The sequence below is a fragment of the Nyctereutes procyonoides genome, unplaced genomic scaffold (assembly GCF_905146905.1).
Source record: "Nyctereutes procyonoides isolate TBG_1078 unplaced genomic scaffold, NYPRO_anot_genome, whole genome shotgun sequence".
NCBI lineage: Eukaryota > Metazoa > Chordata > Mammalia > Carnivora > Canidae > Nyctereutes > Nyctereutes procyonoides.
Window position 1 is genome coordinate 19,362,634 of NW_026575020.1, and position 144,179 is coordinate 19,506,812.

The 144,179-nt window shown below is 45.8% G+C and overlaps 1 protein-coding gene and 2 pseudogenes across 5 annotated transcripts; 1 reads left to right on the forward strand and 2 right to left on the reverse strand.

Annotated features, from left to right (window-relative positions):
* Positions 1-497: 497 nt before the first annotated feature.
* On the forward strand, positions 498-24,745 carry LOC129514877 (uncharacterized; annotated as a pseudogene).
* A 3,985-nt stretch (positions 24,746-28,730) lies between these two features.
* LOC129515580 (prefoldin subunit 1-like) lies at positions 28,731-29,153 on the reverse strand (annotated as a pseudogene).
* A 3,661-nt stretch (positions 29,154-32,814) lies between these two features.
* On the reverse strand, positions 32,815-88,541 carry HNF1B (HNF1 homeobox B). 5 transcript variants are annotated; one of them, XM_055326678.1, is made up of 9 exons: positions 87,412-88,541; positions 82,693-82,892; positions 77,773-77,959; positions 75,626-75,861; positions 56,125-56,285; positions 49,345-49,477; positions 45,308-45,502; positions 42,242-42,360; positions 32,815-33,748 (listed from the first exon to the last, which is right to left on the reverse strand). In XM_055326678.1, exons 1-9 carry the CDS (start codon positions 87,753-87,755, stop codon positions 33,728-33,730), a joined length of 1,596 nt encoding a protein of 531 aa, XP_055182653.1. In that variant the 5' UTR covers positions 87,756-88,541; the 3' UTR covers positions 32,815-33,727. The 5 variants fall into 5 exon arrangements, with proteins under 5 accessions (XP_055182653.1, XP_055182645.1, XP_055182635.1 ...); XM_055326670.1 differs by having other exon boundaries at positions 49,345-49,480; XM_055326660.1 differs by having other exon boundaries at positions 77,773-78,037.
* Between the last annotated feature and the right edge of the window lie 55,638 nt (positions 88,542-144,179).

Below are 144,179 nucleotides of genomic sequence, written 5' to 3' on the forward strand. Positions count from 1 at the left end.
GAGACATAGGCAGAGGGAGACATAGGCTCCCCGCCAGAGAACTCAATCCCAGGACTCCGAGACCATACCCTGAACCAAAAGCCAATGCTCAACCACTGAGCCACTCATGCGTTCCTGTTGGAAGAGTTTTTGATAGCAATTTTTAAAACTCCCTGTTATGTACAAGGACAAATTCTGTTTCTAATTGTTAAAATAATAATTGGTGAAGATTTCAATCCCAGGAGACCTAAAAATCAAAGAAATAAAACAATAAAGAAATAGAGTCACTTTTGTTCTCCCAGAGAGTAAATTTAAATAGAAATTAATGTTTATTATGGCAGTTATAAAGTCTTAATGTGACTGGTGCATAGACATGCTCCAAAACGCTTTTTTTTCCTATTATGTAGAAATAAGTATAAGACCGTTGAAAAGAACTGTCCTGGGGAGAGAGGACCCCAAGGGCTGAGGAGCCAACCGCACCTCCAAGTGGTTTGAACTTTGAGCTTCTTATAGTCCTGATGAACAATTTCACTTTCCTCAGGTTTATGACACTTGGAACTTCAACAGTTGGAGGTTTATGCACTTTGGGACTAGTCAACACTGTGCAGAGTTCAAAGTACTAAGAGACATGAGATCAAAATGGCTTCCAGAAAAAAGACAGAGACAAGCAAATTAAAGCATAATTTAGAGGAATTGTTGGATAGACTAATGTAGCAATTACAGGATTTGAAGGAACACGTAGAGGACCTTGATACAGATGAAGAAACCAAAACGAAAGCTCAGGAGCAACTAAGTGAATTTAATGATTTGCTGAAGAAAATCCTGCCTGGAAATGACTTTGGTAGATGAGTTAGGTTGAATGCAACTGGATATCCAGGCAACTATCAGCCAGGTCTTTCAAACCCCGGAGGTCATCAGATGCTTTGCAAGGAAACAACCAGGTCAGCTTCAGATAAGTTTAGCAGAGATGGACAGAGATCTCACAGTGGGAAACCTGGAAAGGCCTCTACATTCAATAGAAAAGGGAGATGCTAACAGTTCTCAGGACACTTGGAGAGAAGCTGGCTGCAGATGAGGAGGGCTTCTTGTCAGCAAATGCAGGTGCTCTACTCAGCCAGTTTGAGAAAGTCTCTACAGACCCTGGCTCTGGAAACAAGATTCTTGTATTGGTAAGCTCTGAGGCTGAAAAAAAAGTGACATGGTGTGGAAACTTGGCATGTGGAGCATATTCTTCCTGCAAATGGCCATTTGTCTCCTAGAGATTTTTGAATCATTGCAAAGAAATCAAGAAATTCTTGAAATGCATCGATAACCTAAGAAAATGTGAGAGCAAAATATACTTGTGGTTTCTGGTTATACCCTTCATCATTATGCTTTGTGTAGGGCTACCTGCTTGAGTGATCCTAGATTGTTGGGATGAGGGATACATTTGGACTTTATTTGTTATGTTTTGTGTGTTTCAGAGAAAACAGAAGGAGCACAATTTCTCCACCTATTTTTATTAAGCCTCCATGTTTTTTGTTTTTTGTTTTAAGCCTCCTTGTTTTTAAGGGCTGACAGTAAATGAAAAGATGTAAACTAAAACATAATAAATTAAATTTAAAAATAAAGGACCTGGGATCCCTGGGTGGCGCAGCGGTTTGGCACCTGCCTTTGGCCCAGGGTGCAATCCTGGAGACCCCGGATCGAATCCCACGTCGGGCTCCCGGTGCATGGATCCTGCTTCTCCCTCTGCCTGTGTCTCTGCCTCTCTGTGTGTGTGTGTGTGTGTGACTATCATAAATAAAATAATAATAATAATAATAATAATAATAATAATAATAATAATAAAGGACCTGTCCTGGTAATGAGATGATAATACTACTTCTGTGATTATTTGCCAGGTACTATTCTTCTTTTTTAAAAATATTTTTTTAAAGTAATCTTCTCACCCAAAGTGGGGTTTTGAACTCACAACCCCGAGATCAAGAGTCACATACTTTACCAACTAAGCCAGCCAGGCACCCCTGCAAGTTTCTATTCTAAATATTGTTCATATATATATATATATATATATATATATATATATATATATTAGAGATTTTTATTTATTCATGAAAGACACAGAGAGAGAGAGAGAGAGAGAGGCAGAGACATAGGCAGAGGGAGAAGCAGGCTCCATGCAGGGAGCCTGATGCGGGACTCGATTCCGAGTCTCCAGGATCAGCCCTGAGCCAAAGGCAGTGCTAAACCGCTGGGCCACCCTGGCTGCCCTTGTTCATATATTAATCCATTTAATCTCACTGCAACACTGAGTACTAAACACTATTTGACTCAGTTTACAATTGAGAAAACTAAGGTTCTCAAATTTTCTTGATTAACTGTGGTCTTAGAGTCTCAATAATTTTTTCATGGTAACTCACACCAAAAGAAATACCTAATAAATCCATTCATTAGGTTGGTAAATCCAACTATCTTTTTGGTGTGTGTGTGTGTGTGTGTGTGTGTTTTAGAGAGAGAGCACGCATGCATGTGAGTAGGGAGAGGGGCAGAGGGCGAGAGAGAATCTTAAGAGGTTCCACACTTGGCATGGAGACTCAGTCTCAGGACCCTGAGATCATGACCTGAGCCAAAATCAAGAGTTGGATACTCAGCCAACTGAGCCACCCAGGTGCCCTGCCCTGTTATATCCAAATAACATATATTTATGATTTCACAATTTAGTAGCCATTAAAATTACAAAGAACTAATAGTATTCTTACTTCATTTTTAGTCAACTTACTTGCTAATGGTTTATGTGATCTTGTTGGGTGCTGCACAACTTCAGAGCTTCGATTAAACACTGACACACTCATTTATGCTCCACACTGATATTCATGCAGTACTTGCTTTTCATCAGAGCAACCACAGAAAACCCAGCTTTGCAAAGATATGACATCCTCAAAACTATGATCTACCTCATACTGGAAGTCACATAATTTCTTTTTTTTTCTTAAAGATTTTATTTTATTTTTAAGATTTTATTTTATTTTATTTTAAGCCCCAACATGGGGCTTCAACTTACAACCCTGAGATCAACGGATGCATGTTCTACTGACTGAGCCAGCTGGGGGCTACTTTTTTTTTTTTTTAAAGAAGTTCACATAATTTCTTTTTTTTTTTTTTGAAAAAAGATTATTTATTTTAGAGAGAATGAGTGGGTGGGGGCAGGGTGGTGCAGAGGAAGAGGGATAGAGAGTATTAAGCAGACTCCGAGCTGAGCGTGGAGTCTGACATGGGGCTCAATCTCACAACCAATGGATCATGACCTGAGCTGAAACCAAGAATTGGACATCCAATCAAGTGTGCCACCCAAGTGCCCCAGAAGTTCACATAATTTCTAACAAATGTTGAGTATCACTGTATTGCCCTTAAAATTTTTAAATATTCTACATCTCTAATAAAGGCCATGTGTGAAAAACCCACAGTAAATATCACACTCAATGGGGAAAAACCGAGACCTTTCCCTCTAAGATCAGGAACCAGACAAGGATGTCCACTCTCACCACTATTCAACAGTGTACTAGAAGTCCTACTCACAGCAGTCATGTAATAAATATAAATAAAAGGCATTGATACTGGTAAGAAAGAAGTAAAATTTTCATTATTTATAGATGACATGATACTATTCATAGAAAACCTGAAAGACTCCACCAAAAAGATACCAGAACTAATAAATGAATTCAGTAAAGTCACAGAATATAAAGTAAATGTATAGAAATCTGTTGCATTACTATAGACTAATAATGAAGCAGCAGAAAGAGAAATTAAGAAAACAATCCTATTTACATTTGCACCCAGAATAACAAGATACCTAGGAATAAACTTAACCAAAAGGTAAAAGACTTACACTCTGAAAACTATAAAACATTGGTGAAAAAAACTGGAGATGACACAGAGAAATGGAAAGATATTCTTTGCTCACTGGATGAGCTCATTGGATTGGATTGGAAGAATAAATATTGTTCAAATGTCTATACTACCCAAAGCAATCTATTGATTTAATGTAATCCCTATCAAAATACTAACAGAATTCTTCACAGAACTAGAACAAACAATCCTAAAATTTGTATGGAACCACAAAAGACCGTAAATAAGCCAAAGCAATTTTGAAAAAGCAAAGCTGGAGGTATTACAATTCCAGATCATATTGCAATTACGAAATGTCCAATTCAAATCATATTACAAAGCTGTAGTAATCGGGGGCAGCCCGGGTGGGACTCGATCCCGGGTCTCCAGGATCACACCCCAGGCTGCAGGCGGTGCCAAACCGCTGCACCACCGGGGCAGCCCTCTTTTAAGAAAATTTATTATTGAAAATTTGAATATTCTAAACCAGTATACAAGGGGCTTGTTTGTTTTACAAAAAAAATATTATTTGAGACTCCCTAGTGCATTTTTTTAAGGGAGGGAGAGGAAGAAGGGCAGAGAGGGAGGGAGAGAGAATCTTAAGCCAACAAGTGGCTTGATCTCAAGACCCTGAGATCATGACCTGAGCCAAAACAAAGACTCCGACACTTAACCGACTGAGCCACCCAGGAATCCTGAGATTCCCTGATGCATGTAAAGTATGATGTGGTTCCCTAAAGTTAATACTATTCCTAACTTTTGTGAACGCATTATGATAGAAAATACCTTTTTTACATCTCATTTTGCATTTTGTCTTTAGGAAGATAGGAAGCAAAACATTCGTCTTCTGTGTACAAAGGGAAAATGAGGCACAGAGTGAAGTGAGTTGAGCATCACATAGTAAGAAATTAGAAGGCATCATCTAATCACCTGGGTTATAAAAAATCATGCAAGGGACGCCTGTGTGGCTCAGGGGTTGAGCGTCTGCCTTTGGCTCGGGTTGTGATCCCGGGGTCCTGGGATCATGTCCCTTGTCTTATGTCTCTGCTTCTCTTTGCTTATGTCTCTGCTTCTCCCTGTGTGTCTCTCATGAATAAATAAATAAAATCTTTTTAAAAATCATGTAAAAACATCATACGTGGCATGTTAGGTTCTAACCATGATAGTTCTTTTCACAATAAGGCAATGATATACAACAATCAATAAAATTAAAAACGTCCATTTTCCCAATGATTTTGTATTAAACTTAATGTATATGGTTTTTGCTCAAGAATTTAGCTCTTGATTCTACTGACTGTGCTGACATAGTCAAAATAATGCCAGAATATGGTATCCCATGAGTGATGTGACTGACATAATCTTAATGACAGCCGGAGGAGATGCTCACTGCTAGTTTACTCCTATGGCCCTGATAAAGGATTCACTTTGATTAGTGTGATGTCAGTATGTATCAATAGCATGAAGAACCGGGCAGCCCCGGTGGCCCAGCGGTTTAGTACCACCTTCAGTCCGGGGTGTGATCCTGGAGACCAGGGATGGAGTCCCATATCGGGCTCCCTGCATGGAGCCTGCTTCTACCTCTGCCTGTCTCTCTCTCTCTCTCTGTCATGAATAAATAAATAAAATCTTTAAAAAAATAATAGCATGAAGAACCAAGAAAGTTTCACTTCACTTTGCCATCATCATTTTGATGGCAGATTGACCCAACAAACCTGGGGTTCCCAGAGCATTGAGTAGAACAACTCTGAAGCATCTTTGTAAAGTTGTTCTGCAGTCCAGACGGAAATCTTCCTTGGGGCCTCTGTTGTTTGAATTATGGGAAAATTACAGAGCATTGCCTTCCATAGCCAGTTAGCTGTATGTTGCCCTTTTCTTTTCACTGTTCAGGCTGAATACCTGAGATTCTTTAAGATAGAAATGAAGGCATTTCCCTGGGTCCTTGGGAAAAGCAGGGAAATCTAAGATAATCCCGATGGAGAAGTTATCTTTTATAGATTCAAATGCTAGGTCTATTGTTGTTTAGGTGTCCTGAACAATTGTCTTCAGGACTGTGAGCCAGAGTTCCCTATCCAAATTTTCATTTAAATGTCATGATGAATTGGTTGCAAAAAGAGGATGGGGAGGAATGTGAAAGAGTTTGTATAACAAAGAACCATAAATCATCTCTGGTGCAGTGGGCCCCCTACCATTCAGCCTGTGGGCTTCTTGTCAGAGGAGCCGCAGGGAGAAAGAGGAGAGGGTTAGGGTCTTTCAGCTGCAGGGCTGCAGCATCCCCCAAACCAGGAAAGCCACTTACCCCTGCCCAAATCCTTCTTGAGGTTATTCATTTATTCATTTAGGAACTGAATGACAGGAACAGGGAAATCTCTATCGAGTGAGTGTGGACTATAGTGCAAAGCAGCATGCTAGATGCTACTGGGATGGGAGGTGGAAGGAAGGGGAGAAGGAAGACAGTGATGAATAAACTACGGTCGGTCCCTGCCATAGTATTTATTAGACGTGTTTATGGCAAGGACTCTATCCACCCCATCAGCATAAACATCGGTACATAATTAGGGTGTGCCTTGCATCGTGAAACAGGTGGATTTTTTTAAAGATTTTATTTGTTTTTTCATGAGAGACAGAGAGAGAGAGAGAGAGAGATGCAGAGACACAGGCAGAGGGAGAAGCAGGCTCCACGCAGGGAGCCTGATGTGGGACTTAATCCCGAGTCTCCAGGATCACGCCCCGGGCTGAAGGTGGCATTAAATTGCTAGGCCACTGGGGCTGCCCAACAGGTGGATTTCTGAGCCTTACTGGCATTAAAGTGAATTTCCATCCAGCAATTCTCCTCTATGTTCTCCATAAAGCTGTACATGTTGCTCTTGGTTGGAATTAGTTTCCTCCTTCCTTACATTCCTGTTGTCCTCTCTTTGTGTACATACCATATCTTCGTCATCAGGCCTTTTTGAGACAACCATCCTAGAGCAGAAAGTAGAAAGAGCCTGGGCCTGGAGCCAAACAGGCCCAAAATAGAATCCCAGCTTGGCTACTCATTAGCCATGTGCAGTCTGGATTAGTTTCTCAATCTCTCTAAGCCTCAATTTCTTCCTCTGTAAAATGGGAATAAAAATAGTTCCTATGTTTAGATCTTTGTGACGAAATGAGATGCGGTATGTCAGTATTTTAAAAAGTGCCTAGAAAATAGTAAGAAGCATTCAGCAGTCATTAGTCATTACCATTAGGTGCTTACTATTACTATTAGGTCATTATTATTTGGTGAGGAAACCAAAGCTCATAAAGCTTAAATAACTTAGGTATGTTACAACTGGGAGGAAGTATGGCACTGTATTTAAGGACTCTGGGGTCACATTCCTTTCCTGCCATTTACGATTTATACAACCTTGAACAAAAAATTTTCATTTCTCTTAGGCTTCATTTCTTTCTTCTTCTTTGTACAATGAAGATAGTGGCTTATAACACCTGCCTCACTGCTTATATTAATGAGGATTGAAGGAGATGATAGATGTCAAGTGATTGGCATACAAGGTGCACTCAGAAAATTGGAAGCCACTATTTTTACCAAAAGTCACTCAGTAGATAAATGGCAGGACCTGGATTTAAATGCAATGGGTCTGACTCCCCAAAACTTAGCCTTTTGTAATAAAGTCACTACCAGCTCCTTTGCTCTCTGAGCTAGAATTCTAAAAAATTAGCAGATGCAACTAACATTTAGAAGACTTTTCTCAAGTGCAATAAAATTCATTCATTTTCCTCTTTTGATGACTGCTTTACCTTGTTTTACAAATAGGTATTCACACAACCATAATCTTGAACTAGCCTTTCCATTTCTCTCTCTCTCTCTGTTTAAAGATTATTTATTTATTTATTCATGAGACACACAGAGAGAAAGACAGGCAAAGACATAGGTAGAGGGAGAAGCAGGCTCCATGCAGGGAGCCTGATGTGGGACTCGATCCCGGGTCTCCAGGATCACGCCCTTGGTTGAAAGCGGCACTAAATTGCTGAGCCACCCGGGCTGCTCGCTCTCTCTCTCTCTCTCTCTCTCTCTCTCAATATTTTTATTTTATTTATTCATGAGAGACACGGGGAGTAAGAGTCAGAGACATAGACAGAGGGAGAAGCAGGCTCCTTGCAGGGAGCCCGATGTGGGACTCGATCCGAGAACCTGAGATCACGTCCTGAGCTGAAGGCAGATGCTCAATCACTGAGCCACCCAGGCATCCCTAGCCTTTTCTCTCTTAATTAACTATATATATGTATGCGTGTGTGTGTGTGTGTGTGTGTGTGTATACACACACACACACACAGAAATTATATACATATAAATATATAGTTTCCCTCCCAACATCACAGAGGAATAGCCAACATCTCAAAGAAATGTACTGCTGACTTCCCAACACAGAAATCTTCAAAACACTTGCCTTTTAAAGAAATCATCATCCCAGGGAAAGCATTACAGGGACTCTCTTGCAGTAAGGAATAGGATTAAAACTCGAGTTTGTGGAATGAAATCCAAGTGAAAAGGAAAAGCAAGAGCTTGCCTTCTTCCTCCCAGCAAGCTCTGCCTTGGAATACTGCCCCTCTCCACTCCCAGGAGGGGCGAGAGCCCAGCCTAGGGTCAAGGAGTGGTGACCAGGTTAGCAACAAGGGCAACAGAGGGAGGAGACAAAAGAACAGCAAGTGGAAGCGGCTGGCTGAATGCCTGAGCATGTTTCTTTGCTGAAAGAGAATGGCTCAACACTAGCTCAAACTGAGAGAGAGGAGGGTGGAGGGGAAGAGGACAGCTAATGGATGGGGTGGCCCAGCAGGGGTCAGAGGTCATGAGGGCAGTCAGTGAACTAATTGGCCACTCTGTGTGCATATTCACTTTCTGCTTCTAGCCTTACAGCTGGGCCTTGAGAGAAAGCCCTGGGGTTGACGCTGGCTTTATTTTTGCTCAAAGATTTGAAGCCACCCGGGGAAAAGCAACTGAAACAGAAAAGTGAGACCAGGACTCTATTTTCTTCAGGATCAGTTGACTAGTAATAGCCTTCTGCAAAGGAAAATGCTAGATTTCACTTCATTTGATCACTCCTTCATTCATTCATGTATCCCTCTCCATATGTTAACTAGATACCCTAGGACACATTTCTTTTTTTTTTAATAAATTAATTTTTATTGGTGTTCAGTTTACCAACATACAGAATAACACCCAGTGCTCATCCCGTCAAGTGTCCCCCTCAGTGCCCGTCACCCATTCACCCCCACCCCCCGCCCTCCTCCCCCTCCACCACCCCTAGTTCATTTCCCAGAGTTAGGAGTCTTTATGTTCTGTCTCCCTTTCTGATATTTCCCACACATTTCTTCTCCCTTCCCTTATATTCCCCTTCACTATTATTCATATTCCCCAAATGAATGAGAACATACACTGTTTGTCCTTCTCCGATTGACTTACTTCACTCAGCATAATACCCTCCAGTTCCATCCACGTCAAAGCAAATGGTGGGTATTTGTCGTTTCTAATGGCTGAGTAATATTCCATTGTATACATAAACCACATCTTCTTTATCCATTCATCTTTCGATGGACACCGAGGCTCCTTCCACAGTTTGGCTATTGTGGATATGGCTGCTAGAAACATCGGGGTGCAGGTGTCCCGGCGTTTCATTGCATCTGAATCTTTGGGGTAAATCCCTAACAGTGCAATTGCTGGGTCATAGGGCAGGTCTATTTTTAACTCTTTGAGGAACCTCCACACAGTTTTCCAGAGTGGCTGCACCAGTTCACATTCCCACCAACAGTACAAGAAGGTTCCCTTTTCTCCGCATCCTCTCCAACATTTGTTGTTTCCTGCCTTGTTAATTTTCCCCATTCTCACTGGTGTGAGGTGGTATCTCATTGTCGTTTTGATTTGTATTTCCCTGATGGCAAGTGATGCAGAGCATTTTCTCATGTGCATGTTGGCCATGTGTATGTCTTCCTCTGTGAGATTTCTCTTCATGTCTTTTGCCCATTTCATGATTGGATTGTTTGTTTCTTTGGTGTTGAGTTTAATAAGTTCTTTATAGATTTTGGAAACTAGCCCTTTATCTGATATGTTATTTGCAAATATCTTCTCCCATTCTGTAGGTTGTCTTTGAGTTTTGTTTACTGTATCCTTTGCTGTGCAAAAGCTTCTTATCTTGATGAAGTCCCAATAGTTCATTTTTGCTTTTGTTTCTTTTGCTTTCGTGGATGTATCTTGCAAGAAGTTACTGTGGCCAAGTTCAAAAAGGGTGTTGCCTGAGTTCTCCTCTGGGATTTTGATGGAATCTTGTCTCACATTTAGATCTTTCATCTATTTTGAGTTTATCTTTGTGTATGGTGCAAGAGAGTGGTCTAGTTTCATTCTTCTGCATGTGGATGTCCAATTTTCCCAGCACCATTTATTGAAGAGACTGTCTTTCTTCCAGTGGATAGTCTTTCCTCCTTTATCGAATATTAGTTGACCATAAAGTTCAGGGTCCACTTCTGGGTTCTCTATTCTGTTCCATTGATCTATGTGTCTGTTTTTGTGCCAGTACCACACTGTCTTGATGACCACAGCTTTGTAGTACAACCTGAAATCTGGCATTGTGATGCCCCCAGATATGGTTTTCTTTTTTAGAATTCCCCTGGCTATTCGGGGTCTTTTCTGATTCCACACAAATCTTAAAATAATTTGTTCTAAGTCTCTGAAGAAAGTCGATGGTATTTTGATAGGGATTGCATTAAACGTGTAAATTGCCCTGGGTAACATTGACATTTTCACAATATTAATTCTGCCAATCCATGAGCATGGAATATTTTTCCATCTCTTTGTGACTAGGACACATTTCAGATGAGAAAGGATTATAGACACCTATAGCTTAGAACACAGATTATCAGAGGGAGGCCCAGGCTTTAGGCATCATCTGATACAGCTCTCTTGCTTTACACTTAAGGAAATGGGGAGAGCAGTTTGCTCAAACTCAGAGAGGTAGCAGAAGGAGGAGCAGAGCCCCAGCCTTCTCACTCTGTTCAACGATTTTTCTATTACACTCTTCTCAGAAACACATTAATTTTGAAAACTTGTACAGACTGGTATGGCTAATAGCTCAGCCTCTGGCCAGACAGCCTGGGCTGGAATGCTGGCAACCAGCTCTGGAGCTTTAAGATAGTTACCTCACCTTTCAAAGCGTCAATCTGCTCATCTGTAGAAAAATAGGGTTGTTATGTGAATTAAATGAGGCAAATGCATGTAAAGTGAGCATGTAATGTTAACTATTACTTATCACTACTGCTATGACTTTGGAGCCTGGGATAGACTGGACTTGCAATGACAAGCATGTAGCACAATGCACACTAACCCTGTCTTCCCCTGTTGTCTCTGTGGGAAACCCATTTTGTCCCATGTGAAAATCCTCATTTCCCCTCCATTAAGAGACCTCAAGAGGATCAGAGGGAAAATGGGGAGTCCTGTCTGAACTTTCTGCAGACAGAGCTGTCCCAATTTAAAACAAGCTGACTTGAAGTGAGTCAATACATGCGAAGGGCTGAGAACAGTGCCAGGCACATGGATAGCACTCACTTAAGTTTGCTAGTTGTTGTTACTAGCATTGTTACCTGGGAGGAGGGAGCTCTTTGTCATCCAAGAGGTTCAAGCCTAAGACTGGCTTTACTCTGGTCAGGAACATTGTCAGGAAGGGAAAAGAGGGTTGGCCAAGATGAGGTCTGAGCTTTGGGAGGGTTTTTTTTTTTTTTTTTTTGTAGCTTTTTTGCCTACCTCTTCCCAGAGTTCTGAAGCAGACCATCACTCTGGCATCATTACACAGTTACAGGTGGATTCTGGAACAGGTAAAAAGATGAAAATACAAAAGAGACATAGACCATCTATAAACATGGGCTCTCCAGCCCCACCTGGGACTTTACATTAGAGTCATAGAGTGGAGACCATGAGCTTCAACCCAAAATATAATTTTGAAGATCCCTTTTGTCACTTGTTTTTCCCATTTCATTCATTCATTCATTCATTCATTCATTCATCATTTGAGTATAATTTACAGATAATAAAATGACAGATCTTAAGTGGTTCAGTTCAGTGAGTTTTGATAATTACATACTCATATAACTTTCACCCAAAGCATAGAACAGTTCTATCTTCCTAGAAAGTTCCCTTTGTCCTTTCCGGTCTAACTCTTAATCCTTCTCTTCTCTCTAGGCATTTCTGACACCCTAGATTCGTTTTGCCTATTACTGGATTCCACACATTTTTTGTATCTGGCTCCTTTTTTTTTCATTCTTTTTTTAAAAGATTTTATTTATTTATTCATGAGAGACACAGAGACACACAGAGAGAGAGAGAGAGACAGAGGCAGAGACATAGGCAGAGGGAGAAGCAGGCTCCTTCTGGGGAGCCTGATGCGGGACTTAATCCCAGGACCCCCAGATCATGACCTGAGCTGAAGGCAGACACTCAACCACTGAGCCACCTAGGTGCCCCTCTGGCTCCTTTTCTTAAGCCTATTTTTGATATTCATTCACATTGTTCATGTATTAGTTGTTCATTCCTTTTTATTGAATAATACTCCATTATATGAGTATACCACAACTTATCTATTTTCCTGGGATGGACATTAATTTATTTCCAGTTTTTGGCTGCTATGATTATTCTTACATATTTTCCTGAGCCTCTTGCATTTATATTTTAATTATGAAATATATACAGAACAGTTCAGAGGATATTCTAGATACTCATGTTTACTGCTTGTATTTAATAAAAGTAAACATTTTGCTATATCAGTTCTTTTTTGAAGAAAGTTTATAGATTTAGTTGAAACTCCCTTTTGTATCCCTCCCCACTCCTATTGTCCTCTCATGCTTCAGCAGAGTCTACTTTTCTGAAGTTGGTTTGAACTTATTCTGTGGTTTTATGTATTTAAGAATATGTATGTATGGAGCAGCCCCCATGGCGCAGCGGTTTAGCGCTGCCTGCAGCCCGGGGTGTGATCCTGGAGACGTGGGATCAAGTCCCATGTTGGGGGGCCTGCTTCTCCCTCTGCCTCTTGTCTCTCTGTGTCTCTATGAATAAATAAATTTAAAAAAAAAGAATATGTATGGATGGATCTGTTTTCATCTAATATGGTGGACACTTGGTGGGCCTTTTCCATCCAGAAGGCCATGTCTCCTGGAACATTTTTCTTGGATTATTTATCTGAGAATTTCTTCTCTTCTGTTTTCTCTGCTCTCTCTGGAACTCCTGTAATTCAGATGTTGGATCTCCTCCATTGGTCTTACTTTATTTTTTCTCCTATTTTTCTCCTTCTTGTCTTTTATTCAAATTTCTGGGAATTTTCTCAACTTTTTTTTTCCAGTCTATTTATTAAGTTTTCCATTGATATTATCATATATATTTTAAATTTCTTTTTAAAATTTGAATTCCTTTTTTTATTCCTTGAATGTTCCTTTAAAAAATTTTAAAAATATATTTTATTTATTTATTTGACAGAGAGAGAGAGAGAGAGCTAGCATGAGCAGGGGGAGGGGCAGAGGGAGAGGAAGAAGCAGGCTCCCTGCTGAGCAGGGAGCCCTACTCCATGCTCCATCTGGGGACTCCAGGCTTGATCTGGAGGATCTCGGCTCCATCCCAGGACTACTAAATCATGACTTGCTGAAGGCAGCTGCTTAACCGACTGAGCCACCCAGGCACCCCCCCATTAGCTTTCTGAAGATTTCCATCCAATCTTGATTATTTTTCACTCCATCTTCATCTTCATTGCCTCAGGTATTTGGTAGACCAACTTCCCAGCTTTCTCCACTTATCTAGATTGAGATTCAGTTTTCTTCAGTTTTTCGAATCAGTTATCTCTCAATTATTTGCTTTCTAGCTTCCAAACTTTTATTGCCATAGTCTCCTCTCCCATTCTCTTTATCCTTGTGAGTTTACGCCTTTTATAAAAAGAATCTGCTGTTATCTTAATGAGGTTTTGGGGGAAAATGACAGTATGCTCAATCTGCCATCTTTACCTGGAAGTCACTCTTTTTTTTTTTAAGATTTTATTTATTTATTCATGAGAAACACACAGAGAGAGACAGAGACACAGGCAGAGGGAGAAGCAGGCTCCATGCAAGGAGCCCAATGTGGGACTTGATCCCGGGTCTCCAGGCTTCGCCCTAGGCTCAAGGCGGCACTAAACCGCTGAGCCACATGGGCTGCCCTGGAAGTCATTCTTATTGGGATTTTAAGTTGCATTTCTCAAAATACTGATGAGGTCAAGTACCTTTGCTTTTTGCAAGTACCTTTGTTTTTTTGTCCATTGTGTTTCCTTTTCTGTAACTTGCTTATTCAAATTCTTTGCATATTTTTCTCTTAGGTCCTTATTAAAAATTGTATATAATATATAGTATATAATTTATAAAAATTGTATGTATAATTAAAAAGTATATAAAAATTAATTTGTCAGACTTTCTTATATAATCTGGAAATTTACCCTTTGTTAGTAGCATTCATTGTAAGCATTTTCTCCCCCTTTGGAGATTGACTTTTCAATTTGTAATATTTTTTTCTATTTTAATATAATTAATATAGGGTGCCTGGGTGGCTCACTTGGTAAAGTGTCTGCCTTTGGTTCAGGCCATGATCTCAGGGCCCTGGGATCAAGCCCCAAGTCAGGCTCCCTGCTCAGTGGGGAATCTGTTTCTCTGTCTCCCTTTGCTTCTCCCCTCAGCTTGTACAGGCTCATGCTCTCTGTCTCTCTCTCTCAAATAAATAAATAAAAACTCTAAAAATATATGTATATTAATATATTAAGCACATTTAATATATTAAATCTCCATTTTAAAAAAATCTCCATTTTAACATAGTCAAATTTATTCTTTACAGTATTGTGCTGTAAAATTCTAAGAATTTAAAAATTTTGCTTTTTCACATCAAAGCCTTTAAGTTACTCTTTATACACAGTGTGAGATAGGAAGATAATTTTATTTTTATTTTTCCATATTGATAATCATTTTTTCTAGCACCATTTATTGATTGTACATCATTTTCCCAGTGATCTGTGATGCCATTGCTGTAATATATCAAACTCTTAAAAGCGTGGGTCTATTTCTGAGCTATTTCATTTCATTGGATTTAGTTTTTTCTCTATGTGTCAGGATCACACTATTTTAATTACAATAGCCTTATTAAAATTTTTCACTTGTGGTAAAGCAAATGTCTTCTTTTCCTTCTTCTTCAAAATTGTCTTTACTATTTTTGGCTCTTTTCTATCATATTTTACGATTAGCTTGGAATTTTCCTATATACAGATATGGCCAAGTTGAGATTTTTATTGGAACTATATTGAATTTTTGGAGTGATTTGGGATTTAAAAATAATATATTCCATCCATGAACATGGCCTATTTATTTAGATCTTCTGTCAATAAAGTTTATAGTTTCTCCACTTGAATCAACACTTATTTTATTAGATCGATTGCTAATACCTACATGCCTTTTAGTTTTTGTGGATATGGTGACAGAAACTCTTAAAGATTACACTTCCTACTTAGTTTTTGCAGGTATGTAAGAATGCTTTTGATTTTTTGATAAGCTGCATCTGAATTCAGCAACTTTGTACAATTCTTGTAATAGTTAAAATAATTGGTCTCTAAATTCTCTTGGATTCTCTACAAAGAGAATCACATTGTAAACAAATAGCAGTAATTTTATTTTTTCCTTTCCAATCATTGTACCTTTTATTTCTTTCCTTGCCTTTTGGCATTGCCTGGGATAGCCACTAAAATATGAGTGAAAGTGGTAAAAGTTGGTAACTGTTCGTTAAAGGAGCATGTCACCTTAACTATGATACATTACCAGAACTATTGGCTCTGGAGCTATGCTGTGCCTGATAGGTCTGTACCAGCAAAATGTATATGCCTTTGGTATTTGAGAATAGGCATTTTTATTCTCATTTAATAGATGAAGAAACGGAAACTCAAAAAGGTAAATAAGACCACATAGATAATAAGTGGAAGATTCAAACCAGAATCTTCTGATTCATAGTCGAAAGCTATTTCCATGATTCCAAACTTCCTCCTAGCTAGCTATCTGTGCTAACGTGTCACATTTCTCAGCTAACACATTGCATTTTAAAAGAAATAATTCAGAACAAACAATGGTTTTTGCCCAGCTAGGTGACTCTAATAGAGGGAGTGTTAGGCAGATATTGTTTTGCCTAAACAGAAGATTTGGCCCATTTATAATTTTTTAAAAATAAACTCAGACTTTCAGAGTTGAATGGTTTCTTTTCTTTTCCAACCTCCTATTTAATATAGTTATCCCTATCCTACATCTCTGAAAGATGATCCTCCAGCCTTTACCTACTGCTAGGGTGGATTCACTTCATTGACAAACAGTTGAATAATTCTCCTGTAGTCTATGATCTGCCCTGTGGTTCAGAGAGCAATGTGTTTTCTCATCTACATCACACCTCTTCAACTATTTGTTCTCCTTAGATCTTCCCTGTGAGACTACGCATCTCCCGGATGTTTGCTATTGTCTGAATGAGATAATTTCCAGATTTTTCATTCTTCTGATTATTCTCTTCTCAGTGGTTTCCAATTGGTCAATGTCCCTCTTGAAAAGTGATGCCAAGACTTTAAGGTGAGTCTGATTGCAAACAAGGGGGGCTCTTATGTCCCATGATCTGGACACAGTGACTTCTATTGATGCACTCTTGATTTTGTCTTCTCAGTACTATGGTACATTGCTGACTTAAGTTTAGGGTTAACTAAACCCGTATATTTTTCATTTGAACTACATCACTGAAAATCTGTTATTTGTTCAAAAGAGAAGAAAAAGCTCCCAAAGCAGGAATACAGGAAAAAATATATATACACATATAATTTATATTTTAATATAAATTTACATTTATATATAATATTAAATTTATATTACATAAATCCCATTAAATTTGGTCATTTGTATTCCTACTTCATAACCAGCCATCTATAAATGTGATAAAGCATGCCTTCTGTGTATTAGTGAGATCTGGACTTGGGAATGCAAGGAGAGGTTGTTCTGCATTGCCTAATAATTCAGGCTAGGAGCTATGGCTTATTTGGCTTTTCCCCCATTCTATCCCCTCTCCCCTTTCTTTTTTTTTTCCCCCTCTCCCCTTTCTGCAGCACTTCGGAGCTCTTTAGGTCAGGGTGAGGTCTGTGGGGAGGCAACTAGGACAGAAATCTACTCTGTTATAGGGACAAAAGGGGAAGTATCTGCAGCTTGGAGGCTGCCAACAGGTTCAGGAAACACCTGATTAGCCAGGGAGGGGCATTTGGGGCTGCTGTCCTGAGACAGGATAAAACTTAAATTTCAGAGCATTGAAATTTCTATAGAGTTTAAATTACTTACGTGAGGGAACCTAGGTGGTTCAGGTGGTTCAGTCAGCTAAGCATCTGCCTTTGGTTCAGGTCATGATTCCAGGGTCCTGGGATGGAGTCCTGCATCAGGCTCCCTGCTCAGTGGGAAGTCTGCTTCTCCCTCTTCCTCCTCCCTGCTTATGCTCTCTCTCACTCACTTTCTCTCTTACACACACACTCTCTCAAATAAATAAAAAAAAGAATCTTTAAGAAAAATAAATTTCTTACAGGAAACCAGAAATCTCATGATTTTTAAAACTTTCTTGAGAGATGATAGAAGAACCCCAGGAAGGGGGGATCCCTGGGTGGCGCAGCGGTTTGGCGCCTGCCTTTGGCCCAGGGCGCGATCCTGGAGACCCGGGATCGAATCCCACGTCAGGCTCCCGGTGCATGGAGCCTGCTTCTCCCTCTGCCTGTGTCTCTGCCTCTCTCTCTCTCTGTATGACTATCGTAAAAAAAAAAAAAAAAAAAAGAACCCCAGGAAGGGAAGGGACAGCAAGAGTCAGAGTTCTCTGCTCAGCTTTGTACCATCTGGTTTAGTGAGGTTATCATTCTTCTATCTGACTAACACAAATGAATTTCAGGGTATGCCTTTGAGATCAAAATCCTAGCTGCCTTGCTCCTGTCCTGCTGGCCAATCCATACTTACAAATCAATAAACCTTCCCCTACTCCTACACCAACACATGTTCCTCATTTCCACCAATTATTTGTAATTTTGCCTGGACAGTATTTACAAGAACAGTGTTGTGTGACTCCAGTGTTGACAATACAATAATAAAACTTGCAAGCAAGATATGGCACTTACGTTGTGCCACCCATTTACCAAGTACTTTGTATGCATTAACTCATTTTGTTTTGGAAATCATCCTTTGTGGTAGAGACTACTATTATCATTTCTTTACAGGGAAGGAAAGTGAGGCACAGAGATTAAGTGCATGCCTAAGTGGTGGCAACTGAAAGTGGTGTGTAGGATTGGACCATGGCAGCCCTGATGTGGTGTCTGGGCTCTAAATCACCATGGGTGCTGCATCTCTAAACTGTGAAGGAAGCTGCCATGGATACTTCACATGTTGGACCTGCAGCCCCAGACCTGGGTTCCTGCTGCAAAGCAGTTTTTCACCAAATAATTTCCTCTTGTTATAATCACCAGCAACATTCCTTTCTTGAATGTAGAATCTTCCAGGAGGCTTCAGATGAAGAAATGTAAGATCAGAGTGTTAAATAATGTCCTTGGGGTCATGCAGGGAATAAGTGACAGAATTAGGATGAGAACCCAGCTCTGGCTGACGTTAGGGTCCACACACCTTCCCCTACACTAGAGTGCATCTACTCTGGGGCCATCTCTTCAGAAAGAGCCTAGATGCTCTCACTATCCTCTTCTATGTGGGATGGCAAATGGGGAGGGGGGATTCTTCAGGAAAAAGTCATCATCATCATCATTATTACCAAAAAAATCTTGTTAAAGATGCTACTGTCTGGGATGCTACAATCTGGGAAGATTTTTCATGCCTTTTTGAGGATCCCTGAAAATATGAGTGTTTCATCATTGACCGGGCAGAAAAGTAAGTCGAAAGGTAGGTAAGGCCTTCAGTAAGTCCTAAGATAGGTTTCTCCATTCCTTGAACTGATTGGCTGGATTAATTTACTGCTTCTCATATACTATTCTCTGCTCTTACATTCAGATCAAGCATAAAAATTTGTTTTCAGAACGTGAGTTGTGAGCAGAGTTCTTAGAGAACCATATCCATATGCTGGTGTCTGGGATCACTGGGCTATGCCCACTCCTGTGCACACATGTGTGTATGGACACATATATACCTGGCACAGACAAGCACACGTGCTACACCACCATGTTCATGGTGAGCAGTTCCTGGAACCAAGGGTAGCCTTTGGGGAGCAGTGCATGGGCTTGTGGTCTCCACTCCCGGTACACTGATATGCCCAGTCACACCATCCTGTGGTGGGGTGGAGCCTGCCCTCTTTGAACTGAGTCCTGGCTGGGGCAGTCTTTCCAGAGGTGTATCCAGCAGCCTGGGGACACAGTTCCCATCGGGCCTTCTCAATGCATCCCCTGGTCTGGGACTGGCAGGGCAGGCTGGCAGGCATGCCCACTTCACAGCCACCTATGGGTAGTGTTCTGTGCTCTCAGCTGCCCCCCTTTTCTTAGGTCAAAAGGGAAAGCATTGTTGCTGCTCCGTGGCCAGGCAAACAAGCAGCTGGCTTTGAAGTCCCAGGGAATTTGCTCAGGCTGGAGTGGGGAGGGTGAAGGAGAGGCCCACAAGACTCCCCCAAGCTATGTTTGTGAACTCCACCCTCCCAGCTAGGTCTGATGCATTTGATGTCTTGGAGGAAGCGGGAGGAGAGAGGCATGCTCTGGGGGTCCTCAGAAGGATATTTTTACATCCTTTAAGTCCTCCTGGGTCCCACCTAGGAGCAGAATGCAGACTGGGGCCTGAGTCCAGAGGAGGCCTGCCATGGAAGGAAACACCTAGTCTTCTCCCTCCGAGGTGCCCTACTGGAGTGTGGTTCAGGGCAAATTGCAGAGGGTGCTGCTTCCCTTGGGTGATGTTTTTATTCAGGTGGCATCAGGTGAAAGTGGATGGCAGGGGAAGATGGAAGGGAGAAAGGCATCTAAAGGCAGCACTGGTGCCTTTAGCAGCCATGGGGCCAGCCATTCATCACAGAGTCTTCTCCCCTTCTCCCCTCTATCACCAAAGCAGCACAGGTGGGCAGTTTACCTTGTCCCCAGGGACAAGCTCTGCCTCAGGAGCTATAGGTATGACCAGAGACACTGGCCACCTGCTCCCGCCCCCAAGCATAACCAGTTCAATACCCCATACAATGTCAGCCATGAACAGCTTACCCCACCCCTCACCTCTCTCTTGGCTCCTGCTCTCTGTCCCTCCTGAACTCCTCTATCTGGCACAACCAGATGCACACACTTCTAGATTCCCCCCTCCCCATGCTGCCCTGACTTGTCCCCCGTCCCTACCTACCTCCCCCTGCCCTCCCTTCAATGTCATGATTGAGAAAGAGCTTCTTTGTGATAAGACCTGGAAATCTGGAGTTGTAAATCCTTCTAGGACGGCCGTCCTATCTCCATGCCATGCTTGTGGTGCCACAGAAAGGAGGCTCACCTGGTTGTGACCCATCCCCTTCCTTCCCGGAGTTCTCTGCTCCTCCTCTGCAAACACGGGACAATGGGCAAATGGGAGTGACCTGTCTTAACAGGTGTTAGCCCAGCCTTACTTTCCTACAGGGTGATGCGGAGGTCACCCTCCGGCCCACCCACTCTGGGCATTCCTGATTGTGGAAGGACCCCTTTGATGCCACCCTCCCTTTGGTTCCCCCATGATTTCAGCTGGGGGAGGCCAAGCCCCCACTTGTGGCTTAGCAGGGAAAGTCACCACATTAGCCTCTGGGTCTGCAGGCTAGAGAGCATGCAGCACTTGTACTGTCTGGGAGGGTGACTTTCCCTGCTAAGCCACAAGCCCCTTGAGGGAAGAGAGGGTTTCTTATTAGTCATTTAATCCCATGCCCAGCAGACTGCACAGAATACAACTCTTCGGTAAACAACTCCTCTTTGGTAAATTGCTGTCATAGTCATCACCAGAAATATTTACCGAGGCGTTTTATGTGCAAAGACCCAACTAAGCCGTAGGGGGCACGAAGATTAGTTAGACATCATTCCCAATTTCAGGGGCTTATGCTGGAGTCAGAGAGAACCAGAGGAGCTTCACTTGCCAGGCGGTCACAGGAGGGAGCTGGAGCTGGAGGCCCCAGGGAGTCTGCTTTGGCAACCAAATTTGACAGAGTAAACTTACAGCAGATAACCTCGGACCCAGATCCCGTTCACTGTGGATCTCTGCATATTCAGAGTAGAGCTGTTAACTCACTGGCTATCTCCCTGTCCCGCTTTTCCCTGTGTCACCTTTAAAAATGTGAATAAAACAGCACCTGGGTGGCTCAGTGGTTGAGCGTCTGCCTTGGGCTCAGGTTATGATCCCAGAGTCCTGGGATCGAGTCCTGCCTCGGGCTCTCTGCAGGAAGCCTACTTCTCCCTCTGCCTATGTCTCTGCCTATCTTTCTGTGTCTCTCATGAATAAATAAAATCTTTTTAAAGATGTGAATAGAAGTAAAAATGTTGTGTCTCTATTTGGAATGAATTTCTTAAGCCGTTAGCCTGGGAACAGAGGAAGTAAAACTTGCCTTGGCCTCATGGTGACTGGAGCTGCACTTGTCAGCCATGGCCTTGCTGTTTGGTTTGGGCGCCCAGGGGATCTGAGGCCAGAGCTGCCACCGCCCCCAGGGGGAAGGAAGGAGGAGGTGCAGGTGTCTGTCTGGAGTTCAGTTTTTAACCGAGTGGCTCATCTGTGCTGAGCGCTATACAGGCCACCAGAAAAACAGCAAATGATAATAGGAGTGTAACACCTCTTCTCAGACAGGGGATTTATGTCTCCAGGAACCTGGGAGAAGGACAGCAGGCTGATCTCTTGAATCCGACGGTCAGCCCAGATGATGTGAGAGGCCGTTGTTGTACCAGTGCCATTGTCTCATCAAGGGCACCTTCTCTGCATGGAGTGGGGGTCTGGCATCACGCACAGATGGTAAGAGTATTGTCACGGTGGTGTTTTCTGCACGGCTCTTTCAGGCCAGTGCCTCGGAAACTAAAGTATCATTAATGGCAGAGAAGAGTGAATTCGTGCTTCTCAAGGGGCCGGGGGTTTTAGGTCACTGCAAACAGGAGACTTCTTTGGGATACCTGGGTGGCTCAGCGGTTGGCATCTGCCTTTGGCTCAGGTTGTGATCCCAGGGTCCTGAGATCAAGTCCCACATCAGACTCCCCGCAGGGACCCTGCTTCTCCCTCTGGCTGTGTCTCTGCCTCTCTCTGTGTGTCTCTCATGAATAAATTAAAAAACAAAAACAAAACAGGAGATTTATTTGAAGCCTCATATTTTATCTTTTTAAAAAAGATTTTATTTATTTATTCATGAGAGACACACAGAGAGAGAGGCAGAGACATAGGCAGAGGGAGAAGCAGGCTCCACGCAGGGAGCCCGATGTGGGACTCGATCCCAGGACTCCAGGATCACGTCCTGGGCTGAAGGCAGGCACTAAACTGCTGAGCCACCCAGGGATCCCCCGCCTCATATTTTATCTTAAAAATATGTGCAAATTTTGCATCATGCTCATGCATTTGCTTTTATATAAAAATGCAGTTAACATGATTGTTTCTGTAGAAAACTGATGTTCCAGGAAGATGAGCTGTTATTCTTGTGGCCTTTTGGATCCCCTGGCTCACTGCCCTATGCCGCAGTTTAAGAAGCATGACTTTTAGAACATCAGATCCATACACTGGCACCAGAACCATCCTGAGGCAGGTCTCTAACATACTTTCATGGCCATGCCCTTGATACCTAAGTGCTCCTCTAAGTCTGTCCCTTACTGCCCTGGCCACACATTCCTCCAAGGTGACCCACAGGATCTTCCCTTCCCCTCTAGGCTTATCCTAGTTCCTCTAGCAGGGTTTGGAGGTCAGGTGGTCTGTAACATTCCCCAAATGTCTAGGGACAGTGGCTCTAACCCTTTTTTCAGTCTCCTTCACACAGAATGGGCAGGGCAGGCCAACAGAAGCACGAGATCCTGAGGGGCTTGAAGACAACTACTAAAGTGGATTCTTCAGGAACTAATCACCTAAAGGGGTAGGAGTTGTCCTTGTGGCTGCCCCAGTGGGCTTTACCACTGTACCCCACCTTTCTTTCCCTGACACAGCTGTTCCATCTGTACAAGGAAACTGGGAATCAGGATTGCTGCTTATCTGTTGAGGTAGAAGCTGGGTAATCCACTGTGGGTTTGTTATGGTTTCAGTATATCAATGGTTTTCAGATTTTATTTTGTTTATTTTTAAATATTTTATTTATTTATTCGTGAGAGACACAGAGAGAGAAAGGCAGAGACATAGGCAGAGGGAGAAGTAGGCTCCATGCAGGGAGACCAATGTGGGACTCGATCCCAGGACTCTAGGATCACAACCTGAACCAAAGGCAAACGCTTAACCCTGAGCCACTCAGGTGCCCCTGGTTTTCAGATTTTAGAAAATGCAACCCATTTATTTATTCATTCATGCATTCACACATGTGTTTACTCATTCATATGAGATGCTGAAACTAGAATGATGACCAAGAGGGACATGGCCTGGGCCCCTTTAGAACTTGCAAATGGAAAGCCCTTACGTGCCACCTTCTGTTCTCTTCCTCGGCGCTGCCTGCAGAGGTGACAGTCATCTGCTACTTGGCATCATGGCTGCCCTCAGGCCTCTGAAGAAGCCCAAGATTGTTAAAAAGAGGACCAAGAAGTTCATCTGGCACCAGTCAGACTGATAAGTTAAAAGTAAGCCCAACTGGTGGAAACCAGAGGCACTGACGGTAGGGTGCACAGAAGACTCAAGGGCCAGATCTTGATGCCCAGCAATGCTTTCAGAAGCGACAAGAAAACAAGGCACATGCTGCCCAGTGGCTTCTGAAGTTCCCAGTCCACAGTGTCAAAGAGCTTGAAGTGTTGCTGATGTACAACAAATCTTACTGTGCAGAGATTGCTTACAAAGTCTCCTCCAAGAACCGCAAGGCCACTGTGGAAAGAGCAGCCGAGCTGGCCGTCAGTCACCAATCCCAATGCCAGGCTGCACAGTGAAGAAAATGAAGAGACAGCTTATGTGCATGTCGTATTTGTGTTGATAAGACCATGAAACTACAAAAAAAGAACTTACCAATGGCAGACAGAATTAAACAAATATTCTCTAGGGAAGTAAAAGAAACTCAGGCAGAGCAGGCCCAGGGCCTTCTGCTGTCGGCTGCTCCTGCCCTGGAATGTTCTGTCCAGAAGTGTAAATACACAAATAACAGGATCTGTACTAAGTCAGAGGTAACGGTGGATTCACCTCACCATCTGCAACTTCTCATATGAAGGTAAAAAACATAAAACAAAATTCCTCTCCAAGTTCGCCCACTTGCCAAACTGCCCCAGGACGGTACACTAAACCCTAGGTGTGCGAACACGTTTGTGACAAAATTCAGAGTCTCACTGGATCCTCACTTTAGAGCTGTGAATCTAAGTGGCATGTTAAGTTCCCCATTTCACAGACAGAACCTGAGGCCTCAGAGAAGCGAAGCAGCCCCTTGAAGCTCACCTGGCTAGCACGAGACCGAGGAGACCGAGATGTGGCTACCAATGGGGCAGGAAGGAGTAGGGCCAAGGGTGTGACTCTTAATTTTAATGAGCAGTGCTGGGTTGGAGGCCTCCAGGACTTGCCAGACAGACCCCCATGGTTCTGGAGACACTGGCCACTGCCCCTTATCTTTCCTCCCCATGACATGTGTGGATCTGATGTCTCTAGTGCAGAACAGCTCTGGACTCCGAGACTCAGCTCCGAGCTGGTGGGACAATGGAAACATGGGCTTTGGAATGTGTCCAAACAACACATAGTTCCATCTCCTCCTCCCCCAAAGACTGACCAATGACCCCTACACCAGTGACTGGATTGATCCTGAGAAACCCAGAGTGACTTTGGCAACTGTCTGACAAAAGACTGTCACATTTTTCTACCCTTCACATTTGGGGTATCTTCATCTGAACCTGCACTGCCATTTATAGGGGAATTCAACCAAATTTGGGCTAAGTTTGTTTAGAGTCACCTTCCTATGACATTAAGGCCTCCAGGAGAGTCCCTGAAAAGTCTGTGAGGTCTGCTAATTCCATTGCGAGTGAGGAATGTGTTTATTCTTTCATGGGGCAAAGATCCCCCACTCAAAGTGACGCTGCCACATTGTGTAACCAGGAACATGGGCTGTTGCTGATGTAAACAAATGGCCATGGGCAGACCTGCCAAGAGCCTAGTCTCCTTTTCCCAGAGGTGTTTCTTATGAATGGTTGTGCCCAGTGAAGCAATTTCCTGCCTTGTAAACTTCTGCCCAGCAAACCACATCTCCTATCTATCGCTGCCTGGCTCTGGGTCATAAAGCAATTCCCCAGAGACAATTCTGAGCCCGATCAAGAGTCCTTGAGTAACAAGACAATTACCCTCCACCTGCAGACGTAATGACACTTTGCAAGCTAGTGGCTTTGCAGTTTCTGAACGTAAACATCACATGCCTTACCCCATGTCTTCCCTCCACTCATCTGAGATGTGGGGCCCACATACTTGATTCTCAGACTCTGGTCCACTCCTTGGAGGCACCAGCTGACTAGTGACCCATTACCTTGACCCGAGGACCCTGCAGCCTGGAGAACATATTTCACTGTGTCTGATCATGATTTATAGAAGCAGGGCAAGAGAAGTTCAGGCAGGGGTCCCCAGCATGCAGAACACAGAAGAAGGTTTGGGCTGAAACAACAATGGGAGCTCATTGATTTGTACATTCATTTGGCTTGTTGTGGTCCCTCGACGTGGAAAGTCTTCCCCACTCCCCCTCTGCCTGGTGAACTGTCACTCATTCTTTATGACGTAGTTCAAGTGTCTTTCAAAGAACCTTCTTTGATTTCTATCTAAACAGAATTGCTTCCATTGTCCTACCACTCTAACACCTACACACTGCATTGCAATCACCTGCTAATTTGTCTGTCTCCCCAGCCAAGCTGGGAACTCCCTCAGGGCATCTTGGAACCCCTAGTACCCACCACACTAAACCGGCTCAAAGTCAATGTGCAAAAGAGGTTTGTTGAATGAATGAGTGAATGAGAATCTATTACATGCCTCTCTACCATACTTAGATATTTTGCATAATGAAAACACAGAGAACACATTTAAGGGAATGAAGACTTGGGTTGGGCTGGTGAAGATAGGTATAGCCTAGGGGTTCTCTCTTTGAGAAGACTGCAATCTGGTCATCTTCCTGTGGATGATAGGAATATTTGCAGATGGGGTATAGAGATTGAGTCCATGGGTAGTTAGAAGTGATCTGTTGTTGGTTTTCCTTCTTGAGGCTAGCTCAGGAGGCAGAATGGGTTCCAAGCTGGTCTAATTAGCCCTAGAACTATACTAGCCATAAGACATTACCTAGGACCTCCACTTTTATCTATTTCTTCTCTTCATATCCCCATTTATAAAAGTAATAACAATGAGGGGGCACCTGGGTGGCTTAGTCGGTTGGGCATCTGACTTTTGGTTTCAGCTCAGGTCATGATCTCAGGGTCATGGGATTGAGCCCCGCATCAGGTTCCACATTCAGCAGGGAGTCTGCTGGAGATTCTCTCTTGCCTCTCCCTCTGCCCCTCCCCACCATGCATGTGCTCTCTCTTAAATAAATAAAATCTTAGAAAAAAATAGTAATAACGATGACTTGCTCCTTCCTTTGAAGTCTGAGGAGTTTGAGACAGTGGTGATGGTAGGTATTCAGTGGGTCATTTTCCAGACATTTGACTAGTAAACTCCATGACATACGTACACACACTCATTCATTCAAAAAATATTTACTGAGTACCTCATATATGCCAGGTACCAAATGATGGGGCCCAAATACTGAACAAAAACCAAGTCCCTGTTCTCCTAGAACAGGGGGAAGACAGTCAGTGACAGTGGAGTTGGGGCCCATCATGTTTTCTCAAGTGGTAGTCCCAGAAGGACTGGATGCCAATAATTAACAGTAATCGGGTCATAATATACCAGGCAAACGGCTTCATGTACCTTGCATCTTCTTTCATCATTATGACAACATTATTTTCAGATATAGAGACAGAGAGGCTAAGTAGACTTCCCAAGATCACACATCTAGTAAATGGCAAAGCCAGGATTTGAACTTAGATTTGTATTGCTCTCCAGCCTGAGCTCTTAACCACAACTTTATACAGTAGCAGCAAATATTTACTAGATGAACAAAGAAGTGGATGAATGGTTAACCCTAACTACAGTGGTAGCCTGTTGTTCTGCTTCCATAATACAAACGTGAGCAACACGTTTAAGTTTTTCATTTACTTATTAATTCAAACTTCTGCAAAGTATGGCTCCTATTGAAAGTAGATGTCCTAAAGATTAAGAAACTATCACCTTTCTCCTTACCATTCATGTTTCCTGGGCAAGGCAATCTGTTTTACAAATATAATGATTTTTTCCCTGCCAGTTTTGTCGATAAATAATTGGCATAAAAAAGTGTGTAAGTTTAAGGCATGCAGCATGTAATTTGATTTATATATATTGTGAAATAGTCATGAATTAAAAAAAATTTTTTTTTATTTGAGAGAGAGAGAGATAGATAGTAGGTGGGAGGGGCAGAGGGAGGGGAGAAGCAGAACCCCCGCTGACAGGGAGCCCAGTGTGGGGCTTGATCTCACAACCCTGAGATCATGACCTGAGCCAAAATTAAGAGTTGAACACCCAACAGAATGAGCCACCCAGGTGTCCCCAAAGTGGCCTTTTGAAATGGCTTTTCTCCCTATGCCTAGAAGACTATGTAGTACATAGTAAGTACTCAATAAACATGCTGTTGGCTGAATGATTGGATGTCATGGTATTGTCCCCCTCCCTCAGAGAGCTCCGACATCACATCAGGGCTACGCTAATAGCAGGATGATGGCATGAGCTCCTACCAAGTTGCTTCTTAAATTGCCACTTTAAAGAATATCTGACATAGAGTCCGTGCTCTAGCAACTCTGTTTTTCACTTTCTACAACATCAATTTCTATTTCCTACTTTGTTCAGGCCCCCAAACTTGCAACGCCTTTCTTTCTCACTCTCTGCATGAAAACCACTGGGAAATTAGGTGCCTCCAAATCCTCTCTCTTTAGAGGACACCCGCAATCAGACTGCCTCTCTTCACCTCCACCGCCGCCCATGGTCTCAGGCTGATGACAGCCACGTCTTCTGATGGTTTTCTGCTGTCACTCTTGGCTCCTCCCCACAACTCAGCTGCCAGAGGGACCCCCCCTGAAAACATAAGTTAGATCTTGTCCCTGCTCTGTACATAACTCTCTGCAGGCTCCCAGCTCCCTTGGAGTAAAAACCAGGTCCTCACAGCAGCTCAGCAGTCCCTTCAGATGGTGACAAGTCCCTTGGTCCTTCTGTCATTTTCCGTCTTGTCCCACAGCCTGCTCTCCTCCTGACCCACTGTTCTCCGTGTCTCTCAGCTCCAGCAACTCTAGCCTCCCTGTTGGATTTTTCATAGATAGTTTTGTCATCACACATACATTCACAGTTAGTGCTTGTCTCCCCTGTTTGTCTTTTTTTTTGGGGGGGGGGACACATGCCTTTTATTGGTCTAAGGAGCATAACTAGTTAATAGGCTTGGGCAGAGCTCCCCTATCTGTATGGCTCCCATCTCCTTCTCCTGGGAGTTTGTGACTCACCCCCAGGGGAGAAGAGTGTTCTGGACAGGGGTAGCAGACAGAGCCAGGATAAAAAATACAGAACTGGGGTCTGAAAGGGTATCATGGTGAAGTAGAAAACACAGCGTTATGAGATCATCCAAATAAAAAGTCCACCAGGGCAGAAGAGAAGTTTCTCCACATGGGCCCCCCACCTGCCCTTGCCAGGAATGGGAGGGGGCTGGAAGCTTCGGCTGGAGATTTCCTACTGTGCCCTTCGTGCCATCAGCATCTCCCGGATGTTGTCCTCAGCTTCCTTCACACTCCGCTCCAGGTAGGATTTTTTTCTCTTCTAGTTCTTTAATTTTTTCTTCTGCTATTTTCTGTTTCTCTAACAGTTGATTGTGAATTACCTCCTTGGACTGAAGAATAAACATTCTTCCTACACCTTCATACATGTTAGTCTCATCTACCAAAGTCATAATCTCTGTATCTGTAAGATGTGTGTGCTTTTTCGTTCTGTTTAGCTGTTCAATCTGTATGTCTGCAAGCTTCACCTTCTGGTTGAGTGTCAATAACTTTGGCTTGAAGTTCTGTGAAGGCCTTCAACTCCAGATCCTCGGGAGCTGCCATCTTGGTTCACTCGGTGCGCCTGCCTCTTTTTTTTTTTTTTTTTTAATTAATCTCTACACCCAAAGTGGGGCTCAAACTCACGATGCTGAGATCAAGTCACGTGCTCCACCAACTGAGCCAGCCAGATGCCCCAAGAAGGGGAAGAATTTTTATTTATTTGGTTCACTGATGTACCTTTAGCGTCTAGAGCAATGATGCCTGGCACATTACAGTTGTCAGTAAATATTTCTTGAATAAATAAATGCGAAGCATTATTTTGGACTAGATGGTGTTTCCAAAAGCAAAGGGGATACGCAGAAGTTCTTACAATCGCTCAAGAAATCAGGCACACTTTCCTTATATGGGGATTTTTTTGTGTGTGTCTTTATTTTTTTTTTTTTTTTTTTTTTTTTTTTTTTTTTTTTTAAATTTTTTTTATTTATTTATGATAGGCACACAGTAAGAGAGAGAGAGGCAGAGACACAGGCAAAGGGGAGAAGCAGGCTCCATGCACCGGGAGCCCGACGTGGGATTCGATCCCGGGTCTCCAGGATCACGCCCTGGGCCAAAGGCAGGCGCCAAACCGCTGCGCCACCCAGGGATCCCTTGTGTGTGTCTTTAAAAAAAAATTAGCCCTCTCTCTTTATCCCTTTCCTAATTGAGAATAATTTAATATGATTGGCTTATTAAGGTTGCCTGGACAATAGGACATAGAAAAGGAACCTGCCTTTTGGGAATGTAACAGTAGGTAAGAAAATTAAATATGTGGAGACTGCAAAGAAATATCATGTGTTTGTGTCGTGTGACCTGTTGGCATAAACATACATATGCGGACTGTGTGAAACCACTTTGATGATTCCTGCTTTTGATGTTACCCCCCACACACTTGTTTGCTTTGCTCTGCTCTCCCTCAGGACGTGTTTCCTCTCTATACATGCGCACTGCACTGTACATACATCCAGGAAAATATGGTCATTCAAGCGTGTGTGAAGTCCTGCATACCCCAAAGATTCATTTAAAAAGTAGGATCATGTTATAAATCTTGGCTGACAATCTAGTATTTGCCTAGCCAGGATGACCTCTGTACCAGAATAAGTGGGGGCAGAGAGAGGGAGGAAGAGAGGGAGGGGAGAGGAGGGGGAGGCAATGGGGAGGGGAGGGAGGGGTGGAGAGGGAGGGGTAGGCTTTATAGGCATTTGGGTTGAGCGGATTGCAGCTTCTCGTGAATATTCAGCCTGTTTGTCGCTATTGGGGTGTGTCTGAAGTATTAAAATATGGATATGTCATATGTCACTGCATTGGCAATCATAACCCGGTGCAGATTTTGATGGTGTTTGAATTAATTCCTAATTCAAAGGGGACACATCACTCCTGATTTTCCTTGGGAAGAAGTTTGCTCCTGCTTCCTCCAGATCCACCCCATTCCTTGCTCTGGGCACTCCTCCATGGCTCCCACCCGCCTGCAGGGGCACTTCCAGCTCTGGTCTGGGTCTCATGGCTCTCACACTTCCTGCAAGGTCACTGCATTTTACCTTCATCTTTCCCCTGGGAGACAAAGACTCACCTCAGCCAAGATTCTCACCTCTCCTCAGACCTCCCTCCCTAACTCATCCTTGGTGCCCTGCTGGATTTGTCATATATCATAGATATGAACACCAGTTTACCAGTAGTTTGGCCGTTTTCTTTACCAAGCATCATATTTGTGATGAGGTTATCCAGAAATCGCAACAAAGCCCAGACGACTGCGTGAGAAGTCACTGTGGGTTGATAGAATTCTCGCAATGCAGCAGGTTCACTTCTATTAATAGGTTCACACCTATTAAATCATTTACTCCTCAAACAACCTTATACAGCAGGTACTGTTATCATCACTCAATTTTAGGTAGGAGGACAATGAAGATGGGGTTAAGTGCTGGAGTTGGAGATTCTATTCAAGGTATTGTGGCTTCAAAAGGAATATCAAAGACTTGCCACCCAGCTGTGGGCCAAGAGCTCAGATTCCCTGGGTGTCTGCATTGTGTGCTTATCCGCTGGAATCTAGCAGCTAACACTCCAGTTATCTCTGCCTCTGCTGGGGAATCTTCCACCATGTGGCATGGAAAAGGTTAATAGGTTGTAAGGCAGGTCTTCGTGATTTCATTCCTTATCCATGGGTGTTAAAATGCAATCTGCTTCCCCAGAGCTTGCCCTGGAAAATGACAGCAGGTCATGGGAAAAACAGGTCCATCTGTGTGTTGTTAGTCTGGGCTCCAGGTGAAAAGAGAGACCCTGGAAATGTCAATCCATAGGGTTCTGGAGAAGAATGGGGGTTTTTAGATGCAAGTGAATCTGCAGAGTGGGTAATTCCAAATGACCCCTACATGGTGACCCCCTTCCCCTAGTAGAGCCAGTCTAGGACGTCCCTGCTTGATTCAGAGCAGAAGTGCTAACCTTGCCAGGGTTGTCTCCTAAGTGTCTTGGTTTATATAGGGTTTGGTTAGGAAAAGTCCCTGAAGACTTCCCCAACCCATCCATCCTTGGTCCCTTTAGCCTCCAGCTCTGCCTCTTGGATGAATAAGACCTTCTGGGTTCTCAGGGTTATTGCAACAATGCAAAACTAAAATCTATCAAAGGCAGATACTGGCTGGCCCAGCAACAGCATGAGTCCAGATAGAGGGTTCCAGTGAAAGCTAGGGCTTGAGGCCTATATTCCCTTCTCTTCCTAGAGCTCACAGAAATCAATCCAATAGGACATCTCAGCTAGAGACAGGGGAACTTGGCCTCTCCCGACATGGGGTGCTTGGTCTTGGCCTCCACTCCTCTCAACCCAATCATGAATTTTCTTTTGACCACTTCAGCTCCACTTACATTATCCAGGGGAGCCGGGAACCAAAGGAAGTCAGCATTTCCTATCTAGCCACCCCTGTCCTGGGCACATAGTAGAGTTAGTACTCCTTAAGTCTGCACAGCTCACTGTGAGGTGCATCTTCTACTACATTAGGATTTTGAAAAACCTGTTTCTTGGGGTTTGCTCAGCATAATTCCCTTGCTCACACCTTGCCTGGGAAATGCTCAGACTAGAAGCAAGAAACCACATGCTGCTGATAGGTCTATGCTGTTCAAGAGGAGACGGCAAAGCTGACAGGTACATCCTCCTTCCCAAAGTCCACACTGGCAAATCCCCTGCTGGTGGAGAGTCCAGGCCTTTGGCCTTTCACCTTTTGGACTCTTTGTGTTCATTAGCACCCTTGCTGAGGGGGAGACCCTGGCAGGAGGCAACACTCATAGGAGCCCATTCTCCTAGTGACTAACAGCTCTGTAGAAGGAAGGAAAGGTTGAGGTTAACACTTCAAATGAGGCCAATAAAGTTACACACCCACAGGGTTTCTATTTTTCCTGCTTTTTACCTATTACCAAGAGCTGGTTTTATTCCTCCATTTCTGTGAGTGATGGGGAAGACAAAGGTGTTGCCTCCTGCTCTGGTCAGAGCTCCTCGGAGGGCCTTGTGGAGTCTGGCTGGGGGAAGCAACTCTCCTTACCTTAGCAGTACAGCCGGCACCAAGACACTGAGACAGCCACGAGCCCAGTGGAAGAAATGGAAAAGTCCACGGGGAAACAGGGCCAGGGTTTCTTGGAGCAATCGTGGAAGAGGAAACATCAGAGACAGAAATAGGAGACTCTGGGCAGTGATAAAATAAACTGTTTTAATGGAGGGCGCTCTGAAAGGGTCCTCTTTCCTTGCGCTATCCAGCAGCCGGTTTTCCTGCCTTGCGGCTGAACCCCAGGCCCCCACCGGAAGCTAGGATATTGCTCTGGCCCTAGGTTCAGCCCCTCCTGGATCCAGAGGTGTGTCTGAACGACAGGAGATTGGAGCGAGCTGGCAGTCAGCCCCAGACCGTCCTGTGTGTGTCCAGGCCCAAGGGAAAGGGACAGGAGGCTTCACTTCCAACCCGGGATATTTCTCCATGGGGGAAAAAGGGTGAGGGGGGATAATCACTTTGAAAATCCAACTCTGGTCTTTACAAAGAGAACTAATAGACACTTTAGTGGTATATACAGGGTAGGGGGGAAGGGGAATGGAGGGGCAATTGCACTTAATTACATATGGTAGGTTATAGTTTACACCCATTGGAGAAATTTTACTTCTTCAAAAGAAATCTCACAATCAGCTGGGGGGGACGGGGGGAGGACAGGAGGCTGCTGATATTTACAGAATGTGTGGCTCAGTTCAATAGCATGTGTCCTCCTCATTTCAGTAACAGATTCAAGTTTTTCGCATCAGTTTGTTCGATGAAGGAGTACAGTGTAGACACGACAGCTTTCTCTCTTCCGCCTCCGTGGCTTCTTGTCTGCTACCCGGAGGCCGAGTGGCAGTACTTGACATCTCGGAGAGGTGTGGCGACAATACTGCATAGAAGGGAAGGGAAGCTGCCCTCTGGGCTGTTGCCTCCGAGCGCATTGTCCTTGTCTGAGGCGCCAGCGGGATGTCAGGTAGGCAGGGACCTCTCAGAGGTGCCTGTCAGGCCCCAGGGCTTTTCTGTGACAGCGGCCCGGAGGGTGACGGCGCGGAAAATGGGGTCCTTGTTGCCGTGCACAAAGTGAGCAGTGAGTGGGCATCACCAGGCTTGGAGGGGGCACTGTAGAGAGAGGAGAGAGAGCTCAGCTGTGTGCAGAGAGCAGGGATGATGCCACTCATTTGGCTTCTCTGGGGGAGCTGAGCCCCACTCGGCCAGCCAAGGGCCCGCCGGTGCCCCATGGTGGTCCTGAAGCGTGCTCCCCGTAGGAGAGCTCACGAGCCAGGTTTCCCGGCCACTTCAGAACACAGAGGTGAACTGCTGCGGACCTTGAAAGAGTCACAGCTCACTGAGCTTTATCCTCAAGTCAAGCTCCTCTTTCTGCGATCGTGGGGCTTACCGTGTGCTCCATGGGGTTGCAACTTGTAAGGGAGGGAGCTCTTGCCTCTCGTGGAAGTAAGCGTCCTTTTCTTAACACCTCTAAGGACAGGGGTCCCCCCGGGCCACCGATCCCCAGACTTTAATGGATCTATGGGTCCCCAACAGCCTGTGAAAAATGTGGATTCCGACCAAGTGGGCTTGAGGTGGGCCTTGGCACCTGTGTTTCTAATCAGCTCCCAGATTGTACCAGTGCTACTGAACTACCTGAGCAACAGGCTATGAAGCACCTGAGAAAATCATCGCTTGCTCACACAACATATTGGGGAAGAAGTGTGGGAAATTGCAAAATGCTTTCTATAGGCTTGCTCCAAGTAAGGCAAAAAATCTAGGCTGAAGGCCTCTGATGCCAGGCTTCTCCGGGGAGCTGGGGGTGGGGGTCAGGAGTCTCCAGGATGGATGGAGAAACCCTCCCAGAGGAGCCACACCCTCCATCCTGGGGCAGCCTCTCCTGCCAGAGCCCTGGGCTTCATTCATTTCAGCTGTCATGGAACATTATTCCTAGCCTTTTCCCTCCAGAGAGGCCCTTTCTGCTTTCCTAGCTTCTTCCTTCCCTTTCACCTGTTTTGGCATTTAAGGAGAAAGTTCTGCTTTTTGGCTTTAATGGCTCTCTCTCCGAAGACTCTTCCTTAAACACTCAGAAGCCCACATGCATGGTCATGTGTGTGGTGCGCGTGCGCACATTTGTACACACACGCCTATCATTACTACTAAAGGCCTATTATCCCATGCTTATCTCGTGAATCAGTGCTCCCACCCATAATCCTGTATGAGGTTGCCATCATGCCCATTTTACAGATTAGGAAGACAAGCTCAAAGAGAGTGAATTGTCCAAGGTTTGCAGAACTCAGACAGCATAGAGACAGATTCAAACTGGTTCTGGGTGCCCTCTGGCACGTGTTCTTTCTAACATGTTCTGAGGTTAACAGTCTTCCATTAGCTTTGTGTTCTTAGTCAAGGCACCCTCTCTGTGCCTCAGTGTTCTCACCCATAAAATGGAGGTTGTTGAGGGGTCAGGTGAGCTGACACACGAGAAGTCCTCAGAATTAGCACCGGGCTATACAGGGTCTGGTCTATGAACCCTCTTCAGAGCATGATTGAGCTGCACATTCATTAGAGGGGACAGGCTCTGACCCTTTGAAATTCTTGAGGCCCCGGTCAGGGTCCTCTGATACCCTTTGCCTCCTCTTCCTCCCACCACCCACCCCCACTTTTGAGTCTCTTGACTTCCCACTATCAGCCTTTTTCCAATTTTCAGATTTCAGGTGAGGAGAGAGAAATGGCTTGTGACCTTGCAGGTTTCAATAGAAGCGCAAACAAGAAGGGCAGATAAGGAGACGCCAGCGAGATTCTATGACCTGTCATTAGGGATGGGCTTCCCAGCTATCAAATGTTTGCTCACATAATAAAATGGTGGCAGAGCTCTAAATGTTGTCAAAGGAACTCGGAATTATTTGTCCCCTTCAGAGTCTAAACACAAACAGTTGATAAGGGTTGCGCTGTGGTCCCTCGGAACCAAGGCCCAGCATACCCAGCCCCACGGGAGTCCTGCCCACCTTCCCTCTGAAAGGGGTGGTAGTAAGGATGTTCTTGGTTCAAGAGGGCTTATTACATATGGTAAGGGCCAACATTCATGGAGGTCCTACAGTGTGCCAGCCACCATGCCAAGAAAGGGCTTTACACACATCCTTGTATTGGATTCGCACACCAACCCTTTGAAGCAGGTAATGATCATTCCTTTATTGAACACATTTTTGAATGCTTTCTATACGCTTAGCACTGTTTCAGGCACTGAAGTTGCAGCCATGACTAAGACCCTGTCCCTATCCTCACAGAGTTTTTGAATAGTATGTAAATGAATATATATGTGTGTATACACATGTGTGAGCATATATATGTATATATATGTACACGTGTCTATAAAATAAAATTTCAGATGGAGATGAATGCTCTGTAGAAAAATAAGCATGATAACAGGTTAGGCTGATTTGAAGGAAAAGGGAATGATTTACAGAGGGAAATCAGGAGGGACTTCCTTGAGGTGGTAACATTTGAGCTAGATGAGATGTGGGAGTAACCAGGCAAAGATATGCATTACGGGGTGTTCCTGGCTAAAAAAGACCACAAATGCAGTTCCACTGAAGCGGACTGGAAGAGGGAGAAGAGGAGGGAGGTGAGAAGCACAGGGTTGGCAGGAGGCTGATCACACTGGGCCTTGGAAGCCGCTGTTTTGGCTTTGTTGGAATCGTTAGCTACTGGAGAGTTTTGATGCAGGGTGTGTGTGTGATATTTTTGGTTTCCTCTTTTAAGAGATAATTCTGGCTACTGTGTAGCAAGCAGACCATAACCACCATCATGGGGCCGGAGTGAGAGTGAGAGTGGGAAGTTGTGACCACTGTAGGGAGTGAGGGAAGGGGCTAGACTGATGGGGTGGTGAAAAGTGCTCAGATATGGGATGCATTTTGCAGGATCCCTAGCGGAATTTATCCGCAGACTGGTTGTGGGGTGTGCAGAGAAGAATCAAGGAGACTCTAAGGTATCTCCTCTGAACAACTAGTATCATTTTTGGAAATAGAGAAGCAGTTTGAGCAGGGAGAAATAGGGGCAAAATGAAGAGTTCCTATTTTAGCGGAGCTTGTCGAATATATTAGGCATGTACACGTCCGTGCCAAAGATGCACTGGATTTGTGAATGGGCACTCAAGAGAGAGGTCTATACTGGAGACAGAACTACCGGATCAGGGCATCTGGGTGGCTCATTGGTTGACCATCTGCCTTTGGCTCAGGTCATGATCCTGGGGTCCTGGCATCGGACTCCCTGCAGGGAGGCTAGTTCTCCCTCTGCCTGTTTCTTTCATGAATAAATAAATAAAACTAAAAAAAAAAAAAAAAGAACTACTGGATCCAGCAGTATGTACACCTGATTCAAAGCCATGGGATTGGAGGAGATCACCCAGGAGTAAACACAACAGAGAATGAACTATAGGACCTTCCAATAACTAAATGTTGGGAAGACAAACTGCCAGCTATGGAAATGAGGAGTGCCACAGTGGGGAGAACCAGAAAAGGGTACTGCCCCCAAATCCAAGTGCAAAAAGGAGGGAATGATTAGCTATGTCAGGGGCAGAGATCGGAAAGTACCCACTGGGTTTGGCAACATAATGGTACTAGTGAGCAGGACAGGAGAGGTTTCAATGCCGTGTGAGGACAAATGCTCCTATCAGGAATAGCCTCAAGACAGAATTGGGGCTGGGGAAGTAGAGACATTACAGATAACTCAACGCTATTATTATTAAGATTAATATGGCTGGGGCAGCCCGGGTGGCTCAGTGGTTTAGTGCCACCTTTGGCCCAGGGCCTGGTCCTGGAGACCGGGGATCGAGTCCCACATCAGGCTCCCTGCATGGAGCCTGCTTCTCCCTCTGCCTGTGTCTCTGCCTCTCTCTTTCTCTCTGTGTCTCTCATGAATAAATAATTAAAATCTTAAAAGATTAATATGGCTCTATTAATTAAAAATAATGACGGGGTGCCTGGGTGGCTCAGTCGGTTAAGCATCCAACTCTTGATTTTGGCTCAGGTCATGATCTCAGGGTTGTGAGATCAAGCCCCATGTTGGGCTCTACACTGGGTGTGGATCCTGCTGAAGCTTCTCCCTCTCCCTCTCCCTCTACTCCTCCCTCATCTTTCTCTTCCTCTCAAATAAAATAATAAAGAAACACATAAATAAAGTGTAATGATTATCCTTCTAGTTTTACAGATGAGGGAACTGAGGCCTAGACAAATTGTAAGCAACTTGCCCAGAGTTTCACAGGAGAAAAGTCTGTGCTCCTAAACACAAGGAAGTTTTACTTCCTTTACTCCTTTCTACCTTCCACGTGTGACCACAGGGAAATAAATGCCCTTTCCCATTTATAATCTTCCTTCCTGAGCTTGAGACACACTCAGTTTCAGGGGAAGCCATGTTTGCCCCAGCTGCCATGTGGGGCTATGTGTTTCAAGCCAAGCACCAACCTGGGAACTCACAAGACTTACCGCATTTGTTCCTTTCAGTGACCTCCACAGAAGAGGAATCATTATTCTTGTATTACAAGTGAGGAACCTGAAGCTCAGAGAGGCTAGGACTTTCCCCTGAGGTCACACAGGAAAAAGTGGTAGAATAGTAGGCCTGGGTCTGCATAACTGCCCAGTTGGTGCTCTTATTAAACATCACACTGTCCTGCCTGACCAGCAGTGGAGAAGGCTGGAATAGGGGGAAGCTGCTGGGGATTTCTAAGAGGCTGTCTGCCTCCTTCTTGTCAGCACCCCTGATGAGTGACTGCTGGCTGGGGGGGAGCTTCTCCTGACCTCTCTCTAAACTAGGAAGTGGGTACAGAGGTTGTGGAAACAGGATTCGGCACGCAGCCTGCCCACACTTGCTCTAACCCATGTCAGTGCTTGCTGTGTTTTTTTTTTCCAGACTGGCGGGGCATTGTCTTATAGGAGCTCAGGCACAGACCCACTCAGATGGTAACTTGCCGGCACCCAAGGTTGAAGAGGAGGGGGAGGCAGCAGTTCTGGAAAGGACAGAGGCAGGAGCTGCAGGTGACAAAGTTCCAGCCTGAGGTTCCTGAAATGTGATCCACAAGGCCCTGGGTCATATGTCTGTCCTGACAATGGAAACACTGGGATCAGATACAAGTTCAAATCCTGGCTTTATTTAGCCTTATGCCTGCATAACCCTGGGTCATTTTTCTGAGTGCTGAAAAATGGATATTAGAAGGTGAGCATTGTTGACTGGATTTGGAGTGAGAACACTAAAGTCTGTAAGTCCAGCTCCAGATTTATCATCTGTGCAAATTTGGCCAGATGTCTCCCCACCTCTGAACCTCAGTGTTTTGCTCAGGAAGTTGGGCATAAAAAATATCTACCTTGCAGAATGGAGAATGGGTGGGAAGGGTAGCCAGGAAAGGTAAGAATGCCGAAGCACCTGGAGTGTTGCTTTGCAAATGGGAGGCACTCAAAAAATGCTAGTTCTGAATAATTCATTCATTCATTCATTCATTCATTCATATTTACTGAGTGTCTACTATAGCCCAGGCATTTGGCTAAGCACAGAGGTCTCTGGTGCTCTGAGAAGTCCCTGCACTATTTGCTTTTTTTCCTGGGAGTGGGTGAGAGCACATCTGTGAATCAGCATAAAAATAGGAAGCAGGCATCTGGAGCCTAGGCTGAAGAAGTGGGATGGATGTGTTTCAGAGATGGTTCTGATCTGGAGAAATTTTATTGATGGAATCCCCTCTGGCCCCATGTAGACCAAGCAAGGAGTTAAATTCTGAAGGAGTCAATAGAAGGTAACTCCTAAAGGATCACAGATGGAAAGGAGAAAGAGGGAGGGAGGGAGCACTTGACCATGTACCAGCCACTCTCTCAGGCACTGTTAACATCCTGTGAGGTGGGGGTTGGATTTTCCCCATGAGAGATGCAGAGTTGGTCTCACAGGGTGAATTAACTGCCCAAGGTCACATGAGGGTTTAGGGAAGGAACAGGGATTAATGCAAGGCCGCTGGCTTTTCCTAGCACTCTGTGATGCCTCTCAAGAAGCATCATCCAGGAGGATGTGTCCCTTGGCACGGAGCATCTGTGCACAGTCATGGCCCCATTTGCCGTGCACATTAGCATAGGAAAGATTCAGAGAAGCCTCGCCTTATGGTGTGTAACTGTTTAACCCAGCCGTTTAACCCAGCTGTTCCTCCAACACAGATGACCAAGGAATCCTCCTCTTCTCACACCATGTGCCCCTGGATTCCCAGCAAAAGTCTTGAAACTCCTTTTGGAAGATAATACTTTAAAACAAAGAGAAAGCAGACTTGCTACCAGGTCTCTTTCAGAACTCCTTTCTGACCCTTTGCCATAGGGACAGGGTTAGCACGAATTTCTTCACCTCAGTTCTTTGGGTTGGGAGGCAGTCGCTTAAATCTCACTTGACTTCATTCTGCTCTCCCATTCCTCTCCTCCTTCAGTTTGGAGGAAGAAAGTTTCCTGACTGGAACACTTCAGTAGGGCTGAATTTTATTCTTGTTCCTGAGCATTAGGACCACAAGAGTGGCAAATGTGGTGGGTATGTTAGAGATGGAGGGTGGAAGGTAAGTATTGTTTAAGTGGAAGGAGCCCAGGATTTAGAGCCAAAGCCCAGGATCTGAAGGTCCAGCTCTAGAACTGACCGCCTGTGAGATCTTAGGCAGGTCACTCTCCCTCTCTGAGCCTCAGTTTCTCCCTCTGTATGAAGGAAGTGGCAATAAAAAGAAAATGATTTAAACATAAAGTGCCCTGTGAATAGTTTTATCCTAAGTGTAATCACCCTTCTCTTCATCCCAGAAATGAGTCTACTGCTAGACTCCTGAACCGCCCAGGGACATAGGGACAACTTCATGGTGGTTCCGGAGGGCTGTTCATGAAGCTTCAAGGTCGGCTGGCCACTCTGTCCAGTGGAGGGGAGAAGCCATCTGGGGGCCAGGGCCGAGTCTCAGAGAGCATCTTGAAGTATTTCGATTAAGAAACCATTTCCTGAATTCAGAGGGCTTGTTTCAACAAGCAAGCATCAAAGTCAACTTGGGAAAGACAGGAATAATTAATCAGAGCCCTGTCTAGGGCTGACCAAGCGGCAGATGGATTGATAAACCTTTCAAAGGGGAAGGTATTCCCAAGCAGGGCTGCTGCGCCTGAATGCCCCCCTGACTGAGATTTGTGAGCATAGATAAATGTTTTCCCTGCTCACTACAAAGAGTGGGAAATCGCACAGGAGTCGAAGGGTAGAGTGATGGGGGGAGGTGTCCTTTCATCTTCCATTGGATGAGAGAAGAGTGGCAAAGCAGGTCCCACACACCTCTCCCTCTCCCCTCCACTCCAAAGCCCAGCTGCCCAGGCCGTGTGTGCGTGTGTGTGTGTGTGTGTGTGTGTGTGTGTGTTCATGAGTGCACATGCACAAACCCAAGACATGCCAGGCACTTAATCTGCAAGACCTCATCAAATCCTTAGAACAAGTAGATGTTATGACTGTCATTTTAAAAGTGAAGAAATGAGGGCTCAGAGAGATCAAGATCACCAAACAAGTGGCAAAACCAGGCACAGAACCCACCTGCTCTACAATGCTGAGAGACCAGGAGGAGATGTGGGCAAAGGGAAGAAGAGAGAACCTGAGCCCATGAAAGAACCTGCTAGGCAGCACGTGGTGGTGGAGAATGTATGGTTCACAGAACTCAGATGGAAAAAAGACCATTGACAAGACCAAATCCTGTGAGAGGCTCTGTTCAAGGTTGATATGAAGTTCAAGGTTGTCACCTACTTATCTAGTAATCAATATAGAGGCCACATGGTTCTCACACTGCGCAGACCCCAGCTCCTAAAAGGTCCCATTGTATTATTCTGGAATCGCCAGGCGTGTTCAGATGTCTCACCCTGTTTCCTAATTCATGGTGTCCCATGACAGTCCAGCTGTCCAAGCTGCAGGGACGAGCCTTGTCTTTGACTGTCTTTACTACTCCATCAGCTCTTCATGGAGGTGGGAACTAGCCATCCGCCGGAAGGGTGACTGAGCCTCTGGATTTCCCACTTTTAGTGCACCAGGAAGTCAATTCTAAATTTTTTTATAAAACACCAGGTCAACGCAGGCCCCTGGAAGGCCAGGCTGCCTACTGGGGAATTTCCATGGTTTGGTAGAATTGGGTCATTCTCTGGAACTTAGAGCATTCTGGGTCCAGCATGGGTCCTGGAGGGGGGAGCTGGCCTCAGGACCCTGACTCCCTACTCGCCCTTTCCACTGACTAACTTGTAGAAAGCCCTCAGAGATCCCTCTTGCAAAGCATGAAACCCTACAGAGGGTGTGGCTTTCCCAAGTCGCCCTTGGAAACATCTTTTCCATGGATCACTGATCAGTCCATGGGGGACGATTCAGTCTCAATACCTCAAGGCTCCGTGTAATCCAGTCTCCAGCGATTTATTAAGCTCTGGTTATTTAGTGGTCTTGTTGGGGGAAGTTGGGGTGAGCAGTAAGTCCCTTTAGCCGGTGGCCCACCGTCTTTGCCCTCTGACCCCGGGGATTCCTTTAGCAAGTAACGAGGCACCTGGGAAGGGCCAGGCTCCACACTCTCTCTGCACATCAATAGCCTCAGACATTGCCCCCTCCCCATCCCACTGGCATTACCTGTTTACTGGAAGACATGTTGGTAAGCGTACTGATGCTGCTGGTATCTGTGACCACCATCGCAGATGGAAACCGGGAGGTATGGGAATACTGGGGGGGTTCCTGCTTGTGTGTATACACTGGAGAGACAGAGTGAAGACAAAGACAAGGTGCAGATCACACAGGTGTATACACAGCTATAGACCCCCCCCATCCCACACCATAGCTCCTGTGTCCCCAGGCAGGTAAAAGGGGGTGTGGTGCTGGTGGTTTTGGAAGGCAGCAAGATGCGGTAAAAAGAATGGCCATGGGGGTCCCTGGGTGGCGCAGCGGTTTGGCGCCTGCCTTTGGCCCAGGGCGCGATCCTGGAGACCCGGGATCGAATCCCACGTCGGGCTCCCGGTGCATGGAGCCTGCTTCTCCCTCTGCCTGTGTCTCTGCCTCTCTCTCTCTGTGTGTGTGACTACCATAAATAAATAAAAAATTAAAAAAAAAAAAAAGAATGGCCATGTGTTTAAATCCTGGCTCCTCAATTAAGTTGCTTAACCTCAATTTCCTTATCTGTAAATCGGGAATTATACCTATTGTAGGATTAGAAAACATCATGTGTAAAGTACTTTGTACCAAATACATAAACAGCTTTGCACAGTGTCTTGTATATAGTAGTGGATGGGGATCCCTGGGTGGCGCAGCGGTTTAGCATCTGCCTTTGGCCCAGGGCGCGATCCTGGAGACCCAGGATCGAATCCCACGTCGGGCTCCCGGTGCATGGAGCCTGCTTCTCCCTCTGCCTGTGTCTCTGCCTCTCTCTCTCTCTCTCTGTGTGACTATCATAAATAAATAAAAATTAAAAAATATATAGTAGTGGATGGTGCTTCTGTTCTCCTGACTTTCAAGTCAATGTTAGACGCCTGGGCATCAACAAGTGGCCATTAGGCACAAGTGGTGCATTGGAGATTTTAAGTCAAAAAAAGTTCTAAGTATGGGATGCCTGGGTGGCTCAGCAGTTAAAACGTCTGCCTTCGGCCCAGGGCGTGATCCTGGACTCCCGGGATGGAGTCCCACATCGGGCTCCCGGCATGGAGGCTGCTTCTCCCTCGGCCTGTGTCTCTACCTCTCTCTCTCTGTGTCTCTCATGAATAAATAAATAAATAATTAAAGAAAAAAGTTCTAAGTAGCTAGTGAACATAAACGAGCTGGTCAGAGTAAGCTTATCATATCTGCCATGATTCAAGCACCAGGTCTTATGCAAGCAATTATAAATTAATCATTATAATTAGACACAGGTATAATTGAATAATTCTGGGTTGTTCCAGTTTGCACTAAAATGACATTATATGTCATTTTATGACATCACTAGGAAGGATGGTAGACAAACGGAGACTAGATTCAAATAAAACCTCCAGGAGCATGTGATCCATTTTTTAGTTTTTCCAGTATTCTTTACCAAGTCTAGAATCTTTGGACTCATGTGATTTATCCATTAGATTCATATAAATTCCAAGTCACAAGACCAACTAACAGAAGCATGTGGATGCTTGGCCCTGAGGGAGAGACCAGCCTCTTCTACCATAGCATCCTCTAGTAGGGAATGGGGTAAAGGTCATGCCCTGCTACCCTATCTTGTCCTTTCTGTGGAGGGAGGCTGGTTATTGCCTGGTCCTGGGGCCCTCAGCTGGGACCTCTCTCTGACAGTCTCACCTGGGCCTGGCCCCAAGGAATCCTGCCCAGGTGAGGGGGCAGGAACAAGTAGGGGCCCTGAGAGAAAGGAAAGTAGGTACACGTGGTCCCAGATGCTGCTACAGGTTATGGCAGATTTTTTCAGAAGCCACAAAATATGTGATTGGAATGCGAGATGGTGCTTAGAAACCAGCTCCTCAGGCCTGAGGCGGGGAGAGAGCCCTAAGGATAGAAGAAGGCTGAACTTGGCTGCTCTGCCTCAGACTCACAGCTCTAAGGCAGCCAGGGGAGAAACAAAAATCCTCTTCCCCATTCCTGCCTCGTCCTATTAAAAAGTCCCTTAATAAATCATCACTTGCATTTCTCTAACTCTTAGGTTTACCAAACACGGTTCATACCCATTCTTATTTCATCCCCATAATCACTCTATGTTACTTATTTCATCCCCATAATCACTCTATGTTACTTATTTCATCCCCATAATCACTCTATGTTATTTATTTCATCTCCATAATCACTCTACATTCCACTTTATGGATGAGGCAATTGAGTGACTAAGTAACTTTACCAATGGCTACACAGGTGGTAAGCTTCCGAGCCAGGATTTAAATCTAGGTGTGTCTGACTCCAAGATGATCGCTCTATTCCAGAGACTCCTTTGTGTTCCTGTGGGATTGTGCCTGCTGTGATTTATCCCCAGACTTGTAGGCCAGGGGCTGGATCCTGACCTGGGCTCAGGATGGAGGCTGGGGGTGGGTGGGAAACTGGTTGAAAGATAGGACTTGGGAGTAGTTGTAGAAATAGGATATGAGAACTAGCCTGGGGGCCAGGTGGGGTAGGGAGTGCAGAAGCACTAATATTCCTTATCCAAGATGGTGTGCACATGGTACTTTCCACCTATATCCATGGTTCTCGATTAGAGATATTTAGGGTATGTAAATTGGACAGCATGGGGAATCTAGAAGATTCTTCAATTCCAGGGAATGCAAATTGCATGCCTACTCTTATCATTTGGTAATGACTGCTTGGGATTTTAGATTGAAAAGGCCAAGTTAAGGCTTATGGGGAAAAGGCACTGTGGTTGACTGTTGAGCCCATCCATGGGTGCCAGAGTGGGATGGCATGTGTTCCACACATGCGCTACCTCTGCTATCTCCAACTCCCCTTTACACATAGGCCTCAACTGTCCTCTTTCAACCTCTCCCAGGAATGTTGGAGGTAGAGGGTAGGTCTAGGAAAGGCACAGACCACACAAAGTCATGTTGAGAAACTGTGTGGGTTGATAACAAAGTGATCAAATCAGTACACTTCTGAGCAAGTACAGATCCAGAGAGGGCAGGGGTGGGCTGCTTAGGGCACTTGGTGATGCCCACCCCCACTCTCCGCACCCCACACCCGCCTCCTTACTGTGGGAGTTCTGCAGTTGAGTCACGGCTGCCATGAAGGGCTGCTGGGTCATGTGGCTGCCGGGACTCTGCTGCATGAGGGGCTGCTGGTGAGGGCTGTGCAGCTGTTGGGAGAACTGGACAGGCTGAAGGGCTGCCAGGCTGCCGGCCACACTGTTGATGACGGGGACGCTCTGTGCTTGGGAGGTGTTGAGGCCTGTGGGAGCAAAAAGGAAAGATCAGAGGTGGCTTTGGGGATGGGGAAAAGTGAGAGGCCGGATATGGTCACTGACTGAGCCCTGCTGTGTGCCAGGCATGGCTGGGCCTTGCGTGAGAGACTGCATGGGAAATGATTTTATAGATCCATTCTACAGACAAAGAAGCGGAGGCTCGGAAAGATTGACTTGCTCATGTTCCACAGTGAGATGTGAATGGAAATGGGCTTACACAGATCTGAGTGGTTCCTCCCAAACTTGGCTCCCTTTAAGTGGCTAGGGCCCTGGGAAACCTGCCTCTAACTCATCCACTCCCTCCAGGCCTGACCGGCAGAGAGAGGCCTGCCTGGGTGCCCTAGGGGCAGTTAAAGGCAGCCCCTCTCAGGCACAGATTATTGCTCAGACCTGTCTGTCCAGCAGAGGGCAGCAGTGTTCAGGAACTCACATTGTCATTAAAAACCAAAACAAAACAAAAACAACAAACCCCAAACCACCTGCACAGTCTGAGGAGTATGAAGTCAGAAGCCCCTCATTTAGTAGACTTGTGCAAAGACCTTGGCAGAGGTCAGGTGCTCATTCTCTTGACTAGAGCACAGAGGGGGAAAAATACCGGACCTCAGCCAGTCTGTGGAGCAGACATGTCTTTTTCTGGCGGCACAGGTTTGTGGCATTCAAAGGTCCAGGTGCTGGGAGGAGGAAGATGTAAGTTGAAGGTTGGCAGTTGACAGCAACTCTTGGCATCTTTCTATTCTGGAGATGTGAGGCCTCTGTGGTACTGTTCTGTTTCTACATCCCAAGGCCTCTCTAGAACAGGGCCCGCATTGCAGAGACTAGGTCCCTGGTCCCCCAATCCCCCACTCCATGTGCTTCCTGGGCAGGAATCTGGGGGAGACAGCCAAACCAGGGTGGGAGTGGGGATGAGAGCATCAGGGGCAAGACACTCCAACCTTTTCCCCAGAGCTGCCAATGTTCTCTTGACCTTGCTTCTGTGAAATGGGGGGCAGGATGGAATGATGAAGAAAATCCAGAAAAAGGTCTCTTTCGGACAAGTGTGTGTGAGATACCTAGAGAGCCTTTCCTGAAATGGAGAAGGTTCCAGAAGTGGGTTTGAGGGATGTCCTCTAGAGATAGCACAAAGACCTCAGCCATTGCTTACTCAGGGCTGTAGCTGATACTGTTATCAGAAACCTCAAAGGTGAGACCCCTGAGCAGAAGTGAAAGGAGAATAAGCCCCCTCCTGGCTCTCTTGGTGGGGTGCTGGGGCCGGGTCCTCTGATCCCTCTCAGACCAGCACTATCTCCCATTCCCCAGGGGCTCAGGTCCCCAAGCTCGAGTCTCACCTGATACCCTAATATCCTGTTTCCCTCCCCTACCTTCTGCTGTGGTCTCAGTCTCCTTGAGAGGCCCCACGGACTTGCTGTTTCCCCAGGAGCCCACTACTGCTGCTCTTTTGGGAAATCTCTGCCCAGAAAAGCAAATTACCCTGTCAAGAGTGGATGACATTTGAGGGCACAGTTCTGAAACCTGCCTGTGCTGTAGAATCATCTGGGGGAACTCTTTAAGAAATATACATTCCTCCGCCTCACCCAAGACTTAATGAGTCAGAACCTTTGGAGGTGAGGCCCAGGAATCTTATTTTCAACACAGTCTATGATGCTGCCGTGCCTCAATTCCAGGATCGAGAGCCACTGATGTCATTCTAGCTCCCACGGAGTGTGACTCTTGGCCTTTTCACCTGTTTTCTGGGCACTAGGCACAGATTCCTGCCTGAGAAGCTTATTGTCCAGTCCAGTAGGTGAATAGAGAATGAGGAGGAGTCAGCAATGCCAAGGACTTTGTTATCATATTCTCTGTGGGCCTCCATGGGCCCGAGGCAGGACCCTCAGACTCAATGAGACAAGACTGGCCATAGAAGGATGCCTGCAAGCAATTCTTTAGCCTGCCACTCCATAGGGCAGGACCACATGTCTCAGCCAAGTTTTCTGATCCTCACCATTCTTCATGCTCCCCCCAACTCCAAGCACACGCACATGCACACACACACACACACACATGCATGCATGCATCACACACACACCTTTCCAAGGGCAATGGCCACTCTGGTGCTGCCCATTTGCAGTAGGAGATTAAGAATACAGCAAGAAGGTAGAGGAGTATGGGTTGGAAGAAATTATGAGGAACAACATTGAAAAATATGGAATAGCTCCTGGGAAAGCTATTTAGTTCAGCTAGTGCCTAAGAAAAAGATAAGGAGTATGTGTGTGTGTGTGTGTGTGTGTGTGTGTGTGTGTGTGTGTATAAGCTAAAGTTTGATGTGGGTAGAAAGAAGGTAAGTGGAATGGTTTGTGTATCTTTTTGGTTGTGGAAATAAAGAGGTGCCATATCTTACCCATGTGTCTTTTAACCAAATCTTCTAGAAGGCAAGCAAGCTGGTTTTACGTATCCTATCTCATTCTCAAACCCTGGTGTTAGTATGGTTACCATATTCCTGTGAAAAGGCAGTAAGTTTAAAATAGTTTTTTATTTTGTGAGTCCTCTAAAAGCTTCTCTATTCCCATATCTCTTTGAAAAAAAAAAAGGTGCAGAGTGCACCTACTTCTGAGCAATTGAGGATACAGTGAGAACCACACATGCTCAGTAAAGCTGCATGCCTCCAAGGGCCTAGCTCTGTTTTGCACTCCAAGAGCACATAAGCCATCCTCCTCAGAAGTGATCTGAGTTGCTACCTCAGCTAGAGCTGATTTAGGGAGAGAGAAAGAAATAGGAAAAGGCAGGAACAAAATAAAGAGAAGGTCAGTATACAGGCACTCGATACAGGGAGGCCCCAAGGACAAGAGGATGATATCAGATTGAAAGAAAGATGGCAACGTGCCACCCTCAGATCTCTCCTGAGACTTCTGGGGAATACTTCCCAGGGTCACGATGATGACTTGGCCTGAGCTGTCAAGATAAAGCCGAAAACATACTGAATACTCATGGACATTAGAATTCTGAGAGAGGCAGGGGCACCTGGGTGGCTGATTGTTGAGCATCTGCCTCCTTCCCCCTCTGCTTGTGTCTCAACCTTTCTTTCTGTGTCTCCCATGAATAAATAAATAAAATCTTAAAAAAAAAAAGAATTCTGAGAGAGGCACCCCCAGGCGCAGCCCCCTCCGCCTTCCTGTGCCCTGACCTGGCCCGTCTGTGAGAGCTACAGGCTTGCTGTGGAACGAGAGCCTCCTAGGGTTGGAAGGACCCGATCCATCCCTAGTCTTCAGGCGTGTTTCTCCTTAAAGACTGAGATGCTACAACAGTTTGCCTCGGAGTTCCCTCTCGCTGTACTGTCACCACTGACCAAAGAGGCATCCTGTGACCTCTTTAGAAGGAAGCCTATCATGGCTCCATCTCCAACCAACACAAAGAAACATCAGCACAACTTCCTAGAAAATCTATCACATCCTTAGAGGTAAAAATGAACACAAGACAAAGGTATAAGCTCTGATATTACACATACTCATGCTTTACATAGATTCATAAACATGTCTCTATGCCCTGTTATTTGATCACCTCAGCAACCCATTTTACAGATGAGGAAACTGAACCCCAGTAAGGTTAATGATTTGCCCCCAGGTGGGCCGTGACCAAGACTCAATGTGACTCCATCATTTTCTCTTTCTTTAGGCTGTGCAGTCGAAATATTGTTGAGAAGAGAGATAAGAAACAAAAACAAGTGAAATCAAGTCTACGAGTGGCAGGTGAGTTTGAAGGGGGTCTTCTATCAACCTTTTTAAAAATAAGGCTGGCTCCCTTCCCACACTTCCCCCCTCCCCGCCCCCCAGGTTTTCTGACCAACAATAGAGCTTACTTTGTGCAATGGCCATGACTCCAGACAGGGGGGTCATGATGAGGTTTTGAGATTGCTGGGGGTTATGATGGGACAGGCTGTGGATATTCGTCAAGGTGCTGACAGGTGGCAGACCACCTCCTGAGACAGAGATCTGCTGGAGAGAGAAAAACAAGTGGAACATGAGTGGACTCTGGACTGCAAAGAACAGCATTCAAAACGATGTGGCTCAGCAATTTCTTGGCACAGCTAATTCACCCAGCCACCCACTCATTGATTCATTAAACAATAATTCACTGAGGCTCAGGCACAGTTCTAGGCGCTGAAGACAGAGAAGTAAAATACACAATAATCCCTCCCCTTATGGTGCTTCCATTTATTGACTGTCTGAGTTATGTGCCTGCGCTTAGGACTTCTTGGGTTTCTGGGTATCATAGGACTGTCACTTGCTCAATTTGGAAGTATCCTCCATTCTGCTATATGCCTTCTGTATTATTGGTGCTCAAGACATGTGTTTGCTCAATCCAATCATGAAATGGGCAAAAGACATGAACAGAAATTTCACAGAGGAAGACATAGACATGGCCAACAACAAGAAAATGCTCCGCATCACTTGCCATCAGGGAAATACAAATCAAAACCATAATGAGATACCACCTCACACCAGTGAGAATGGGGAAAATTAACAAGGCGGGAAACCACAAATGTTGGAGAGGATGTGGAGAAGGGGGAACCCTCCTGCACTGTTGGTGGGAATGTGAACTGGTGCAGCCACTCTGGAAAACTGTGTGGAGGTTCCTCAAAGAGTTAAAAATAGACCTGCCCTATGACCCAGCAATTGCCCTGCTGGGGATTTACCCCAAAGATACAGATGCAGTGAAACGCCGGGACACCTGCACCCTGATGTTTATAGCAGCAATGTCCACAATAGCCAAACTGTGGAAGGAGCCTCGGTGTCCATCGAAACATGAATGGATAAAGAAGATGTGGTTTATGTATACAATGGAATATTACTCAGCCATTAGAAACGACAAATACCCACCATTTGCTTCGACGTGGATGGAACTGGAGGGTATTATGCTGAGTGAAGTGAGTCAATCGGAGAAGGACAAACATTATATGGTCTCATTCATTTGGGGAATATAAAAAGTAGTGAAAGGGAATAAAGAGGAAAGGAGAAAAAATAAGTGGGAAATATCAGAAAGGGAGACAGAACATAAAGACTCCTAACTCTGGGAAATGAACTAGGGGTGGTGGAAGGGGAGGTGGGCAGGGGGTGGGGGTGACTGAGTGACGGGCACTGAGGGGGACACTTGACCGGATGAGCACTGGGTGTTATTCTATATGTTAGCAAATTGAACACCAATAAAAAATAAATTTATATAAAAAAAAGGACATGTGTTTGCTAAAAATAATGCCTGAAGTCTGCCCTAGTGAGAGCAGATGAGGGACTAGGGCAGAAGCACAGGAAAGCTCTCTGACTACAGGCTCCATTAAGTACTTAGCCTCTCAGACATTACCTGACAAACCTCACTGTACTTCCGTGAGGCAGACACTTCATGGTAGATCTGCATCAGGTAGATATGGTATCAGGTAGATATATCACCATTTCACTGATAGAAAAACCAAGGCTCCGAGTAGATCCAGATATTGCCTAAGATCCAATAACTCAGCAAGTGGTATATCTGGTTTTCAAACTGAGGTCTGACTCTAGAAGTCAAGTTCTCGGCTTTTATAGAGGGCCTTTCCACACCCAGGCAATTATTACTGTGGGTTGGGGGAGATCAGCCATCACTGGGCTTCTCTGTCTTTTCCAAATCTCCACTAACCATTAAAAAACTTTTTTCTTTTTATCAAGGTGCTGATATTGTAAAGACAAAGCTACTAAAAATAAGCCCTGGGCTCCAGGTGCCCGCATTCTGTTGCACCATTATATTTTAATGACAGATTAGTAAGAGAAAGCTACAAATTTTAATGTGTTTACATCACACATAGCCACTTTGAATCCTTTTATTTTATTTAATTAATTAATTAACTTATTTATTTATTTATTTTTAAGATTTTATTTATTTATTCATGAAAGACACACAGAGAGAGAGAAGCAGAGACACAGGCAGAGGGAGAAGAAGGCTCCATGCAGGGAGCCTGATGTGGGACTTGATCCCGGGACTCCAGGATTATGCCCTGGGCCGAAGGCAGGCACCAAACTGCTGAGCCACCCAGGGATTCCCTGAATTCTTTTATTAGTGATCAAATCCTTTTATTTATTCCTAATAGTGTCTTTTCCTTTTTGATTTTCTCCATGGAGAAAAAAAGTGTATAATGTATATAATGGCATCACAAGCACACATACTGATAAGGTCTCTTCCTTGCTAGTACTAATATATGTACAGGTCTTACTGCATTGGTCAAACTTTCTAAATGGTATTAAACAATAACAGCTGTCATAGATGTGCTTACTTTGATTGTTGTTTTCAGAAATGCTTCCAAAGGTTCCCCATTAATTATAAGGAGCTATCAGTTTTACACACACACATATGCACACACACACACACACACACACTCTTTTGGTGACAAAGTAGTTTACTTACTATTATAGTTTAAAAATTATTTTTAAGAAAGGATGTCTCAGGGCACCTGGGTGGCTAAGTCAGTGGAGCATGTGACTCTTGATCTTGGGGTTGTGGGTTCGAACACCATGTTGGGTATAGAGATTACTCAAAAATATAATCTTAAAGAGAGAGACAGAGAGAAGGGAGAGGTGGGGAGGAAGGAAGAGAGATATCTCCTGTCGTTCTGAACTACTCCAGACATTCTTGATGGTATCAGGACCACTGGGAGGGACTTTAGGGTTAGGATACATACATTCATGTCTGAGTAGTCCATTTGCCCTCCTCCCAGAGCTTGTCAAATTAATAAGTCTCACACCAGCACCCAGGTAAGACACTATCTCCCACTCTGACCTTCTGGTCAACCCCACAGCTTCCAAGGTTAATTTGAAAAAGAAAGGAAGGAAAAAAAAACGAAACAGGTTTGTTTGTGTTTTTAAAATGGGTATCAGAAATCAGTTGGGGGATGTGTCACATGACCAAGAAGGAATTCTGACCACATCAAACAAGAGAGAACCAGCCTGTTTGCTAGACTTGTTTTTTAAAATGTCAGAGTCATTAAAAAAAAAAAAATTCAGTAACCTGCCTCCAGACTTCCCTTGGGTAATGTAGTCCTTTGGAGAAAGTCAATGAAGTGACGGTAATCTCTAACGTATCAATGTTTGATTTTAATGGTGAAAGAGAAACGCAGATGCCAATTATAAAAACAACTTCAATGTGCAATGGCATTAAAGTGCTTCTACTGATTGTCCTCGCTAGATAATGACCCAAGTAGGAAGGGCATTATCACCACTGCTCCTACATTACCAACTAAGAGACTGATCCTCCAAAGAGTTGAGAGACCAGCTCTATGTCAATTGACTAGTGAGTGAAGGAGCCAGAATTCAAACCAAGTTTTGCTGGAATTCAAACCTCTTCCACTTACCATTTTTGGATAACCTTGGTCAGGTTCCTTCCCACTCTAAAACACAACCAGTATTTTCTATTTGCCTCCAGGACTGAAGGAAGCCAGGGGCTGCCAAGGACACCAGTTGTGATTCTAACATGGTAATTTGCTGAGTTTGAATTACATGAATGCTGCCATTTGTGGTACTGTTGCCTATGCCCAGTGCTTTACTGCCTACAAGCTATGAGGTTGGTTTTATTATCCCTACATTGTGGACATGGAAACTGAAGTTGGGGGAAGTTAAGAAATGTGCTCAAGAAATAGTATTGGTGGGGCAGCCCGGGTGGCTCAGCGGTTAAGTGCTGCCTTCAGCCCAGGGCCTGATCCTGGAGACCCGGGATCAAGTCCCACGTCAGACTCACTGCGTGGAGCCTGCTTCTCCCTCTGCCTGTGTCTCTGCCTCTCTTTCTCTGTGCCTCTCATGAGTAAGTAAATAAAATCTTAAAAAAAAAAAAAGTAGTATTGGTGTTAAAAGCAGGCCATCTGCCTCCAAGGCCTGAGCTCTTCACTGTTAGGCCATACTGCTTTGAAACTGTGAAAGTATCCAGTATGTGCTTTTTAATATTTATTATTATTTTTTATCAAGTAAACTCTATGCCTAATGTGGGGCTTGAACTCACTACCCTGAGACCAAGAGCCATATGCTCTACCTACTGAGCCAGCCAGGCACCTTAGTCTGTGCTTTAAGATTGTATTTATTTACTTGAGAGTGAGAGAGACAGAGTGTGTGAGCAGGGGGGAGAAGCAGAAGGAGAGGGACAAGCAAACTCTATGCGCTGAGCACAGAGCCCGATGTGGGGCTCAATCCCACAACTCCAAGATTGTGACCTGAGCTGAAACCAAGAATCTGATGTTTAACCGACTGCGCCCCTCCAGGTGCCCCCTAGTACGTGCTTTAAAAAAAAACCGCAATGTTCAACACACACAAACTGCAACCCTAAATCTATCCAGCTTTTTGTCTATGCATTTGGGTATGGGAGAGGGAACAGACAGTGCAAAGGAAACTCAATGGATCAGCAATATTTCCAAAACTAATCCCTGGGAAGATTTTGAATTCACATCCTACAAAAGTCAATACACAAGAGACTGTTACTCCTTGCACTCCATAAGGCTTACTCAAAGAACAGCAGTGCTACAAGCCATCCTCACACCAACCCCATGATGCAGGCATTATTATTCCCCATTTTATAGATGAGGAAGCTGAAGTTAAGCCACATCCATCCTATCGCTGATAAACAGCAGAGCCCAAGACATGGACATACTGGTTCTCTTGCTTGCATTATTTTTAACCATATTTTGCTCTTGCCTTGGTGGACCACAATCTGTGATGGGCCTGTTATATATTAACAGAGAACATATTCTTGCATTGGGGCATCCAGTAACAGTGACATCACATATGAGCCAGGGTGTTGGAGCCTAGTAAAAAGCCAGTCCCTGCAAACAATCTCCCAGGTGTTTGCTAACGTTGAGGTGTGCTCTCTTGGTCAATCATCAATCCAATAATCTACTGCCCATTAGGGCACTGCTGAGCAGAACAGGAAGTGAAAAGCATGTCTGTGAGCTGCTTTTGGAGCAGCTCTGGCTTGGGGTGAGGCCACTCCCCTCTTAGGAGAAAGAGCAGCAGGATCCAAAAGGAAACCCGAAGGACCTTCCAGCAAGAGGAATGGAGACTTGGCAAGACTAAGTCAAGACCTCTTTCATAAGATTCCCCTCTTATGGGGATCCCCTTGGGCAATCCTAAGCCCTAACCTGTTGGGGTCTCAAAGTGACTCATGAAGATTTGCCTGTGCCTCTTTCAAGGTAGCCACACAGACTGTTCTTCATGAAGAAGAAGCATAGGGGATGACGGGAAGGGCAAGGAGACTACAACAGGCCTCCCCAGGAGCACCTTTTCGTTTGCACACACCCCTATGAAGGGGTAAGGGGGAGAGTAGTTCATTTGCACAGACTACTACCTGGGCTAGCGCTCCCCTTGGAAACTACACTTTGTTTTCCCTCCAGGGATATGGGAACTCAATCACCTGTGACTTACCATTCCTATGTTGCCTACACAGCACACACGTCAAGAGCTGAAATGGCATCTGCTCCCTGTTCCCTTTCCCCACCCCCACCCCCCACCCCCGCTCTGGCCCCCACCTGCCTCTGGGTCAGACAACTTGAGGGAATGTGTGCAGCTCCACCTTGAGTGTGAAAGCCAGGAACCTGCAGCTCCTCCCCCACTGAAACACAGAGCATGACCCAAAGAATAAAGTTTTCCATTTCCTGCCCTCCCTAGTGTCGTAATGCCTGTCTCTCTCACCCGCTGCGCTCCCCTGCACTTGTGTGCCTAGGGAATTAGAGCCTTGAATGTTCAAAGAGTCTATTCCTCATCGAGTGTGCTAAATTTACATCTGGGCGTAGGCTGTGGTGACCACAGAAAACTTCATTTAAAGAGAGTAACACTGACATTAACATAACACCACCACCGCTATCATTTCTTGAATATTTAACACCGTGCCAAGTTTTTCCCCTCATTAGCCCATTTGTTCCCCCAACAACTGTATTGTTACTACGCCCATTTTATAGTTGAGAAAGAGAGACCTAGAGTAGTTCCGTAACCTGCCCAAGGCTACACAGCTATTAAGTGCCTGAGCTAGGATTTGAACCCTGTTCACTGGCACTTCAAAGTCGGTGTTTCTTGCTCACCCTGCAAGCATTGCCCCACCCCACCTGCCATTCTGTGCTGTGCTCTTCACTGACTTGCCATTGGATGTCCAGTTCAAGAAGCCTCTCTCCACCTCCTGCCACCTCCTAAGTCCTGACTTGATTTCTCTCCTTGCTAGGACCAGGGGGTGGTAAAAAGAAAGAGGGGGCTTGTTTCAAAGTGAAGTGTTCTCTAAGGTGAAAAAACTGGCTTTGGAGGCCTTGGTGGTGGGGGTATGAATGAACATTTTATCAACACAAATGTCATTGGCACCCCCAAAACAAACAGTGTCCCACCCGGCTTGCTCCTTTATGAGGCATTCAATCAATAAAACGAGAGCAGAACTCTGTCAGATTTATTGGCTAGGTTCAAACTGAACACCTCTTCCACCCTCCAAAGGCTGGGTCACTGGTTCTACCTTTCCGTTCCAACTCTGGACAGCCCCCATCTTCCTCTATGGGGCTACAATGGCTCATTGTTTGAGGCAGGCCTTGTGAGAAGTTGTGTTTGTTTTGCCTCTTATCTTATCAGCTCCACAGCTACAATGGCCCAGGTGTACTCACCATTTTACCATCAGGTGAGAGGAGATTGTGGCCAGGGTCCAGACTGGCTGGGGAGACTTGCTGTAAAACAGACTGGCTGGTCACCATGGCGCTGTTGCCATGGTGGCTGATTGTTGAGGAGGAAGTGACCTCATTGCTTCCCTGCTGGCTGTAGCGCACTCCTGCAAAACAACCCAGACCCAACAGCAGACATGAGTGCTCACTCCCCTTGTTTGCGAGGGCGGATAATGAGAATACCAAGTTGCCTTCTTCCTCCCCTGTCTACCTACAAGAAACACTGGCCATCTTTCTCTAGGGTAAAGGTGGCCTGGCCTCCACTTTGATTCCAGAATGTAAGCTCCACGAGGGCAGGACGTTTTTATCTGTTTTGTTTTGTCTGTTACTAAAGCCCTAGTACCTTGGCACTTGGTTACTCCTCAAAATATATCTGTCAAGGGAAGGAAGGAGGGAGGGAGGGAGAGAAGGAAGGAAGGAAGGAAGGGAGGGAGGAAGGAGAACAAATGAAAGGATTCTGATTGTTGTTGCTTTAGCATGGTTCTTTCAGGTTTTAGGGGCTGAGATTGGCCCTCTCTTCCTGGCTAGAGTATTTCTTTTATTCTTTGAAATGCCTTCTAGAAATGTTTCCCTGGCATCTCTTGGCAATGTAGGGCTGCAAAGTGTGAGTGAGTAGACCCATTCTACAAAGACCCATATCTACCCTTGCCCAAGGTCCCCTGCAAGAGCGATAGCAAAAGGCATCAAGTCTCTGTGCACCATGGTTTTGGCTGAGCCTGAGAGGCCCTGAGGGGACAAGGGCAGAGCAGGACAGGGATGGGGCTGCAGCTGGGAGTCTTTGGCTCTGCAACTCACATTCCTCTGATGGGGTCCCATTTGGCTGACTTCCAGGGCCCAGGGGAAGGCGCGTGTGCCAGGAGGTAGGGCAGGCAGCACATGCAGGCCGGGTGTGGATGCTTTAGTAAACCACTGCAGTTTGGTCTGCAAGGGAGGGGAGAACCACACATGTTTACGGCCTCAAGGCTCTGACCCTCCTTCTCGCTCAGGAACCAAAACAGAGGTCTGCACTCAGGAAAGGGCAAATGCTAAGCAAAAGGTAGCCTATTGAAGGAAGCCAAAGGGGGGGAGGTGCAAAGAGCCTGGCTCCTTCGTTTAGAGTCAAAGTCCCGCTGAATGTGCCCCCTGAAATGGCCAAAGACAGAGCTGGGGATCGCTGGGACATCTCACCCTAAGCTCAAAGCCTGCAAAGACCATGCTCTTGCTTTTCACTTGGGATTCAGTACAAAGGTTTAAGGGACTTTGTTTCTCCCTGCAAAGGGATGAGACCAAATGCTCTAGGCATGCAATTGTTTGGAGAGATGGGCCAGCTGCACTTTTCCTTTTGCCAGCTTTTCTCACATTCACCCTCGTTGTATGAAGTATCCTGATTCTATTGGTCTGTTTCCTGCTGCTCTGCTTCCTGCTCCCCCTGGAGCCCTGCCCGCCAGATGAAGCTACAACACCCCCACTCCTCCCCAGGGGCCACACAAGCCACCATAACCGGCAGCTTCCAAATCACTAAGATGAAGCTTGCCAAGAGCAGACCAAGCCAGTTTTCTTGGCATGGCCCAAAGGATGACCAAAGCTGATAGGACCAAGAGCTTCAGAGGGCCGGGAAGGAAACAGACAAGTGCCAAGGCAAAGCTCTAACCCTTGAGAGCAATCTGCTTGACTCAGAGTGGCTTTATGCCTTCTTCTATCGGTGGTTGGCTCATCCTGAGTCTAGGGGCTGCTGGTGGGGGTGGTAGTGGCAGTGGGACAGCACTGGCATATATAGTAGCTCTTGGTCTAGGGCACTGCATTTTAGGGGGAATGGGAACTATGAAGCTAAAAGGAGGAAAGGCTTCCCTGCCTCCAAACCAACACCCCCTGAGCAGCCCTGCCCATGTTTCTCCACATGTTATCAGCAGCCCCAAGGTCTCCAATTTACCCCCTTCTACTTCATCTCGTTGGATCACCTGAGATTCTTTTTTTTTTTTTTTTTTTTTCCAGTCACATTTCCCACTGAGCTCCTGGCAGGAGGTGTCCAACAGCTCACAGTGTTGTTATGGAGAAGAAGAAAGATGTGTGCCTTATGAGCTTGGGAGGCAGAACAGATCCAAAGGAAAAGAGGGAGGCAGATTTAGTCAGTAACAGGAAGGATTTTCTGACAAGGAGGCACAAAGGGGAGACTGCTCAGGAGCTGAGTTTGGCTCAGAAGCTAGCCAAACTCAGGCTCGAATCCTGACTTTGCCCTTAGGAGATGTGTGATCTTGTGCCATAGCCATATCTCATGCGATGGAGGGAATGCTTCCTTAACAGGGCTATTTTGAGGTAAGAGAAAATATCTATAAATTCCCTAGCATAATGCTAAATAAATGGTAATTCTAGGTAGAGAGGGAGTTAGTATGGAGATGGACCCCAGGGTATTTGCCCTAAGACTCTAGGATTCTAGACAACTTAGGGCAGACTCTTAAGTACTGAATGGAGTGACCCGTTCGTGAAGAATAGTTCCCAAAGAATCCTACCTTGTGGAAGCACTGATGTTTTGCCTTGGAAGCAACTTGGGAGGCAGGCCTGGCTCCTGCCCCTCTCATTCTTTCCTTTTGGAGGGACTGGACTTCACCCTGTTTTCTCCTGCTTTCTCTGACTCCCTGGCCAGCTATTTACCTCCCCAAGATGCTCTGCTCCTGAGAGAGCAGTGATAACGCTGGGAGTTAGGTGTGTGTTCACCTCCCAGCCTGTCTCCACCATCGATTCAGCCTCAAGTCAAACAGACTCTGGTTTTAGCCTATTTAATTTGGCCGGAGGGAGACGGCCAGTCCTCTGATGATCAAATATGGGTCACGGGAAGGCTTCTCCCCTACTGCAGGCTACATAATTATTTATTTAAAAATAATTAACCAAGGCTATCCGCAGGAAACAAAAGCCTTTTTTAGGAGGGAGCCTGGCAGATGAGGGGCAGGAACCATTTGTTAGAACCCAGACAGTGTAGCCCACGGCTGCTGTGGTTTTCAAACCTTGTTTTCTACCCCAGCAGAACTTCATTCTACGAGAAATGTAAGGGTGGGGCTGCTCTGTTTAAGGACCCATGAGCCTAGACCTCTGGCTAAGGGAGAGCATCGGGCTGGGGGCTAGGAGATCCCTGTGTGATCTCAGCTTTGCCATCAGTGTACTGGGTGAACTCCAACTTCCTCATCACTGAGCCAGAGGACTGCCCGCTTTAGGAGGGAGCTGTTATCACTGTTGAATGTGGTGGGAGCGAGGCAGGGGGCTGCTTTTTTCCAGCTCCAGATTCGCCTGTAACTTTGCCCACCGGTGCTCCTCTCACCAGGAGTTTGGCAATCACTCTGGACCCAGGCAGCCACCTTAAAGGGGGTGTGGAGGTGAAAGGTGTATCACAAGATATCTGCTGGCGATCCACCAAGAATAGGTGTTCTCATTAGAGGAAAGAGAGGCCAGGTCCTTGTGTATTTCACAAACTCAGAAGAGCGCTTCAGAGAAGGAAAGTGGAGGAGGCTCTGGAGTCAGGCAACCTGGGTTTAAATCCTGGCTCTACCACATATTAGTTGTGTGACCTTGGGGAAGCTACTTAACCACCCCGAGCTTCGGTTTCTTTGCAGTTAGCAATCTCTGTCCCTCAGGTCACTGGGAAGAAGATGAATGATTTAAGGGATGTGAAAGTCCCCAGAACATGCTTGGCATAGAACAGTTGTCCAAGATACCTCACTTCCTTCTACTTTGGTATTGTCTTTGTCTTATAGACATTTTCAGGAAGGCTGAGTTCACAAAACTTTATTGAGCACCTATTACATGCCAGGTACTGTGCTAGGAAGGTGGAATGACCTCTTCCTTTCTTCTTTCACCCCTATAAGCTTTGAACACAAATATACCACAAAGGTCAGTTTAATACTGACCAACCAAAGATGCCAGGTTAATAACAGCCTCAGAGGGCCCCATAGGAGATATGATAATCCAGAAGGTGACCTTGTACCTTGCACTCACTTCTTCGCTCAAGGTATTCATTGGCCATGTCCCCATCACTGGTCTCAGGAACCATAGCAAGTGTGTCCAGTAGCAAAAGTCATCCCAGCTAGAATCTAGAGACATTCCTGAGATCCCTGTGAGGCGCTGACCTATTTCACCTGTTCCTACACCTTTGTATTTTGGGGCTCTTTCTGAATTCCCGATGGCATGTGGGACAGAGACAACTCATCCAATTTCTATCCAATATGACTGGTCAGAAGTATCAAAACTTGAACAAAGCTCATGGTTCCAGAAGCCAGCATCTCCACGTTCTGCTTCCTGCACCAGCATCCACCTCTCCAGGGCACTCTTCACACTGCTGCGGCTTGGGATTTCTTTCTAAAACAAACTTGCACCATGTCACTGCCCTGTTTGGAAACCTATGATGGCCCCTCACTGCCTTCTGGAAAAGCCCCACTAGTAAAGATCAGCAGAATTAGGCTTTTGTGACTGCAGCCCCTTATTTGCATCATTTCACATGACATCCCATACAGTCGTGTCAGGGCACCTGCCATCTCCTGCCTCAGTGCCTTGGCTTCTGCTGTCCCCTCTGCCTGGAAAGCTCTTCCTTTCTTCTCCATCTTTTTAAGAGGGCTAAGTTTTACCTCTTCTGTGAAGCTCTCCTTGATTCATCCTTGTAGTCATCTACTTTGCCCTTTTGTATTTTATATGCAGCTGAGACCCTTCTGCTGTTCCCTCTGCCTGGAAAGCTCTTCCCTTCTACATCTTTTTAAGAGGGCTAAATGGCACCTCCTCTATGAAGCTTTCCTTGATTCATCTGGTAGTTATCTGCTTTGCCCTTTTGTATTTTACATGCAGTTGAGACCCTTACAACAGGAGTTGGTCACTCAGCCCTATAATGTTGCTATGATAGGATACTTTTCTTTCCCTCTTAAAGGAAGGGATGGCTTTTTACTCATTGTTGCATCCTCAGAGGCTAACACAGAGCTTGGGACTGTGAATATTTACTGAAAGAAGGAATGAGCCTGCAGCTGCTTTGAGCATCCAAGCTCTAGAGCAATGGATCATCCCTTCTGGAAGAAGGAGAAAATACAGCCAGCCCTGCGGCAACTGGTATTAAGTGTAGATCTGTTCTAAATCTATTGATACATTATGGAATAATCTGAGCATACCATGAACTTCACACTTGAGGAATTCAGAAACTTGCACCCAGCTGAGCAGAGTCACACAGGAAAACATTAAACACACTAGTGTGCATGCACGTGCGCACACGTACACATACTCTTCAAGCATCTACCGGCTATCAGCTACCATCAGTTCCCTGCATGTGCTATATGCCATGTCCATCCACATCTGGAGTTACAGCTTTCCCTCCAATTTCCAACAGTCCTCCGCCCTACTTCATGTTAACTCACAAGCTGTAGCCCTTTGGACATCTGCTTCCGCAGGCAAACTTCAGGACTTGTTTAAGGTAAAATGCTGTATTTATTATTGTATGGCATTTATGCATTTCCTAACTATTTAACAGGTATAAAACTCTGCTGTTTTTATTAGATTCTTATCTTTTTAAAGGGTGTCACTGAAGAAGTTTTGAGTAGGGTGCCTTTAACCCAATTTTCCCCCATAAATCCCATGGTTTTTATTGCGTGACTTTACAGAGCATGGTGGTTTTTATGATGTAAATGTCGGGTTCTATAGAACTGACTGTGCACCTGTGTTCAAAAGACAGACACAACTGTCATGCAGGAGGACCCAGGAGAGGACCTGCTAACCACAGGGATTTTTCAGAAACTTGTTCTTCTGGGGCTGAGAACTACAACTCTCTTAGCACTTCTAAAAACAGCCAGAATTCCACAATTCCAGAAGTCAATCAGCATCTGGACACTTGAAACTAATATTCTCTCTCTTTCTCTTTCTGTTTCTCTGTCTTGATGATTCTGGGCCAGTCAACTTCTGGGTCTTGTGTGGTTTTTTTTTTTTTTTTTAAGATTTATTTATTTATCTATTCATGAGTGACACAGAGAGAGAGAGAGAGAGAGAGAGAGAGAGGGAGAGACACAGGCAGAGGGAGAAGCAGGCTCCATGCAGGGAGCCTGACATGGGACTCAATCCTGGGTCTCCAGGATCATGCCCTGGGCTGAAGGCGGCAATAAACCGCTGAGCCACCTGGGCTGCCCTGGGTCTTGGTATTTTTATCTACAAGATGGACATATGGATCTTCCTTCCTTGGAAGCCAGAATGATGAACGAATAAGGTTAGAGAAGCACCGGGTTTTCCAGGGAGAGAAAAAGCTGGGCAAATAGTAGAGCAATGTCAGCCAGGAGAGCATGACCAGAGTCACTCTTTTTATATAGTAAGTGGGAAGAGGGAGGTGTTGCCTCCTCGGCAGCATGAGGCTCAGCATGGCCCCATGTGGCTTTAGGCTCTGAAGCCAGGGGGTCCTTTTTACTGGGGTCTGTGAGTTGCACCCAGAATCTGGTGGGATGCCTTTCACCCTTGACATTTCAAAGCCAATCTCCCATCCCTGATAATGCAGGAATGTTCCTCCGGCTGATGGACCTCTGCCAGCACGAATGAGCGTCCCAGCCACCAACAGAGTAAACATTACTCAACTAGCCAGAGCTCTGGCACACACATTCTTCCCCTGTGTTTCTAACCTCATGCAGAGCACAGCCCAACCCTGTTGGGTCTAGAAACTGGGAATTTAAGCCCAGGCATGAGGGAGCGTGTGAAGGAGAAAAGGAAACAACTCTGTCCATCAATTATGGGCAGACAGAGCTGTCTTTCCGACGATGCCAAAACACAGGGCCGGGGAGGGGACCAGGAGGAATTAGGCCAGTCCTGATGGACCCTATTGTAATGCATTCTCAGAAATCCATTGCCCCTTTTCCCAAAGAGAAGTCACTTTCTTTCTTTCTTTTTTTTTTTATTTATAAAACAGATTTTTATTTATTCATTCATGAAAGACACACACACACACACACACACACACACACACACACACAGAGGCAGAGACACAGGCAGAGGGAGAAGCAGGCTCCATGCAGGGAGCCCGACACAGGACTCAATCCTGGGTCTCCAGGATCACGCCCCGGGCTGAAGGCAGGTGCTAACCCACTGAGCCACCCAGGGATCCCCAGGAGTCGCTTTCTTGAGGAAAGAGGCAGAGATACAAATGATTCAGTCTAGAAAACTTGTAAGACACTCATCTGGGATAAAAGAATGTGCACCCTTCCCTGGCTTGCAACTGGGAACCCAGAACCAAAAGCTTTAAATGAAGGAGATGGCACTGCTACCTCAGCATCCTCATCAGTGACACGGGACCACTGCCAGGCCTTAGATTGCCTCCTCTCTGGGAATAAAGATTAATGTTTGCAAAGAGTTTAGGAGATTAAAAATCTGAAAGCCTGAGAGGAAAAAGCTGATGCAAGATGAAAGCAGTTTAAACACTAGGCCGGTTTCAATTCCACATTGCTTTCTACCTGAGGTGACTTAGTGAGAAGGCCAGTTCATAAGAGGAGAAACACAGACAGGCCTGTGGGGACGGTAAACATTCTTGAGCTCAAGGAGTAAAAGTTGAGTGATACTTAAGGGAAGCCCACAAACTGGTTTTCTTATAAAAATCAAAGCAAATGTAGCCAAGAGAAGAAGAGGGGAAAAAAAGTCGTCTTCCATCTTGGCTGGGAAACAGAAGCTAACATGCACAAGGTGCCTGAGAAAATCACACATGTGTGGAGGTAGAAGGGCAAGAGAAACTCTGCCTTTCCTCCCTACAAGGTCTGCCCCAGCCACCACGCCTGGTCCTTACCCGAGAGCCAGTCTCTACAGGCAAACATCAGATGATTTGCAATGAGCACTTCAGCCAGGGAGGCCGCGGCTACATGTGAAAGAACCCAGGCTGGCACTTGAGAACTTGAGAAGTCCTCACCTCTGCAAGTGCTTTACACGATTTGCTCTCTGTGTGTCATGGAAAGCCCATTTGACAGAATGGAAAACTGAGGTTCGAAGAGGAAGAGGTTATTCTTACTACCTCTTGCTAAGGGTCTCCTACAAGCCAGTAGTATTCCAAAGCTGATCCTTCTTTCTCTTCCCCAGAAGCCCCAAACCAATTCCAGGTATGTTGAACCTCCATTGTGACCCACTGATGGTTTGAAATGATTTTACTTGTTGCTTGGCTCTGTGTCTCACTGGACTATAAGCCCAATGAGGGCAGGACCTCTCCTGCCTTCTCCACTGTGTCCTCAGCACCTCCCACAGAGCCTCACCCATTTATTTTTATTTATTTATTTAACTACTTTATTTTTGGGATGCCTGGGTGGCTCAGCAGTTGAGCATCTGCCTTTGACTTAGGGTGTGATCCCAGGGCCCGGGATCAAGTGCCACATCAGGCTCCTGCAGAGAGCCTGCTTCTCCCTCTGCCTATGTCTCTGCCTCTCTCTCTGACTCTCATGAATAAATAAATAAAATCTTTAAAAAGAAAAACTAATTAAAAAAATAAAGATTTTATTTTTATTTGAGAGAGAGAGAGAGAGAGAGAATGGTGGGGAGGGGCAGAGGGAGAGGGAAAAGCAGGCTCCGCACTGAGCAGGGAGCCTGACACAGGGCTCAATCCCAGGACCCTACAATCATGACCTGAGCGGAAGGCAGACGCTTAACTGACTGAGCCCCCCAGGTACCCTGAACCTAGCTCATGTAGGCACTCCGTAAATACCGGTGGGATGAGCAGCTGATGAACAAATGACCTACACTTTCAACTCTGACTGGACTCCACACTGTCAGTCTGTTGAGCAGAGCGGTGGAGAAGTGGCAGTGGTGTATACGTGTCTCCTCTAGGTCTCCTGGCTTTGCTGAGGTTAGTGGGAGGCCAGCCTCTTAAGGAAGGGAGAAGGAGAAAGAGTAAAACGTTATCAAGGTAGAAACAGCACTGACACTTTGGGCGACTTGGTGTTTGCAGGCCCGAGGTGGGTGCAGGGCAGGGTATTACAGATGAAGCAGCAGGGGTCTTGGGCAGCGCTTTACCTGGTGTAAAATGGGTCCCTGTGGGGAGCCTACGCCTTCCTGACTTCTGAAGTGTAAGCAGAACACCCATTTCCAAAGGTGCTTTAAGGGGGATAGGAATGGGTGCTTCTGTGAGCACAGGCTGACCAATTCTAAAGGTTTGGGGCTGTGGGTGGGAGCCCCAAATTTAGACTCACCCTGTTGGATCCCAGTTTGGGGCTCATCGGGTCGACTCTGGGGAAGGATCAATTAATGGGAATTTACCATGGCAACATGAGTCACTTAAATGCCTTTTTCTCCAAAGGAAGTCGAAGGAAACCCAAGAAGGGTTAATGGCGGGCATCGTTAGGCCTAAAGGCTTTAGGGACAGACGGAGCCCGGCCACGGTCTGGCTCCTGGGGTCTCTTTTCTCAGAGGCAGCCTTTGCGAGGTGGGGTAATGTGGCTGCAACAAAGGCCCCTGGGCTTGGCTGGCAAGGAGAATGATGATGCTTCTAGTGGGTCTGGGCAGCGGGGGAAGGCTATAAAGCCATCAGCAGACTGAGCCACTGGGTGTCCACACAAAAGTAACGTTCTAAACACAGACATCTGTATTGTGACTGAAGGGCTCATAAAATTGCCTTAGAAAGGAGAGGTTTTCCACTGCGACCTATTCATAAGCAGGGCCCTGCTGGGAAGTGACACCCAGGGAGAAGATCCTTTGAGGCCTGGCAAGCATCAGAGCCGCCTTGTTATGGGCGTTTGCCTGGCCAGACCCCAGCCTCTTCATCGCTGTCGCGGGGGCAGCTCCGGCAGCAGCCTCATCACTATCACCATCATCATGACAGATAGCCATGGGTCATCAGCTCATGGATGCTGGTCCCAGGCAGCACCAGGTGCCGGGCACTGAGGCTTTGGAGGTTGGATGGTTCCTGGCTTCCACTGAACAGCTGCACTAGCAAAGCGCTCAGGGAGCACTACCAGAGGACAGTGGCTGCTTAGAGCCATCTCACCAAATGACTCCGATCTGCAAAAAGTCCTTTTCTAGACCTCAGGTGACTCAACAGAAACTCAGGAAGAGCCATTCTCACTCTTTTCTTGCCCAAGGGATGCTGGCAGGAGATTATAAGAACAACTAATCTAGTAGAACATTCAGCTAACTAGTAGAACTAAATTAAACCAGTAGACTAGATGAAGCTAGTAAACGAAACTAGTAGAAACTAAACCAGAACATTAAGGGAGAATGGATAATATTACGCTCTTTGAAAACTTTCTGGTAGTGTTTAACGTTGGAGGTTGTGTATGTGCGCTGCTGTGTATTTTGGTTAAGCAGCATCAATGAAGGCAGAGCAGGATGATAGTATGTCCAGAAAAGGGAACATATGCTTTAAATAATAACATATACTATGTTATGTAAAATGAAACAAATTCCCTGCTCAGTTTAACTCTAAAACTGAATGACAGATTATAAAACAGCAGATTTGTGCATTAAGCTTTTGGACAAGAAGCCGTCTATAATAGATCTCATCAGTGCTCAGATCCATGGGACGTCTACCATGTGCCAGGCGCCAGCTGTGTGACTGGAGACAGCGTGGTGAAGAAAGCGTTTGGGCTTAGATATTGGTACAGCCTGGAATTCCACCATTCAGAATGCATACACAGTTCTAGAGACTTGAGGAACTACTTTCCTCACCGAGAGAACTGACTTACTTGGTTTCTCTTTCTTTGCCACTTAGGGATGCAAACCCTAGACTTCACTTGGCAGTAGGATTCTCCAGAGGGGGGCGGTGGCTTGTTCTGTTTCCATTTGTAAACCATCTTGAGATAAATTAAGCAACTATTTTGTGCCCACTGTGCAAATTGACGTTACACGAATGGGAGATGTCATTCAGAGGTTCACTGAGCAAGAATTTACTGGGCTTTATCACCAACCTGGTCCAATAGGTGCTGACCAGGAAGAGGCTCCCTGCAGCGGTCAGGGCCAGAAGGCCTGGGCACGCAAGCTGCCACTCAAAGGCCCTGAAAGTGTTAACCTCTAGCAGCGATAGGTGTCTCATTTACACCCATTATAAATCTGTTTATTGTGACTGGCCCCACCCAATCTGCTGGTGCTGTAAAGCTCTAATGGTCCCTAATAAAGGTGGAAGGATTGTAACAGCACACAGTTCCTGAAGTGGGGAAGGAGCGATGAGAGAGACAGATGATGAGCTTAACAATAAGATATCACAATGGCCAACCTCCCTCTGCTACTTCAAGCAGCAGAGTCCCAGGCCCCAAGACTTGCTACTACACACAATCTCCAAATAATAACCTGGCAGAGCTGAAAGGTCCAATGCCCTCATTTGCCAGAATCCCTGAGAAGTTAAGTGATTGGCCCAAGGTCACCTCTGCTCGTTCCCGGCTCTGATTTCCTGAAGCTGAGTCCAGAGCCCTTCCCTCAGCTGCCTTACCTCTCCTGGTTCAGCAGAGGGCCATCAGGATAATCATCAACCCCTGTAGGACCTTCCTGTTCCATCTAGCCTAGTGGTAGCTAGCCCTGGCCGTACCTCCAAATCTCTTAGGGACTTTAAGTTCCTGGGCCTGACCCCACCCCCCCATGCCAGGTTTTGATTCTAAAAAGGTGTGGGTAGGGGAGACACAGGTGTTTTTAATGCGTTCCCTAGATGCCTTTTATGTGGCCCAAGAAGGAGGTGAGAAACACAGGTCTTGCCAATTCTTGGATTTCATGGTTTCTGATGTCTCGAATGAGAAGCAGAATTCCTGCAAAGGGAAACTTCCAGGGTAAAACTGCAAGCCACACCCCCGTTAAGAACCCAGGGAAACCCAAAGCCCTTCCTCCCTCTCAAGGCTCTGAGGGCTCCTGAGCCAATGCCTCAAGACCTTCCTTGTCAGGCACTGTGCTTTGGCATTGGGCCAGTGATCATACTTCAGCCTCTTGACAGCCCTCAGGAGATAGGTATTATGATTCCTATTTCATAGATGAAGACATTGAGGTTCAAAGAGACTAACCACCGGATGGTGAAAGAACCACAGATTAAGCCCTAGCCTGTTTGGGGTGCTACCCCCCAGATACACCCTTCTGAGCATGGTCCAGGTATGGGGCTACTTATAACCAGCTTGCCTCAGGAGATGCAGACTTCCCTCTGGAGAGTCATTAAACCCTAAAAGATATCTGCATGGTGTTCCTCCAACCTGGGAAGGACACGACTATGGGTCCTAAGAAAGTTGGTTCTTGACTTCCTGAAAGCAGTAGAGATGGTTGGTTGACACCTCCATGGCTAAACCCACACAGTTGTGCCTTTGTGGGGCTGCTGCAGCCAGAGCAGAGGGCAACAGGAAGAGGTGTAAGGCGGATGCAGGCTCACAGGTTGAGGGAACTAGCTTCCAGGAAATCAGTCCTTGGAGCTTCTGAGGTTTTCCCACATTCATTGCAGGGGTTGTGCTCACCCTCCCCTTCCTACTGCTCTTTTTGCTTGAGGTTTGGGGGAGCTTCCCTCCTAAGAACAAAGGCCATTAAGCCTCTCAGATTGGGCTTACACCAAGAATGGGCCACACCCCCTCTAATTGGCAGGTTCCCAGGGCTAATTACTAACAAGCAGGGTGCTCACGCCTCCTTAAATTAAAGGTGAAAAATGCCCTCCAGGAAATTCAGGGTCATCTTATGAACCTGACCTCCTGCTACATGGTCATGAGCCCCCGCCCCTCCCCACAATTCTTGGCACTTCCCGGCTCTCACCATTTAGTGCATTTGCACTAAATGCCTAGAGTACTGGATATGGCACTGGAAATGTGTTATGCATGTCACAGGGCAGGCCTCCCTGGAAGAATGACAAACGGCCTTACACTCAATATGCTACCAGAAGCCAGCCTTAGTCTGCTGCAAACACCAAGATGAGTATCCATTGGAAACGCTCAAATTCTCTAAAAGTCAGCATTGAAAGAAAGCTCCAAGAGGAATGGAGGGGTAAGGGGGGGAAAGTCCCCCAAATAAGGCTCTGTAAGGAATGGTAATAGCTATCATCTGTGAGCACCTGCTATATCCAGGGCGCTTTACATACATTATCTCATTTAATCCTTGTAGCACCTGCATGAGTTGGTGTCCCCATTTTACAAATTGAGAAACTGGGGCTTAGTGATTCCAGAGATTTGCCCAGGGTCACACAGCTAATGAGTGGCCAGTTGAGGCTGGAATAGTGGTCTGCCTGCACAACTATGATTTTGTTGCTATGCCCACTGGATTCATGAAAGCATTTCCCCAGATGATCTTCAGTGTGTCTTACTTGTCATGGTTATTGATGGTCAGGCGTCTATGGAACAGCCTGGGCATTGGGATTCTTAGAAGCTCCCTAGTTGATTCTAAAGTGTGCCAAAGTTGGGAACTGTTATCCTAGAGTGAGGGGTCAGCAAACTGTGGCCCACAGGCCAAAGCAGCCTGTTTTTGTAGGACCCATTAGCTCAGCTTGGTTTTTACATTTTTTAATGCTTGGGGAGAAAAAGATATTTTTAATGCTTGGGGGAAAAAAGACTATGTTTGAAAATTATTGGAAATTCAAATTTCAGTCCCATAAATAAGGTTTTACTGGAAGACAGCGACATTCACTCATTTACATATGGTCCATGGCTGCTTTTATTCTACAAAGGCAGAGTCGAGTAGGAAAAATAAGACTCTATGGCCTAAAAAGCCTAAGATATTTACTACCTGGCTCTTTACAGAAGTTTGCTAACCCCAATAACAACAGTTTCCATGACCACTAGGATGATAACCACAACTGCAATGCTTCATTTGGTGTTATTTTGGGGCTGTTTCATTCATATAGATATATCTTCCCCATTTGTGCTTGTACTTCTCCTTGAAAAGTGGATAGAGGCAAAATGCCAGATCTTGTGCCTTCCCATCAAGAAGTTCACTTCGAAAACCCTTGCACAGATTTTGGGCACTCTCCTCACCTTTGGTACTTAATTCCCTCCAAGTTCCTGTCAGTTCCCATCAAACCTGCAACAAACAGGGGCACCTGGGTGGCCCAGCTGGTTAAGCATCTGCCTTTGGCTCAGCTCATGATCTCAGGGTCCTGGGGTCGAGCCTCAAGCCTCAGCCTCACATAGGGCTCCCTGCTCAGCAGGGAGTCTGCTTCTCCCTCTCCCTCTGCCTGCTGCTCCTCCTGCTTGTGCTCTCTCTCATTCAAATAAATAAAATCTTAAAAAAAAAAAACAAAAAAAAAAAAAAACTTCAACAAACAGATTCCAAGGGCACTTCTCCAGGAACCTGCTGGCTGGGGCTCTGTGCTTGCAGGCAGCTTCCTTCCTCCTTAGAGCTGACTGGAGGCAACAAGGAGTCCTTGAATCATCTAAGGGTCCTTCAGGGGGATTAGGCATGGCCAACGGGGCTGCCTAGAGCGATAGCACTCCAGTATCTCCTGGCCCTTTTGTGCAGAGCCTCTGAGCCCCACCAGCCAGGTTTCTTTGTATGCAGACCAGGGTTGGTCCACTATCAGGAGGAGGTTGCCAGCAGAATCCTCTGAAGGCTGGGCCTCTTAATCTCATTAATATCCTGATTGTCTTCCTCAATCTAGTGGCAGCCGATAGGGTGGTACCGTAAGATAAAATGACCTTCAAATTTAGCAGATAAAATAAATGGCTGTCAGATAAAGTCCTTAGGAAGGGGAACACTGGAGCCGGGTATAAGGCTGAACTCCAAGCCAGTACAAAAGCATTTCCGAAAATACCAGATGTTTCAAGGCAGGACTTGTTTCTTTTCTAAACTGAAATAATCTGCTACTTAGGGACAATAGGGTTTATTTACTATGGGGACCTTTGCCGTGGAGATGAATATTTTTACAGCTGCCCTCATAAACCCCCGCTCCTCGTCTGCGGCCCAGGGAGGGGGCGGAGCTCCAGAGGTGAGCTGAGGTGCCTGTGCTGTCTCTGAAGCCCCATTAAGTTGTTAAGGCATTTAGTGCCCCAGACAGTGCCGACTGCAAGGGCAGTTCAAATCCCTGCCCAGATGGGGATGGGGTCGTGAAAGAGGAGGCTTGAATTTCTCTCCAGGGCAGGGTGCAGAAGCTTCCTTGGTCAGGGGCAACAGTTGGGGGGGGAGGGGAAGCAGTAAACTAGCCAGACTTCGAGACCCCCATCCTTGGCCTTTTTGTCATTCAGAGGGGAGCAATAAGAATGTGGCAGAAGAAGGGATTGTGGGGGTATTGTGTGTGTGTGTGTGTGTGTTGGTTTCCATGCCTGCAATGTTCTTAGCATCTGCCTAAAGCAGAGAGATGGTCAGCATGTGACAGTTCAAAACCTGTCTCTGCCACCTACTAACTATATGAACTTGGGCAAATCATGTGTATTCTAAATCTCTCCCCTTCCTTGATCGTAGAGTGGGGGTACAGGGACACAGGTTTCTACCCTTACAAAGTTGCCATGAGGATTAAATAAGATGATGTATGTGGGTTGCTCAGCCCAGGGCCTGGGACTTGGGAAATACTGAATCAACACAAGACGTTATAGTTATTCATGCGTAGCCCTGACGCTTCCATGGGGCACCTTGGAGACATCCTGGGGGTCCTCCAGATTTCAGCATCAGGGAAAACAGCAGGAACCACACAGATATCCTGGCCCAGAGTTTGGTTTGTCTATAACCCTGGCTTAGATTCTTGTGGGTGACTTGGAAGGACATGTGAAAGGGGCCAAGGGGGACATGGGCGGCAGGATTCTCTGGGTTTCAAGCTCTGGTCTGTCAGGGCAATCAAATCCACTGGGCTTGGAGAGGGGGGAATAGAGTTTGGAGAGAGATAGGAGTAAGCAGCCACAGAAATAAATGTCCCCACTTAAGGAGGCTGTAGGTCAGGGTAGCCAAAGATTCTTCTGGAAAGGCTTCCTCTCACCTCTATGCCTCCCTTTCTTTCCGGGAGAATGAACCTCAATCTCTTCCTCAAAAGATGATACGAGAGTGAGGACACTATGTGTGGGGTGGGTGAAGGCTGATGAAGACCTGCTGCCCCTTCCTGGCTGGCACAGGGTGGCTAGGTGAGTTTGCGGCAGACCGGAGTAAAGGGTAGGGTGAGCAAGGCCGCATGGCTCATGTGGCTGGATCCCGAGGCTTGGGCCAAGGCTAGCCCCACTTCCATTCCACGCCAACTTCCTTCTTCTCCTCCCTGGGCCAATCAATACAAACACCTGTCTCCAACCAGTCTCCTTCCTTGCCACAGCCCTGCTCTCTGACCTTTTGGGGGCCTTTCTCTTGATTCCGCTCCAGAATGGAGGTAGGGGCCATCACTCCGGGTGGACTCAATGGCCTGAGAATGGGCTGTCATGGGGCCTATAACCAGGGACAGCTCCTGCTGGCCAGAGCTGGAATGGGGGGGTGGCGCAGATAAAGGCCTTCCAGGCTGAAGATAAATGGCTGCCTGCAGCCTGCTACAGTAACTTCAGGCCCCCAAGAAGAGCAAACAAAGGGTGCCCCTGTGACACTCACTGGAAAGATGAAGGCCCATCAGCGGCAGCCAGGCTGGTTCAAAGCCCCAACTTAATTGTCAATTAAGCATGCATAAGGGAGACAAAGCCATGACAACCCAGGGCTGCATGCTGGTGTGTGATTGTAAAGCCGGGAGGGGCAGCGCTGAAAACAGCTGATTCTGCTGACGGTGTGTTTGTAGGACGCCTTGTAACCAATCAGCCGCTGACAGAGGCAAAGTGTTCCTCCTGCAACTCCTATTGTGCCGGACATTCCAGCGCCAGGGTCACACTGTGGTCACTGTGGGCGAGTGGGCCACAACGCCCCGAGAGTGGCTGGGAGAGAAGGGGCTCGTTAGAGACGGGATGCTCTCCTCTCCAGGAAGAAGGTTCAAGGGAAAGATTTGTCTCTAAGGTGACTCTAGTCCTCCAGGCTCAGAGGCTGTGTGCGGAGGGGAGGGAGTGTGAGGGAACGGGCCTGGGTACTCGTTTCCCCGACTTAGCCTTAGAGGGTGCTGGTGCCAATGCTGACTCTGGGTGTTGCACTCTCCTTGGCCACCACAGAGCTCTTTTTGTTTTCTGCATCCAGGTACATCTTGGGCTTGGCTAGAGACCGTATCTTGGTCGCAGGACCCATGATAGAAGTGCACCATCCCGAGTGTGGGGCTCCAGCCTGCTGTCTGCCTAGCCCTGGGTGCATTCCCTAGGAGCCCACCTGGGGGCCTGAGAGGGGACAACAGTCACTCCTTCCAGCACCCTGCACCCCAGGGCCCAGGCCAGTCCTGGGCCCGGGGAATATGTCATCACCTCTTGGGGATAATGCCCCAGGGTGTGAAAGTTAGAAGGAAATAGATTTCTGCTGCCTTTCTTTCTGCTGCTGCTCGTAATAACGAGAGCAATAATAATAGTCGTCACAGCTTATTGGGAAAGATGGTGTTTACACATTCTCTCATTTAATCCTCACGTGGGCCTGATGAGGTAGGTCCTGTTGCTTTGTTTTACAGACGGGAAAGCCAGACCGGGAGAAGCGTTGTGACTGGGTCATGCTGTAGTTACAGCGATCAACCTGGCTGGCTAGGTGCAGGATTCAAAGCCGAGTCTGGAGAATCCACTCTCCGGATGGGGACAAGGACTATCTTGATGAGCCCCGAGTGGAAATTCAGGCAGAGGGGAAGGCAGCCACTGAACATATGCAGTGTCCCATAATTATTGCTCCATAAATTCGAGTCTCTACAAAGACCCATGAAGCCCCAGAACACAGCCTTGGGCCCTAGATGGTCCTGGGCCCTCCGTGCCAGCACGATGTCTTCCCAAGGAGGCAAGAAGCTCCTGTGGGCTCGGACACAAAAGCATCCATGCTGCACTGAGCGGGGGTCAGCAGGCCTGAGTTCTAGCCACATCAGCCACCATCACTGTTAACTTTGGCAAGTCATTGCTTCTTTTGGGCCTCAGTTTCCTTCTTTGAAGCTCCTCCCAGTTCTAGCATTCCATGAGTTTTAAAATCACGGAATGGACCCCTGAAAACTCACTTCAAGGGGGCCATGCCTTCCCAGACTCCGATCAGATGGCTCTCAAGCTGTATTTTGCACCCACTCGCTCAGTTTCCAGTACCTGCCTCTGCTCCTCCAGCCCCTCTGTGGGTCTCCTGTCGGTATACAGAAGGCCTGTGCTAACGACCCCGTGGTGACCTCACCACAACCCCAGCTTGTCAGAAAGCTGCCTGGTCTTTGTTTGGCTTACAGGCTCCCTGACTTTGGTGTGGAGATCACAGGTCCCAGCACAATAGCCATTGTCTTCTCAATAATGCCCCTTGCCCCAGCCACGCCCCCCCGCAGCTCCAGATCCAGCTCCGTGGATCACCGCGGGCGGCAAGTGCCCCAGTCCTGCTCTGAGCCGTTCACCACTGCCTTCAGAACCCTGTTTTGAATTTCCAAGAAGAAACGGAGTTATTCTGCCAACAGGCTAGTGATTGTTGGGGGCTTCTCTGCCTCTCAAGAATAACCTGAACTTTCTCCCCATGTGACTGAGCCCTTCCCTTCTGTGGGAGTGGGATCCAGCCCTGGCCCATGCTTCATGCTGGACAGTTTCAGACTCCCAGAGACCCTGAAAGCAGTCACGCTGTGGGAACACAGTGTGGAACAAATGCTCAGCCTGGGTCCCCCAATAATTAGGCCAGCTTCCGACCTCAGGCCTCTCCCGGCAGAAGAGCAACCAGCAGGCAAGGAGGGCAACAGGCTTCGGAACCCTGAGTTGCAAATGGGACTTGGTTCTCCTTTTGCGAGCCCTTCCCCAGAGCAGGTGGGAGACCATGCCATACTTCTACACGGGCACCAAGCCAGCCTCAACAAGCATACCCATTCTGGGAAGCCAGCTTTCCAGAAAGGACAGAGCCCTGGGGGAGAAGTGCTCACCCTCAGACTATGCCCGATGCACTACTCAGCATCTAGGGGTGTTTTCCCACAGTGAAGATGTAGGCTTCCATCCTGACAAGCCCACACCCCACAGCAGAGACACCTAATCCAGGCTGGGCCCGGCACACAGTAGCACACTGTAGGTACTCAATCAGTTTTGGCCAGCTCATCACCGCAAAGATTTTAAGTGACTGACTTCTAACTCTGGAAGAGCACTGAAGCCAACAAGCAAAGACTGTCAATAGACTGGCCCTTCCTCAGAGACCCCTGGGCTCTTCCTGCTGAGGCTGGACAGGGCCCTGGGGTGGGTTGTGGGTGGGGTGGAGGTGACCCCTCTGCCTGCAGTTTGGACCTGGCATGTTAATAAGGCAACCTCTCCGTCTAAACTGACAATTGCACTGACTTGCTGAGTCAGCAGCCACACAGGGAGAAGAGAGGCGACTAGAGAAGCCTGGAGAGAGAGGATCCCTGAAAGCTGAGCAAGGACTCAGAGGAAATGTGACCACGACCACACACTATTTTCACCAGAACATTCTGGCAGTGGGAGGGGGCCATCCCTAGCACCATCCCACCATTTCCCCCTCTGAAAAATCCTGACCCAGATGAGCCCTATGGGGGAGAAACAGGATGGTTGGGTTGCCGAGGCAGTGGGGCCTGGGCTGGGCTTACCTGACAGTTTATTTGGAGGAGAGGTGCTGGGCTGGTGGTGGGGAGAGCCATGGGAGAGCAGGGGGTTCAGATTGTGCGTCTGGTTGGAGCTGTAGGCATCCATGGCCAGCTTCTGCCGGAATGCCTCCTCCTTCCTGCGGTTTGCAAACCAGTTGTAGACACGGACCTCAGTGACCAGGTTGGAGCCCAGGCCGTGGGCTTTGGAAGGGGAGACACCTCGCTGCAAACACTCTGCCCTGAGGATGGACAGGGGGTAGATGGTGAGTGAGGGTGGCCAGGGGGAGGCTTGCTGGTGTTTGGCCCCAGACACACAATCTCAGTGGTGTTGCTCAGGAGGGCAAAGAGGCCAAGGACAGAGTTGGGGCCTGGGGAAAAGCCTGTCCTGAGAGAAGTCTCGCCTAGTAGTTCCCTGATGACATGGCTGGAGTGAGGGGCCAAACACAAGGGCCACACAGGCTCTATGGCCCCAGTAGTGAGGGGCTGAGGCCTCTGGTGTGGCTTCTGACAAGAAGAGAGCAGTCAAGAGGCAGGTAATACAGAGAGAAGATCCAGACTGGGCCTCTTGACACCTTATGTTGCTATTAATCTCTTCTCAACCTACAAAAGGTGAAGTTCTTCACTAGCTCTGTCTGAATCCCTTCAGAGGGACTTCTGGTTGTTTGGGGTTTGGATACCCCCCAAAAGGGTGCCAGGGAAACCACATTCCTTATCTGTGCCACAGGAATCCTCTTCAGAGGACAGGCTGGGTGAGGTGAAAGGAAGATACACAGAGGTATCTTCATTGCTGGTAAAACCCCAGTGCCAGGTGTGAGAGGGACTCAGACACCACTGGGTGCTGGGGGGCTTCTCATTAGCAATGGGACAGAGCACAGCTTGGGGACTCTGTGACATGTCCTTTCCTGGCCTCACCTCCCTAGCCAATATCTATATATCTATCTCCAATATCCTTCTGTTGTCAGAGCCAATCTAGCCCAGAGATGGACAGATAGCCCATAGGTCTTGGCCAGAGACTTTTTATTTTTTGTTTATTTATTTTCTGAGGGCGGGTGGTGGCACGTGCATGTGTACAAGCCTTCCCACAAGCAAGGCAGGAGGGGCAGAGGAGTGGGAGAGTGAGAACCTCAAGCAGGCTCCACACCCAGCAAGGAGCCTGACATGGGTCTCGATCTCATGACCCTGAGCCAAAATTAAGAGTTGGACGCTTAACTCCCTGAGCCCCCCCCCCCCCAGGCACCTCCTTTGCTTTGTTTTTTTAAGATCAGGCTTTGCAGCAAGTCAAAGACAATGCTGGAGCCAGGGAAGATGGCAGGAATGAAGAGGGGAAAAAAGATATCTGAAGGATTTCTAATACTTTTCTTTAAAATTACATATAGTTGTTCAGATACTAAAAGAACAATAAGCAGTGTGAGCAGAATGGATTGGATAGATCTGACCAGTTCTTTTCTGTCAAGTTCCTTTTGGATCAATGATTGTACAACGATTGGTCAAAGCCAGAGCCAGTCTATGACCAAGGTACGGTTTCTTCCTGGTCTGCACGGAAGTCAAACATATGATGCTATTTCCACTGGCATCATATTTTAAATCAGGCTTCTCCAAAGTATCTTCCCTTCAATAACAGTTCATAGTATAAGTATCCCCCCAGAAAAAAAGATTCCATGCCTAACAATCAATAAAGCTAAGAAAGTTTCTAGACTCTAGGTCTCCTCAGAGTCTTTAATATGCTAATATACGTTATGACTCTCCAAGAGGAAGCATGCACCTGGTGTTTCTCAAACTTATTTGTTAATAATTTGAAGTCAGGGGCAGCCCCGGTGGCTCAGCGGTTTAGCGCTGCCTTCAGCCCAGGGCCTGATCCCGGAGACCCGGGATCGAGTTCTGTGTCGGACTCCCTGCATGAAGCCTGTTTCTCCCTCTGCCTGTGTCTCTGCCTCTCTCTCTGTGTATGTCTCTCATGAATAAATAAATAAAATCTTTAAAATAAATAAATAAATAACTTGAAGTCAGGGTGCCATAGAACACACTTTGGGAAACCCTGCTGTAGCCACACTTAGCTGGATAACCAGTACGTCAGTATCCCTGGATTGAAGGGATGGATTTCAGGTCCATGTGCTTGCCCACCTGCTCAAGTGAGCTTCTGGTGGTGTTACCTGTTGCACTCCTCCACTAAGGCCTCCCTCTCTTCCTTGCTGGGGTTCTTTTGCCGGTCGTAGGCCTGGTACAAGATTTGCTGGGATGCGGGCCCCCATTTGAACCGGTTGCGACGCATCTTCTTGTTGGCGGGCTCAGAGCAGGCGTCATCGGACTGCCCAGGCCCCTGGCTCTGTTGACTGAACTCTGGAAAGAGAAACAGCAGCTGATCCTGACTGCTTTTGTCTGTCATATTTCCAGAACTCTGGACTGTCTGGTTGAATTCTGAAAAGAGAAAGGAGTAGATTTGATAGGGTCTGTAGCCTTCACTTGGCAGACAGACAGACAGACAGACAAAAACACCGTTATTCCCCTCCCCTAAGTTTTGCCATCGGCAGTTGTTGTATGTGTGTGCTAGTACAGAGGGGGAAAGCCCACCACAGGCCCCCTCACTGCCCACCTCAGTTTGCTCCACCAAAGCCAACCCTTTTCTCTGTTTGAAGGAGCTCAAATGTGGCCAACCATTGTTTTAGTGGCAACGTGTTTTCGTTGGCTCACTGGCCCTCAGACATGAAGCAACCCTCTGGAATCCTGAACTCTTGCATTTTGGCGTCCAAGAGGATGAGCTCAACCATGTCTTGGGTCTAGAGGTAAAGGCTCAAAGGTAAATTTTCACTTAGACAAAATATTTAGAGACTAAAATAGGCTCTCCCCTCTTCCCCTCTCTCCTCATGTATCCTAGGTATCTACATTATGATGTTATGCTCTTAGAAACACCCAAGACCCAAAACCTGTTCACTATTACTTTGAAATAAATATAAGTGAAGTTTTATAATAGAAAGAAAAGAAGCTCTCTGGTTTCAGATAACTTCAAAGGCAATGGTGTGTGTGTGTGTGTGTGTGTCCAGGGGGTTCATTTATGAGGGGAACAGCTGGTGAGGGAAAGGTCTTACAGATTTGCCTACACTTCTGAAAGATGGCAAATGCAGAAGACTGCAAACACAGGACCTTTCTAGCAATGGCATTTCATGAGTTGGACAAAAATAAATGTAGATGAAGTGCTGCTCCCTGTCCTTCCAATTCCCAGGATCCAGGTATATAGTGACCCTCAATATATTTTTTGTTGAATGAATGGAAGAAAGGTGGCAGTTTGCCCTGTGGGGATACCCTAGCTCATATGGTTTAAATGAGATCTAATATTTACTTGTGGGATAAGAGAACTTTGTTATTGTCTTCCTTGTATCTACACAAAGCAGGGTTTGGAGTCATTAGTTCCATTTTACAGATGAATAAGCATAGAGGCCAAACACCTTGCTGAGCAAGGACACATAGCAGCTTCATTTCTTAACTCCTGGTTCCTATCTTCTGGACCTTGATGTTTTTCTTTCTTGGTTCTTGGAGTTACTCCTACAGTAAATTCTCCAAGGTTCAAAGTTGGGCCAATATTTAATGCTGGAATCCCCTCTATGACACCTTACCACAGGGACCTCCAGTGATGGGGAACTTACTACCAATCTTAAGATCCATTTCCACTTTGGTCCATCCTCAAACAGTGGGCCTCTAACCAGCCTGGACTCAGGACTCAGTTACAGGTGGTGCTGGGCTTTGTGTGAACTGGTTGCTGATGGGCCAAATTCTAAGCAGTCTCCTTGATGGATGGACTATGTCACTGGGGCCTTCGATTTGGATGATTCTCAGGCCACTTACGGCTCTGTGTTCACTGATTCCCAACAACTGTTTTAGATATCCTGAGACAGTCTCTGCTAGATCTATTGGCAGGAAGCCACTGCTTCAGTTGGCTAATGGAGGACCCCAGCCGTGTCACCTAACTGCCCCCTCTCGCAGCTTCCCTGCCTGTGGGGTGGGACCGGATGAAAACCTAGTACGCATTCAGTAGTCTTTCAGAACATCTACTTTTAGTCAGGATGATGATGGGGACCCAAATTCCTAGGGAGGCCATGTTTTCCAAAGTGCTTTCACACCTCTTATGTCATTTGGTCTCCATGGCCACCAGCTCCTACAGTTATCTTAGGGACAGTAAGAGGGAGAGAAAGAAGCTCCCTGCTCAGATGAGGTCTGTCTCAGGGTCTTCCTTCCTCCCTGTGGCCCTGTGGCATCACCCTGAGTAAGAGCCAAAGCTTTATGGATAATCCCAAGGACCCAGGACCCACATGAGGCTCTGTAATGACAATGAACCTATACCGAGGGGAGGTATCATACAAGGTCCCCTGACCGTATCCTTCCATCTAATTCTCACACCCTCTCCATGCAAGAAGTATTGTCTTCTCCATCTTATAGCTGATTGAGGTTCACACTGGTTACGTGACTTGCCCAAAGTCACATGGATGTGGGGCACAGGCTAGGACATGGGCCTAGCCTACAGACACTGAGGCTACTTATCAGCAGCCTATGCATCACTTCTTGCTAAAAACCAAAGCCAAATAATACATCCACAAAACCTTAAAAGTCTGACTTGGGTGAAGGTAATAAAACTGACTAAAAACAAACAAACAAACCAACCAACAAACAAAAAACTGATTCAAGTTCTGTCTGTGGTGGATGTGAGGCTCACTCACGGCTGCCTGGAGTGCAGGGCTGCCTCTGTCTGCTGGCCGCCCTCCGACGAGGCAGCCTGCACGATGTTCAGGACCCAGCATATACCAGGATAGGCCAGGATGACTTGACTGTAGGTGCCTGGAAATATCCGGGTTCTGCCCACCTCAGGGTCCTAGCCCCTCAAGTTTTAAAGAACTAGAATTCGTCTCATCCTCCAGCCACCACCACCTCTCCTCACCTTCTAGATTAACAGAGGGAAGCAGGGAGACAGAAAACATTTGCTGCCTAAAAAAATTAACTTGGAGAAGTTGGTTTCAGCAACCTCTTTATAGGCTCGGGAGTCAGCTTGGACAAGCAGATTCTCTATGTGTAGATGGGCCCAAGAATATTATCACTGATATTATCATTTTTAGTTTTTTGAGAAAATTTATGTCCTCTTTTAAAATTCTCCCCCATTTCTCCTACACATTCCATCTCACTTGCTAATTTTTATCCCATGCTTGTGTGTTTTGTATTCATCCTTCAAGAATTGGTTCCAATGTTCCCTCCTCTAAGAAGCCCTCTGTGATCTCTTCAGGCCATTTAGCAATTCCTCTGCTGCCTCTTGTGTACATCTTTATAACAGCTCTTAGAAAGCAGCTGTCATTATTTACTCAAACATGTCATCTCCCCCATTAGGTGGTAAATACTTGTAGAAAAAGCCTGTGCATCTCACAGCCCAGAATAGTGTTTGGCACCTAATAGGTGTTCAAATAATATTTATAGAATGAAGGAATATTTCTTAAGGTTTATGTCTTGTATGGCTTTAAAATGATAATAATGGTAATTTTAAAAATCTCTTGCAGGGACTGTCATATATTTTTGTAAACTATCTCTTCTCAAGCATCTTGAGAAACTTTCTGGGACGTGTATCTTTTTCTATGGCTTCTAGCTGGCCTTTCCTGTATTCCTCTCCTTTCTGAGAGAATTTCCACTGAACACAGGGAAGCAGCTCAAACTGGAGATGCCACACGAGGCTTGGATTGGAGTGAGGGCAGGCCCATGTTCTCTGGCTTTTGGAGACTGTGGCTTCTGAGAATGTTCTCAGACCTTCCAGGAATTACAGAGAGTTGCTTCATGTCAGAAACAAAAATTCTTAAGAATCTGGCCACCTTGGATGGTGAATCAACCCAGAGTTTAAAGGGGGCCTCTTCTCCTATGCAGCAAAGAGCTGAGGCTTTGCTTCTAATCTGTAGATTCATTTAATGCACTAACGAACAGCCACCACATGAGATGGATGTCCAAAAACTTTCCTTCCACTGTGAAGGCCTTTCTGGCCCACGGACACTGAGACAATAAATACTCAAACAATCACTTCAGAGCAGTGTATGGCAGAAAACAGGAATGATTTTTTAAAGCAGCCCTCCAGTGAGAGGGAAAAAAATCCAACCCAGAAAGTGGTAGAAATTAATATCTTGACAAAGACAAGAGGATCCCACGACCCAGGGGATAGTATATGAGATGAGTGGAAGATCATGCAAAATTTTCCTGGGAGAAGGGTCAGATCAAAAGAATTACAGGATAATGTTGAAGGATAATTTCCTAAAATAAAACCAACACATCACTCAAATGCAGCTCAAACTTCCCTATACTTCAACACAAAAATCTCTTGCTATTACTAAGTGGAAGAAATTTTGGGACAAAATGGAAATTTGGGGATGGAAGTGGGAATGACAATTATTAATTAGTCAGAATTGCAAATACAGACTCTTCTACTGGGTCCTGCCTTAGCCAGAGCAGCTTCATCATCAGGATCATTGGCTGAAGTCTCAAAACTACTGATTTTGATCAATGTGAGCAATCACTTTAAATTGCTTCAGGATGCAAGTACACCCTCCACCCCAGTAACAGGGTTGAGTTCTCAATATATCTCCATATACAAATATCTTCTATTTTGTACACTCTGCAGAGGGGAGGAAAAGAACAGTAAGAGTGATCAATGGGTATCGATTGCTACAAAATGTCTTCCTTGGAAACTCCGATCTGCAGTCATATCAAGGGGAGCTGCTTGGCTTACTTTGGGGACAATATTCCACTGTTCCCCACTTGGCTTCAAAGAGAAGGATATTAGAAGCAGACACCAGAAAATTCAAGATACACCGCAGACTCTAAAGGACTTGTCGAGGCAGCTGGATGGGTAGTAAGGGACCATGGGAGAAGAAAATGATAGACGTCAACCCATTGTACAATAACTATGATAACCAAATCCACCTGCCAGCTTCCTTATATTTGCCAAGTGCTATGCAGGCCTTCTTGTTGAAGAGGAAACTGAGGCGTCCCACAGGTTGCAGAGTTAGGGCAAAGGTCACTCTGGGTTGAGGTCAAGGGGGGATTAAAGCACTTACGTCGGAGAATCTCTCGTTGCTTTCGGACGTACCAGGTGTAGAGGGCTGCGCGCTTCTGGGTCTTCATGGGGGTGCCCTTGTTGAGATGCTGAGAGAGGTGGGACTGGTTGAGACCTGTGACATCGACCACTTCCCTCTGGGGGATGTTGTGTTGCTGCATGTAGCCCTTGATCATTTTGGCAGCCCTCCAGGGGTCCTCACTAGACAGATAAGCAGATGGTTAGGATTCTGGTGGAAGAGGCGTGGGGAGAAATATTCTCTTTTTAGGGCTTTTACCTAAACTTTGTGCAAAACTCTGATCTTCACCTATTTCTCCAGCTGTCCAAGCTACATCCTTGGGAGAGAGGTGAGGCCAAAACAGAACCTAAATAAAAGGGAGATGAAAGCTCCTATACAGTACGCTCTGTCCTTCTCATCTGAGATCAGGAGGGTAAAGCTGATGATGACTTCCCATCTTCAGGGATGGGAAAGCACTACCAACACTCTCATTAAGAAGGAAAGCTCCTGTTTTATTTTGCTTTCCTTCATTTTTCTGGAAAGTGAGGGACTTGAAGGCAAGAGGCCTTCTGGAAAGTAGAGATGCCATTAGCTTGGGGCTGGGCTAGCTGATCCTACAATGACAGGGGGCAGCATCAGTTCTGAATCCTACTCTCTTCCACATTAGTTCCCTTTTGAGTGGGTGTCTTGGTTTCTTGTCTTATAAAATTGGAGTGAAACATTTGTGTCCATCTCCTGAGAAGCAAGGAGGATTTCTCAGCCAAATGTTAAACAGTTTTTAGAGTTTCAGAAAAGTTTTAAGGAATACAATGATGTTCCTCCCGGAGTGAAGAGTTGATCCAGTGAGGTGAGGCAAGTTAAAAAAAACAAGATAAAAAAGCCTCCACAGCCCCACCTCCCAGATAAAACATAATGGAAATGAGTAACTTCAATTTCTGAATAAGATATATTAACCATCCCAAATGCCATGGTTTCCTATATTCTGACCTTATCATATCAGGGAAGAAATGTATGTGGAAGACAATGTTTCTCATAAATTTCAAGTGTGGGGTAGGAACTTGCTTACACTTTATATTTCTCAGAAACACAGGTATGCAAAAAGCTTCTTTACAGCAATGTACTAAGGCCTTTGAATTTTATTTATTTAAAATGTTTTCAAGTTTGCCAATATCTTTTCTTGCTTATTAAATAGGTGATTTAAAAGTGAGAGATGTAACTTAAAATGAGAAATTTTTAAAAATGAGGCATAGCATAGAACAAAAGCATTAATACAATACAACCACATATTATAATTGCTTAATACAGCTATATATTTAACTTTTAAAAAAGACCCAGCACCTCTTTACTATATGCTAATGTATATAACAGCCTGATGATAGAACATGAAAAAAAATAAAGGGAAAAATTAGTTTCATATGGAACAATAAAGAATGTGTAAAGGAAAGGACAAAACAGATATACTGTTGCAAATGAAATTGTCATTTCTAAATAGTATCTGTCATATGGCAAATAAAATTGATTTTTGTTTAATGAATTTAAAAATTCAGTAAACATTTTGTAGGCATTTGAATAACTGTGGTTATTTTAACAAGTCTTTGATAATAAATTCGTGAGATCACAGGCTTTGGTAGAGATGTTTTCGGGAAAGACAAACTTTTAAGATTAATTATATATATGTGAATACATTTCTGAAATATGTACAAAGATACATCCAAGTAATGAAACATAATGAACTAACGAAGATAAAAAACGAGAAAACGCAATCCAGTTTCACACGTGGAAAATATCCACGTAGTGCACACATCTGCAGGAACATCAGCGATGGTTTTAAAGCTTACTTCTGGTGAATATTTCCATAGATATTTTTAGGGTGGAAAAATACTTTCAACAGATACAAACAATAGGTTCGAAAGTTCAAAAAAAAAAAACGTGTTTGGATTTTCAAAGTTAATACCGGTTTAACAAATTCTTTTGACTTTTTCTTTTGTTTAAATTTCTTTAGTGTGTTCATTTCATGTGTCTAAGAAACCTAACAAAATAGTATACTGTTCTAAGAGTAGATGGTTCTGTGGAAAGAATAATTAGCTTCACAACTGGGAAGGTAAAGGGGGGGAAACACCCAGGGAAACCCTACAAACTCTCGCAAGCCTTTCAGCCCGCATTTAATGACAAGAGTCGGGGTAAGATGGCGTAGTTACACCTTTACGGCTCTCTGACCACAGGATTCACCTGTATGCACCCGGAAGACCCCAGAGAGCTGGTTCCGTTTGTTCATTTGAAAATACAGATTATATTGAGAGGCTGCAAACCCGGACAAATCACACGGATCCCGAGGAATGCGAGCGGCCAGCGCCCTCCGAGCGCAGGTGTCAAACGCCCGACCCCGGTGCCAGGAGTGGGCCCTGCGCGCTCCTTTTCAGTGACTTCGCTGCCCTGGAGCAGGAGAGCCCTGGACCCCCCCCCCCCCCCCCCCCGCACAGAGGGCCCAGCCTTCCTCCCAGCACCCTCATCTCGGGCTTCCTTCCTTTCCAGACGCCCGGGCGCACCCGCCTGGGGGCCAGCGAGCGAGCTGCTCCCACTCGCAGCCCCGGGCCACCGGGCAGCTCGCAGTCCCCGACCTTCCCTTCTAGGACGTAGACTAGTGTCCAGGCAGTCCGAAAAGAGACTTCTGTTCTTTTCTTTCCGCTTTAGGGGAATGAGGTGGGCCAGAAAGGGGAGTGCTCAGGAGCAGGCGCTCATGGGGCCGACCGTGCAGTGACCTGGGCACCGCTAGCAATTTCTTGAAAAATTACTTTTAATAAAGTCTGAGCACTCCCGACGTGGGGAGGTGGGGGAGGGAAGGCGGCATCCGCCTGGCAAAGAGGGGGGAAAACCCTGGGTCCGTCCCGCGTCTCTACCGCTCCGCTCCATCGGGGAGAGGGGCTCGGCCCTTGGCCTCCCTCCCGGCCCCACTGGAGCCAGGTGCTGGGCGGAGGGCACGGGTCCGAGGCCCGAGGCTCAGGCGGGGCCTGCAGGTGTGCACGGCCCCGGGGCGGCCCGGGCAGCTCGCGCTAGGCGCCAGGGGGTCTGGCGGGGAGCGCCCCGGGGCCCCGCAGCGGGACCCAGCGCGCGCGAGGGCAGCGGCGAGCAGACCCACGTCGGCTTTTGGACTTCCTTCCCCCTCTAAGCTGCGTTTACAACTTCACCAATGAATAACCGGCCTCTCTTTTCAACCTAATCACGACTCTTTGTGTATCTTTCTGTTGATGATTTATAGAAATAAATTAATAACACCCTAACTCCACGTGCTGCCGTTTATGTTACATCTCTGCTGCGTCCGGCCCGGCGCGGGGCGCGGAGCGCGGAGGGGGCCCTGGGTCCTGCCTCGCGCGGCGCGGAACCTCCCGGAACCCGCGCTGGAAGGCGGGCGCCGGCGGCCAGGTGGATGGGCCTGGCCCCACGGGCTTCCCGTGGCAGGCGGCGGGGGCTCGGTTGGACCGCCCGGCCCTGCTCAGCCTCCAGGCCGCCCCCTCGCCTCCCTGCGCCCGCACCCCGGCGGGGGAGAGGCCGTCGCCGCGCGGGGAAGGCGAGAGAAGAACCTCAAAGCTACGAATAGCAAAATACTTTGGGGCGGGGGTGGGGGGGGAGGATAATCTAGAAATCCCCGATTGTCTTTGCTAGAGAGTAAGCCTCTGGGTCCCCAGATGGCAAATTCAAATGCAAGGTCACATCCCGCCCCACACTGCTGCTGCGGCCGTACGACCGGGGCGGCCTGAGTCGGGGCGCCCCTCGAGGTTCCCAGCCCCTGCCCTGAAACCTGGGCGCTCAGGTGTCGGAGGCCTCGCGAGGGACTCGGTCCCAAAGTGACCGGGAGCGACGTGCGGTCTAAGGAAACCGCTCGGCTCCCTGGATAATCAGTAACCAGCTGTCAAAGCCCTAGGCCGGTCGGTGAGGCCCAGCAAAGGATCCCAGAGCCGCCCGCCGGCCAGAATTCCCCCGAGGACGCCGGGTCGTCGGCGGCCACATCTGGAAACGCCCTCCTTTCTCAGACCGCGACCAAATCCGCTGCGAAGGCGGTCTTAGCCGAATTTGCCCCCGGCTTGCTTGGATACGCGATCCGTTTGCCCCGTGCGGGTCCACCGCGGCCCTGCCACACTCAAACATTTTCTTTTGCAAACCTAAACCCGCTCTGGGGATTCCGGATAGTCCTGGGGCCTTGCAGGGGCGCTGCAGACCCGAGTGCCCGCCAAGAGGGCTCGCCCCCCGCCCCCGCCCCCGGGACCCCGGCCCCAGAACCCTCCAGTCGGTCCGCAGAGAACAGCAGGACGCTGCGCCCAAGGCCGGCCCGCGTTTCCCGGGACGCGAGAGGCGGCGCGCGGGAGAAGCGCTCCTCCTGGGCCGTGCGCGGCCCGGGCCCCGAATCCCGGGACACGGCCTGGGGGTCACCGCACCCACTCCACCTTCTCGCGCGCGCACACCTTCCGCCAAGGGCTCCGCCGCTCGGGTTCTCCCAGGCCCGGAGGCCCTTCGGGTCCCGGGCGCTGGCCTGGGCAGGGGTAGATGGAGCTTCGGGATTCAGGGCCCTCCGACTGCGACACTGGGAGGGTCCAGGTGTTGGGAGAGACGCGGAGCGCCCCCCGGGGGACTCTCCCGGTGGGAAACAGGGCCGGCCGCCGCGGGGCTAAGGCACAGGGCCGGTTCCAGGGCCTGGGGCGCGCGCTCCCCAGCCTGGTCCGCACCTACCTGAGCATCCGGTCCACCTCCGCCCGCTGCTCCGCCGCCTCCTCGGTGTTGAGCGCCTGCAGCTCCTTGAGGATGGGAGGGGTGTCATAGTCGTCTCCGTCCTCGGAACCCTCGTCCCCAGACAAGCGGCCCTTGGCGTGGCCGTTGGTGAGAGTATGGAAGACTGGCTTGGTGTCGGGGTCGGCCCCGTTCCCGGGGGACAGGGGCAGCGTCTCCAGCTTCACCCCGAAACTCGGGGATGGCAGCAACTCCTCTAAGGCCTGGACCAACACCTCTTTGGTGACCCCGGAGCTCAGCAGGGCGCTCAGGAGTTCTTGCTGGAGCGACGTGAGCTTGGACACCATTTTCCAAGGACAGAAGAAAAAGGGGGTGAGGGGGTGGGTGAGTGCGAGAGAGGAGGGTGGAGGGGAGTTGCACGAGCGAACCCCAAGTCCAGGAACCCCTCCACCCTTCAGCCTCCAGACACCTGTTACTCCCCGGGGTCCCGGAGTCTCCTCCGAGAGGAGTCAGAAAACTTCTAACTTGCCATGATCTCCACCATTAGGCCATATAAGATATGCAAATTAGTGGGGAGGGCCGGGCTTTCGGCAAGATGCAAATGGTCGTGGGGAGGGGGGAAAAGCGAGAGAGGGAGAGCGTGAGGGGCAGACGTGGAGAGCTGGAGACCCGGGCCGGGAGCGGGGCTTGCCAGGGTCCATGGTACTCACGCTGGGGGGCTGAAGATCTTCTTGTACTGATTCTGTTTATCAGCCAAACTTTAGCTGACCTTTGGACTTGGTAAGCAAGTAGCTCGCAGCCTAGTGCGGGAGGCTCCGGGGCTTTTCCACCCGCCGCGAGTCCACTTTTAGTCTGTAGAGAAGAAACTGCACTTCGGGGGTGCAGGTGAGAGCTGGAGGACGTTGGGGTGCCCCGGGAAGAAGGAGATAGAGGAGGATAAGAAGAGTAGAGGCTTTCTGACGCATCCCAGCCGACGCAGGTGGTGGGCAGGGAGAGCCAGCCAGGCGAGGAGAAGCTGACCCCTGGGGAATGGGCGCGGAGACTCAGGGGGAGCGGGGGTGTCGGGCGGGGTGAGTGTGGATCGCTGCGACCCCATTTAGTTCCATCCGGGCTACTGTTCTGCAGACCCCAGGCCCTCACCAGACGAATCTGGAGGTTTGGATTTGCAGAACTGCCGGCCCCTAGAGCGTAGGCGAGCGAGAAAAGGCCTGGAGAACCTTTGGGAGGAGGCGTCCACTAATTTATGGTCAGGGGAGTAGCCAAAGTTGAGCTCCCCCAGCAGCCGGGGCTGCACTGGCACCTGGCCGGCCGGGCCGCGGGGGAGCTGGCCGCCTGGGCCGCGCTCTCCTGTTTAAACCCAGAATATCAAAGCGCCTCCGCTTTCCCGGCAAAACTACAATTGCCGGGCCTCCCTGCGAACAAGTGAAAGCGGCGCGCGGCCTGCAGCTGGCTGGCTGGCTGGAGCCGCGTGTCGCCGGCCCACTGCCTTCTGGCTTATTCGCAGCTCCAGGACGCGGCGGCTCCCGGGGCCAAGGACCGCGCTCAGCGACGCGAGGTCACCGCAGCAGTGGCGGGAGGGAGCGGGCGCCCACGCGGCCGCTGAGGGAACGGAGGTGGTTGTGTTTTGTTTGGTTTTGTTTTGTTTTACCACCTTGGTCCGAGTCAGGAAGGAAGTCAGAACCTTTCAGCTCCCTGGGAGTTTCACCTGCATCTCCTCGGGGCGCGGTGGGGGAAGAGGAGGCCTCCGGAGCCCCTGGACCTACAGGCTGGCCCTGACCCGCAGAAGAACAGGGCAAGGGACTTTTCAGTATCCACCTTTCACAGACCCATAGGTCCTGGAGCAGAGGACCCCCCGACCCTCTCTAAGCCTCAGTTTTCTCATCCGTGAAATACTGATGCCAACAGTGCAGGGAGAGGGACGTTGTATACATCCATCGAGACCACCTGTGAAACCCTTGGTTTAATAATTGGTGTTCATGCTTTTCAGTCTAGGAAGGAGAGGAAGCCAGTTCCCAGGGGGAAAATCTACCCACCCCCACCCCCTGGGGCTCGGCTTCTCAGAATCCCGGATCCAGAGCTGGGCTTGGAGGGACTGGGAGATTAGGGACAAAAATTCAGAATCAGCAGGAATTTGCAAAGGAGCTTCTAATCAAATTCTACCGTTCCCACCTTTAAAAGACAATTAGGAGGAAGTTGGGGCTAGTTCTGGGAAAAGAGGAATTTCAGCGAGAGGGAGGAAAGGTCAGCAGTTCTCATGCACTTGGTTCTGGATCAAATCTAGGTGTGTGTGAGCTGAAGCTCCAGGTGTGGCTTATCCAAGTTTGGCTGCTAAGGAGTGAGGCTGCCTCTTTTATTTCTACTTTAGTTTTTGAGATTTTATTTATTCGTGAGACACACACAGAGGCAGAGACATAGGCAGAGGGAGAAGCAGGCTCGCCGCGCGGATCCTGATGCAGGACTATCCCAGCACCACAGAATCTTGACCTGAGCCAAAGGCAGATGCTTAACCACTGAGCCATCCAGGCATCCTAAGGCTGCCTCTTTTAAAGGCCGGGTCTGCTGTGCTTTCCTGGGATATGTGCTGGGAGCCAGAAGGAAGGGGTTGATTGTGTGCAGGGAGCCTTGAGGGAGGTTTACGTTATCTCAGGCTCTTTCCTTGAGAAAGAGGAAAAAAGTTCATGGAAATGAGGGCCCTTCATTTCATCCTATTGTCGTTTAGTTTGTTGTGACATAAGGCAGATCCTTGTCCCTCACGATTCTGCCCAATGGGAGAACATTCTCTGCCTACCACGCTCCCCTCAACCAGGATAATGAAGTGTTCAGAGTAAATACCCCTGGAAAACAATCTCTTTTTCTCTCTCTTACTTGCTCTCAAGATAGAAGCAGTCAAGTGTGATGAACATCAGTTTCTGTGTTTAGCTGGGAAAACCCATTAAAAAACCAGCAATCACTTCCCTTGCAACAGCAAAGCTTTGATTTGTAGTTCCAGCTACTGAGTGCCAAGTCTGACTCAAGCTTCCTTATCTCTCAAAATTCAGGTGTTAGCAAGCCTATGCTTTCCCCTCTACCCCAATCCAACAATGTGAACCTATAAGAAGTTTTACTTTAATAGGGAAACGTTCCATGAGTGTCCAGGTACATATTTCAGTTTATCTGACTATATCCAGCAACGTCCTATAATGCTCCTGCTCAGACCTACCTTGAATGTGCTGCCTGGTATAATATGGGTGCTCACTAAGTAACGGCAACTATAGGTCTGAGAGCAGATCCAATACCTACCTCGCCATATGGACGTTTAAAAAGAAAAGTATCTCAGCAGACAGTCATTCAGGATGTGGGTCATAAATGCTAATTAAATGAATTCTCTCCTCTCCTCAAACCCTTTGGTTAAATTTCTCCCAAATAGGGAAACGAGTACAGTTGAAATACTCTGGGTTTATGCTCTCCGCCCCCCCCCCCCCCCGCCCGGGATAAAATGGTGATGAACTGATATAGTCGCCTCCCTTTAAAGGTGGGAAAATAAAACAGAGGACACTTTGAGGGGACACCTGGGTAGCTCAGTGTTTGAGCGTCTGCCTTTGGCTCAGGCCATGATCCCGGGGTCCTGGCATCTAGTCCTACATCAGGTTCCCCGCAGGGAGCCTGCTTCTCCCTCTGCCTATGTCTCTGCCTCTCTCTCTGTCTTTCATGAATAAATTAAAAAAAAAAAAAAGGCCCTTTGAGGCAGTGGTTCACAGCTCCTGGAATAAGTGAGGGGCTGGGGTGAGGCTCAGGACTTGTGAGCAGGGCTTTAGGATGGAAGGGAAGTCTCCAACTTTTACTGTTTGGGAGATGGGAAGCTGAAATCTGGGCTTCTAGGAGGCAAAAGCAAAGGATGCACAGAAGAGAAATAGATGGTAGATGCTGAAATCAAACAGATCTAAATGTGAGTCTCAGATCTGCTGAACCAGCACTGGGATTTGGGCACTTTACATAATCATTCTGACCCTCAGTTTTCTTATGTGAAAAATGATAACAATACACCCTGCTGGGTTTTGTGTGAGGATTAAATGAGTAAGTAACTTCAGGTTTCCGAGGATGACCAGCTCGCTCATGTTTAGAAAGAAGCAGCACACCATGAAAACAGGCAAAGAAGTCAGGCAGCTGATCTCTTTGGGATCTTTCATTCCCAGCTTGTTTTTTAAAGAGTTACTGATTTTAAAGAGGTTATATTAAGTTCTTCTACTCAAATGATGCACCTGCAGGTCAAATCCCAAGATTTGCTGGGCGAAGTGCAGGCCCTGGTGTAAGATCATTTAAAATTCAGTTGACTTATTACTCTATGAAGACCTTCTGAGCACTATCTTGGAAATTCCACAGAATGGCAAACGTGGTTCCAGTGGACTCAACTCTCCTGTAACTTCATAGCATAAGTGATATTCTTTTCCCACTCTTGGGCACACCATCTTCCCCCCACTTCCCACATGCTGCTTTGCTTACAGCAGCGAGAGCCTGGTCCTTTCCACCCTGTGCCATTCCACTGTCTAAGCTCACCCATTGAACTGGCAGTCTCTAGAAGGCCTTAATATGAAATCACATCTAGAGTAAAACATAAGTACTGTTCTATCCTGGTCTTAAGGAGTGTGGGGGCCTTACTGTTAGCACTGTCACAGCCTAGAGAACATTCTAGACTGTAGGATTAGAGCCTAAGATCCTAGTTCTGGATACAGTACTCCTTTCTGGAGGACTCTTCACCTTCCTAACAGCTTTAGTGAGCACCCTTCTCTGGGCTTATGATTCTGCCTTTGAGAAATGGCCAGTTAGCACACTCACCCCATAAAATGTGAGGGAATAGATGAAACACAACTGGCAAACTGTTAATAATCTCCGACACTAAATGATGACATATATGGGGTATTGTACTCTTCTATTTGTATGTTTCAAATTTCCCATAATAATTTTTTTCTTAAGGTCTCAAAAAGTTCAGTGAAAGTCTAATCTTGGAATCATGTCTAAATTCTAAGTTCTTACGATGCTCTGCCATAGTGGAATGAAGAAGATTATCAGACTATTCCATGTGGGCTTCACTGCACCCAACCAGGAGGAAATAGCACATTTCCCACTGGACCCCAATAAATTTTATGCTAAAAAATAGACATTGAGATGCTACTTATTAATTCAAAGAAAATAAAATGCCTCCGCAAAATGAGAAGATTTCTCTTCAATAATCTCATGAATTCTCTTATTCATAAAAGCATTTCTTAAGAGAAAAAAAAAAAAGACCAGTTAGTATATATGACCATTTGAATTCCCTAACTCTTTGACTTGACATTTTTAATGGTTCCATACTACCAGGGTGTCCATTTCCAGGCCTTTGGGCAGGTGGCTTAAGAGCTTGGGCTAGACCTCTGTTCAGTGCTAAGCTATGGGACTTTTGAGCAGCCCTTGAAAAACTGCACCACAAACAGGAGTTTCCTTGAGGACAGGGACTATCTCATGTCTTCCTCCTCAATGCCAGGAGAAATGCCTGATACAAAGCATCTGTTCAATAAAATACCGATTGAATACATGAACAAGTGATCATCTCTGGATGACACCAAGAAGGAGGATCTTTGTTTCCTTATGTGTACTGCTCAATTTTCCAAACTGTCAGCAATGAAGTTGTAGTTTATTTTTTTTTTAATTTTTTTTTAATTTTTTTTTTATTTATGATAGTCACAGAGAGAGAGAGAGAGAGAGGCAGAGACACAGGCAGAGGGAGAAGCAGGCTCCATGCACCGGGAGCCCGATGTGGGATTCGATCCCGGGGCTCCAGGATCGCGCCCTGGGCCAAAGGCAGGCGCCAAACCGCTGCGCCACCCAGGGATCCCTGAAGTTGTAGTTTAAAACTAAATACCAGGACAGCCTGGGTGGCTCAGTGGTTTAGTGTCGCCTTCAGCCCAGGGTGTGGTCCTGGAGACCTGGGATCGAGTCCCGCGTTGGGCTCCCTGCATGGAGTTTGCTTCTCCCTCTGCCTGTGTCTCTGCCTCTCTCTCTCTCTCTCTGTGTGCCTCTCATGAATAAATAAATAAAATTTTATTTTATTTTTTTTAAAGATTTATTAAATCTGGGAGCCTGACGTCAGGACTCGATCCTGGGACTCCTGGGCCAAAGGCAGGCACCAAACCACTGAGCCACCCAGGGATCCCCAATAAATAAAATTTTAAATAAAAATAAATAAAACTAAATGCCATTCCCAGACCCAAAAGGGTATAAGCACCGTGTGATTCCATTTATATGAAATTAAACAGAAGAAGCAATCTATGGTCATAGAGGGTAACACTGAGGTTGCTCTGGGGAATGCGTTCACAGGGATAGACCATGAGGGGGCTTTCTGGAGTGCTAGGAAAGTTCTCTATCTTGACATGGGAATGGTGGTCACAGCATCAGGCCACACATCTAGGACTTGTGCATGTTGTTGTAAGTTATAACCTAGTGAAAAGTAAAATAAATAACTGCAGAGTGTAACAAATAAACAATGGAAGTCTCACTGCTCCCCAACTCTTTACAATTGTTGTGTGGCCCTAGGGATTCTTTTCCATTCACCATGTAGAGTTTCTCACTGTTAAAATCTACAGATAGGTATCTTCCAGGGGCTGGCAAACCTTTTCTATAAAGGGCCAGACAGTAAATACTTTAGGCTTTGTGGCCTTATGGTCTCTGCCACAACTACTCAGATCTGCTGTTAGAGATGAGACATAAATTACTATGAGTGGCTGTGTTCTGATGAAACTATTTATAAAAACAACTGGTTGGGAGCAACTGGGTGGCTCAGTGGTTGAGCATTTACCTTTGGTTCAGGGCGTGATCCCGGGGCCCTGGGATCAAGTCCCGCATTGGACTCCCCACAGGGAGCCTGCTTCTCCCTCTGTGTCTGTGCCTTTGTTCTCTCGTGTATAAATAAATAAAATACTTTTTAAAAAAAACCACAAACTGGCTGGTTGGATTTGGCCTGCGGGCCACAGTTGTCAACCCTTGGATAAAGCACTTACTTCTGCAAGTAGAAATCCAAAGATCTGAAGAGATCTTGTAGTCATCCCGTGTCATATTTTCAGGTTGGGGAAGCAGATTCAGGAAGAGGAAATGACTTTCCCAAGAGATACAGCACATTGCACAGGAGAAATCATAGCATTGGAGCTAAACAGACCAGCTGCTCTCTGGGGTGGGGTGAGGGGGTAGGGGTAGGGGTATGGCTCTGGGCAAGTTACTTAATTTCTTTGAGTCTTTATATTATCACTGTATATAGATGGTGATAATAATGGAATTTATACCTTATAGGGCTAATGGAAGAATTAAATTAGATGACACAGGAGAACACCTCATATGGGAGCTGGCACAAGCAGGGCTTACCAACAAGACAAGTACTTCCTCAGTCAGAGGACATGACTCATGGCCTTCCTGCCTCTCTTTCCCTGTCCCCCACACCCCCACCCAAATATGCGCAGCTTCTGGTGTGAGTTCCTTGACAAATCCTACCAAGTGTTTGCTACCTGTGAAGTCATCTGGGGAGAGCTGTGAGCTAATAACAAATGGATATGGGAAGATCTCATATCCTACCAGCCCTCAGCTTTCTTTCTAGAAATCCCTTTCAGCTCTGTGCTTTTATTTCCCAAACATGCTATCAGATGATCTTCGCCAGGGAAACTCCTAAGGGTAGAGGAGATTTCTCTCATTTCAATTCAACAACACACACCCTTTTACAGGGTCATTTTTAGAAATAGGGTGTTCCCAGTACCTTGTAAAAGATTAAATTAAAAACTAGCAACCTAGTACGATATTAAACTAATAAATACTACACCTAAGCATGGAGAGCCTTCACCCCAGAGTAATAATCTATTCCTCCTCCTCCCACAGCCATGAAAAGTGATTGGCAGTGAGCCCAGCACCCAGCAGGTACTCCATAAATATTTGTTGGATAAACGATGTGGGCTAGGATATGGTATTTAGAAAGGAAAAAAAAAGAAGAAGAGTAATATAATCTTTACTAAAATTTCTTGGAATCTGTTTTCACAAGTAAGTGTTAGTGAAGTGCCCTTGCTACATTGTCCTCTTCGCTTCTCACAAACCTATGAGACAGGCAGCATCATCCCCACTTTAATGATGAACAAATGGACACTCTGGGAGGGAAGGATTGGCCCAGTGACCCACAAATAGTTAAGGAGCGGAACGTGGGACTTGAATGGCAGACTGCCTAATCCTACCTTAGGTGCCTCCATCCTGGCTCTTTCTGGCAGCTTCCAAGCCCCCTAGCCACCCAGACAGGGGAGGGAACACACAGAAGCACCCCGACCAGTCTCGGCACAGAGAGAAATCTTGTGATTGTGTGTATGAGAGAGACACAGGTCAGTCTTTCCTGTCCAAGGAGATCTCTGCCACCTGAAGAACTTTAATATTTGAACAGGGTTTTATGGTGTGCAAGGAGCTCTCTCCTTTCATTTGATCCAAACAATAGTCCCATAAAGCAGGCAAGGCAGGCATTACTCTTTGCGTTTCACAGATGAGGAAGCTGAGGCTCAGAAAGGAAAAATGAGGCCCAAAGATGCCAGAAGCACAATCTCTTGACCCAGGTCTTCTGAATCCGGATGCCAGTGTTTCCTCCACAAGACCGTGTTTGTATAACGACAAGATGAGCGTGGAGTGCAGCCCGGTAGCGGTAGCGGGTACAAACCCCAGGAGTAAGACCCGACTGGAGACTCCCATTTCCACTCCTGATGTCATGCTTGAGGGATGGAAAAGCTGAAAAGGTGCCGGGAAAGGCATCAGGCCAGTCTTGCTACCCACTTGGTCTTACCCTGTGCCTCCCTGCACCCCCACCGCCTCGTCTCCTCTGCTCCCGTGGTGGGCCCCGTGCTTGCTTTGCCTGCTGTGTTTGGGCAGGAGTGCCATCCATGCAATGCACCTTGGGCATGAGAGTGATCACTGGGGCCCCACGCTAAGGGATGGTACCCTTTAATGCTCTGGTGACTGGACACTGTCCCTGCTCGTAGGCCTGGGGGTAAAGAGCGCTGCAGGGTTGCTGAGTCAATTTGGCAAACATTTACTGGGCACTCACTACATGCCAGGGTCTGCAGTGGGTGCCCTGCCGCTGAGAGGAGCAAGATTCAGTACCTGCTCTAAAGGAGTTGTTTATATAGTGGGAAATAGAGATGTGGAAACCCTCCCATTTCCAGTTAGAACGGAGCAGGCTTACTAATAGACACTGTGCTGACTGCTTTACAGAAAACTCTTTACGCTTTGTAACAGCCCCGGGAGACAGTATTATCATTCCTACTTCTAGTGTTCTCAGCTGATGCTCCCAGAGGTTGAGCTGCAGAGAGCCTGTTGTTGCCCCTACCAAGCTGAAAATCAAAGCAGCACTGTCTGGCTTCCAGCACGGGTACTCGCCAAGGGGCAGACGCTGCAGGGGAATCCACATGGGCTTACAGTCAGGCTGATCTAGGTTCAAAATCTGTCTCTGCCACTTCCTAGGTGTGACCTTGGGTAAGGTGCCACTCTGACCTCAGTTTCCCCTTCTATAAAAAAGAAAACAGGGTAGGATTTAGCAGGAAAGAGAATATATGTAAACTGTCTGGCACAATTAATTAACAGAAGCGAGGGCTGATAATTTGGGGGAATTTAGGGGAACCGACAAAGTTCTATGGGGGCTCAAAACCCTGGAAGGACAAGTAGGATTTCGACAACAAGAAGTCAGAGAACATTTCAGGCAGAAAGAAGTGCTGAGCAAAGGCTTAAAGCCCAAACCAGATTTTGCAACTTCCCTGCAAACTTGTTTTAAAATTCCTGAGCCACAGGAAGCTTTCCTGATTTGTCCTATCCCTTCCAGCGATTCCCCGCTCCCCGCCCCCAACCTTCTGGGACCAGCTGAGGGCTCACTCCCTTAGGAAACCCCACTAACCTGGGAATGAATTCAGTGGTTCCCAGTTGAGGCTGGTCTGGACGCCTAGGGGAGATCTGTCATTGTCTGGCAGGTCTGGCTTCGTGGATGGAATGTGCTTCGGGTTTAATGCTCTCTAGTCACTGTCCTAAAATTCTTAGTAATCTTAAAAATTTCTATTTGTAAGTGAGGACTGCTGGACCTGGAGCTTGCCTGCCTCTCGGGGCTTGGAGCCTCAGCTCACCAGGTCCTGTAGCCTTCCTGACTTTCTGAGATGGAATTTGCACTCTAGCTCCTGCACACCCCGATGTCCCAGCTCACCAGGCCTCTCTCCCCCAGTCCCACCAGGCAGCTGTTGCTGCCCTCTGTGCCTTTCGGGGACCTATGGGCACGAGGAGGTTGGGATAGGCTGCTGCAGCTCTCTGGTGTCTGGGGGCGGGGCGTGACACAGTGGCCACCCCTGACATAAGCTGGCAGTGCCATGGAGTATTAGGCAGACGCCTAGGACAGGCCTTCACCAACCCACATCGTTGTGGCACCTCTGGGGGTTGCCCATCTGCGATGACCTGGAGCAGCAGCAGGGGGAAGGGCACATGGGTGGCTTGATTTCCATGCCCTGAGCTGGGGCACAGTGCTCTGGGCCGGTGGCTGCTCAGGGGGAAACTGACAGCTGGTGGACTGAGTACATGTGTGCACACTAAGTCACAGAGCAGTCCCTACTAGCACCTCTGTTCCCCAGGGAATGTGATGTGAAGTAGCAAATAAAAATGGGGAGGGGAGGAAAGAGAATAGATCATTGAAGAATTGAAAATATTTATATTTTAGTATTTTTATTTTTTTAAAAAAGATTTTATTTATTTATTCATGAGAGACACACAGAGAGAGGCAGAGATACAGGCCAAAGAGGGGGAAGCAGGCTCCCTGTGGGGAGCCCAGTGTGGGACTTGATCCCAGGACTCCAGGATCACCTGAACCAAAGGTAGATGCTCAACCACTGAGCCCCAGGTGCCCTATTTTAGTATCTTTAATAACACTTCTTCCCCCTGCTTTTTTGAACAAAGGTTCCCCCGTTTTCATTTTGCACCAAGCCCCACCATGTCAGTAGTCTAAAGAGGTTTTGTATTGTCACAGCTAGAGGCTGCTATAGCATCTGGAGGGTAGAGACCAGGATGCTGCCAAACACCCTGTAATGCACAGGACAGCCTCTTCAACAAAGAATTATCTGACCCCCAAAGTCAACAGTGCCAAGATTTGGAACCCTGGGCTATTTGCTGGTTCTTTCTGCTTCTGGTATCCTCTGTACCTCTCAGCTCTTTGCCCATGTGGTTGAAATGACCTCAGCAGCTGTCTAGATGGGGCAGCAGGGGCTCCTCAGAGGGAGGGTTGCATTTTTATTTATCTTTGTGTTGCCAGGTCCTAAGGCCATGTCAGCACTTACTAGGTTGTCAGCACTCATGAACTGGGCTGACCATCGGAGTCTATGAACTTACCTTCTCTCATTTAACCTGCCATTTATGTGTTTGTTGGAAGCATGAAGGCACTTTTAGCTCTTCAAAGGCACTAAGTGATTCTGCTTCATCTCCTCTAAGTGGATCGCAAGTATCTAAAGCTACAGGACTTTCTGGGGTTAGAAAGTTTCTCTGCCTTCCCAGCAGTTTGCTGCCATGGACATAAATCCCAAAACCCTGAAATACAACCACAGAAAGCACTCAACTGGTTTGACATTGCTAAGTATATCCTGTATACCTTTCCAGGCTGGACTGTATCTATTCCCCCCTCTTTTCTTTTTTTCTGTTGCAAAAAGTAAGCTGATTAATAATTGAAGGTTAGGCAGCCTGCCATGCTTGTCATAATTTTTCCTCTTAAATTTTTTTTTCATTTTTTTTGTGAAGATAGAAAAAGGGCACTTAGCAAATCTGAATTTGTATAATAAAGCTTTCAACTGTTATAGAAGTCATAGACAAGCAAGTGTACATGAAAAACATCAAAATATTATCCAGCTGAATAGTGACTGCTGCACTTTCACTAATGTATTTGAACACTCAGTGTGAAGGGGGTTTATGTTGTGGGGTTCTTTTTTATTGTTGTGTTGTTTTTTATTTTTGTGGAAGCACTTGCTATTTAGAACTGCCAAAGTATATGTTCAGCAGTGTTCCCAGGCTTAAAGGTGTAAATGGTACAAAATAAATTGTGAAAGGAAGTGTAGTTGACTGAAAACTACAGTTGTAATAAGTCTTCCACTTTTTATAGGATTTTTGAGCACACAATTATGCAAATATTTTAATGTTTATTAATGTTTACAGTGGAATTGTGAATAAGTTTTCAGTGGACTATCTTATCCCTTGACAAAAATATTTTGTCTTTTTTCTATGTAATTTCAGAGTTTTTATTTTGTTACAAAAAGACAAAAATGAAATATATAACAACAATGAAGTTATTTAACAAGATTTCTAAAGCTGAAATTTTTGTGTAAAATAAGGTATTATCTTGCAACTTGTTAAATATATTTATTCAGACATTGGATGTATTTTTATGTATTTTTAAAAATATTTATAACATTGAAAAAAAGAAAAAAACAAAAACTTTCTAACCCTTGCGGGCTGCTCAGCAGCGTTGAGAATGAGCCCAGCACGCAACTGGCCCTCCGGAAAGCACTTGCTTACTAACTGATTCCATCTCTCTGCCTGTCCAAGGCCCGGACCACATTCACTTATTCATTCAGCAAGCGTCTATCAAGCATTTACTCTACATGAACTGCTGGGAGTTAAAAGATGTCAAAGGCATTGCTCCTACCCTTAAGGCATTCAGACCGGCCAGGGAGTCAGAGAGTCTTCTAACTCAATGTAATTACACAGCACAGTTTCTGTGAAATTAGCCTTCAGAAGACTGATAATGATACAACAGAAAAGAGAGCCAATCCATGACCCCATTTCTCAGGGAATGCCCTCAAGCTGTGTTGGGTCTCACTGGCATTGGTGGCACTTTGTTTGCCTGCCGGTACCTGTCTGTGTGGGGGCACATTTCTCCTATGGGACGGGGTGGTGTGCAGCAGTGAGGAAAGCTGGGGAAGGCCTGGCCTCCCTGAGCTTTCACTCCAGCGAGCCTGGGAGACTGACAGCACAACCAACAATGAGCAGGTGCAGCACAGGTCTTGGGAGGGCCCCAATGGAGAAAGATCAAAGGGCAGCAAAGTGAAAGGGTATGTGGGAGACACTTGGTAATGAGAGGTCTTCCCAGGGAAGACTTTTCAAGTAAGTGGCATAGGGCTAAAAATCGGGCTCCGTGTAGTTTCTCAGCTTTGGCAGCACCCTCTCAGCTCAGGCCCTGGCTGCCCAGAAATGCCCTCTGAGTGCAGTCAGAGGCAGTGACTGTTAATAGGAATGAGTTGAATAAAGTGTTAGTTGTTAAGGTGTTTTTTTTTTTTTTAAGATTTTATTTAATTATTCATCAGAGACACACAGAGAGAGGCAGAGACATAGGCAGAAGCAGAAGCAGGATCCCTGCAGGGAGCCTGATGCGGGACTCCTCCCAGGACTCTGGGACCATGACCTGATCCAAAGGCAGATGCTCAACCACTGAGCCCCCCAGGTACCTCAAGAGGAATTTCTTTAAAGCAGTCATCTGTACATGGTTCTCCCGATTATTCCTCTCAGTTAAACTAAAAATTCAAGCACCTCAATCCTATTATTGGTATTAAGCAATTCATATGCTCACTACATGCACTACTCTACTAATACTTTATGCTCATTATGAAGCAAATAGGAAAATTAAAAAGACTGCAGGAGTTAACACAAACATGAAAGCAAGACTTCATGTTTTCATCCCATCCCTGCAATGTACTACCCTGCATGCTCTGCTCTGGGACCCCTGTTCCAATGCATTAGAGTGCTACATTCTATTCTATTCTATTCTATTCTTTTATTTTATCTTATTTTATTTTATCTTATTTTATTTTATTATTTTATTTTTAAATTTTATTTTAAAATAGGGAAAGCCTGGCTAGAGATCATCAGATGTCTGCCTCTCAGGAATTTTGTAAGATTTGGAAAAAAAAGGGGCATAGGATGAGAGAAAGATTCAAAGGAAGAAGAGGAGGATAGTGAGAAAAAGAGAGAAGACTGATACAATTTTAAAGGGAAAGGAGGAAAGATAAAAGGGAGGGAAAGAAGGAAAGAGGAAGGAAGGAAAGAAGGAAGAAAGAAAGAAAGGAAGGTAGGTGTGGGGGAGGTGGACAGGTAAAGGGTAAAGGCAAAATGTCCCCAAGATGCCACTGGATAGAGACGGCTTGGATGTTCTCAGGCCGGCCTTTGCCCAGACCTCATAGCGTTGTAAGAACATCCTGTCACAGTTCATAGGCTGGACCTTGGCCCCTTTGCACACATTCAGAATCACCAGCTAATGAAGTGGGTGTTATTTTCTGGTCCTTCTCGCTTACCCTATGGCCAGTTCCCTTCTGTGGCCTTCACTTATCAGTGGTGTCAGGAGTGATGGAGAGGTTGACTTTTCCCATCACTGTCCCGCACACCTCATTAACTTCTTGTAGCTGGAGGTGCTTGTTATGGATTGGGCAAGCTGATGGGTTCTTCAGAGAGCAGAAGAATGCACAGTTTCCCAGAAACTCCTGATCTAGGGTTGGCTCCTGCAGGACAGGGTGGACAATCTTCTGGTTTATAGAGCTAATGGAAGAAAGTCATGTTGGAAGCTCCCAGAGAGCCCTGAGCACTTTCTTTTTAGAGTCTTGCTTTGAAGACAATGGAACGAGAAAAGGTACTTGAGTGTAGAACTAATCAAAGAATACAAAACCACCATACAAACTTACACAAAATGAAAACTCAAGCAATGCTCATCGAAAGCTTATTTCAAATTTGATCTAGCCCTGGGCCAGGAGGCATGCAATATTTGTTGAATAAATGAATGGCAAATTTTCACAATAATCCTGTGATGATACAAGGTAACGAAGGCCCAAGGAGTTGAGTGCCCAAGGTCCACGCACAGAGTAAGCAGGTGACAGAGTCCTGTCCTCCATTGTCACAGGGTCACTGCTTCCAGGCAGTCCTTTTTTTTTTTTTAAGATTTTATTTATTTATTCATGAGAGACACACACAGAGAGAGGCAGAGACACAGGCAGAGGGAGAAGCAGGCTCCCTACAGGGAGCCTGATGTGGAACTCAAACCCAGGACCTAGGGATCACACCCTGAGCCAAAGGCAGACACTCAACCACTGAACCACCTAGGTGCCCCCATGCAGTCTTTTTGTTACATTTGGGAAAATCTGCCACTTGCCTAGATGCCCTGGGCAAGTCATTCCTTTAGTCCATTTATATTCATCCATGAAAAGACAGGCATGGTGCTGGGCATGAGGTGGGGTGAAGCATGAAGCTGCAAAGCTGGCCTCTGCCCTCAGGAATCATACAACCCAACAGGTCTCCTAGAGTCCGTGATGACCTCAGGGACCCCTAAACCCATCATCTTTATTCACTATTGTCATTCATGCCTCATTATTAAACATTTTTTAATCTATGTGAGTGTTCACTTAAAAAAAGACACTTATTTTTTAAATTATAAAACTTATAAACAACCATATGATCCAACAATTCCACTTCTAGATTTATACCCCAAAGAATCAAAATCAGGGTCTCAACGAGACATTTGTACATCCATCTTCACAGCAGCATTATCCCCAACAGCCAAAAGGGGGAAGCAACCCAAGTGTCCATCAATGGATAGATGGATAGGCAAAATGTGCTATGTACATACCATGGAATATTATTCAGCCTTACAAAGGAAGTAAATATGGACACATGCTATAACATAGATGAACCTTGAGGACATTATGCTGAGTGACATAAGTGAGTCACAGAAGACAAATGCTGTATTACTCCACTTGTATGTGATACTGACTGTAGTCAAATTCATAGAGACAAAGTAGAATGATGTTTGCAGGGGTGGGAGGGATGGGGAGTTAGTGTTTAATGGGTGTAGCGTTTCAGTTTTGCAAGGTGAAAAAAAATTCTAGAGATGGACAGTGGTGATGGTTGCACAAGAGTGTGAATATATTTAATACTGCTGAACTGTACATTTACAAATGATCAAGATGTATACTTTTAAAAACCAAAATAGGATTTCTGATTCCTTCTTTTCCACTGTGTACTCACTTCTCCACCAAGAGGAAGCACATGGGCAGTGGGGACACATGGCTGGGTATGAATTTCCATTCCACCCCTTACTGTCTATGACCATAGGCTAGTGACTTTACCTTCCCGAATCTTGGTTTCTTGGCATGAAAATGGGTATGCTATTATTGTCAGGACTTAAGAAGTGTGGCAAATGCTTAGCACATGGAAAACATACAATAAAGGCTGACTGTGGTTGTTCTCTGGTAGCTTCCTCTATGACCTGGGCTCTGCGAACAGTCAGGGCTCAAGGAAGTCCACAGCAAGGGAGGGAGGTAGCACCTCCTGGGAGGTGATATGGTTGTACTTGCAATGTGAGTACATCTTTCCACAGAGGGGCTGGCTAAGAACAAGTGATTAAGAAGGCACTACCTTTATCTTTTCAGCAGTCAAGAGAAGCTTTAATATGTAGATGTCCTTTTCAAAACAATAGATCCTCAGAGTGAAAACTCATAATGTGAACTGTTAGGAACAGGTGACAGAGCAGAACCCAGAAAATACTTAGGACCCAGGTTACACGGATAGGTAACCATAGGGGGTGCTCGGGTCGCTCAGTGGGTTAAGTGTCTGTTTTCAGCTCAGGTCATAATCCCGGGGTCCTGGAACTGAGCCCTGTGTTGGGCTCCCTGCTCAGCGGGGAGACTGCTTCTCCCTCTTCCCCTCCCCCTGCTCATTGCCTCTCTCTCTCTTTCTCTCTCTCTGTCTCTCTCTCCTCCCTCAAGTAAATAAATAAAGTCTTTAGGGAAAAAAAATAAAAAAAGAAAGATACTGGGGGAGTGAAATATGTGCTCCACTTGGCATCAAGAGACCTGAGTCCAACATCTGCCTTATGGTTTTGTGTAACCTTGAGTCATGCATATTTATAAACTCTTTGAGCCTCAGTTTCCTTGTCCAGAAAGTTGGCATTATATTGCATATCATGTGAGATTAGTATGAGGATTAAGGTAAATCTTACAAGATTAGCATGAGGATTTAAGGTTTGTAAACGTGCCTTGCAAACTGTAAAGCTCTAAACAGGTGCAAATGATTGTTACTGATTTTTTTGTATCAACGGATTTGTGCCAATGTCCTCCCACACAGGCTGATGCAGTACTGGAATCTTATTTTGTTTTTTTGGGAATGGAAATAACTCGCTTTTTTTGTTCCTCATAATAAATAATTATTACAGAAATTAAAGCAAAATGAGAAAGCATCAGTTTCGTTAAACTCAGTGCTGTTGATACTTTTTCATCCTTATTTATTGATTTAAAGATATCTCAATACATTAAGTGAAAAAAAGGTTTCAAACATTTTTATAGTGTGATCCTATTTATAGCTTATAAAGTTCTATTAATCAAGTATCAGTGATGATAATAAACATACAAGACACTACATTAAGATCATATGATCTTTTAGGGCTTTTATAATTCTGAAATTCTATCCATTATTTCTAAAGAGCCTTTCGTATTTAAACTAGAATAGGGTTTTAGTTAGGACCTAGGTTCTACATGGGTAAAATGAGGTTAATATAGTGTAAATTCATGGTTTTAGTGAAGATTAAATTAGATAATGCACAGCAATGTCACATTAGTTGCTATTATTGTCAGTAAGAATACATTAAATAAGTAATTTCATTCCTTGCATCTGCAAAGAACTTGCTTACTGATTACCAATGGGTAGTGATCTGATTAACCCATGATGAGCTGAGATAAATAACGTAGATGGTTTTAGATACTAGGATTCTCAATTTACGAGGTGTGAATGTAGAGCAGAAGAAAGGATGATTGTATGAAGACACTTCGAAGGTCGGGGGTAGTGGACCCACTGTGGCTTCTCTGGTCTAAACTTTAACCATGATTCCTGAGATTTCATGTGACTTTCTCCCCATCTCCCTGTCCAAAGATGCTTGAGGGTTACTGCTAGATTGGCTAATGTGTGAGGAATAGTACCTTTTTCTCCCCCCTCTGCCAATGACAGGAAACTTATTATGGGATCCATCTCATCATTCCAGAGCAAAGAAGTTTGTCCATTTACTCTGATTCTAAAGCCTTATCCTACCATTGTCAGATAAAGAGATTATTAAATGTTCTACACTTGATACTTGGGACCAAACAAGAGGCATATACACTGGTTTTTTGACGGTCAGAAGTTATTTTTTAAAACAGCATTTGCTACCACAGGGAATTTTTTCTGTATCAAGGAAAAGCTGTTTAAACACACACACACACACACACACACACACACACACACACACACACAGTGTTTTCAGTGAATGGGATACAAAACAATTGGGACTTTAGCCACAACAAAAGTGTCACCTTTTAGGTGGTCTCTGAGGTTTACTTTCTAAAAACTGTTTTGAGGAGCTGCCAAGTTTTGGTTTTGTTTTTTTTCCTCTGATCACTGCTGGCTGAGTAAGGACTTCAGGCTGTTTACCTGAGGGAGAGCTTTAGATATGGTTATTTGTGTGGCATTGTATTGAGGCCCTCAAATATTTGCTGGGAGGTTTGGTGGAAAATGTCTAGACCAGTGCAAACACTGTGGGCCCCAGAGAAATCCAAGAGGCTCAAAAGGACCATTCAAGAACCCCTGCTCTGTCCTGTTGTCACTCCCAGGAAGCCCTCGGAAACATTGTCAGGCTGGATGAGCCAGCCCACTGAGGAGACCAGAAAGGGTCCAAGCTGAGGAAAAGATTCTGATTTCACCACTGCTTTTATTCATCCAGGAGAGGTACCCTGGAAAACCAACCTACCAGTTGGGAACACTGGCTACCAGCCCTAGCTCTGCTACTCTCTTGCTGGATCACTTCAGGGGATCACTAGCCCTCTCTGAGCTCTGGTATTATTAGTTTTGAGATGAGGAGATTGAGCAAAATGATCTCGAAGGTCCTTGTCTTCAGTCCTGTCTGTTGAGAAGAAAGGATGATTGTATGAAGACACTTCGAAGGTCGGGGGTAGTGGACCCACTGTGGCTTCTCTGGTCTAAACTTTAACCATGATTCCTGAGATTTCATGTGACTTTCTCCCCATCTCCCTGTCCAAAGATGCTTGAGGGTTACTGCTAGATTGGCTAATGTGTGAGGAATAGTACCTTTTTCTCCCCCCCTGCCAATGACAGGAAACTTATTATGGGATCCATCTCATCATTCCAGAGCAAAGAAGTTTGCCCATTTACTCTGATTCTAAAGCCTTATCCTACCATTGTCAGATAAAGAGATTATTAAATGTTCTACACTTGATACTTGGGACCAAACAAGAGGCATATACACTGGTTTTTGACGGTCAGAAGTTATTTTTTAAAACAGCATTTGCTACCACAGGGAATTTTTTCTGTATCAAGGAAAAGCTGTTTAAACACACACACACACACACACACACACACACACACACAGATTATGAAGATGAGTAGGTCGGAGCACAGAATGCTTAAGTGATGTGCCCCGAATCCCTTGGCTAGAGGGTGGCAAATGTGGGGCTGGAAACCAGGTGCGCTGACTCAAAAAAACCAGGGCTTTCCCCACTGCACAATATTGCTTGTGCGGCACTCTGTGGTGGACTTGTTTTGTAAAATTTTTGGATACCAACTCCCCCAAGATGGGGCAAGGGAGGGGCAAGCCACAGGTCGCTCCCTTTATTGTTTATACACAGCTTCCTACTTCCTTCCCCAACCTTGCCTTTTCTGCAATCTCTCCCAATTCCATGAATGGCGATTCCATCTTTCCACAAGCTCGTGCCCCAAACAAGAACTCAATGGCATCCCTTCTGATTCAGAGCAAAAGCCCTACGCGAGGTACTTGAGCCTCCTCACCCTTCCTGGAACACACCTTACACATTCCTGCCTAAGGACCTTTGCACTTGTTGTTTCCCTGCCCTGGGACACTCTTTCCCCAGATACCTTCACAGCTTACCCTTCATCTCCCTCAAGTCTCTACTGACTTCTCATCTTCTCCAGCATTTAGAGCAATGCTTAGCACTTAGTAGGTCTCAATGATTTTTTTTTTTAATGAATGAATGAATGAAACTTCTCTGGTCCCTGACAGTATTTGAATTTCAGCCCTGCTGGGCCTCATCTTTTTGTGATCTGCAGAACACAGCATTTTTACCACAATCTCCTGGCCATTCTTCTGAGGTATGGTTCATTTATCTCAGCCTCTTCACCTGAACCCAGCTTCTACCTAAGAAATTCTCCAAAGAGGCTTGCTTGGGAGATGTGCTGCAGTCATGGTGGCTTCTGACCTAACCCCACATTCTGTGAGTTTAACGAGAGACACTTACTCCAGTGCCATCCTGAACTCCTCCAGAAGACAGTGCATTCATGTACAACATTCCATTTTTAGGAGTCACCCAGCTGGTGAAAGTCAAATAATTCAGCTTATTGAATATTAATTATTGTGAGGTGTCTGGTCATATGGGAAAATGTGTAGCCAGTAACAAGATGAGGATGAATCAGGGCAAGGGAGAAAGCCCATAATGATGCCTGGCTTTCCCCCCCTCTCTATAGGGGCAAGTGAACACCCTCAAAATAGCCTCTGGATTTCTGGATTGAAGAGAGGACAGGAGCAAAGGAGGAGAGGCAAGACTGTTCATTTTATAACTTGCAAAGAAAGAAGTCACTTATCAAGGTTTGAGATATTTAATGATAGAATTGCCATTCAAAATTTCTTTAGGGATAATGTTGCTGATTAAAAACAAAGCATATGCTCCCACTTTAAGAATGAGGAAACAGCCACACAAGGAGGGTCATGGTTCTCCAAGAACAACAGCAACCCAATCAACCCTACCCCTCATGTCAAGGGACAGTCATGTTTGCCTCCACCTACCTGAAGAGTCCCGAGACTGTCTCTGGAGACATATGTCATCATGAAAGTTACTCGCCATTGAGAGAAAGAAGTGAAACTCACCTACTACTCAAGCCCCCAACACTGTTGAATCAGGGGTGAGAACAGAGCAGGCAAATCTGGGAATAACCTTAGAAGCGGCATCAGACGCCCAGCTAGAGTGGTCCCCAGAGGTCATCTAGAGAGACTTCAGAGGTCATTTGCACACTGAGAAGCTGAGGTGCAAAGCAGAGAATGACCCCTGGTCACATGGAGAGTTGGTGACTGGAAAGGGGCCAGAGCTCTCCCACCTTGAGCTTCTACCCGGGGCTACGTCCAGGGTCCTCAAATGACCTTGTGACCTGCTGGTCGCATACTCTCATTTTCCAGTTGAGGAAACAGAGACCAGTAAGGCAGAAAGAGCAATGAGGCCAAGGAGAACTTAGGAGGCCAGAGAAGATATTTAGAATGAACCTTTGCCCCTTCAGATTCTCTTGAGTTTATGTAAGTAGGACTTTCAGCTCTGCCTTCCTTTCCTTCAATGTCACAGTAACTTACACATCAACTTCATCTAGTCCCTGAGGAAGTGGCCTTGTGACCTTGAAAAACAAAGGCCTAAATGCACTGAACTAAGCTAGTTTTTTGTACTGTTCCTTCTGTTCCATGCCAGTGTTTCTGTCCAGAAGTGGGGTCAGTTGAGTCAGACCAGGGGGAAGAGGTACATGGACTCCTCCAGAGTCACAGTTTGGCAATGAGAGAAAAGGAATGCTCAGGACATTCTCCTCAAAGCAGACAATCCTAGTGTTCTTGGCATACAGCAGGTGCTTAGCAAACGGTTGTTGGATTGCCTCCTTAGGTGCCATGCTGGAAAACCTGTAGGTTATCAGTTTCACAACTGACCAATGGACAAGATTCTTGATCACTCAACTACCCTATGCAATGGTCAAGAGACATCGGTGTTTTTGAGCCCTACCCTCAGGGGCCTTGGGCTCTCATTGGGAAGTCAGTTCTATCACATGCGATACAAACTGAGTAAAATACAATGCCATTGGCATGTGAGACTGTATGACCTCGATAGGATTGTGGGAGTGGACGTCATAGCAATCTTTTCCATCATCATATTAACATAATAGTAATAGTAAAATAATAGCTGCCCTTCTTTGGGCAGTTACTGTGCTTACTACGGGGCACATGCCAAGCACTTGACAGGTATTGTCTCATTTAATCTGCACAATGACTCCACCAGGTTGGTACTAATATTCCCTTGCCCAAGGTCACATAGCTATAGTGTAGAGGCAGAATTTGAACCCTGGCCCATCTTGCCCACACTTAGCCTTCTGCCCCACTCTAGGCCTCCAGGTGTAAGGAGTTTCCTTAATTATGCCTTCAAGACCTTTTAAACTCCCCTCATCCTCCTGCCACCAAGGATGGCCCAGACCAGCAGTTCTCCAACTCACCTTATAGAGTCTAGATGAGTGAGAAAGAAAGGGGAACTGCTTGTAACCTGTGGCCTGTATGCTTCCACCCCAGCTGGGAGGGAGAGGCACAAGCAAACCTTGTCACAACATTATCAGTCAGGTGGATAGAGAACCACTGTTCATGGTCAGCCCTTTTGCTCTGTTCCCACTTTGTCCCTGCCCTTCCTGCTTTCCTGTGTTTAACCCTGCCTTCCTGAGGTCCGTCTTAAATGACAGGGACAAAAATCACCTCTAAAGCTTGGGGAGCCAACTCATACTCCCAGGTCCTCACCCAGTTATTTTGTCCTAAGTGGGGTTCAGACATTGTGGGTGCAAATCGCTGCTCCACCTTGTGGTTATTCCTGGGAACTGCAGCTCCCCTGTTCTGCTATCTAGGGCATAAGGACAACTAGCCCTGAGCATATAGGTGCTGGATTTCAAATCCATTCTTCTCCTACTTCTACACTTGACTTAGACAGTCTTCTAGTTTTGTGTGGAGGCACATCAGGTTGACAAGCCCTTTTGACCTCCTTAAATTACGACCTTGACTTCTGGGTACATTAAAATTAAGATTACCCTGATACTACTACTACCACCAACACTGCAGCTACAACGTCTATTAACACCACTACCACTACCGTTGCTACTGCTCTCACCACTACTACCACTGTTCATACCACCGCTGTCACCACCCCCAACACTACTAATATCGCTGTTGCTGCTACTGCTGCTGTCAAAGATTTGCTGTGTGCTTTGCTCATGGGAAATCACTTAAATTGTCTCATTTAATTCTCACAACAACCCTTGAAGTAGGAACTACTGTTATCCCTACTTGACAGACTAAGCCTTGGCGGGGTCCATGATTTCTCAGAATTCCCACTGCTAGTAAGAGGCAAGTCAGGAAATGAGTCCAGATTGCCTGACGCCAGAGCCCATGCACTTGACCACTATGCTAAAGGTCCTCCAGCATCAGGAGGTGATATTGGCTTTGGAGTCAGGGAGAGCTGGGTAGCCAGGTGAGTTAGTCTTATCTATAAAATGGAGTGTCAGGCAGCCCGGGTGGCTCAGCAGTTTAGCGCCACCTTCAGTCCAGGGCATGATCCCGGAGTCCCAGGATGGAGTCCCATGTTGGGCTCCCTGCATGGGGCCTGCTTCTCCCTCTGCCTGTGTCTCTGCCTCTGTCTCTCTCTGTGTCTCTCATGAATAAATAAATAAAATCTTTAAAAAAAAATAAAATAAAATGGAGTGTCCACTCACATGTGTAGGATTTCTTTAGGATTAAATGAATATATAAAATACATAACAGAGAAGCTGTCATAGTTTACCTGACACCCAGGGAGCCTAGCAGATCTTCTGTCTTGTGACTCTCCTCCTATAGCCAACAGCAGGTGTTCTGTATACATTTGTAGGATGACTCATTCTCAGGCCATGTTAAGTCCCTGCTAATCATTTGTTCATTCATTTATCACACAATCATTGAGCACCAGCTATATGCCAGGTATAGTGCTTGGACCCCGGGGGATAAAAGGGCTAGAGAGCCCTTGCAAAGTGTGCAGACTATTGGGTGTGCCAAGCACAGTGTGGACAAGAAAGACATGTAGCATCTAGTGAACTTGGAAAGAAAAGCAAAACAAGGACACCAACAACTAGGTACAACAAAGATTAATGTCTTAGGAGATCAGAGAATGGAGAGTCGGAAAGGAGAGGGCTCCTATCAGAGAAAGAGAAATCCCATCAGTGGGCCAATAAGGCAGAGCTCGGTAGCATCAGTACAAAGGGAAACACAATGGCCACAGGTAGCAGCCGAGGGGCATTGCAGGTCATTGGTGCCTTGTCATCGAGGGCACTGACCAATTCTTTCACAGCAGTTTCACTGAAGAAGGGGACATTCAAAGTTCCTCTAGGATCATTAAGGGACAGATTATGAACCAAGGGGAAAATCCTTCCACCACATGCCCAGCACTGTGCTGGACCACACTCTTTGTTATCTGCAAATGGGCCCCTGGTCACAGGTGAGACAATTGAGGCTCGCTGGCACTCCGTGACTCATTTGAGTTACTAAAGGTGGAAGCCAGGATACAAACCTGGATCCATTTTGTTCCAAAGGGCACACTCTTGATCACAGGACACGTTGTTTCTTTCTCTTCCTGAAAAGGCAGGAAGCCCAGTGAACTTTCAGATCATTCGGATCTGAACTTTCACCCAGGGGAGGGGGCCTCTGTCTGGTGCAGTGCTTCCTGTGCCCCAAAGGAAAGGCAGTGTCCTCCACATAAAGGATGCAGTAGTCGGTGACATACAGGGCCATTGATAAGAAGGGATCAAGAGGCTTTGGGCAGGGTGGCAAACTGAGAGGCCGCACAGGCCAGGGCTAGGTGTCCAGTGGCATTGGCCTTGAATCTCAGCTGGGCAAGTTTTTCTAAGTTCTTAAAACCTCAGTTTCCTCCTCTGCAAAGAGGAGGTTTATCTAAACCAGTAGTATCTACTGTAGGATTCAATCAGTTAAAACAAGAGGTGTTCCACCCAATGCATATATTTGGGAAGCCCTCATGCATATTAGGTTGTTGTTGGTTTTTTTTTAAGATTTTATTTGAGAGAGAGACAGACAGACAGACAGAAATAGCGACAGAGAACACCAATGGGGAGGAGAGGGAGAAGCTCCCGTTGAACAGGGAGCCCCACACAAGATTCAACCCCAGGAGGCCGAGATTATGACCCGAGCTGAAGACAGAGGCTTTAACGGACTGAGCCACCCTGGTGCCCCCCTGCATATTAGTTATCAAGAAGGGCCTAGGGCAGCGCCCTAGGACGTGCTGGTGCTTCAGATGCAGCTATCATGCTTCCTTTTTCCCCGAGACCTGCCGAAATCCTGGCCACTATACCCCTAACCTGTAAGTCAAGTGGGTGTTTCATGAGCTTATGAATTTTTATAGGATTCTATTTTTGCAATTTCATGCAATGCTCCAGTGCCACCAGACACGTCAGCTCCTGATCTTTCAGTAGGTAAGGCACTTCCCATAAACAGAGCCATAAAAGCCCACTGGTTTTCTCCTTGGCATGTGAATTTGTTTGGTGCTCTCCCTCTCTTCTTTACCATTTGAATAATGATGTCATATTCCAATACTCTCTCACCTCTGCTGAAAAAAGACCTACTTGTGATTCCCTGCTGGGTGCTCAGCAATCCCCAGGGGGGAAGTTGTGGTTTCAGCATGGAGCAGGCATCATGAAACCGAGAGAGAGCTGGCAGGGTGGAGGAGTTACTCAAAGGTAGGGGACAGAGAAAAACATCCCTGTGCACTCGTTTAACCCCAAATCAGTGGTCGAGGCAGGTCTTGTGTTTTGTGTTTAAAAAAAATTTTTTTTTAATTTCTGAGGCCTGCTGCTTAGACATTGCTGTAACATTCAAGGAACTATAAATAGAATAAAGCACCCAGCCATGTTTCCCCCTGAATGCTAGCCCAACTATTTTTCTATGTGACTGCTTTCCGTTTTTACCCACATTTTTAATGAAAATTATAATCACACCGCAGGGGTTAATTTGGAGTGCTCTTTTCCCCTTACTGTTATTTCAGGAAGGCCTTTTCTACCCTGCTGCAGTGTCTTCATGCTTATCATGGGGGCTGCTGCATCATGGCTCCTTCCTGAGACTGGCTGCTCCAGGGTCTTGGTCCTAAGCAATCCTAGGGATGAGTGGAACAGTCCCAGAGTCTTTGGTTCAAGCTTTGGTTCTGCCATTTGCCAGCCATGTGACCTGGATTCAGTGACCACCTTGTGCTCTGTGCCTCGGTCACCACATCCTTGGTACAGCTGCTGTGAGGTTTTAGAAACATGTCGAGACCTGTCAGAGAATTTCTTCAGTAAAAGGCAGCTGTCAACAGAGATGTGCTGTTGTTTACCTTATTGTTGGATAGTTCTAACACTACGAGGGACATCTGTGACAAATGTCCTTCTCCTTTTTAACTTCTCTTTTGGGGAAGAGCCCCAGGAGTGGGATTAGTTTGCCCAAGAGTTTTTGTGGCTTTTGATATGTGATGCCAATTTGCCTTCTAAGAAAGCTGACACCAATTCACGTGGTTGTTGGCAACGTAACCTGTATTTGTCTCAAAGCTAGCAGCCAAAGGAGGTGTGGGGATGAATAATGTTAGTCATGCAGCTCAGCAATAGGCAGGTTCTCTAAGCAACAAAGATGCTGCAGTTAGTGGATGATGGAAGTCAGGACTTTGCAAGATGGGATGGAGGTGATGGGAATCAGGCTGAGCATAGTTACAGACTAATCAAAGGCAGAGAGTTGCCATCTGGGTGTTCTTTAAAGCTTGTGCTTTGGGAAAGCTCAAAGTATTTGATATTAAAATGTGACTCTTCCCAAATTTATTTCTAGTTTAAAGCCTAAAACGAAATTTCTGCCTAAGTCTTGCATTTATGGTTAATACCGAGAGTTCTTATCTTAGAGAGTTTATTAAACTGTTAAAAACAAGTTGCTCCACTCATGTCTTCTTGATTTGTATGATATGTCGAAGCTGTTGCTTTGCTGGTTTTTATATCCCACTTAGCCAAACAGTAAACTGGAGTGCTCGAGTACTATTTTCCCATTTGGAGGGCGTGACATTCAGTGCTGTGATATTTTCATTTATACTTTATGATTCGTACCACACCTCTCCTGGGGGGGTGAGGAGCACACAAAGTGGAGAATTGCTTGATCCAGGGCTTGGTTCTCTCATCATCTCACTGTGTCATTTGAGGCAAATCACTTTCCCTTCTCCAAACCCTGAGGCCTTCGTCCTTGGAGACTCCTTGATGATGAGAATATAGCCCTTGGCCCAGGGTCTTCTTATTTTTCATTTTGAAGTGTTAAGATTCTCTGGTTTCCCAGTTGGAGGGCATGACTCTGCTTTGTCCATCATCTAGCTGTACGGTCATGTAAATCCTGCAGAAATCCACATCTACCTCTTATTTTCAGAAAAGATTTAGGGAATGTTGGAATTGATCCAGGAGAAACACTTGGGCACTGAAAAGTACTTAGGTGAATATTTCTTAACTTTGATTTACAAAGATGATAACTGGAAACAAATCGACTGTCCAACAGTTGTCAGACAGGAAGGGGATGGTGAAGTAAATCGTGGCACATTCACATCACAAAGTGTTTTTGTGGCCATTAAAAATATGAGAATTTAAAAAAAATATGAGAATTTGAAATAATGTGGAAAAGACTTCTGGGATAATGTTCAGTGACAAAATCAAGCACGATATCAATTAAGTAATGAAAATGTGGCTGTGTATAGAGAAAAAAAACTAGAAAGAAATACTGAAATGACTTACATGCTTTTCTCTAGGTATTCAGATTTTGGATGATTTTCTTTTTTTCAACTTCTGTATTTTTTCAAATTTTATTTAATTTATTTCTGTTTTTTTATAATCTGAAAAAAAATTTTTACTCAGGTTTTATAAAAATTTTGCAACTTTATAAAAATAATTGAAAACTGCTCTAATCTAACTAGGAATCAAATGACCCCCACATTTAAAACTTTCTTATAGGGGTAGCCTGAGTGGCTCAGCGGTTTAGCGCTGCCTTCAGCCCAGGGCATGATGCTGGAGCCCCGGGATCGAGTACCATGTCAGGTTCCCTGCATGGAGCCTGCTTCTCCCTCCTGCTTCTCCCTCTGCCTGTGTCTCTGCCTCTCTCTGTGTGTCTCTCACGAATAAATAAATAAATAAAATCTTAAAAATAAAAATAAAACTTTCTTATAGGGCAGCCCTGGTGGCGCAGCTGTTTGGCGCCGCCTGCAGCCTGGGATGTGATCCTGGAGTTCTGGGATCGAGTCCCGCGTCGGGCTCCCTGCATGGAGCCTGCTTCTCCCTCTCCCTCTGCCTATGTCTCTGCCTCTCTCTCTGTGTCTATGAATAAATAAAATCTTTAAAAAAAATAAATAAAACTTTCTTATATTAGAAAGTAATGTAAGAAAGTAATGTAAGAATAGTCAATAGTCAAATCAGTATATAGAAAAAATGGGCAAATATTTCCCTTTTTGACAAAATGGAACAGGATGATATGTGAGTTTTGAACAGGAGTCAGAGAACATGGGTTCAAATCCCATTAGAATTTCTAACATTCAGGGCAGCCCGGGTGGCCCAGCGGTTTAACACTGCCTGCAGCCCGGGGTGTGATCCCGGAGACCCAGGATCGAGTCCCATGTCGGGCTCCCTGCATGGAGCCTGCTTCTCCCTCTGCCTGTGTTTCTGTCTCTCTCTCTAAATAAATAAATAGATCTTAAAAAAAAAGAATTTCTAACCTTCATTTTTTTCATGTTATAAAATGTACCTCTCAGGATTGTTGTAAGGTCTAATGAGAAGACGTCTGTAGAACTCTTCTGTAAAATGTTAAGTGTTCCATGGAAGGTGGATAACTGAGGGGAAAAAGGAGCCCTTCTCTGCTTTCTTTTATAAGGAAAATAGCATATGTTTCAAACTGGCTCCTGAGCCCTTAGTAGGTCATAAAATCAATTTATTGGCTCATGAAGAGAAATTTTTTAAAAGAATGTAATTAAAAATGCCAGATTGTAATGCAAAGTAATGTCATTGTTTTGTGAAACATACATAACAGGTTATGATGTAAAACATATTTCCTAGTGGCCTAAGAACCTGAGATGACTGTAGAGGTCTACAGAGTCTGTTGCTTCAAGGTCAAGAGTCATGGGGAGACCACAATAGCAAAGGGTCTTCTCTCTTGTTCAGCACATGAAACTCAACAAAATTGGTGTCTGGTGGCTTGTGAGTCAGTTTCAGGAGGAGAGAGGAAGTTAAAGAGAGGATGTTTTTTTCTCCTGCATGACATTCTAATTACGTTTGTATCATGCCCTACTACGGTTTGTCAATGTTTTGGTGCTCAGGATCCATCCTTCCTTCCTTCTTTCCAAAAAATTATTTATTAGGCACCCAATGTTATGGATTGAATCATGCTCCCTCCCAATTCACATATTGAGGCTCTAACTCCCAAGATGACTATATTTAGAGTTAGGGCTTTTAAAGAGGTAATTACGGTTAAATGAGGTCCTAAGAATGGGGTCTTAATCCAATAGGGAAGGTTCCCTTAAAAGAAGAGGAAGTGTCACCTGGAACATGGAACATGTGCACACAGAGAATGGGCCACGTGAAGACACAGGCAGAAGGCAGCTGTCTAAAGCCAAGAAGAGGCCTCGGGAGAAACCAAACCTGCTGACACACTGATATCCGGCTTCTAGTCTCCAGAACTGTGAGAAAATTAACTTCTGTCCCTTAAGCTACTCAGTCTGTGATATTTCATTATAGAAGAAGCCCTAGCACACTAATATATCTACAATATGGTCCAGGTATGGTCCCAGGTCCAAGGGGATCCAGAGATGAAAAGATCAGGTCCCTGTCTCCCTGGAGACAGATAAATCCAAATAACCACTTACAATGCAATATGGTACCTGCAATGCAAGCTAAGTGTAGCTCAAGGTCCAAAGGCACTCAGAGGTAGCTGTCTTTAAGTCTTCCCAAGGGAGTCAGGGGCAGCACCCCAGAGGACATTCTAAAGGCTTTAAGGATAACTTTCATTTCTCTTCTATTACCGTTAATAACAGATCAAAACACAAATCCCTGATTTGGACATCTTCGTTTCTGATTGTCGATTCTTAACACCCTACAGCAAAGGGTCTCAGGTTGGAGGAATATCTGTGACACCTACACAGGAAGTGCAATGGTCTTAAAGGGACATGTCAGGGGAACCAGCAGGAGGCTCTAATGGGGATCTTTGGGGCTAATATAGCTTGTTGATCGTGGGGAAGGTGCAGAAGAGGGAACTCACAGAGACATGACCCCAGTTTTCTATACACAGGGGATATTTTTTGCCCTCTCAACACATAGTCCTCTGAGTTGCCAGGGATTTTTCTTCATGAGTAATATATTCCCCCTTGCAAGTTTTTAGCTTTACATGGCACAACCTGGGATCACTTCCAAAATCCTGCTCCAAATCTTTCTTCTCTACTTAAAGGGCCTGCAAGCTCTCTCTGTAAAAAGCAAGATGGTAAATATTTTTGGCTTTGAGCGCTCTATTGTCTGTCTGACTACTGGACCCTGCCGGTGTAGTGCAAAAGCAGCCATGGTTAATATGTAAACGAATGAATGTGGCTGTATACCAATAACGTTTTACTTATGGACACTGAAATTTGAATTTCATGTGATTTTTCACATGTCATGAAATGTTATTTTTCCTTCCTTTTTTTTTTCAGGCATTCAAAAAAATGTACAGACCACTCTCAACTTACAGGATATATGAAAGACCAGGCTGTAGTTTGCCTATCCCTGACTTACATGGTTTTATGCATTTTTCATGAATCTGGTACTTTTTTCCCTCAGACGAATTCAGGGTGTCCTAATAGTATCAGAGAAAGTTAAAGTTGATTTTGCTTTATACAGATTTTGAGCTTTGATAAACTGCTCTGAAGTTCTGGATGACAATGTGCCAAGGGATTTTTTTTTTCTTTAAAGATTATATTTATTCATGAGGGACACACAGAGAGAGGCAGAGACACAGACAGAGGGAGAAGCAGGCTCCATGCAGGGAGCCTAATGCGGGACTTGATCTCTGGGCCTGGGATCACACCCTGAGCTGAAGGCAGAAGCCCAACCACTGTGCCACCCAGGAGTCCCAGGATTATTATTATTTTTTTAAAGATATATTTATTTAGGGCACCTGGATTGTTCAGTCAGTTAAGTGGGTGGAGTCTTGATTTCAGTTCAGATCATAATCTCAGGGTCATGAGATTATAAACCCACATGGGGCTCTGGGCTCCGCTCTCAGCGGGGAGTCTGCTTGAGATTCTCTCTCTCCTTCTGCGCCTCCTTCCACATGCTCCCTGCCACTCAAATAAATATTTTTTAATAAATAAAATTTATTTATTTGAGGGGCACCTCAATATTATCTTTCAGTGAGGAGCATCTGCCTTTGGCTCAGGTGGTGATCCTGGGGTCCTGAGATCGAGTTCCCCATCAGGCTCCCCCACAGGGAGCCTGCTTCTTCCTCTATGTCTCTGCCTCTCTCTGTCTCTCATGAATAAATAAATAAAATCTTAAAATAAATTCATTTGAGAGAGTGAGAGAACAAGCGGGGAGGGAGGAGCAGAGGGAGAGAGAAGCAGACTACCACTGAGCAGTGAGACCAAGGTGGGATTCGATCCCATGATCCTGAAATCATGACCTGAGCTGAAATCAAGAGTTGGAGGCTCAACCAACTGAGCCATGCAGGAGCCACAACAAAGTGCCAAGGGATTTTAATAAAAGAATGTATCTGTATATTTTAATAAGTGCATTTAAAATACCCTAGGGGTATTTGGACAGTGACTTTGGGGCATCCTTTCCTTTAGCTGGGCCTTAGTCTCACCATTTGTAAATGAGGGGGTTGATTTTGGGAACTGCTCAGGTCCTTGTCTCTGGAAGTGGGCCCCGACCCCCCACATGCATGGTGAAGGTTGACGCAGCACCTTTGTGCTCTGCCTCTGACCATGCACTCAAGGCCTGTGGACTTTGTGGCACTCCGCTCAGTTTAGCTGCTTTTCCCCTGTTAATCTTTAAGAAAGAAAGCATTCAATATAGGGCTAGAGAGCTGGGCCATTGCATCTTTCTTGGCAACAAAATGGAGGGGCCCCTTCATGGAATTTCCTTCCTCCCTCATCTTTGTGTCTTTCCTGGCCCTCCTTGAAGAGTCACTTGGGGAACTCACTGCCAGAGTTGGCGTGCCCATCGCAGCGGGGAACAGTGCAGACTCTTGAGTCCCCAGGCAGTCATGGGCTGGCTCAGGGGAGCCCCTCTGAGTTTCTCTTGTAGGAAGTGACTATGGCCTGGGGGCCCTAGACATTGTTTATGGGCCACTTTCATTGCCAGTGAGAGAAAAATGCCCAGGGCCATGTAATTAAATATAGATGAGATGATTACTGGAACAAGTTTTTTCTCCCCATTCCCCTCCCCCCTTAAGAAAAAAGCCCCAATAGGTTTGTGGAGTCAGAGTAGCAGAGTGGAGAGGCTCTTGCTCTAGAATGCCACCAGCTAAAGGTGTAAATACAAACAACCAAATAGATGGTCAGCCCTTACCACATTTCCTCCCTCTTCCCAACACCATCTGAAGAATTCAGGCATCCACAGCCTGTCTAGGACAGTTTCTATAAAGTAGGTGGGCTCAGAGGAGCCAGAGGGGCTGACATCTGCGCCAATGACATTGGACTGAATGATCTGCTCTGGTTATGGCACAAAAGCTGCAGTGGCATCTGGGGTATGAGAGAGGAGGGGATCCCTGGGCTCCTGAGTGAGCATGGCTGAGGGAGCTGCCTTGTGAGTGTTGCTTGAAGACTTTGGGAAAGAAATATCCTTGGCATTAGTCACCAGAGATGGAAGTGACTGCCCTGCAAGTAAATATATTAGAGTTCTTTCTCTGTGGTTAACCCAGGGAAATTATTGGCTCCTCCTTTTCCCTGTACATCTAGGGTGCTGTGTGCACAGACAGATCCTCACAACCACCAGGTATTTCTTGTCTGTAGTTCCCAATAACTTCTGAGCTCTGAGCTTTGAGAAGCTAGGTCTTTCTTTCTTAAACTTTTTGGTCTTTTCCAACCCCTCGCCTCCCATGGCCTGTGTACATCAGCACAGTATTTGGCTTGTGTTAGACCCTCGCTGGTCAGAGTGTGGTCTACGTAAGCTCTCCTGGCATCACCACCAGGGACTCTGTTAGAAAGGCAGAACCTCAGGCCCCAGCCCATGTCTCCCCAGGCAGGATCTGCATTTTAAAAAGCTGCCTGGTGGATCATGGCACATTAAAGTCTGCAAAGCTCTGAATAGGAGAAGAGATATTTGCCGAGTGGATGGCAGGGAGAATCAAGAGACATGGGTCCTACCAGTGCTACTGTCATTTCTTTTGCCATTATTTCAGTGAGCAATTGTTAGCAAGCAGTTTAAGAGCCTTGGGCCTCAACTGCCTGTAGACTGGATCCAGGTCAAAGATTCTAGGTAGGTGAATAAATGAAATTAAAATAAAATAAAGGAAAATAAATTTTAAAAATCACGGAAAAACTCTTATTTCCCATCCATGCTCAGTATTATCCAGACTGTTAGGATTAGAAGGGCAGGGGACTCATCCTGTTCATCTCTGTGCTCTCATGATGTGGCCTGCTGTGGGGTCCAGACCAAGATCTCAATAAACGTTTGTAGCATTGAACCAAACAGCGATGATTTTCATGGGCAAGACAAGCATACCCTGGGGAGGAGAAACATAGCCTTCTCTTGGCAGTTTCAAGGCAGAATACACAAAATCCTATGATGTAGCAAATTATTATCTTGTCTTCATCCTAGATAGGCAGATACTAGAAACTATTTCCTTCAGTTGCTCAGGCATGAGTGGGAATTTCCTGAGGACCATGTCTTAGTCTCCCTTCAGTGAGACCTGGGCATTTCTGTATTTTTTTTTTAAAGTAAGCTCTACATTCAACATGGGGCTCAAACTCATGACTCTGAGATCAAGAGTCAGCTGCTCCACTGAAGGGGTTCACCAGGTGCCCCAAGACTTGAGTATTTCCAATCCCATGAGGAAGAACTTTTCAGGGAGGTTCCTAGACGTTCGACTGTTAGCCTTGTTGGGAATAAATTAGAATACAGGATTGAATAGAGGATTCAAAGCTGGAGTGCTCAGTAAGCGCTCAGACCCTGATGACTGTTAGGGGTCTCAGATTCAGAGACAGGTGCTAAGTGCCCAAGGCTACATTTCAATACTAAATGGGCACGGAACAGAAACTCTGAAAACAGGGAGACATGAGCAAGGGGGGTGGTTTCTAAGGGTTCCCCTGTTCATGAATAGGATGAGAAAGCTGCTCCCCACTCAGGGAATTTACAAGGAGCCTTAATACCCTCCTGGGACTGTAGGTGGGAGAAGAGGCACCTGTGAAAAATTGTAAGCCAAAGCCTGTGTCATAGGTCATTATGGAGTCTGGATTTACAATATCCAGGTGAGAAAGTGTAAGAACCAGTTTAAACCAGTCAAATCACCAGAACCCTAGGAGAGGCATGTATAAAACTGCACAAAACATAATCCTTTCTGAAGATGAGCCCATGATGAAAGTTACAAACTATGCTAGGAAGTGCCATGAAGGAGAGTTAACAGAAACAAGAAGTAGGAGCCTTAGTACCCACAAAAGTGTAGATAAGGACATTCTGAAAGAGATCATAAAATATGTGTTTAAAATACTTATAGAGGTAAAAGGTCAAGAATGGGATACTAAAAATGAATAATCTGAAAAAGTGGAATTTTCAAAAATGAAAAATACAATCATTGAAACCTAAAACTTAATGGGTCAGCTGGATGATAAGATAGCTACAAATAGAGAATTAGGGATACAGAATACAGATCTAAGGAAGTCATCTGAAATGAAACCTGGATAAATAGACACATCATGTAAGGAGACTAGGAGATATAAAATATAGAATGGAAAGTTCCGACATACTTTTAGTAGAGATTTTAAAGAGTGTCTGGAGCAAATGTAAAAATGGCAATATTTAAGGAGATCCCAGCTTCCAAATTTGATTTTTTTTTTTTTTTTACTTATGATAGTCAAAGAGAGAGCGAGAGAGAGAGGCAGAGACACAGGCAGAGGGAGAAGCAGGCTCCATGCACCAGGAGCCCGACTTGGGATTCAATCCCGGGTCTCCAGGATCGCACCCTGGGCCAAAGGCAGGCGGCAAACCGCTGCGCCACCCAGGGATCCCTCAGCTTCCAAATTTGAAAAGAGATATGAGTCCTTAGGAGTCTCATGCAAGATAAACCAAATTACTATATACTCAGATACATCAGCATAATAAAGCTGCAGAAATAATACAGAACAAAACACAAAAAAACCCACAAAAACATTAGAAGCTACCAGAGATAAATACAAACACTTCCTAATCAAGAATGGCAGACTGGGGATCCCTGGGTGGCGCAGCGGTTTGGCGCCTGCCTTTGGCCCAGGGCGCGATCCTGGAGACCCGGGATCGAATCCCACGTCGGGCTCCCGGTGCATGGAGCCTGCTTCTCCCTCTGCCTGTGTCTCTGCCTCTCTCTCTCTCTGTGTGACTATCATAAATAAAAAAATTTATAAAAAAAAAAAAAAAAAAAAAAAAAAAGAATGGCAGACTGAACAAGATCTTTCATCAGCAACCAAAGACACCAGAACACAGTGGAAATAGTCTTCAAAAGGCACAGGAAGATTAAGCATTGATGGAAATATCTATTTGACCGAGCTAAAATACTAGTTAGTATTTAGCATTCAAAATAGTATTTAATAGTATTTTCAGGCAAAGACAGACTGACACAAACCCTCAGTAAGAGGGTTACTAAAGGATGTGCTTCAAGAAGAGAACCGAGCCCAGGTGGAAGGAGTAATGTTGCAAGAAGCAAGACAAGATAAATTAAAATTTTAAATTGTTATATATACTGTTATATCTCAATAATCACTGACTATAAAATTTTTTTAAGTAATTTTGAGGGCATCTTGGTGGGCTCAGTGGTTGAGCATCTGCCTTTGGCTCAGGTCATGATCCTAGGGTTGGGGGATCGGGTCCTGCATCAGGCTTCCCTTAAGGAGCCTGTTTCTCCTTCTGCCTGTGTCTCTGCCTCTCTCTGTGTGTCTCCCATGAATAAATAAAATCTTTTTTAAAAAGTAATTTTGATGGGTCTAAAAATAAAATAAAATTAAAGTACTAAGACACAATAGGGATGGGGAACGACAAGTTAAAGTGTTATAAAGTTTTTGTATTTAGGGAAAAGAGATCAGAGGTATTATTAACTTTATAGTTATTAATACAGGACTTTATGTTAAAATTTAAAGTTTCCCACTAAAATAAGGAAAACAAAATGTGAAGCCTCCAAACAAATAAGGAAAATACAGTCAATTTCATAGAACCAAAAAAAGAGAGAGAGAGAGAGAGAGAGAGAAAATAAAAAGTAAAGATAAAAGGAAAACACGAAGCAAAATGGCAGAAACAAGTTCACAAATCACAATGACTCTAATTGGATGAAAGCTGACATTTCTGAACATACACTTGATACCAGGCACTGTGCAACGTGTCGGGGATACAAAAATAGATAAACTACAGCTTCTGTCTTCAGGAAGTTCATGGTCTCCTTGGGGGAGGGGAAGAGAGAAAACAAAGCAATAATAAGGGTGAGTGTCATGACAAAGGGAATTAAGAGAGGGGCACCCAGCTCAGCCTGCAGGGAGAGGAAGGCTTCCTGAGGAAGGCTGAAGGCTGAGTAAGGAAGAGTAAGCTGAAGGATGAGTAGGAAGGCAAGAGTGCCAGGAAGGGTGTACCAGGCAAAGGTAACAACATGCGCAAAGGCAGGCAGATGGGAGAGAGTGAGGCACATGCTGGTCCAACCTTCTGTTATGGAGGGGGGAACATGAAACCCAGGAAAGGTAAGGAGACTGTCTGAAGGTCACTCAGCTGATGAGTCAACACAACCAGGATTTGTACCCAAGACCCCTCTCTTATTTTCCACCTCCCTTTCTACTATACCACAGCACTCAATCCTTCTAACAGGAGGCTTCATGACTGCACGTTGAGACCACCACAGCCAGTTTTGAAAATGAGCTGCATCTGGGTATAGGGACTGGATCTGTCTCTAGCCTATCCTGGGCTGGGGCAGAGCCAGGAACTTGGTAGTTTCCAGGACTGAGCAGCCCAGTTTACCCCAAGGAAGCCATGGCACCAATGCCCAGTTTAATCATTAACTCTCAAGTTCACAGGACTGAAGCTGGAATGCACAGGACCTAGGGGGTGGCCTGCGACTCCCAGGCACTAAGAGAAAGATGGTTCTTGAGATGGGAAGAGACCAAAGTTTAGAATAGGATCAGGAAAAAGGGATTATGCTGTTTCTCTCAATTTTGTTGTAGTTTCACCATCATCTTATTAGCTTGAATTCAGGATTTCCTTTTAGTGCTCATAGGATATTGTTAATTCCCTCTGCCATAACCCCTACACGGCACGGAAATTTTTTACTCTTCCACCTACCCCATAAATTGTGGCCTCCAGGAGGGCAGGACTCCATCCTTCATATCAGTGACCTCAGTGCCTGGCACATAATAGGTACGCATATCCAACCGGTTTGCTGACTGGATGAATAAGTGAGACCCTAACTCTGCCTACAGGTGTTCCAAAGCACAAGTCTTTTCTGTTTGTGTGCTCATTTGATTAAAAGAAATAGACAGTGACTTCGCATTAGTTCAACAGAAGTTCACAAACATCCTTTGAGACACTCTGTAGCATCTTAAAATATCACAAGTTGGACAGAGATGGAATGTTCTTAAGGAGTTCAGTCTTCTCCCCTTTATCCCTTAGTGTTTGGATGACTGCAGAGCATATTTACAGTTGCTTTGGCATTCTTGGGAGAGAGGTGCTATTCAAGCATGAGGTGAGATTTTATTGAGGAAACAAAAACCTCATGGAGGGCAAATTCCACCAGCATATTAAAGGCAACTGCTCCTTATAATTTCGGAAGGCTGCAGCCAGTAGTTGGAAAGACTGTTAGCAATAGCATCACCCAAGCCCCGAGAACGCATCTTTAAAGACACTTCAGGATTCTACAGAAGAAAGCTTCCACTGGAAGGCGAGGTACAGATGGGGGTACCATTTCTGTTTCTCTCCAGTGAACCTGATTTTCCTGATCTGTAAAGTCGAGGAAGTCACCTCTCCTTCACAAGGCACTTGGCAGGATTAAGTGGAACAAGATGGCTTTTGTTGGCTAGAAGATGCTCAGTCACAGCCCAAGTGCCTTATCTTTCTCCCAAATGGAGGAATCCGGAACCTACAAAGAATCAGAGATTTGGAAATAGATTCTGCTCTTAGAGGCACATGACTGGTGCCCAGCGCTTCAGCTGCCCAGTCTGGAAGGGGAAGACCCACTCTACTACTACTACTGGCTTAAAGTATAAACGTGTACTTCTAAGTGTTGCTATCGACAGCCCAAGAGGTGCTGGAAGAGCTTTCCCTTGGAGGAACAGTCACTCTCCTGGAAAAGCCAGCTTGCCTGGTTGGAGTTGAGCCAGAAAGGCTGACTCTCGCCCTGGCAAATTCTCTGTCACTCCAAGGTCCAGGAGACTGGAAAAACTGGCCAACATCAGCGGGCCTCTTTCGGTACCAGCGTCTGGTTTCTTGTTTATGTGCTGGTTGGTGGCGTATCATTACAACCAGTTTGAATTCACCTCTTTCCACCACCTGTAAGTTCTCAGAGTTCTGCAAATTCTTTGAAATTCTAGCTCTCAGTGATTGCTAGGTCGGGGATAGGTAATTTAGGAAAAACCCCCGCATGTGGATCCCGCCAGCTTCTCATCTGCCCTTGGTCCCAGCACCAACCTAGAGCAATCACCTGTGCAGGGAACTGGAAGACACTGAGCTAGCTGCTCCGGTCACCTGGTTTCTTCCCCTGTTGCCTTTCCATTTCTCTCCCCTGCCCCCAAAGAACTGAGATGAAATGAGAAGTAAATTGCCAAGGGAGATCCTCTCCTGGGGCAAATTTCCTGTCTTTGCTTACGGGCATGGAGACCCTAAATGGCGGGGCTAGTTGCAGAGCACTCTCCCAGAACCAGCCCTGGGGTGACAGGTGCAGGCCGCATCCACTCTTTCATGGGGTGGGGGTGGGGATTTAAAAAGTGAAGGAGGAGGAAGAGAGACTGTACAGGAGACCCCAAGGGCTGTCCCTGTTCCTCCACCCTGCCCCACCCCGAAACTGTCAGTCTCTACCAAGCCTGAGAGAGAGAGAGAGAGAGAGAGAGAGAGAGAGAGAGAGAGAGAGAATCAGTGGGGGCGGGGAAAAGGAGACGGAGGGGGGGAAATCAAAGAAAATTGCAAAAGTCAATGGCCCGGAACTAGAGGCAGCCTCAGCAACTGCAGTGTGACTTTGATTCCCCTATCATAACCCTGAATTAAAAATTCAGGCAATTATCTGCATGGCTTCCTTCTGATTAGAACGAGCCGGAGCCTCATTAATGCATCAGCACAGAGGAAAGCCATTAGGGTCTGTGAAATGGAATGTTTCTCTGAGAACAGGTTCCGCTTGATGTACAATACCCAGCAAAAAGAAATTTCACACATTTTTGAGCTCAGAGTCACAGGACGGCACCCTGCTTCAGGGCTGCAGACCCTGCCACAGTTGTCCCTTTTCAGCTGGCTCTGGGTGAAAGCCACCTTTGTTTCCCAGCCTCTCTCTCTCTGGCACCTCCATCCTCTGGAGTCGAGTGGAAGAAAGGAGAGGGAGGTGAGGGGCCAGAAGGGACCTCCTGGCTGCTCCCTTTGCTTGGTCCTAAGATCCTGAGTCGGCCTGGATGTGGGGTCTCCATGTCCTTGAGCCATGAGGAGCACTAGAACTTCTTGGGAGCTCACTGCCCTCCTTTGCTAGAAGAACTAGGCGCAAGCTTGTTGGAAACAGTGAAGGTCCAAGACTCCAGAAAAGAGCAAAGTATCTGCATGTCCCCAGTCTTGGTACTCTCCTGACTCATGTGGCGACTTAAGCATCCCAAGGCCATCCAAGCAGGATCTGGTGAAGCTGAGCCAGCCTTGGGGGCTTGCTTGTTGCTTTAGGAGAGGGTGAAGGGTTGGAGGTAAGGAGGGCACCCTTTGTTCACTCCTTATTCTGTAAGCTCTGCACTCTTAGAAATGCAAATCTGTGGTCCGGTCCCTAAACAGGTGACCATCCCTGCCACAGCTGGCCTTCAGAAGCTCTCATGCACCCATGAGATTTTGGGATTTCCAGGGGACAGCTTTCTTCTTCCAATGACTGTGTATCACTTCCAAGGGAAGCCAAGGAGCAGTTTCCCCAGACAACTTCCCTTGCAGCCCTAATAAGGTCAGTTCTTGGGAGGACTGGGCTTGATCCAGAAGTATTGTCCAGATTTTCTTTGAGCCAGTGGGCGGGACTTAGGCCTTCTCATTTCGGGCAGCAGGGCATTCTTCTAACCCAGGGATTCTCAGGGCACCAAACATTAATCCTTGGGATAAATAAGCTCTTTGGGAGGAAAGCTTATCTTACCTGGTGAGAACAGATACAGATGAAAACATTTTTGTACAAAGGGAACTAGTTATGGTCAAGAGGATGCCAACCAGGAGAGTGTTATCCTTCAAACGGTTTGAGTAAGCCAGGTTCTTCCCCTGGCACACCTGTTAACTATTCAGTGTTAAGAACCAGGGCCAAGGGATCCCTGGGTGGCACAGCGGTTTGGCGCCTGTCTTTGGCCCAGGGCGTGATCCTGGAGATCCGAGATCAAATCCCACGTCGGGCTCCCGGTGCATGGAGCCTGCTTCTCCCTCTGCCTGTGTCTCTGCCTCTCTTTCTCTCTCTGTGTGTGACTATCATAAATAAATAAATAAATAATAAATAAATAAATAATAAATAATAAATAATAAATAAATAAATAAATAATAAATAAATAAATAAATAATAAATAAATAATAATAAGAAGAAGAAGAACCAGGGCCAAGTGTCTGTGCAAAGCTGTAAACACGGTGAGCTGGTAATCAGGTTATAAGGGAGTCAATGTTTAACTACTAACATTTGTAGCAACCGCGCCCCCTGCTGTACACCAGCAAAACTAGGCGAGCCGCCGTAATTCAGGTTTTCGAGATGTTTTTAGTTCCATCCCACGTGAGAAGGGTACATTCCTGGTCACCAGGGAGTTTTTATGAAGCATGTTTTCAATACTGCAGACAGTTTTATGGGTGAAGGCTCCTAGAGTTTACCTCACCCCCCAACACAAACAAGATGCTTGGTGATTCGGCTATGTTCTTTGTGGGTTCTGAGGATCTGGTCTTTCCAACACTTTGCTCTCACTGGGCCAACACTCAGCCAAGTCAAATGCAGTGACTACAGATGACCCCTGCGTAAAGGGCTAACCTGAAAGCACCTGGAGTCTTGGGCAGGGGGGGAGGTTATCTCTCTAGGCTCACCAGCTGGTAGGAGAGTGAGAGGAGCTGGCCAAAGGTCAGGAATGTGGGCCTTCTAGAGAGCGAAGCTACTCCACCAGCTCCACAGCACAGGTCACCCTTTGCCATAGGAAGTGATCACGTCTCAGCACTGAGTACCTTACCACCATCCACGGTATTTCTCAATAGTTTAAACATAGACTCTTTCCTTTCCTCCCAAGATAGTTCAGTTCCCACCTTTGTAACTTGTCACTCCTTACTCATTCAACAAATATTTTCTGAACAGCTATTATACGTTAGATGTTGTTCTAGGATCTGGAGCGCTGAATATAAGACAGAAGTCTCTGTTCTCACGGAGCATACATTCTAGTTGGGAATGCAGACCATTCCAGAAACATGAATGCATGAGCCAGCAATGTAAGTGCCGTGGATAAACAAAGATAGGGTATGCAGGAGAGAGTGAGGGAAGGCTACTTTATACAGATGGTCTCTCAGGAAAGCACACTGGATAAACTTTATGCTGCCCTCTGGCAATCCACCTTATTTCTCTCTTTTGGAACTATAGGATTGCCTCTTCTGTAAGACATCCCCTATTAACTTTCCACCTGCACTGATGTTCCCTTCAGCTCATCTCTGCTCCAGCTTCTTCATTCTTGGAAAGATATACGGTGATATCTTTGATGATAGCCTCCTGGAAGAAGGGTCCTGTCTTCCATTTCTCTGGTTTGCTATCAGAACAGGGGGTGGGGAAGGCAGGGAGGAAACAAGCATTTCTATGCTGTGCTAGAGACATTAACACATTAGCTCATCTCACCCTCACAGAGCTCCTACACACTCTCTATTATTACCCCCATTAGAAACCAACAAAATGAAGGCTTAATTTATCTAAAAGGTAAATTAAGGTGCACTTCCAAATGATGCACCTGGGATTTAAACCCTGACCTAGGTAGCACTGAGGCCTCTATCCATTTTTTAAAAAAATATTTTATTTATTTTTTTAAAAGGTGGGTTCCACACCCAACATGGGCCTCGAACTCATGACTCCAAGATCAAGAGTTGCATGCTCTACCAACTGAGTCATCCAGGCCCCCCTGAGGCATGTAATAGGGTGGGTGTCCATGAAGTGTTGTCAGTGAGTAATGAGTACAAGGAAAGGATGAGCTCTATTTGTCAGAGAATGGCCATGAAAAGATGTGATTAGACTTCTCCAGTCTGCTGGATTATAAGTCCTTCCTTTGGTACTAACCGAGTGACCACAGGCACTTCCCTTTCCCTTCCTGGGGCTCAAAACCCTTCTCTGTAAACTGAGGTTAGACCACAGGATCTCCCAGGTCTTTTCCAGCTCTGACAACTCTAAGAAATACAATCTCCTACAAGGGATGGTGGAGGGTGGAAGGCAGGGGGAAGTCAAGTGACTTAACCACGGCAAATCTGATTTTTTTAACACAAAGCACAACATTTTGTTCATTCAATTAAAATTCAGCATATACTGAATATGTGCCAGACCCTGGCACATGCGAAGGATAGAGACACACGCTTTTAAAATACGTCCTCGCCCTATAATGTGTGTAAAGGGCAAAATGAACATGACAAGAAATTATTACAATAATATTAATGACTAACATTTTATGCGGCACTTTCTCTTTGCCAGAAATCACTCAGGGCACTTGGAAACTTTTTTGCTCATTCTTCTCAGCCACCTATGAAGTGGGTACTATTTTTATTCCTACTTTACAAGTGAGTAAACTGAGGCACAAAGAGGTGTGTGTCAGAGCTATTGTGAACATTAATAATGCATGAAAAGTATTTATTTACAGGGCCTGATATGCAGAAATTATGATAGGCAGAAATGTCATGCAACATTGACTGGTGGTTTCATTCCCCTTGATATTTCTGTTATTCCCTGTTTGACCCCTCTGCCACTTGGAATCAGTCACATACAGCCAGTTGGAGGCATTTTCTGTAGAGAGCAAAGAAGGCTTTAGGGTTTTGAAACTCAAAAATCTGTGGCTGTGAAGAAACTCAGCATGTAGAGCAAACCAGGTGAGTTAGAGCCAGTTTTCCTGCCCCTAGGAAAGGAGATAGGGGGAGGAAAGAGGTGTGCTAGACCCCCTGAAAAATGGAGCACCGGACCTTGTTCCTCCTTTGAGCTAGATGTCTGGCAAGTTGTGCTATCAGACAGCAGGTGTGCAGGTCAGAGGTGCCTGACATGGCCCTGGACTTGTTGACTTGTTCCCTGGGCATTAACATGGTGAGAGAGCCCAATGCCCTGGGTTTGAAAGCAGTTGCACATAGAAGAGGTCTTAACCCTGCAAAGTCCCCCTCTGGCCAGCATGGTGCACACAGCACAATGAATGCTCATCTCCCTAGGAGGGGTATGGAAGTAAAAAGAGGGTCCCTAGGTCTGAAGGGCCCTCTAGAATGGGAACAAGGAGAAAGGCTGCCTAGGGGATCAGCATTGGGATGTGGATGTCTCACGGCTGCTGCAAAGAGGCAGTGGGGCATAGAGACCAGAATGGGAACTCCTTGATGGGGGGGTTGAGGGGGTGGTGTCTGTTCACTTTAGTTCACTGCTCCAGCCTGTGGGCCTGGGTCAGGTAATAGGTGATTGATCAATATTTGTTAAATGAATGACCTTAGGTGGGTTGCCTCTAGAACCAGGCTGTTACGTTTCAAATCTCAGCTCTGCCTCTTACGACCTGGGTAAGTCTTTTCTCTGTGCCTCATGTGTAAAATGGGCATAAAAATGGTGCAGATCAATACTGATCTGAGATCAAAAGAGAGAATGCATAAAGCACCTAGTGTCTGACGTAGCACAGGTGCTCAGTAAGAATTTGCTCATAGTATGAGCAGTTGCCCTGATCCTTGCCCTGTACCTCAGCCATATGTTAGGTCTCCCAAACCTGAATTCAGATGTAACCTTGAAGAAAAGTTGAGGACTCCAGAACTGGCTAGGATGGAATTCCCACCACCATGATACAGTGGAGACTCCTGATAGAAATTACGCTAAGAACTTAAAAAAAAAAAAAGTTACTTTTCTTGCCCGATGGATTTTGTAGGCTGATACTGAATAGTCAAGAAGAGGGCAAGCCTGTAAAAATTAGATGTCCTGTGAAGACATTTTAAATTAAATAGCTAGCATTTTAAATTAAATAGCTTTCTTGCTTGTATGCGTGTTTATTCCCAGGACAACTTAACCTCTCACCTTACTTGCAGTTTTTCAGGTGAGTTATTTGCAAGTGCTGCTAAGAGAACTGAACTTTAAGAAAGAGAGGACAAGTCTAGGAAACAGAACTCTGCTTTTTTTCCTTCCATTTCTTCCTACTGAAAGAGGTATGGACTTTCCTGAAGAAATGCAGTACAAAAAGGCTTTATTTATTGTTAAGATAAGCTCTCTTGAAGGTGAGTAATAAATATTATCATTAATTTTTTATTTAAAACAACCATCCGGGTTTATCTGGCTTCCTGCTTATTTAAAAGATAGCAGGTGACCAACTCTCCCATTTGCCCAGGATTGTCCCCATTTTGGCATCAAAAACCCCATATCTGGGATCCCTGGGTGGCGCAGCGGTTTGGCGCCTGCCTTTGGCTCAGGGCGCGATCCTGGAGACCCGGGATCGAATCCCATATCGGGCTCCCGGTGCATGGAGCCTGCTTCTCCCTCTGCCTGTGTCTCTGCCTCTCTCTCTCTCTCTCTGTGACTATCATAAATAAATAAATTTAAAAAAATTAAAAAAAAAACCCATATCCTGGGAATGCCAATGACAAATCAAGGAGACTTGATTCCCCCTCTGCTCACTATTAGCAAGTGAGGACCTGAAGACCCTGCAGGGAGAGGTGTACCCAGTTGGGTACGCCTGATCTGACAAGAAGGAAATGGGAGGGCACAGAGAAGACTTTCAGATAGGGGCCACCCGACAAGCCAGAAAATGCATGTGTTGGCATCCTTCTTATAATGTCCCTCACTTTGGGTCAGGATTGGATCCCCCAAAGACCCCACAGGGTAGTTCCTGCATCCCCACGTCACTGTCAAATCTACATCCACAGAGCCCTGTGGGTGTCCCCACACAAGGGAGAAGCCTAGGCACGAGAGTTCCTCTGGGACACGTGGAGTGGCCGCTCAAAGCCTCTGCAGTTGTCCCCTTTCCTCAGACTAGGTGTTTTTGTTCTTGGGGTGTCCACAGACCTCATGAGATTGGCCCACCACATGCAAATCGAGTTTCTGGTCACAGAGGATACAGTGCAGCTGTCTCCACACCTAGTAGGTGAACACAAGGGCCCATCAGGGCTGTGGGCATTTGGCTTTCAGGCTGGATTCCTCCTTTCATGGATCAGGGTCTCCCATGAGACTGTGGTAAAGATGTTGGCTGGACCACAGTAATCTGAAGGCTTGCCTGGGGCTTGGAGCGTTTGCTTCCAAGATAGCTCATCACATATCTGTCGACTGGAGACCTATTTCTCACCATGAGGACCTCTCTGTAGGGCTTCTTGAGTGTCTTCCTGACATAATAGTTAGCTTCCCCCTGTGGTAAGCGATCCAAATGAGAGAAAGCAAGAAGGAAGCCACAGCGCAGTTTAAGACCCCACCAGGCACCATTGTTTCTTCCATATTCTATTTGTTGGAAGAAAGTCACTAAGTCCACCCTGCCCTCTAGGGGAGGGGAGTTAGGGAGGGAAAAGAATCAAAGGGTTTGTGTACATACTTTAAAACCATGGATTCCCAAAGCATTAAAGTGGCTGGATTGGCAAGGAGTTTCCACAAATGAATTGGTTCAGATAGTAATGTAGGAGGAAGAGCAAGGGCTTTGAGACAAATCTGAGTTTGAAACCAGGCTTTGATCCCCTCCATTTTCTGGGATCTGGAGCAAAATGATCATCTCTAAACCTTAGTTTCTTCATCTGTAAAATGAAAATAACAATAATAATTCTTCCAAAGAGTTATTATAATTTAAATGAGATGACCCATGCAGGGACAGACTCAAATTGCATAAGGCCTGACACCTTCACAACTTGACAGAACCCTCTTTACGAAAGGAGAATGCAAAATTACAAGGATAAATTAGGCACAAAATGAACGTTTATTTAGAATTAGAAATGTCAAAAACCCCAAACATTTTAAAAGCTAGTAAATACCACAAATATCACAAAATTCAGAAAAATGACAATTAAAAAAGTCACCTAACCATACCTCTTTAAAATACATTCTTTCCTACATTTTAACTGCATACTTTTTGATCACTTGTCAACATGACAAAGATTTTGCAATATTTTCCATAGTCAGGGGCGCCTGGCTGGCTGGGTTGGTAGAGCATGCAACTCTTGATATTGGGGTCATGAGTTCAAGCCCCACGTTGGGTCTAGAGATTACTTAAGAACAAAATCTTAAACAAAAAAATATATCTTCCAGCCAGAGGAGAGAGATAATTTGGTCTTTTCTTAGCATGGCTGATCAAAATTTGATTTTGATTATTGAAAGTGTATTATTCAGTTTTACAACTCATTATTCAACATGTCAGGCACTTTTTCAGGGTTGTTGTCAAATTTGGAAAACCTCCATCAGATACTTAATATATGAGCTTAGAGTTTCAAGTTCTTCCATGTAGTGAACTGATGGCACCCATTACCCTAGGCTCTTGGGAAGATCTGCATAAGGGAGGCTCTGGAAGCTTCCACTCCCTTGGCAGTCTTCTCCTGGAAGCATGAGGCTGGTGTGCAGCAGGTGCTCAGGAAATGGGATAAGCATAGGCAACCCTCATCTTCCTGCTTCATTTCCTCAAAGTCAGAGATTTCTCCTCCTTCGTTCCATCTTCTTCCATAGAAGCCTCTCCAGCGCCCCTCAGAAGGCCAGGACAAAAACACACCCTTGGGTGAGAAGAATACTGGACTCAGAATGAAAAGACCCGGGTTTAAGTCCTGTCTTTGCCACTTAACTGCGGGACTTTGGTAAATTACCCAGCCTCTCCGTGTATCAGTTTCTTCATCTCTGAGATGGGCATAGCTAGGCCAGTGTCATGGGTTGCTGTCTATTAACAACAAAGCAATTATACTAACATCAAATGTTTTTATTTGGTGCCTAAGAAATCACTAAGGAATCAGTTTGGACATACGCAGTGTTGATGAGAATCTTAAGTTCTTTGTTCTCTGTGGTCTAAATGAATTGGAAATTCAAACTGGGCTTTAATAAAATTTGGCATAAACACTGGGACAGCAAAATTGTCCACTCTCTCCGCAAAAAGGTACTGAATGCTAGCTATTACTGGGTATGTGCTAGAGATGGGGATTACCCAGAGGGACAAGACAAGTCCTGGCCCTTCAGGTCTGTAGCACAGGTAGATGAAACCCCAGACCGACATCTGGAGGATGGGCTCAGCTCCTGCTAAGTTTGCAACCTCAGCCTCCCTGTGCCCCAGTGTCTCCTTCTGCCAACAGGCATGGCTAACCGCCGGAGAGGGGTGTAGACATAAAGGACGGAGAGCCTGCACATCTCGGAGAATAGGGGGCCAGAGTCATCAGAGGGTTGCACGGAGCTCTCCTGAGACGGGCTGTTCTTAGGGATGGCTCAGGAAGCTTTGAAGTGCCGCCAGGACAAGGGAGGCTGCCCCATCCCGACAGTGCATTCACTTGTGATTTACTCCTCCACGTGGGCTCTGGAGTGCCAGTCTCATAAATACGTTGGCTGCTCAATCCCACCCTGGAACACAGACAGAGGGAGGGGGCCCACGGGGAGGAATCACCAAATTAAGAAGGTCCTTGGGAGTGACTGGCCTACAGATATCACTGAGCCCCCTAAATTTCTCTCCTTAAAGCATAAATATTTCCAACTAAGATCACAGACTCCCTCCTCATAAAAATCAATGAAACCACAAGGGAAAATGACCTCTCGCTTGACTGCACCAGAGATATCTCAAATGGAGTCAATTCCCCTCCCGCAGAAGCAGCTGTACTGGGGCTCAGGATTTGAAACCCAGGCACTGAGATTGAGAATCTGAGGCTAAGAAGAAATCAGGTAGGTTGGATGTGTGTCTATATCTCTTCTGACTTGCTGTGTTTTGTGATGGCTTCTGTGCAACCCTGTTGCAACATGAGACTTTTTCCTGGAGTCACACCTGGGATTGAGCCCCAGCTCCTCCAATTACTGGCTGGGTGTCTTTGGGCAAAGTAGGATCCCTCCACCCCAGTCTCCTCATGTAGTACGAGAAAGATGATAATGCACAGTCTGCCTACCCCGCAGAGGAGATGACAAAATCAAGAGAATTGTCTGTGCAAATGCTTTGTAAACCATACAGCTCTGGATAAATAACAGTTCTTCTTATTAAAAGATAAAAGCACTAACTCTGCTAGTGCACTTGTTAGAACTCCTTATGCTGTAAGTGACAAAAAACCTAATTCAAACTGCCTTAAACCACAACCGAGTTACGTAATTGAAAAGGATGGATTCAGGTGAGGTCTAGATTCAATATCACCAAGGACCAGCTCCTTCCCATCACCCACAGTGACCACCCGTCTCACATCTTGACAAGACGGCATCCAGAAGAAGGTAGGTCCTCTCCTCCAACTTCCATTAAAGAGATGAAGGGAGAGATGGGAAGGACTCTTCTTTTTCCAGACTTAGCATATGTGTCCAATTTCATTGGTTCTCTTCACACAGCCACGGGATCAGATATGCTGACTGGCTGAAGAGAATCACAGACCATCCCTAGATCTGGGGGCAGGATCATGATGCTCACCAAACCACATTTGGAGGGGTCACTTTATCAGAAGAAGAGTGAGTAAATGCTGAGTTGCACAAACATCCAACCAGTACAGCCCATGCCCTTGAAATGACCAATACCCACACTTGCCTGTATCCCTATAAATATATCTTCAAAAACTCCACTCTCTAAACAAACACAGTCAACCTCTTTTTCCCAAAGAGACAAGCCAGGACTTCATGTGGTCTGGTTCTCTGGGTGATTTGTGGTCCTCGTGTGGGGAGCTGCTATGGTCCTCTGCAATCCAGTGAGGCTAAATGGTAAATTGAATCCCCACTGATACAGTCAATAAGCAGTAATGGAGGGAGAACAGGGTAATTGCATTAAAAGTTCTCATTTGGAAAAGGAAAGGAGAGGATACAACTCTCTGCAGTCACCATGTCATTCTCTGCCAGAAATCACATGGACATCCTTCCTTAGCACCAAGCATCTATCCTCCCCGGTGCTGTCCTCCAGAGGGCTTCCCTTTGCCCTTTGCCCTCTGTGGCCCCTGCCCGTCTCTTTGGGAAAATCCCTTCTTTGTTGTCTTTCATGGACATATGACAAGTCCATGGAGGAGGATGGCCCTTTTGGGGGCTACACTGTTTTAACAGCTCTCTTCCTACTGCTATGAACTCAGGAGTAGAAATCATTATCGTAGACCATGTGGACCAGGTCTGAGGTTTCTCTGGCAAAATGATGCCCTTAAAAATCAAATGGGATCTTGGTTTATTTGCTACTATTTGCTAATGCCATGGATAGTAACGAGAGTCTGGCATCTTATCATGTCTTAGTCTTTGAACTAGACCTGTCTAGGACAGCCATGGCCTGGCAATAGGCCCAGATGCTCTGGCTAGGCTTTAATTTCTATCTTGGCCTCTACTTGAGAATCATCTAAAACTACAAGCTAGGTGGGAATGACTCCTAGAAGTACCCCTTTCCTCACCATAACAACAAAAATAATAGGAGCAACCTTTACTGATTGCTTACTATGGGGTGGGCACTGTTCTAAAGGCTTTATGTAGACTTAAGCCTCACAGCAACCGTATGAGACAGGAGCTGTCTCCCCGCTTTGCAAACAAGGGTCATGGGGCAGTAAAGAATCTGTTCCCAAGCGGTGGAGCAGCGATGCACACACAGGCAGGCTGGTTCCACAGTCCTAGTGGAGACTAACTGCTCTTCTTTGCTGCTCCCTGGCTACCTCCTGTTGCACCTCCCCAAGGGGAGGGGACTTCTTTGTTCCAGGCATCACAGGAGGTACCTGGGAAGGGGTCTCTCCCAGGCCTTAATCTTACTTTCTGCTTTGTGTCTCTGGTCAAACTACAGAACTTCTTCTCACTTTCTTCTTCTAAATAACTTTCTTCTGCTAACTTTGATTTGAGGGTAGAGAATTGAGATTTTCTCAGACTCGCAGACAATTGTAACTACAAACCATTGGCAAAAAGGCAACTCTTAGTGAATCTGTATTTTTTTTCCCTCTCTTACTTTTAGATGGATCAGGTTCAGTTTAATCATTCTTGGAAGACCTTGCTGAAAAAGTTACTAGCACACTCCAAAATTTGAAATTTTCTTACAATATCTTTTAATGTTAAAGACTCAGGAAGCACATAGTATGAGTCTCAAGGCTTAACTGGTAACAGGGTTATAGAACATAAAAAAGGACCGCTAAATTCTTGCATCAATTCTTTCTGGGACATCTGGGTGGTTCCGTGGTTGAGCGTCTGCCTTTGGCTCAGGTCGTGATCCTTGTGTCCTAGGATCAAGTCCCTTATTGGGCTCCCTACAGGGAGCCTGCTTCCCCCTCTGCCTATGTCTCTGCTTCTCTCTGTGTCTCTCATGAATAGATGAATAAAATCTTAAAAAAAATTCTCTCCTTCATCCAAATATCTCAGTTTAGCCTTGTATCAGCCCACTTCTAGTATTAGATTCTGTATCAGTTGGGATTCTTTTGGTTGTGACTCAACCTAACTTAAGAAGAGAAATGTATTGGAAGGCCACTGGGGGCTCAGAGAACTGACTGGAGCCCGGGGATTATGGTTGAGGAATGTCAACAGTGATCCCCTTGGAGGAGCTGCCTGGGCACTGCTGCAGCCAGTCCCTGCTTGTTTGCTCTCTGCTCAAGATCTTATTCCCAGGCAACGAACATCAGACTGGTCAGGTGTGGGTCACTTGCCCACCTGGGGATAGGTAGGCCCCACAAGACTATGCTTGGTGCAGAAGGGATCATTCCAATAAAGGAAACAAGACTGCTGTTCAGGAGAAGTGGATGCAGAGCAGTCCATATCCTACAAACTCCCCTTCCAGCCAGCAACACTGATCACATGGCCTCTGTAGCTGTGACAACAACTGGGTCCTGGCAGCTGGATCAGAGTGATAACATGCTGGATGGAGGTCTGGAGGAAATCTACAGCAGTTAGGTGGATGTTAGGGATGAAGGACGTTCCCAGCCAACACATGCCCTTGGATGTCACCTTCAGGGATAGAATTCCACATTGGGTCTAATTTACTGTGGTAAGACTTAGGCACTTGGGAGTTAAAATGTAACAAAACAAAATTTTGTTTGGTTGGTGTTAGCTTTCTTTGCTTGTTTGTTTCAGGTGTTTGTATCTAAGGGGCAAATACAAATACATTTAGCTGTCAGCATTCAATTGTGTTCTCAGAAGCTAGTGATTCATCCCCTTACTCATTCACTGATTTAACAAATCACGTAATGGATATTTACTGAGCACTCTGGTCCTGGGCACGGTTTAGGAGCTGAGGAGATACAAACATGGGTGGCATAATCTCCATCCTCGAGGCTTAATGTCCGAGTCGTGACAGAAGTTGTAGAAATACTTCAGTCGGCATCCCTGGGTGGCGCAGTGGTTTGGCGCCTGCCTTTGGCCCAGGGCGCGATCCTGGAGACCCGGGATCGAATCCCACGTCGGGCTCCCGGTGCATGGAGCCTGCTTCTCCCTCTGCCTGTGTCTCTGCCTCTCTCTCTCTCACTGTGTGCCTATCATAAATAAATAAAAAAATTAAAAAAAAAAGAAATACTTCAGTCTACTTGGAAGGAACAGTTTGATGCAAAAGCTCTGAAATCAGAGGTACAAAAGTGCAGCGCTGGATTTGAACCCTGGCTGTGTGACCTTGGGCCAGTAATGGACTCTCTCCAAATCTTAGTTTTCTCATTTCAGTAATGGAGGTAATAATAGTTCCTCCGTGAAAGGCTGGCTCTTCTCCTTAAATCGATGAATAGATTTCATGTAACTCCAATCAAACTCCCAGCATTTTTTTTTAAACTGGAAATTGAGGGCAGCCCCGGTGGCGCAGCGGTTTGGCGCCGCCTGCAGCCCAGGGTATGATCCTGGAGACCCCGGATCGAGTCCCACGTCAGGCTCCCTGCATGGTGCCTGCTTCTCCCTCCGCCTGTGTCTCTGCCTCTCTCTCTCTAGCTGTGTCTCTATGAATAAATAAATAAAATCTTTAAAAAAAAATAAATAAACTGGAAATTGAGGGGCACCTGGGTGGCTCAGTTGGTTAAGTGTCTGCTTTCAGCTCAGGTCGTGATCCTGGGGTCCTGGGATCCAGCCACAAGCCTCAAGCCTGAAGTCAGGCTTTCTGCTCAGCAGGGGAGTCTGCTTCTCCCTCTCTGTCTGCCCCCCCCCACTCCTTCTCTCTCTCTCTCTCTCTCTCTCTCTCTCTCTTTAATAAATATTTTTTAAAAATGGAAGTTGATAAGCAGAATGAACCTAAAATATATAGGAAATATAAAAGGCCAAGATAATGTCAAAGAACAGAGCTAGAAGGGTCACACTACCATATAACATGATACATTATAAGGCTACAGCCCTTAAAACAGTGTGGTTTTTGACACAAGGATAGACAAATAGGTAAAGGAAGAGTGTGAAAATAGACTGACATATATAGGTCACTTAACATACTAATTTATGACAAAGACAATATTGCACAGCAGTGCAGAAAGGGCTTTTTTTGGTAATAATATTTATCCTTTTGTGTCTTGCTTATCTCACTTAGCACAGCGTCTTCAAGATTCATCCATGCTGTAGTAGGTGTCAACATTTCATTCATTCTTAAGGCTGAATACTATTCCATTGTCTGTATGTACCACATTTTGTTTATCCATTCGTCCACTGGGGGACATCCACTGGTGGTGTTATTTCGAGCTTTTGGTGACTGTGAACCATGATGCTTTGCATTTTGGTGTACAAATTTCTGTTCAAGTTCCTGTTTTCAGTTCTTTCAAGTATATACTCAGAAGTGAAATTGCTGGGCCATTTGCTAATTCCATTTAAAATTTTTGAGAATCTACAATCCACTTTCCACAATGGCCGCACCATTTTACATTACCATCAAGATTGTACAAGATTTCCAATTTCTCCACGTCCTTGCCAACACTTATTTTCTAGTTTTTTGGTTTGTTTTTGTTTTTGATGATAGCCATCCTACTGGGCGTGACCTAGTCATTTTTTTTTTTAAGACAGGAGGTGAGGGGGACAGAGAAAAGGAGAGAGAGAATCTTTTTTTTTTTTTAAAGATTTTATTTATTTATTCATGAGAGACAGAGAGAGAGAGAGAGAGAGAGAGAGAGAGATGCAGAGACACAGACAGAGGGAGAAGCAGGCTCCATGTAGGGAACCTGACATGGGACTTGATCCTGGGACTCCAGGATCATGCCCTGGACCGAAGGCAGGCACTAAACCACTGAGCCACCAGGGATCCCCAGAGAAAGAATCTTTAGCAGACTCCACACTCAGCATGAGCCTGAGATCATGATCCAAGTTGAAACCAAGAGTCAGACATTTAACCGACTGAGCTACCCAGGCACCCCCATGACCCAGTTTTTTAAATCTACTTTTTGTGCTGCTAAATGAGTATCTCACTTTGACTTACATGGTCACTGGTCACTATACTATGAAATCTAAGTCAACATATAGTGGGTGTTTGCCACATAATAGTCACTGAACTTAGTAATTTATTAACTTAGTTAATCACCACAATTTTTTGACATTTAATTTAAATATAACATGCATACAGTTAAGTGCACAAATCCTAAGTGTATACATTGATGCATTTTCACAAACTGAATACACCTACCTGACCAGCATCTAGATAAAAAGCTAAAACATCAGCACTCCAGAAATCCCCTGGGTGCCCTCTCCCACTGCTATCCAGTCCCTCATTCCCCACCAACACCCAGTAGAAAGCAATGATAACTAATACCTTGACTTTAAACTCATAGATTAGTTTTGCCTGTTTTTGAATTTTATATAAATGGAATAAAAAAATATAAAATCTTTTGTGCATTGCTTCTTTTACTAAATATATGTTTATGAGGTTCATTCATGTTTTCACATGTAATAATAGTTTATTTATTAGCATTGCTAAATAGTACTCCATTTTATGACTATATCACAATTTATTTATCGATTCCACTTTTGGGGGAGATTTTGGCAGTTTCCCGCTTTCAGCTATTACTAATAGTTCTGCTGTGAACATACTTTTGTTAAAGATCATTTGATGGATATATGCACACAATTCTATTGGTATTTACCCAGGAGTAGGATTGCTAAGCCATAAGTGTGTATATATTTAGCTTCAATTGCTACTTCCAAAGGGGTTGATAAATATACACCCACCACAGAATATGAGAGCCCTAGGAGATACAACCACTTGCCCACATTTGGCACTGTTTCTCTTTTTCATTTCAGCTATGTTTGGTGAATATGGTTTGAATACATCCCATCAAATTCAGATGTTGAAACCTAATCCCGAATTTGATGTATATAGATGATGAGGGCTTTAGGAGATGATAATGGATTGGTGCCCTTATAAAAGGCCCCAGAGAGATCCTTTGTCAATGTTACAGCTAGAAAGCACAATCTATGAAACAGAAAGTGTGTCCTCACCATACACGCCCACATTGTGGGACTTCCCAGCCTCCAGAACTATGAGAAATGATTGTCTGCTGTCTATAAGCCACTCTGTCTATGGTGTTTTGTTATAGCAGCACATATGGACTGAGGCAGTGAAGGTGTAGTAGTATTGCATTGTGCCTTTAATTTGCAGCTTTGGGGAACAGTGAAATTGTGCACTATTTTCATACATTTATTGGCTGCTTCATACATTTATTTATTTCATATCTTCTTTTGGGCAATGTCTGTTTAAATATTTTGCTCATTCTTCCATTGTGCTGTCTTCCTTTTTTCTTATTAATTGTGAAAGTTCTTTATTCTGAAAATGAGTCTGAGTACTGTATATTGCAAATATCTTTTCTCACTTGCCTTTTCACTGTCTTTTGATGAATAGAAGTTTTAAAATTTTAATCTAGTTGAGTTTACTGGGTTTTATTTTTAAAGATGGATTTATTTATTTGCAGGAGCAAGAGAACTGGGAGGAGGGGCAGAGAGAAAGGGAGAGAAAGTCTTAAGCAGATTCCCTGCTGAGCATGGAGCCCGTGCAAAGCAGGGCTCAATCTTACAACCCTGAGATCATGACCTGGGCTGAAACCAAGATTTGGATGCTTAACCAACTGTGCTACCCAGGTGCCCCAGTTTACTGTTTTATTTTAGTGTCCTATTCAAGAATCTGCCATCCTCCAAGGTGATGACGACTTTTTGTTTTATTCTATTTACTAGTTTTTCTTTTACACTCAGATTTATAAGGAATCTGAATAAATAAATCTGAATACATTTCTATGTATTATATGAAGTAGGGATTTGAAATTCACCTTTTTTCCATACAAATAGCCAAAAATGAATTCGATTGTGAATTTTGTCTAGTCCAAATACTACCTACCTTCTGAAATATTCCCAAAGAATCCTAATTAGAAATAACTATTTTAAATTAATGCGATAAATATTTTTGGCACATCTAGTGTTTACTAGTCTCGCTAGGTTGCTAAAGGGACGCCTCTCTGAGAGCAGACACTTGAACTCGGACCTGAATGAAATGACACCAGCCGTGAGCAGAGTTGGGGAAGGAAATTTCAGGAAGAGGAAAGGAGCAAGAATATGCGAGCTTGATAGTCAAAGAAACTACAAGAAGGCCAGTACAACCAAAGGATGATGTCTAAGAGGATGTGAAGCACAGATGATTCTTTCAAATGGGAAATTAAAGGAAGGACAACCGGACTGGTGTCACCACAAGATGACAAAGCCATGCCTACAAAATTTGGAAGGGAACTGTTTTTCAACCTGGAATTCTTTCCATTAAGAGTGAGGGCAGAATGAAGACATTTCAGACTTACAAGAATCCAGAAACCTTATCTACGAAGCAACTCTCCTTAGGATTTTTACATGGTGGTCTACTCCAGTGGGGTGAGGGCAAGAAGAGGTAGGAGCCTAACCAGGAGGATAGTGAAGCCAGTGCTCCTGTGAGAGCAGGGCATCTCTCCTGGACAACAGGTGGTTCGGCATGGAGCAGGTTTGGAACAGGTTTTGAGTATTTTTAGCTTTTACCTGTGCTCCTTCTAATCCATTTTCCACAAGTAAACTCGGTAAAATTTTATTTTATTTTTTTCAAAGACCTTGTTTATTTATTCATGAGAGACACACAGAGAAAGGTAGAGACACAGGCAGAGGGAGAAGCAGGCTCGTGGAGGGGCTGGAGTCAGGGCTCAATCCCAGGACCCTGGGACTATGCCCTGAGCCAAAGGCAAACACTCAACCACTGAGCCAGCCAGGTGCCCCTCAGTAAAATTTCAGATTACCTCCCTTCTCAGTTTAAAAGCCTTAAATGGCTCCCTGTAAGTTTCAGAATAAAATCCAACTTTCAGTG

Coding starts and splice junctions, on each gene's coding strand:
- HNF1B (XM_055326654.1), bottom strand. CDS start 87,755: ATGGTGTCCAAGCTCACGTCGCTCCAGCAAGAACTCCTGAGCGCCCTG. Junction 49,481..56,124: donor TCTCACCTGATGGTAAAATG/GTGAGTACACCT, acceptor TTCTCTCTCCAG/CAGATCTCTGTCTCAGGAGG. Junction 45,503..49,344: donor AGTCATGGCCATTGCACAAA/GTAAGCTCTATT, acceptor TTGCTCCCACAG/GCCTCAACACCTCCCAAGCA.